Source organism: Malania oleifera, chromosome 9 (genome assembly GCF_029873635.1).
Source record: "Malania oleifera isolate guangnan ecotype guangnan chromosome 9, ASM2987363v1, whole genome shotgun sequence".
In the NCBI taxonomy this organism is placed as follows: Eukaryota; Viridiplantae; Streptophyta; class Magnoliopsida; order Santalales; family Ximeniaceae; genus Malania; species Malania oleifera.
Genome location: NC_080425.1, coordinates 54,690,842 through 54,835,020, shown reverse-complemented (window position 1 = coordinate 54,835,020; position 144,179 = coordinate 54,690,842). Strand labels below are relative to the sequence as shown.

At 35.5% G+C, this 144,179-nt stretch overlaps 3 protein-coding genes across 5 annotated transcripts; 1 reads left to right on the top strand and 2 right to left on the bottom strand.

Moving 5' to 3' along the window:
• The first annotated feature begins 21,259 nt into the window (after positions 1-21,259).
• LOC131163704 (large ribosomal subunit protein eL15) lies at positions 21,260-28,009 on the top strand. The gene is made up of 4 exons (XM_058120392.1): positions 21,260-21,444; positions 21,590-21,756; positions 27,242-27,439; positions 27,544-28,009. The coding sequence occupies exons 1-4, from the start codon at positions 21,441-21,443 to the stop codon at positions 27,787-27,789; spliced, it is 615 nt and encodes a 204-aa protein (XP_057976375.1). The 5' UTR covers positions 21,260-21,440; the 3' UTR covers positions 27,790-28,009.
• A 23,456-nt stretch (positions 28,010-51,465) lies between these two features.
• On the bottom strand, positions 51,466-53,635 carry LOC131163462 (zinc finger BED domain-containing protein RICESLEEPER 2-like). The gene is made up of 3 exons (XM_058120054.1): positions 52,060-53,635; positions 51,619-51,862; positions 51,466-51,478 (listed from the first exon to the last, which is right to left on the bottom strand). Exons 1-3 carry the CDS (start codon positions 53,633-53,635, stop codon positions 51,466-51,468), a joined length of 1,833 nt encoding a protein of 610 aa, XP_057976037.1.
• An 8,540-nt stretch (positions 53,636-62,175) lies between these two features.
• Positions 62,176-119,911, bottom strand: LOC131164241 (DNA mismatch repair protein MSH4). 3 transcript variants are annotated; one of them, XM_058121280.1, is made up of 25 exons: positions 119,711-119,775; positions 102,586-102,611; positions 102,408-102,463; positions 102,135-102,170; positions 101,910-102,022; positions 97,695-97,740; positions 97,181-97,227; positions 96,980-97,087; positions 90,641-90,716; positions 87,973-88,045; positions 87,734-87,879; positions 87,576-87,661; positions 79,035-79,174; positions 78,798-78,937; positions 78,650-78,700; positions 77,910-77,973; positions 77,516-77,659; positions 77,356-77,423; positions 77,157-77,215; positions 76,084-76,240; positions 68,745-68,797; positions 68,533-68,631; positions 64,609-64,723; positions 64,409-64,531; positions 62,176-62,558 (listed from the first exon to the last, which is right to left on the bottom strand). In XM_058121280.1, exons 3-25 carry the CDS (start codon positions 102,456-102,458, stop codon positions 62,394-62,396), a joined length of 2,160 nt encoding a protein of 719 aa, XP_057977263.1. In that variant the 5' UTR covers positions 102,459-102,463; positions 102,586-102,611; positions 119,711-119,775; the 3' UTR covers positions 62,176-62,393. The 3 variants fall into 3 exon arrangements, 2 of the variants coding, with proteins under 2 accessions (XP_057977263.1, XP_057977262.1); XM_058121279.1 differs by having other exon boundaries at positions 102,408-102,611; positions 119,711-119,911; XR_009139233.1 differs by lacking the exon at positions 62,176-62,558 and having other exon boundaries at positions 64,416-64,531; positions 68,558-68,631; positions 102,408-102,611; positions 119,711-119,911.
• Between the last annotated feature and the right edge of the window lie 24,268 nt (positions 119,912-144,179).

Here is a 144,179-nt window from a genome sequence, read left to right as displayed (position 1 = left end):
ATGGGCACTACGAATTCCTTGTTATGTCATTTGGTATGACGAATGCTCCAGTTGTATTCATGGACTTGATGAATAGAGTCTTTCACCAGTATCTAGATCAATTTGTAGTGGTTTTTATTGATGATATACTGGTTTACTCAAGGAGTTTAGAGGATCAAGAGGTGCATTTGAGACAGGTACTGCAGATGCTCAAAGAGAGAAAGCTCTATGTCAAGTTTAGTAAGTGTGAGTTCTGGCTTGATAAGGTTGCATTTTTAGGCTATGTGATTTTAGGAGATGGTATTTCAGTGGATCCCAACAAGATTGACGCGGTAGAGAATTGGGTTAAGCTAAGGAATGTGTAGGAAGTCAGAAGTTTCTTGGGACTAGTGGGCTATTACCGTCGATTTGTTAAGAGGTTTTCAATCTTATCAGGACCTCTCATATGTTTGACCAGGAAGAATGCCAGATTTTTGTGGGATGAAGAATGCGAGTAAAGTTTTTAGGAATTAAAGCAGCGGCTCATCACTGCACCGGTAATGACGATTCCATCAAGAGGTGATGGTTATGTGATTTACAATGACGCGTCTTTGAAAAGGCTCGATTGTGTATTGATGCAGCATGATAGGGTGGTAGCGTATGCATCCAGGTAGTTGAAAGAATATGAAAAGATCTACCCTACTCACGATCTAGAATTGGCTGCAGTGGTGCAGACATTGAAGATCTTGAGACATTACCTATATGGTGAGAGATGTGAGATATTTTATGATCATAAGAGTCTAAAGTATTTTTTTTTACACAAAAAGAGTTGAATATGCGGCAAAGGAGGTGGTTAGAACTCATCAAAGATTACAACTGTACCATCAGTTACCACCTAGGTAAAGCAAACGTGGTGGCTGATGCACTGAGCCATAAATCAGAGGATACAACACAGTTAGCAATAACAATTCAGCACCCAATTCAGATGGACTTGGAAAGGCTCGGCATGGAGTTAGTGGAAGATGATCCTCAGGCGTTTATTTCCAGTCTGGTTGTACAACCTACACTATATGAAAGGATTAAAGTTGCTCAGGGTAATGATCTAGAATTAGCAGAAGTGATAGCCAGAATACAGGATGGTCAAGGAAAGGAATTTAGCATTTTTGATGATGGGGCTCTTAGATTTCACACTAGATTGTGTGTGCCTGCAGATGATAGCATTAGAAGAATAATTGTAGAAGAGGCTAACAGATCTCTATACACAGTTCAAGCAGCAGTATGAAAATGTATAGTGATTTGTGATAGTTCTACTGGTGGAGTGGTATGAAGAAAGAGATCACTAAGTATGTAGTGTAGTGTCTAACATGCCAGCAGGTAAAAGCTGAGCACTAGAGACCGACGAGTCAGTTGCAGCCACTATTTATCCTAGAGTGCAAGTGTGGTCATATATCCATGGATTTTGTTTCAAGTATGTCGTCGGCATTACATGGTCAGAATGCGATTTGGATGATTATAGATCGGTTGACTAAGACTGCCCATTTCCTCCTTATCAAGATCAACTATTCCTTTAGCCGTTTAGCGGAGATTTATGTTCAGGAGATAGTTCGTTATCATGGAGTGCCTGTATCCATAGTGTCAAATAGAGACCCGCGTTTCACGTCACATTTCTAGAGGAGTTTGCAGGAGGATCTAGGGTATCAGTTATCTTTTAGCACAACATTTCACCCTCAGTCATACGGGCAGACTGAGAGGACGATATAGATACAAGAAGATATGCTTCAAGCGTGCGTACTAGACTTTGGGGGTAGTTGGACTCAGTTCATGCCGTTGGTGGAGTTTGCATATAATAACAGTTATCAGACCAGCATTGGCATGACACCATTTGAGGCTTTATACAGTAGGAGTTGTCGTTCTCCTTTATATTGGGATGAGATGGGTGAGCAGCAAGTTGTGGGACCAGAGCTTGTGCAGCAGGCGTATGATAAAGTTCAGCTCATCAGAGATAGAATCAGTGCAGCTCAGAGCCAACAGAAAAGTTATGCCGATAATTGCTGCAAGAATTTGGAATTTGATATTGATGATCATGTATTCTTGAATATAGCTCCGTTAAGAGGGGTTATGAGATTTGGAAGGAAGGGGAAACTTAGCTTTAGGTTCATCGGTCCGTTTAAAATTTTAAAGAAAGTGGGACCGGTTGCCTATAGGTTAGCTTTACCACCTGTGCTATCTAGGATACACGACGTATTCCACATCTCTACGTTGAGGAAATACGTTCTAGACCTTTCTCATATTATCAATTATGGTGAATTAGAGCTTAACGATTCACTATTATTTGAGGAGGTACCAGTATAGATACTGGATAGAAGGGAATAGGAATTACGTAACAAGAAGATTTCTCTCGTAAAGGTTCTATGGAGGAATCATGCAGTAGAAGAGGCTTCTTGGGAGTTTGAGGAACAAATCAAACAGAAATACCCGTAGTTGTTCCAAGAGATTTAGTCTTAATCAAGAAAATGTAAGTGATTGTATAATGTTTCTTTTGCAGGTACATGTAATAATTTAGTTAGTATGTAATATTTTAGTTTTGGGGGAAATGTTATTTTACTTATGTAATCTCCCAGAACTTGGAATGTAACCATGGTATTCCTCCACCATATGTGAGGGTAAGTAATAAAATAAGTAGACCATTTTGCCTTTAAGGGATGATGAGTTATATGAATAGTAAATTTCGAGGACAAAATTTTATAAGGAGGAAAGAATATAATGACTCGAAGAATAATGGTATTTAAATAATAATAGAAAGAGAGAGAGAGAGACAGAGAGAGAGAGAGAGAGAGAGAGAGAGAGAGAAATGGAAATAGCAAAAGAATGAGGCAGCAAGCGTTTGTCAACGATGTGGCAGTATAGGCTCGTCGACGAAGGCGTGCTTCATCGACAAGAAAATACCGAGAGGATCTTTTTGGAAAATCTGAATTTCATCGATGAGGGGGAGAAGTTTGTCGACTAGATGCTTTCTTGACCTCGTCAACGAGGTGACGAGGCTCGTCGACGAAGCCCATGGCATAAATAGTCTTTAACCCTAATTTTTACGCAGGAAAATAAAAAAATCTCTTCCCTCTCTCTCCTCTACGATTCCTCTCTCCTTTCTCTTCTATTTCGGCCCCGTTATTCGCCAGATCGACGATCTGAGGCCACCACAACGCTCCTGGGAAAGTTCTCTCCAAGTTTGCCAGAGTGGATCGTTGGTGGAACGGAGTTGAATTTCATCCCAAGTTTAGGGTAAGGTCTTTTATGCAATATTTGGCTTTCCAGCAGTTGTGGGAAATGTAGTAGTCGAAGAAATAATGATATTTTATTTTGGTAAATATTGTTTTTAGGGTGTTGAGTGGGGAATCCTGCGAGTGTAGAACCCGTCACAGTAGGGGATTTTAGCAGGAATCAGGTGAGGGAAATATGCTATGCTAGGCAATTCTATTGTGATTCAGTACAAATCATATGTTTTAGCAAATTATTATTCAGACCATATATACAATTTTCAGAGCCTGATAATATTGATATTTAGTTGTGTGGCATGAGTTTAATATTAGATCAGCACAGGGTTTATAAAAATTTTCAGAATACCATGACTTTTAGTAAATGTACAGAAGCTTGTATTTTACATTATTTTCAAAATATTATGATTACGAACCACAGAACCATAACATTCAGTTACTACAGTTAATCAAATACTTCAGTTATTCAGTTATGCAGATATCTCGGATATTCAATTATTACAGTTGATTCAGATTGGTTTATATAATGTTATGGTTATTTCATTTGTTACAAAATCATGGCAAAAATAGTATTTTAGAAATATCAGTTATTTTATATATAGTATCAGACCCTGATAGACCATATTCAACCAGTAGAGCATGGCACCATAGCTATATTCAGTTCAAAGTGCAACCACTACTCAGATAGTATATGGTATTCAGAAGTCGATCGTGTCTATGTTGTGGACAGGCTCCCCATCAGATATGGGTTGAGGGGGTCGATCTGACTATCAGTTGACTTACCCTGGTTGGCCAGCCAGGTTAGGTCCCGCCTTCAGGCTACACAACCCTGTCATGAGGGGTCAAATCATGACTTTCAGTTATCCATCTAGGGAATTTACTCAGTTATTATATAAACGTATGATCAGCTTTACAAAAAATAGTCTTACCTATAGATATTATTAGTATTATGAAAATAATATTCAGTAAAATCAGTTTATGTTAAGCAACTTAGGTATGATTTATTTTGCAGCAGGTATACAAGTTTTACTCAGTTGTGTTATTTATGGTATTTTTTCTAAATCAGATTTTACAAGCATGCAGCTCACTTGCCACACACTAGCAATAGCATATTTTGTCTTCCTGGGCGTCGTCTCATCCCACTAAATTGACATTTTTCAGGTGATCCAGTTAGGCGAGTAGACCAGGCTCGCAAGTAGAAGGGCTACAGTGCTGCCCTATCAGCAAGGTGAGTCCTATTGGGGAGGAGAGTATTTTTGTAAAGCCTAGTTCCGTGGTATATCTGTATGTTAAGAATATTCTAGCACTCTGGTATTGTATTGTATATATGTGGTTATGGATTCATGTGAACTCAGCTTCTCGCTGCTTAGGTTATAGTTAGGTTTATATCAGCAGGTAACAGAGCAGTGTCAATATCAGTTTATATGTATATAAAAAAAATTTATTTAGCAGGTCATTACATAGGGGCTCATTTGTGAAAATTAGGAAGAGATTAGCAAGATCATTAACAAAAAAATTCTCTCAAATTTAAAAAGCCAATTTTGCCAATACTACTTCAAATACTCTCATACACTCCTTTCCTTAATCATTCAAAGTATTGTGAGAGTTTCTATTATGCTATTACTCCACTTCAAATTGTTTAATACTCTTATTTGTGCTATTTTTGATTGTGTTTGATTTTGGAGAGTTAAGCAAGAGTTTACCCACGGATTTAACTTGATAAATCTAGTGTTGGGAAAACTCATTAGCTTGAGGATCTTAGCATTGTTATTGCAAGATTCCTTACGCAATCATTTTTGTGTGTAAAGAATTTTACAAGCTCTAGTTCAAGCAACTCTTGTGCTTATTTCATTGAGGAAAATACTTTTGAGTTAGTTTGAATATTTTTATCAGCATCTTTGAAACCCTAATCTAATATTGAGATTTGTTATATCTTGTTTCAAAGAATAACTTGTTTGAACACTCTTATGCATATTTGAGATTATACATTACTGAGTGTTGTTTGCACTATATCACATCACTGAGCTTACAGTTCCTATATTGTTGATGTGTATTTGATTGATTATCTTTGGTACATCTCTGCTTGATTGAGAAGCATAATCACTATATCCAGTTTGTATTGTGAAATACTGTTGTATTCCAGGCGTGGCCTGAGGGGGCATTAATCCAGCCCGGAAGGATTGGTTGTATAGGTTGAGGTCAACCCTGTTAATTGACTTGGTTGTATTAGGTGCCACTTCACCCGTTAAGTGAGCCTATAGTGTAATCCTTGTGTTGGTGAGCCAAGGCGGGGACGTAGACAGTTTATCGAACCCCAATAACATTTTTGGTGTTGTCTTTATTTACTGCTTTATTGTGGATGGTTAATTAGACTACTTGTGCAGTTAAATTTCCACTAAATATATATTGGTTTATCTTATGCGCACTAGATTGACCTTAGGCTTGTATAATATTGTTGCTAGTGGATTGACCTAGGGCATTAATTTTTAAAATACCAATTCACCCTCCATCTTAGGAATACACCAAAGCTAACAGATACTGTCATTTGTCATTATCAAAATAGGGATAGGACTCAAAAAGTCAACAATCTCTCCCTTTTTGATGATGACAAACATAGGAGCAAAATTGGGTTTAGCCTGAAAAGGCTCACCCTAACAATATGCATAAGATAAAAAGATATTTAATAGAATTCATATTCAAACAAGAAGACTTTAGAATTTTCCAAGTTGATCATTTAAGTATAGTTCAGGTTAATGTGCATTTTATGTATTAAAGATATCTTAAAAATTACATGATACATAAATAATTATTTCAGTTATGCAAACGAGTATCATGTTCATTATTTTCCATTTGTGAATAACAAAAGGATTGGGAGAAATGAATAATAATTTTCCTTATAAAACATCTCCCCTTATGTCATCAGTAAAAGGGCCCAAAAAAAGTTTCTTTGATAAGAAGACTATTTAAATTCCAAAGCCCTTAAGGATAAAAGAAAAATCATGACACAGATGAATTTTTTAAGCTAAGTAGTGCATGTCATGAATACATTTAAGCTTAAAGCAAAAGAAAAGAATTTCAGTTTAAAATCATTTCTTGTCATAAAAATTTTCATTAAACAATATGTCCCCATTTTGAAATCATTAATAAATACTAGGGGTTGATACCAAAACTTACTGAAAAAGAAACTTTAACATAAATATTCAAGCAAGCCATATTTTTCTAGTAAACAATTAAGAACAAAACAATTCATATATTAACCAGAAAGATGCAACCATATAGAACCAAAAAAATTATCCGAAGATTTCAAGCAAGATCATATGGCAAAGCTAAAGACATTGTGGCTAAGTAATATATATTCACTACACAAGCCACAAAATGCTCAATATAAATCTAAGCCTATGAATGGGTGAGTACAAAAAGATGGAAAATTTAAGTTCAACTGCTCCCCCTATGAATTTGAATACGAGCTTAGATGCTATGAATCTAAGACATACTATGGACAGAAAGAAATTCATTGTACTAAATGTACGGGCCATAGTAACCTTCTGACCTAAGCCTAGAGTAGGGTGAGTATAAAAGATAGAATTTTAAATTTAAAAGAAAACTCCCCCTTTGGAATTGAATACTAGCTTAGATGCCTTCAAACGCTGAAATGTGCCATCCAGTATAAACAATCATTTTAAAATTTCAAAAATAGCTGTATTGGTTATTGATCAAGCATTTCAAACGAAAATGATAGAACACACATGCATTACAAGGTAGGTTTGAGCACCCTGAACCTCACGGCCCCCGGTCTCTTACCTCTGACCCCTGCTGCAGTTTCCTCTCCTCCACTGATCACGACCAAAACCCTTCTGAAAGCCTGAAGATGTGGACCTCTTCTTCTGTCCCTGTTCCTCTGCACCCAACCGCTCACTGGCTTCAGCCAAAGCTGCTCTATCAACTAACTCAGAAAAGTACTGTATTTTCAACACCATAACTTGCCTGTAGATCTTATGCCTCACTCCTCTTTCAAACTGTCATGCTTTCTTTGCTTCATCAGGAATGATAAACGAGATGAAGTGGGACAACTCGATAAACCTCACCGCGTACTGTTGGACAGTCAGCTATCCCTGCTTCAAATTCATGAACTCTTCCACTTTAGCTTCCCTCACAGTAGCTGGGAAATATCTGTCAAAGTATAATTCTTTAAATTGGTTTCATGTCATAACTATCGGTGTCATCCTCTGCTACTTTAGAAGTTTCACTGCAATCCACCACCGCTCGGCCTCCCCTGTCAATTTATAGGTGACGAAAAGGAGCCTTTGCTCCTCCGTGCTTTATAATACTACCAAAACTTTCTCAATCTCTTGTATCCAATTCTTAGTGACTGCAGGATCAACTCCTCCTGAAAACGTCGAAGGATTCATCTTGGTAAATTTCTCTATCGTGCACCCATGGCTAGCAGATGGGCCACCCTACTCTCTAGAGCTCCTAGAAATCTCAGCCATAACCTGGTGAGCCACACTACGTAATACCACATCAGAATCAGCCCCGCCTGCACTCGAGGGCCCTACACCGTCACTACTGCTCTCATGGACGCTACCTCCTCCAGTGTCCGTCCTGAAAAGACAATAAACATGACTTAGGGACCCTATCCTTATAACTTATGCATCTAACCAAAATCCCTTATCTTGACATCCTTATCTTATTTCAAGATCCAGTCCTACACTTTAGAAACACAACCCGACAATAGTTTACTATGACTTTCCTGAAATCATCACCCCAAGAAAGACACGAAAACCACCACGGAAGTCTTGCCTCTAAACTGGAGAACTAAACCTCAAATCCTTTCATATACTCTGGTATTGTTTCCGTTGCACTCTAGAGTCTACAGAACCTAGCAACTTAGGCTCTGATACCAAATTGTAACGACCTGCCTATTTTACGATAATCATTTTTTTTATTAGCATTTAATATAATAATCCTTATATCCTGTTCAACTGAACAACAAAATCAACCTGAACCCATGGGTACCAGGGAAATACCCAAAACACAATTCTAATATCTTAGCAATAGGAAACGTAATTTACATCATACCATACAACCAACCACAATACCAAAGTTCTACTAAAACTATTATATATATACAATCATCCACCAAAAGGCCAAAATTACCCTAAGGTCTTAACCCAAAAATTATCCTGACCCCAGCTCAACAACTCACCCTTCAGACAAGGTAGCCCCACCGGTCTCTACAGCCGCGGAGCTCTATCCGCTCCTCTATCTGGATTTCCTGAAATGTTTATATAGTTGGGGTGAGACACCTCTCAGTAAAGGAAATAAACTAATATCAGTGTGTGGTGCTATGAGCATTTTCGTGTTATACATATAAACAGTATAATAAGCATATTTTGTAAAATCAATCTGTAACAAAACTGAGTAAACATGATTTGTCATATCATAATAAAGCATACTAGATTGTTATACATGAAAATCATCTTGTATAAATGTACAATATTAAAATAACACCTAGGATGGATAGCTAGCTGATGTCATGTCTTACCCTTACATGACTAGGTTGTGCATCCTAAAGGCGGGACCTAGCAATGGTTGACCGACCATGCTAGATCAATCATAAATCTATAAGTACGATGGGCCCCCCCTACCTGGTCCCGGACTGCTAGGGGGACTACTCCACTTTATACTAAAGCCACATCGATTGCCATCTCCCACACTACTGGTCATGTGGTAGCACTATCATAATTTTGAACATATAGTTATAGTACCATGCTCCTGAAACTAAACTAAACGATACCATCCGGGTTCTGATATCATATAATAAGTTTCATATACTGAGCATAACTGTTTCATATTTCATAATAATATCTGACGTGATAATATTTCATGAATTCTGTCTTATCATACATGATTATGCCATCTGCGCCAACATGAATCACGACATCTGCGCCGACATAATATAACATGAATCACGGCATCTACACCGGCATATCATAAAATCATGGTTCCTGTATTATTTTAGAATTGCCTTGAAAACTATCATATAATGCTTAATCTGGGAAAACATATTATTCTGATATACATAATTACATGGAAGTTTAAACTCATGCCACACAGAAATGGGTAACATTCTGAATGAAAAAATATGTTCTAAAATTATGATTTCTAAAAAAATCACGTTTAAATCATATCCCTGCTTATAGCATTATTTCCCAAACATAATTCTAAAATATACATATTTTTATGAATTTAATGCTGTAAAATAATAAATAATTCCATAAAAATTTCTGACTTAGTTTATCCCCTTACCTAACTTATTGAGAAGCCCACAAAACAACCAATCCTACACCCGCAGTGCTCTTAGCATAACACCCTAAAATTAACATTTTCCCCAACAAAACTTCAGTATTATCTTTCCTAACATATTCTCCTCATTCCAGAAACACCAAAAACCTAATAAAACCAAAATTAACTAACTTACCCAAATTTTGGGATGGTTCCCAAGTTAGCCTAACCAACAAATCATTCCAGTAGATGTGCAAAGAATCTTCCCAAGAGTGACGTGGCGGCTTCCGATTGTCAAACCAGCAAAGAACGGGGCCGAATTTCTAGAGAGAAGGTAAGGGAGCCGAAGTTTGGAGAGAGAGAAAGATTTTGCACAAAATTTCCCCGCAAAAATCGGATTTGAGCCTATTTATACACCAGCCTTCGTCGATGAGACACGTCACTTCGTTGACGAAGTCAAGTAAAGAGTTCATCGATGAACACTTATTTATTGTTGACGAATTTCAGACCCCGCAACAGCCCTCTCGATAATTTCTCATCAACGAGACACGTAGCGTGCGATGAATTTAGTAGTGAGTTCGTCGACGAAACCGAAGGGTTCATCGAAGAACCCTGCAATTTCTCCTTTTTGAATTTCCTTTTCCTCCCTTCTTGTGTTATTTAATTACTATAATTCTTTGGGTCTTTACAGGGTGTCGTAGAGGTGGCAGGCGATGTAGTGACAAGTATTATTTCAATTTTGCCATATAAAGCTATTGTTTTGTTTGATTTAGGGGCGACTCACTCCTTCATAGCCCGGGAATTCCTTAAGTTCTGTGGAATAGAAACTCAGCCACTAGATGTCAATTTATTAGTGGCTACACCGATAGGGACCATAGTGTTATGTAGGAAGGTGCTTAGAGACTGTCTAATACGTAATTCGGGGGAGCAGGAGTATCGATACCTGGGGATGCGTGTGCGCTCCTCACCACAGATGTTATCAGCAATATAGGCGAGGAGATTGCTTCTGGAGGGATGTCAGGGGTATCTAGCCTATGTGAACGAGGCACCAGAAGGGCAATTAAAGCTGGAGGATATCCCAATAGTGAGGGATTTTCCTGATGTGTTTCCAGAGGATTTTTCGGGATTGCCTCTTGATCGAGAAGTTGAGTTTGCAATTGATTTACTTCCGGGGATGGTGCCGATCTCTAAGGCTCCGTATAGAATGGCTCCGACAGAGTTAAAGGAATTGAAAGAACAGTTGCAAGAATTATTGGACAGGGGATTTATCAGGCCCAGTGTGTCACCCTGGGGAGCGCCGGTATTGTTTGTGAAAAAAAAGGATGGATCGATGAGAATGTGCATCGACTATAGAGAAATAAATAAAGTGGCCATTAAAAATAAATATCTACTTCCCTATATTGATGATTTGTTTGACCAATGACAGGGGACATAGACTTTCTCGAAGATTGATCTACGATCCGAATACCATCATGTAAAGGTCAAGGCAGAGGATGTTTTAAAGATAGCGTTCCAGACTCGATATGGCCATTACGAGTTTCTGGTTATACCGTTCGGGTTAAAGAATGCACCTGTAGTATTCATGGACCTGATGAATAGATTTTTCCACCAGTATCAAGACTACTTTGTTGTGGAATTTATTGACGATATTTTGGTGTATTCAAGGCCTGAGGAGCATGTAGATCATTTGAGGACGGTCCTTCAGGTGTTGAAAAAAAGGAAATTGTATGCCAAATTCAAGAAATGTGAATTTTGGTTGGAACAAGTCACTTTCCTCAGACATGTGATATCTAGAGGTGGCATCTCTGTGGATTCGAGCAAGATTAAGGCAGTAGAGGACTGGAAAAGACCAAAAAATGTGAAGGAACTCAGAAGTTTCTTGGGATTGATAGGATACTATCACAGATTTGTAGAGGGATTCTCTAAACTGTCAGACCCTTTGGCCAGATTGACTAGGAAGAATGCAAGGTTTGAATGGACATATGAGTGTGAACAGAGCTTCCAGGAATTAAAGAAGCGACTCATCACTGCATGAGTTTTGATGATTCCTTTGGGAGAAAAAGGTTTTGAAATTTACAGTGATGCGTCACACAAAGGTCTCGGGTGTGTTTTGATCTAGCAGGGGAGAGTTGTAGCATATGCTTCATGGCAGCTCAAAGAACATGAAAAGAATTACCCTACCCATGATCTAGAGTTAGCAGCGGTGCTTCATGCCATAAAAATTTGGAGACATTATTTGTATGGGGGTAGGTGTGATATCTTCACAAACCACAAGAGTTTGAAGTATTTCTTCACATAGAAATAATTAAATATAAGGCAGAGGGGGTGGTTGGAGTTGATTAAAGATTATGACTGCACCATCAGTTACCACCCAGGAAAAGCTAATGTAGTAGCTAATGCTTTGAGCCGAAAATCAGTGGGTTCATTAGTATTAGAATGGTGACTCAGCATCCGATCCAGATGGATTTAGAAAGGTTTGGTGTGGAGTTGGTAGAGCGAAATCATCAGGCCTTCATTACTAATCTGGTAGTTTAGCCCACCTTACAGGAAAGAATTAAAGCTACCTAAAGATTATGGATAAAGTACAGAATAGTCAGGGAGCAGAGTTTAATATCTTAGATGATGGAACTTTGAAGTTCTGTATCAGACTATGTGTACCGACTGACACTGCGATTAAGAGAATTATTTTAGAGGAAGTGCACCGATCCCTTTATACAGTTCACCCTGGAAATACTAAGATGTGCAGGGATCTTCAGGAGTCTTTTTTGGTGGAGTAATATGAAGAAATAAATCACTGAATTTGTAGAGCAGTGTTTGACATGCCAGCAGGTGAAAGCTGAGCATCAGAGACCGACGGGTATGTTGCAGCCACTCCACATTCCCGAATGGAAGTGGGAACATATTTTGATGGACTTTGTCACAGGGTTACCGCCGACATTGCGTGGATAGGACGTCATATGGGTGGTTGTTGACCGATTGATGAAGACTGTCCATTTCCCTCTAATCAGAGTTAACTACTCCATAAGTAGACTGGCAGAGTTGTACATAGAGGAGATAGTTAGATTGCATGGCGTGCCAGTGTCTATAGTATCAGATCGAGACCCACAGTTCACATCACATTTCTAGAAGAGTTTGCAAGGAGTCATGGGTTCTCAGTTGACGTTCAGCACAGCAGTTCATCCTTAGATCAGTGGATAAATGGAGAGGATCATACAAATACTAGAGGATATGTTACGAGCTTGTGTGCTGGACTTTGAAGGTAGTTGGATATAGTTTTTTCCATTAGTTGAATTTGCTTATAATAACAGCTACCAAGTCAGCATTAGCATGACACCATACGAAGCGTTGTATGGTCGGAGGAGCCAATCTCCATTATATTGGAATGAAATTGGAGAAAAGCAGGTTTTGGGACCAGAAATTAATCAACAAAACTTTAAGAACGTCAGACTTATTCGAGACAGGATCAAGACGACTTAGAGTTGACAGAAAAGTTACGTTGACACCCGCTGACAAGAGTTAGAGTTTGGTGTGGGGATCATGTATTTTTGAAAGTTGCACCGATGAAAGGAATTATGAGATTTGGGAAAAAGTGTAAGCTGAGCCTTAGGTTTATTGGATCATTTGAAATATTGGAAAGAGTGGGTCTAGTTGCCTACAGGTTAGCGTTACCATCGGTGCTTTTCCTTAAGGTTGGTAAATGTGATAGACAACAAATTTCGAGGACGAAATTTTTGTAAAAAGAGGAGGATGTAGAGACCCAGAAAATTTAAATAATAAGAAGAAAAACAAATAAAAGATGGAAAATGGTTTGGTGTAGACCAAACTATCTACGGTTTGGTGGGAGGCTAGAAAACCGTCGACAGTTTTGTGTAACAGCGGCCCAGTAACGGTAAAATAGTGAAAAATGGAAGGGTTAAAATCTCAAATTGTCAATGGTTTGGGAAATCATCGACGGTTTCATCTAGTAGTGCTGAATAAAAGGAAATCCTACAGCCTTGTTTTAGTTTAAACAAAAAAAAAAAAAATCTCTTTCTCTCTTTCTAAACCTACGGAAACCCTCTCCCTTCTCTCTTTAATTTCTCTCCGATTTCAGCCCGATTCGATGATCAAACATCACCACATGGTCCTAGGAGCGACCCTTAGCAAGTTAATCGAAGCAGTTTTATGTTTTAGGGTTTCCAGGCACCACTCCAAAGTTAAGGTAAGGGTGATGAATGTGTTAAATGTTTGGAATTTAATTGATTAAATGGAGTGTATGGGCCTAGGGATGTTTAAATAATTATAATTTTATGGTTGAGTTGATTGAACTTGGGAAAATGTGATTTCAGGGCTTTGAACTTCGATCACCGCAGGCATCGGTTTAAGGATCCTAGCAGGCACCTTCTCAGTAAACAGGTAAGGGGAATAAATTATGACAAATATTTTTGGGAATTGACTGGTTGTATTAAAGTATGTGAAAGTAGAAATGTGGTCTATGGTTTTGGAATGTTATGACATGCATATTTTCCCGACTATTAGTATGCTATGAACTATCATTCAAAAATTGTGTGGCCTGAGAAATATGAAATAGTAGTTTTACACCGAGATATGTGATATTATGAAATAAGGAAATATGATTTTTATATAGCAATATGAAATAACAGTTATACTAGGGAATGTGATTTATACTAAGATATATACTGATATGTTTTATATAGATATATTTATATAGATATGATGATGTGAGAAATACAGATATATTTGATATAGATATGATGATTTGAAATGTACAGACATGTTTTATACAGAGGTGGTGAGATGAGATTTATACAGACCCAATTTATATAGATATGATGAAATGAGAAATATACAGACATGATGCGATATACATAGACATGATAAAATATATATTATATATATATAATAGTAGCATGATAGTTCTATACAGATTTTTGAAATTGAGATTTTATTACAATGTTATTTTATAAATCGTATTATATAGTATAAAGGGTGGTATTATACTGGTTTAAAGAAGGGATGAGAATAATGTAGAATTGTGAAAATAAGTTCCTATTGATGCCGATGGGGAGGTATGCTTAGTATGGGAATTATTTGCGATGTTTCTACTGATGCAGATGGGGAGGTATGCTCAGTATGGGAACTATGTGTGATGTTCCTACTGATGTCGATGGGGAGGTATGCTCAGTATGGGAATTATGTACGATGTTCCTACTAATGCCAATGGGGAGGTATGTTCAGTATGAAAATTATGTGTGATGTTTCTGTTGATGCCGATGAGGATGTATGCTCAATATGGGACTTATGTGTGATGTTCCTACTGATGCCAATGGGGAGGAATGCTGTGTATGGAAACTATGTTGAGAAGTTGGTATTGAGGCAGGTGGGGAGGAATGCTCAGTACGAAGAGTAAGTAGGTGTGGAGAATTGGAATTATGTGATATGTTGTATTATGTAAAATACCTATATGTGGATTTCAGTACACGTGGATACTCATTAAGCTAGAACATTTTCTAGAGAAATGAATGCTTTTGAATATATATATATATATATATATATATATATGGTTATGAGCACATATCTACATGCTTTCTCAATTGAAATAATGATTTAAAGAATGCGTTTTGACATACCAAACTCATGTTTCCATACACACTGTCAAAAATTTATTCCGTCTTACTGAGAGGTGTCTCACCCAGAATTTAAACATTTTAGGAAATCTAGATAGACGAGTGGAGCGAGCTTTGAGATAGTGGAGATTTTGTTACCCTGGTATTCAGGGTAAGTGTTTTAGAGTTAGGGATATGTTTTGTATAACCCCGAGAGTATTTTGTAAATTTTTGAAGATGTATATGCTTATGTGTGGAGGTTATAGCACTCTAGTATTATATATGGGACCCAGACACTTTTTGTATTCCGTTGCATAGATAGTATGTTTTGATGGACGGACTACCCGGTATCCCACATTAGGTCAGGTCATATTGATATATGGTATTAAAGATATTTGAAAGGTGATTTATTATTGCTTATAAAAAAATGGTAAATAGAAAATCGGGTCGTCACACGAGGCTCATGTCCAAATGATCCGAAGCCCACACATGCCAGGTCACGTGCGCGACCCAGCTCACTCGGGTCCACTTGAGCTCCCATGACTCACCCCGGGTTAACTCATGCGAGTCAACCCTCACTCTCACTCTCTCCGTTGAAGACGAGTTGACTCGTCTTCAACTCGAGACCTACAACCGAACCCTAACCCTAACCAGAGAAACCTTAACAAGACCAAGCATGAAATCCAAAACTCAGTAATAAACATCAGGACAACCCACTTTTAGATCAGTTCAATTTCCAGAATCACACACATTGCACACCTAAAAAAGAAGGGGGGGGGGGGGAAGGGATGCTTGGCTCGGTCTTCAACAACTTGAGTAGTTGAACCTTTATTTCATACCCTGTGTTCAACCCTACTCTTGGGAACGCCTTTTTGGTGTTCAGGTCGCGAACTCAGGCTTCGCGGCTCATAAGGCTACAGGTAGTTTGAGAGAAAGATACCTAGGGTGAGAGAGGGAAGGTTCTTCAGAAATATGAGATCAGGGGGAGTGTTCAAAGGTTATGTTCTTCGAAGCTTGGCAAATAGTTAGATAGAAAATTTGAAGGAATAGAGTTGAGAGGGGAAAGTTTGGCTTCGAAGGGAGAGTTTCTTACCAGGAACGAAATGGGGGTTTCAGGGTAAACATAGAGTTTTTGAGAGGAGATAGAAGGAGATTAGGGTTTTCAAAGGATATGGATTATAGAGAGATTGAAGATAAAGAGGGGGTTCAGTTTAGAATGTTGCAAAAATGTAACCAAGAGCTTGAAGAAAAATTGTAGAAACCTTAGGGTGTTAGAATTAGTGTATTCCCAAGAGGGGGGGTGAATTGGAATTTTAAACTTTTATCCTACGTTGAACTAGATGTTAGCAAAATAATACAACCTAGGGTCTTTCTATGTAGTTCCAAATACGCTGATAAATAAAATATATGGAAATTTAAATAAAGCGCATCATTCACATAATAACATACACGTGTGGTAAATATAAAGTGTGGAAATATAAACAAACACACGATATGTTATCGGAGTTCGGCCAACTGTGCCTACGTCCCCACTTCTAGCTCGCAAGCCTGAGGATTCTACTAATAGCTTACTTAAGGGTGGAGCGGCACTAATTACAACCAGGTTAATTAGCACAGGGCTGACCTCAACCTTAACTAGGTCAATTAGCGGGGCTGACCTCAACCTACACGCCTTAACAGGATGACGTACCTAGCTTTCCTAACCGGGTCTAAGCCAATCCGGGACTATTCCAGGGCTAGTCTCCTTCTTCAGGCTCGTGCCTGGAAATACAATAGATGTGTATCACAATCAAATGGTACAGTGATTATGCTTTCATGTAAAGCAGATGTGTACCCACTTACGTTCAATCACATACACCACCAATATGATTTAATATGTAAGCTCAATGTGGTATTAAGATGTCTACTCTCAAATAGATTTACTATCGGTGTAATAATTTCGTGAGAGTGCAAACCAGTATAATCTTTGTGTCACAAGGTATTCAATCAATGTGCTCAAACAAAGATATTAATCAACCAACATATATGTATCTATATATATATATTTCAATCACCAGATTTTCTCAATCGTATGATGCTCAAGTAATGCATATATTTGATTTGCAAAATATATGTAATCCTTGTATTCAGCAAATAATATATGAGTGAATGAATATTGTAACAAAGATCACTATCACATAAACAAATATCTTTTCAAAGTTATATCAAAATAAATCCCACAAGATATTTGGAAATGTTTTGAAGAGATTTTGCAATCCACAAACAAATACAAACTTCACAAGATATTGCAATGGATATGCAATACTCAGAAGTTTAATACAAGTCTTCTTAGGAGAGACTTATTAACAAAGTCCCCTACGAATACTTACGTTTAGTTCTCAAGAAAAATCATATCAAATAATCACCAAACAAGGATAGCAAACCTTTCAACACAAACATTCAATCAACTTACAAATGATGTAGGCAATAATAGAAGGTAAGTATGAGTGGTTGGGGCTTAGATATAAGTATTATAGGTTTTGGAAATTTCAGAGAATCTCCTAATCAAAGTGGCTAATCTCATACTAATTTGCACAAATGATCTCATATATATAGATATGGGAAGAGTTATGACTGTTAGGGACCTATTGGGTATTATTAGGAAAGTTTTAAACCATTTTAATGCAATTAACCCCGTTTAAAATACTTAACCGCGGTAAAAATTTAGGGCACCCGAGAGGTCCGGTCGACTAGAAACATTTTTAGTCAACCGAAGTTCATATGGTTCGGTCGACCGGGCCAAATTTGAACTGCCTAGGTCGATCGACCGGATCTTTAAATCCAAAGCCTTTTTGCATGGTTTGGTCTACCGGGACTAAAATGAACTAACTTTTTGGTCGATTGGATGAGGTAAATTTTCATATGTCCGAGGTTGGGTCGACCAGACCATTTTGAACTGAATGGTTCAGTCAACCAGACAGTTAGGATTTCTCTCGAGGACCCGAGGTAGACTAGGTAATTGGTATTCATTTTTGGCTCGGTCGACCAGATGGTTAAATTGTTGACCTCAGGGGGTTTCGGTTGACTAGGGATTTTGAACTACACTGGTTCGGTCGACCAGGACCTTGGTCAACTGTTGACCCAGGCTTGTTTCGGTCGACTATGTGCATTTTGGTCCTGTCTTGAAACACACAAATCCTATTCAAGTGCCTAACAATCATAGGTGCAATGTGTGTGTCCTAAGGTCATTTATGTCCAATTAAAGACACCGAAAAAGTCCGGTGTCGGTCGACCGAAAGGTATTCCCTAAGGTTTTTCTAAAGTCATTTTTAGTTTATGGTTGGTTTGAGCTTACCTATTAGATCATGCATGTGATGTGTGTGAGCTTATTACAAACCAATCCCTATTTACTATTACATACCCTTTGCATAGAAATGAAATACAATACAACCGTAAATTGGGTCTTGAGCTTCAGTTCCTTTTTGTGCTATCACTATGATCTGCCAATTAAAATACCTGCACATCAACTCGACAGACATTAAATACTTTAGTATTTGTCATAATCAAAATAGAGATATGACATGAGAGAGAGAGAGAGAGAGAGAGAGAGAGAGAGAGAGAGAGAGAGAGAGAGAGAGAGAGAGAGAGAGAGAGAGAGAGAGGAGAAGGAAAATGAAATAGAAACAAAAAAAATTGAGGCTTAAGTATCTTGGACCTCAGGACCCCCAAATTGCAGCACGTGGAGCATCCTTGCCCGTTCGATCAAGAAGTCACGTGGCCTTTCAAGAACTGTCAAATGTGTGTTTTCTCTCAGCGCACCAAATTATGCCATGTTAGTAATCCGTGTGCCACCATCGTCCTCTGTTCGATCTCAACACTTCCACACGGCCGAGAATCAGCCACCTCATCAATATGTGCAGGCCTTATCTCCACCGTTGGATTTGGCCTCCCAGTAACGGCCAAGATTACTCCAGGTCAAGCACTTCCTCGAGCATTGCTCCCCCATCCGATCAAAAAACACCTGGTAGCCCTGTTCCCCATGTGCAAAGAGGAACAGGTGCTCCTCCCTCGCTGTCTGATCATAGTCCCCAAGGATGGTTCATATGACGCCACCTCATCAATCCTCAGTCCTCATGCTCATCCACCCAAAGACAGATAGGTGGCATAGTGGCCCTAACCAGGCCTTAAATCGGTTTCCCCTAGACTAGTTAATGTTTGACCTGTTTGCCCTTCTAAACCGATTTTCACAAGTTTTCTTTCTTTATTTAATTATTATTATTTAAATGATTAGATAATTCATGAAAAAATCCTAAAAAATCATAAAAATTTCAGAAATATCACAAAAAATTCAAAAAAAAAATTAGGAGAAAATTATAAAAATATTTTTGATTTTTGTTATTTAATTAAAAATATGGGAAAATTACAAAAAATATAAAAATTAGATAAAAATCAAGAAAAATATTTTAGAATTTGAAAACCATTTTTGGCATCCTCTTCTATCTTGAATGATTTCCAAAAACCTTTTGTAATATTACTTTCATACTTAGAAAAACCCCTACAAAATTTCAAAATGACTGAGAGTTTATTTTGTACCCTATTTTCTCGATTTTTCATCCCTACAATTACAACAAAAGGGTATGAGCTCTTCGGAATACAATATACCCCGGTTTTGAGGAAATACTTATATAGTATTTATTTTGTGCATTTCTTCATAATTTTTGAAAGAGAGTAATTTCACAAGCTTATTAAATTTAATTTGTGGAATAATTTTTTATTGATGAGGTACCCTTCGTAAGAACGGGCGTGTAGGAGGTGCTCATACCTTCCCATCGCGTAACCGAACTCCCGATCCCTACTTTGGTAATGCAGACCGATTTTACCCTTAATTGGGTAGTAATCAAGTATTCTAACCACACAAAAAGTTTAATGACGACTCCATAACACTTTGTTCTTTACAAAAATATCATTTTAAAACCACCTTTATCACCTCGTCCAGTTTGCGTCAGGGAACGTCGCGACAATGTTGATTTCACAAAAACAAGCATTCTATACTATTACGTAATTAAACATAAAAGAATCGGGATTGGAACCATCATTCAATTCCAATGTTGGTTCCTTCCAACTAGACATGTCAACGTAGATTTTCCTAAGATTCCTCAACTGAATCTTAAACAAAAGAAGAGCTAGGATTGCAATCTCTAAGTGATGGAGTGAAACCAAAAGTCATTGTAGATAATATAAAGAATTTCAATGCTAATTATAGACAAACCAAGAAAGATTGAAACAAAGTCTAAAACAATATTGAGGATCTTGTGTGTGCGCGCATGTGTGTGTGTGTGTGTGTGTGTGTGTGAGGGAGAGAGAGAGAGAGAGTTTCTTTATGTAAATTTTTATTTTATTTTCTTGTACACACTAAGCCCTCCTTTGGTTTGCGGAATCAAGACCGGAAGGCAATCAAATATTAGAACTTAAATCACATTCCTGCATTTAGTTTGCAAAATTAATAGCGAAATCATATTCTAGTTGGAATAAGATTCCTCCAAATGGAAGAATTGTATTTCCAGTAGCTGAAATTGATTTTGATTCCATGGAATCAAAATCATTTATTAATAATACTAGTTATTGTCACTATGATAATAAAAATAATAACAACAAATAATAATTTTAATTAAAATAATATTTATTGTTATATAATAATAATAATAATAATAATAATAATAATAATAATAATAATAATAATAATAACACAAGAAGAATATTAATAGTAAAAGACAATAATAATAATAATAATTATTATTAAGGATAATAATTATTATAAAAATAATAATAATTTGTTGTAAAATAATAATAACAACAAGAAAAATAATATAAAATAAAAATAAATGATATTTTAAGGGTAGTAATTATTATAAAAATAATAAAAAATAGTAATAACAACAATAAAAATAATAATTACCCTAATAATAATCAGTATCATGAAAATAAAAAAAATAATAATCAAACAAAAACAATAGCAAACAAAAAAATATTAATTGACATTATTACAATAAAACTAATAATAATTACAATAACAATAATAACAATTAATAATAATCTTTATTAATAAAATAATAACAATAATAATAATAATAATAATAACAAGCTAAACGATGTAGTTTTGGACTTGCATTGGTCGTCACTTTTTTTTTGGCATTTCGCAGCGTTTCATCTTTAGCCTCATGCTTCCTCGCAAAAATGGACGGCCTGGATTGATCTGCAGTATATATCATCAATCATTTTCCCCTCAAAACCTAACTCCCCGTAAACCCTAGTTCGCGTCTGTGAGTTGCATCTCTCATCCATGGGTATGTCTCTCTCTCGCTCTCTTCCTCCCTCCCTCTCTCTCAAGTCTCAATGCGGATTCGATTGGTGCTGCGGAATCGCTACAATTTGCTTAATTATTTGGGAGAATGGATTGTTGAGGTTTTGATTTTGTTGTTTTGCATTTAGGGGCTTACACGTACGTGTCGGAGCTATGGAGGAAGAAGCAATCAGATGTGATGAGGTTCTTGCAAAGGGTTAGGTGTTGGGAGTATCGTCAGCACCCATCGATTGTTCGGGTCACGCGCCCCACGCGTCCCGACAAGGCTCGCCGGTTGGGTTATAAGGCCAAACAGGTATTTATGTTTTGGTTTTCTGTTTGGTTGCCGCGTAATTGTAGTGAAACGAACTTGAAATTTTGAGTTACAAAATTTGTTCATGATCAGACTTGCTTTTCTAGATTACGTGAGGAAATTTATCGTTTGCTTATATGTAGAGCTTACTGATTTGTTTTGACTCGTTTCATTGGTTTTTGAATTTATAACGTGAATTAATGATGCAGTATGACAAACTATCTTCTTACATGTTCTGTTTTCTGGTGGAGGCGTAGATGTGTGTGCGCTATGCAGTGGGTGAATGACTTTATGGCTTGCTGGGTGTGCGGATAGTGTGTGCACCATGCATTGGGGGAATGAGTGTGGTCTGTACGGGCACAAGTGTAATTTTTGTTTTTGTTTTTTGGTGGGCGGGGACACAAATGTTGCAGCATCGAATCCATGGAGAAATTTCTTATCCGAAAGATGATTAAGCATGAGGGCTAGTAAGCCCATGGACTCATCCTGGATTAAGGAAACATGTGATCGGTGCATTGAAGCAACACATTTTCAGTTGTCATTTCTAAGCCCATTTTATTTGCAAACCCTGCTACAAATGCCCATGATTTCATTCTAATACTTATGCTAGATTTTAACACATTCTCAGTTTGCCATCTCTATATGTCTATTGACTCTATTCCTGTTTGTGCATATTTTGCTTACCCTACCGTGAGGGGAAAAAAGAGGGGTTGTTTTAGGACTTGTATGACTGGCATCATTTCTTCAATTTTATTTTGTATGAATCATTGAATCCAAAATTTGCTTTCATTGTCCTTAACCATTTGAGACATTTGTAATTAATTTCCTTGATTCTTTTAATCAGGGCCAACGAGTAAAAAAAGAGAGTTTGTTATCAGTTAGGAGTTTAGGGCTTAGAATGGTTAGCATAATTTCTTTGGTCCATTTTTTTACCAATCCAAACTTTGCTTCCACTACCATTCATCCTTTCAGATATTTGTAATTAATCTTCTTGAGTATTTAGTCCCACCATGCGGGGTCAACTGCATGAATCCTCTTGCCATTTTGGATGCAACTCCACTTCAGAGATCCTACCCATGAGGGGAAAACAAGGGGCTGTTACTTAGAATAGCTGGTATGGATGCCTTGCAGCTGTTTTCCCTCAAAGCTCTCTCTCATGCATACCTTGGGAGCCCTAGAGCTTTTCTTGACCTCTCTTCTCCCCTTTTAGCTCTTTGTCATTGTTTCTTGGAGCCTCGTTGCTTTGCATCAAAGCCCTAGAGCCACTCGTGGGCTTTTTATTCGAAGCCGTAGAGCCACTCGTGTGCTTTTTATTCGAAGCCTTTGAACATCTCTCGAGTCACAACCATTCTCCTCCTCGCGCAGAACTCTGTTGTTGTCATAGTAGTTAAAAGCGCGCCTCAGGTGCAAGGCGCAGTGAAGCAAAGAGGCTTGCGCCTCAAACCAGGTGAGGCGAGGCGACCTGCAAGAGGCGACGCTAGGCGAGACGAGGCGCACTGGGGCGACAGGCACAGTGAGTCGCGCCTTGTGATTTTTTAGTCATTTAAAGTAGAGAAATAGCCACAGCCAGACCCGTAGCCCTCTTTCGACTCGAACGAACATAGCCCTAGCCCTTCGAAGCCATTCCTGAGTTTGTTTTGCACATTCGAACCAGCAGGAGCCTTCGCGATCCTTCGAACCAGCAACATGAGCTCATCTGCGAGCCTTCGAACCAGCTGGAAGCCTTCGCTACTTCGTCTACTAGCTTCGAACCAGGATCATGAGTTCGTCTTCGACATTTTGAAGAAGCACGACCCTTCGCGACTTCGTTTCCAACCAGCAGGAGCCCTCGCGAGTTCTTCTTCTTCTTCTTCTTCCTGCTGCCTGCTTGTTGCATGCTGCGTGCTGCTGACTGCTGCATGCTGCTTCTCTTTTTCTTCTTCTTTATATGTAAGCTTATAAATTAAATATTTTCTTTAATTAATCTAAGCTTATAAATTATAACTAATACATAATATTTATTTATTTTACTGAAATTTACCTACTGATTTAAATCTGTAATATTTAGTTTAATTAATGTAAGTTTATAAATTATATCTAATACATAATATTTATTCTTTTTATTGAAATTTGGCTACTCTTTTTCCTCTTCTTTATATGTAATTACTAATTAAATATTAGTTTAATTAATGCAAGTTTATAAATTATAACTAATACATAATATTTATTCTTTTTACTGAAATTTAGCTACTATTTTTTAATTTGTAATATTTAGTTTAATTAATGTGAGTTTATAAATTATAATTAATACATAATATTTATTTATTTTTATTGAAATTTAGCTACTATTTTTTGATTTGTACTCTTTTCTTTTGATGTTGAACTATGTTGAATTGTTGATGCTTTTGGGCTAAATTTTCAATTTTGTAATTGAATTTTTTGGCATTTTAAATTCTAATATTACTAGATATTCATATGTTCATATATCAATTACCCCAAATAGACATTTTACACCATTTTAATAATTGTGCGCCTCACCTTCATGAGGTGCGCACCTTCGCCTCGCGCCTCAGCTTCAAAGAGCCTTTGCGCCTCGGCTCACCTCGCGCCTCTAACTACTATGGCTGTTGTTCCCTGGAAGCTTTGTTGCTTTTTGTCGGAGCCCTAGATTCGCTCGCAAATCCCTCTCGTCGACCACTTCCTTCCATTCGAAGCTCTCTCTCCTCAAACCTTGGCTTTTAGCCTCTTGTTTGGCTGCAGTCCTTTTTGTGCTCTCCCTCTTTCCGCAATGCGATGTGATGGCAGTTTGAGCATCTTCATTGAGAGGGAATCCAACTTAGCTCTTGATGGTGAGAAGGTCAACCTCCTCAGGGTTAACGGAAATCGCAAGGGCAGGAGGGTCTCTATTTTTCTTGATGTGGGTGAAATCAAATGGCTCCTGTCTGCCCTGTATAATTGCTAGAGCTTCCTCAGCATCAAGCCTTCCTCTTGGTTTCAGTGCTGGATATCAAAGGAGAAGACACTCCTGCTCTAATGTAAAGAAAATTGTTTTGGCAAGTTCCTTGCCCTAACCGAAATCAAGGAGGCTGGAGGGTTCATCACCATTGCAGAAGGTCCCGAATTGACAACATGCTCCTAAAGTTGAGGGTTGATGAATACCCAATCACCATCAAACTTATTCATGTTCAACCCATCCCCTTCACACTAGCACTAATAACTAACTCCTCTTTTCTCTGTTGTTTAGCCTACATTACTATGTAGTAGTGCTCATACCAATATAACCATCGTTAAAATTTCTTATCTTTTGTAGGTGGTATGCTCAAGTTTCATGGATTTGTTTGTTCTATAATTTATAATCTATCTTTAAGAATTATACCCCTCATCCATTTTTCATTCTAATTTTTCAATTTTTATCTTTTTTGATATGTTACTTCTTAGTTTCCCAACATTGTAATCCTTACAACTGCTGGTCTTATAGTGGTCCTATTGGAATATCCTTTTACTTTTTCTCTGTATTTTACCCAACCAGATTTAACTACACTTTTTTTTTACGTATTCTTTAATTTCTTCTCCAGCATCCATGATAAATCCTAGGTACTGAATCTCACCAGTGTTAAGAATTTCTTGAATTCCAATGTTCCTCCTAAAATGACTAGAATTTACATTTCATGTATTTTGTCTTTATTTATAATTATATTAAAAACTCTACGTTCTAAGACTTACTTCCATAAATGGGAGATTCTTCTCCTCTTGTTTCATTAACCAACTTAATATCGTCTGCAAATAATATACACAGCAGAGACTCATTTTGGGCTTTCCTATTTGGTACAACTATAATCTATAGTTAAAAAATGACATTGCAGTAGTAGGCCCTAGATTGATGGCTGCTGTAATTGGAAATTTCCTATGCTCACCTCTTGTAGTCATTCTATTTTTCGCCTGAAAAATGTTTTAGTTGCAAATAAAGAAATTAGCATGAGTTGTCATGAAAAAGACCAAAAAGTGGGAAAAAAAAAAATACTGCTTGCTTCCTATCCTAACGCTTATAAATACCAAACCAAACACATAATAGGATAATTATCTGATTCAGTCATGGCCAATAATATTCAGCTAGTCCAGTCCTACAAAAGTTTAGCTGATGAAACAAATACACCCTTAGGCCTTTTTGATAATTTTTTTTATATATATTTTTGGTAGAACATGACAAAATATTGATGTATATATGTAAAAACAATATTATTAAATGTGTAGTATTCCCACATATCATAAGTCAAAATTTGCAAAATTGTGGTGCCGTTGTCTTCTCATATTAGCATTCTATATCCTTGAGTCCTTTATCTTTATCCAGACTTCACATGCTCTGCCAACATTAAATTGTCATTAACTAATAAAATTTACCAATGAAAAAATATCAAAATCTTTGAGAGTTACAGAGACGAGAAAAATCTGTCAAAACAATGATTTTAGTAATTCTAGATTTAAGCATATAATTATATATTAAGCTAGGAGCTATAGAAGGGGGAAAAGACATTTAAATTTGCTATAGTTAGAGAAATAAGGGGAGAGCTAGGATGAGAGGAGGCAAAGCACTTTTAGCTTTTTAACCCTGCATAAATAAGGAAGATGTTCAAAATTGTAATAACATCGTGGAATTAAGTCACGCAATGAAACTTTGAGTAAGTGTAGTTGGGCAAAGCTTAAGTTGGACATGAGGGCTGAAAATTATTATTATTTTTTTATGCCTAGGAGTTCGTCTACAGAAATTATATATCCATTAAAAGGAATAATGGAAATGTTCAAAGGACTTGCGCCTGGTTTTATTAATCTAGGGAAAGCCTCTACTGTGTTACCTAGGGTAGTTTTTTTGCAGTGAGTCCTAGAAAAAGGGGTGTACATATTGAAAGCTTAGAGTTCAAGCCACTGCTTTGGAATCCTGTGGATTCAAAGTAAAGGAATACAAATTGCATTGATTTTATTTTTGTCAAATTAAGTATAAAGCAATAATGGTTTAAATCTATGTTCCCAAATGAAGCATTGATATATTTTTTTACTTGTCAAACATTTATGCGCAATAATGTGGTGTGTCTTCTCTGAAAAAAGGGTTTTGGGATATTTGTGGTTGTTTTAAGATATGTTATTGAAGCACTAATATGCTTTTTAAGTATCTTTCACGCATCTGAAGAGTACTTGACAAAAGTATCAGGTGTTCAATTTGGCAACACTCTGGGAAGCATCTGCTATGTGCTTCAAAGCACAGGCCCTTGTTTCAGAAAGAGACTGTTTATCTGTGAATGTATATTAAATGTGATCTTTACAGAAGAAACTCTGCATGAGTGGATGTTGGTTTGTTTTCCAGGGTTTCAAATCAAAAGGAGAACGGGGGTTGGGTTTGGTTGTGTGCACACCTTTGTGTGTGAGCATGTCCTGCCTCACTTTGTGTGTTACTTCTGTTTGTTGGCTTTAATATATTGTATTGCTCAGTATCCATGTAACGAGTTTTATATTGCAGGGTTATGTGATATACCGTGTTCGTGTTAGACGAGGTGGTCGGAAAAGGCCTGTTCCCAAGGGTATTGTTTACGGGAAGCCCACAAACCAAGGTGTCACACAGCTGAAGTTTCAACGCAGCAAAAGATCAGTTGCAGAGGAACGTGCTGGTCGGAAGTTAGGAGGCCTTAAGGTTCTCAACTCTTACTGGATTAATGAGGTATGTACCTTCACTTGGTTCATCTGCACTTCTTTTTGAAGGTTACTTAAAATGCTTGCGCACACATTGTTTATCAAAATTTTATATCGTTTTCATTGCTGCAGGATTCAACATACAAGTACTATGAGATAATCCTTGTTGATGCTGCACACAATGCTATTAGAAATGACCCAAGAATTAACTGGATCTGCAACCCTGTCCACAAGCACAGAGAGCTGCGTGGGCTGACTTCTGCGGGAAAGAAATATAGGGGTCTTCGTGGAAAAGGACATTTACACCACAAGGCACGCCCTTCTCGCAGGGCGACCTGGAAGAGAAACAATACCCTCTCCCTTCGTCGGTATCGTTGATCTTGGGTGCTGCTGCTTGGCTTTTGGTTCGATCATGTTTATTTTTTATTTTTATTTTTTTTGTGGGAGATGTTCCTGTTTTGTCTTCAGGATGTTTGAATTTGAAACATTTTTAAACATGTTGTGCGGGCTGTAGGATTTAAATTCCAGCTTTGTTATATTGAGACTCGGTTTTGTTTCGCTTTCACCTAGAAGAATGGAATGGACTATTTTTTTAAAAGCTTCCCAGTTTGTTTTAGATAGTTTTCCAAGTTGTCTGTCAAGTGCAAGTTACCGACAAGATAATTTGGTTGCGCTGTTTCAGTTTGGATTGTGGGTGAGATGGTGTGCGACTGTCTTTCGGTAAACTTGGTTGGTTGGAGTTATTCTAACATGGGGACACATTTTTTGGTTAAATGTGAACTCAGGTAGGTTTTCACACACGTCTCCAATTTGTTCTGCTGATACTAAACTGTGTTCTTATTACTTATCCAGTTTGGGAATTTTTTAACTTAACCTTTTAGTGGTCTTAAACCTCGTGGCTTTTTTTGGGTTAACGTGGAATCTTATTTGCTGCTTTGTTAAAATGAACATCAATTTCATGTTGGGAATAGGATGCCTATTCGACCATTTCATTTCTGTACGAGTGCTTTCATGTTATAAGGCGTCTAGGAATTTACATAAATTTTTATTTTGCATGAATATGAAAATTTTGTTAACTGTATATATAAATTTTTTAACATGTATTCTAGCAGTAATATTTCATTAGATAAAAAAATTTCGTTAAATTATTTTCTGAATACACTATCATAAATGTGGAATTTTATATATATATATATATATATATATATATATGTATGTCACTATTTGTGTATTAAAATGACTAAATATTAGAAGTATTTTTCTCAAACAGTCGTATTTTGGAAGCAATTTTAATTTTTCATTCAGCTCTTTAAATATTATAAAAATATAGTAAAAAGATTGGCACCATTCCATTCTGGAAATAATTTTATTTTTAATTTTAAAAATTTGTATATAATTATAAAAAGTGCCACCTTATTTGTCAAGATTGTATTATATTTACAATGCAGAAGCATGAGGCTGCAAACTCCGAATCCTAAATTTGGTAATTTCGAATGTTTTTAAAGATTGCTAACTTGTTATTAGTTTAAAATTTTTAGTTCATCAATCTTACTGCTACTTATTATTAATGTATTTATAATGAGCCATTATTTTTTTTGTCATTACATACCAACACTCATTATAAAAGCTCCTGCATTAAATTTATTTTCTATTTTTATTATATTATAATAATTAATATAATTTATTTATTGTAAATAGATAAAAACTAGAAATACACTTGGAGTTTTCCGAATATAACACTCCACAACTTGAATTTTCAAAAACTATCAAAAAAATCTCGTAAGGTTTAGTTATTGACAAAATATATCTTCCATTATTTGACCATTAACTAACTGTTAATGTAGAGAACTAGTGAATTATAACAATTAAATAATAAAATAAAAGAAAGGAAAGGAAAAGGAAATTTTAAGGGGGTCGCGTTCGTCGACGAAATGACTTATTAGAATCGTCAACGAGGACACATGTCTCGTCGACGAGTAATTACCAAGAGGGCTATTTGAAGGTCTGAAATTCGTCAACGAAGGTTAGGAGTTCGTCGACGAACTCCCTTATTGGCCTCGTCGACGAAGTGACATGTCTCGTTGATAAAGCTAGTTGTATAAATGGCTCAAATTCAGATTTCAGCGAAGGAAACAACATGCAAATCTCTCTTTTCTCTCTCTCTTCGTCTCCACCCCTTCTCTCTAGAATTTTGGGCCGAATCCTCGTTGGATCGACGATCCGAAGCCGTCACGCTACTCTTGGAAAGTTTCTCTTCATTTCTGCAGGAGTGGACCGTTGGTTAGGCTAATTTGAGAACCATCCCAAAATTTGGGTAAGTTAGTTAATTTCGGTTTTATTGAGTTTTTGGTGTTTCTGGATTGAGAGGAATATGTTAGGTAAGATCATACTGAAATTTTGTTGAAGGAAATATCAATTTCAAGGTGTTGAGCTGGGGACCACACGAGTGTAATTTTGGAGTAATTTGTGGACTTTTTCATAAGTCAGGTAAGGGGATAAATTAAGTCAGTTATTTTATAAAAATATATTTATTATTTTACAGCATTTAATTTCAGGTAAATATGTATATTGTAAGATTATGTTAGAAATAATGCTATTGATTAGAAATATGGTTTTCGTGTATAATATCAGAAATATGATTTTAGAACAGATTTGATGTTCTGAATATTATCCCTTTTGTGTGGCATGAGTAACATTTACCATAAAAATTATGATGATGAAATATTATGTTTACAAAATAAGTATGTTATTACTACTTTCAGGGAAATATTAAAATGATACAGGAATTTACAAATTAAGGATTTTATATAATATGCCGGCGTAAGGGTCGAGGATTTTATATGATATGCTGACGTAAGGGCCAAGGATTTTATATGATATGTCGACGTAAGGGTCGTGGTTTTATATGATATGCTATGCCAGTATAAGGACCGTGAATTTTATACGATATATGTTATGCAAAGTTTTATGAAAATATTAACATGACATATATTATTATGAAATAGTCATGTATCATTATTTAAAAATATATTATATATTGTCAGAATCTGGTTGGTTTGGTTTAAGTTTTCATGAAGTACGGTACCGTAGTTATATAATCACGATCATTTATATGTAAGTGCTATCACTTGCCGTAAGGGGCAATGGGAGATCGGCAGTTGATGTGGTTTTATAGTAGTGCAGACGTCCCTCTGGTGTTCGAACCAGGAGGGGCAGACCCATCGTACTTATAAACTTTTGTTGATCTAACGTGGTCGGCCAACCATTGCTAGGTCTCACTTTCGGGTCGTAGAACCCAGTCATGTGGGGGTAAGACATGATATCAGCCAGCTATCCATCCAGAGTGTTTTTCATGTACAGTTATATAAGATGATTTATATGTATAGAAATTCAGTATGTTATACCATGTTATGATAAATTGTGTTTTTCTCATATAAGATACAAACAATTTTACCACATATGATTTATGTACTGTTGTACGTATAATACGAAAATACTCATGTTGCCACACACTAATATTAGTTTATTTCCCTTACTAAGAGGTGTCTCACCCCAGTTATATAAACATTTTAGGAGCCCTGGATAGAAGAGCGGATAGAGCTCCGTAGCATTAGAGGTTGACTATTCTACCCTGTTAGAAGGGTAAGTTGATATGCTAGGGTCTGATGGATTTTTGGGTTGTAACCCTAAGGCACTTTTTGGTCTTTTTGGGATATATATATATATATATATATATATATATATATATATATGTTTTTACGTTTCCTGCTGCTTAGGTATCAGTGTTGTATTTTAGATATATCCCTGGTCCCCATGGATCCAAGTTGATTATGTTTTATCAGGTTTATTATGTTTTGAAAAAAAATTATTGTAAATTAGGTAGGTCGTTACAGTTTAGTATTAGAGCCTAGGTTGCTAGGTTTAGTAGACTTTAGAGTGTAGCAGAAATGATACTAGAGTATAGGGAAAGGATTTGAGGTTTTGTTCTACGGGTTAGAGACAAGACTTCAGTGGTGATTTCTGTGTCTTTCTTGGGATGACGATTTCAGGAAAGTCATAGTAAACTATTGTTGAATTGTGTTTCTAAAGTGTAGGACTGAATCTTGAAATAAGATAAGGATGTTAAAATAGGGGATTTTCGTTAGATGTGTAAGTTATAAGGATAGGGTCCCTAAGTCATGTTTATTATTTTTTTAGGATGGACCCTAGAGGAGGTAGTTCCCATGCGAGTGGTAGTGACGGTGCAGGGCTCTCGAATGCAGGAGAGGCCGATTCTGATGCGGTATTAAGCAGCGTGGCTTAACAGGTTATGACTGAGATCGCTAGGAGCTCTAGAAAGCAGGGAGGGCCGTCTGCAGGCCATGAGTGCACAATTGAGAAATTTACCAAGATGAATCCTCCGACATTTTCTGGAGGAGTTGATCCTGCAGCCATCAAGAATTGGATGTAGGAGATCGAAAAAGTTTTGGCGGTATTACAGTGTATGGAGGAGCAGAGGGTCCTCTTCACCACCTATAAACTGACAATGGAGGCTGAGAGATGGTGGACTGCTGTGAGACTTCTAGAGCAGTAGAGGACAATGCCGATAGTTATGGCATGTGACTGATTTAAAGAATTATTCTTTGACAAATATTTTCCAACCACTGTCAGGGAAGCTAAAGTGGAAGTGTTCGTGGATTTGAAGTAGGGACAACAGTTGGTCCAGCAGTATGCGACACGGTTTATAGAGCTTTCCTGCTTCGCTTCGTATATTGTTCCTAATGAAGTAAAGAAGGCAAGATAGTTTGAAAGAGGGTTAAGGTGTGGAATATATAAGCAGGTGGTAGTACTGAAGATACATGATTTTTTTGAGTTAGTTGACAGAGTATCTTTGGCCAAGGCTAGCGAGCATATGGATGCAGAGGAGCAAGGACAGAAGAAGAGATCTATGCCTTCATGCTTCCGAAAAGGAGCTAGGCAAGGTCAGTGGAGGAGAGGAAACTATGGCAAAGGATAGAGGTAGAAGATTGGAGGTCGTGAACTGCAGGCGATGCATAATTTTCCTATCTGTCAGACTTGTGGAAAGAGACATTTGGGAGAGTGTCAAGTGGGGAGAGCCATCTACTATCGCTGCGGTAGGCAGGGACATCTGGTACGAGATTGCCCTACACCATCGGATACCGCTCCTGCTCCCAGACCGTACTAGGGAGGCTATTAGGCCCGTAAAGGCCAATAGAGTAATGTAACTCCGACAAGGATTTATGTTCTGACGCCTGGAGATGCTAAGACAGTGGGCGATGAGATGACAAGTATGATTAACTTGCTTTCATTTAAAGTTATTGTATTGTTTGATTCAAGAGCCATGCACTCGTTCGTGTTTATGAGATGTATTAGATTATGTGGGGCAGAAACACAGTTGTTGACATCGAACTGTTAGTAAGTACATCGACAGGTTTAGTAGTGAGATGTAGTAGAGTGCTCCAAGGCTGTCTAGTTGATATCTAGGGGAAAGTGTTGCCAGTTGATTTGATAGTATTGGATATGCATGGGTTCGATATAATTTTTGGTATGGATTGGTTGGCAGCCAATTACGCCAATATAGACTGTCGTTTGAAAGAAGTAATATTCAGACCTCCGGAAAGACCAGAATTCAGGTTTATAGGGTCGCGTGTATAATCCCTGCCTCAATTAGTATCAGTCATACATGCGAGGAAATTACTCCTAAATGGTTGTCAGGGGTTTATGGCTTTTGTAAAGGAGGTGTTAGAGAATGAGTTGAAGCTCAGCAATACACCAGTGGTTAAAGAATTTCTAGACGTTTTTCTAGAAGATCTACCTGGGTTACCTCCCGAGCGCAAGGTAGATTTCGCTATTGATCAACTTCTCAAGACGGCACCAATTTCTAAAGTTCCTTACTGAATGGCTCCAACAGATTTGGGAGAGCTAAAGGATAAGTTGCAAGACTTGTTGAGTAAAGGATTTATTCGGCCTAGTGTATCACCGTGGGGAGCTCCAGTGTTGTTTGTAAAGAAGAAGGATGGGTCTATGCGGATGTGTATAGACTATAGGGAAATTAATAAGGTGACGATCAAGAACAGGTATCCTCTACCCCGTATAGATGATTTATTTGATCAAAGATTGATCTCAAATCAGACTACCATCAGGTGAAAGTAAAAGAAGACAACGTCTCGAAGACATCCTTCAAGACCAGGTATGTGCATTATAAATTCCTCGTTATATCATTTGGTCTGACGAATGCTCCTGCTGTATTCATGGATTTAATGAATAAATTCTTTCACCAGTATTTAGACCAGTTCATTGTAGTTTTCATTGATGATATACTAGTCTACTCGAGGAGTTTTGAGGAGCATAGCTGGTACTTCATATGCTCAGGGAAAAGAAGTTGTATAATAAGTTTAGTAAATGTGAATTTTGGTTAGAGAAAGTGTCGCTTCTGGTGCATGTTATTTCAGGGGAAGGTATTTCAGTAGATCCCAGCAAGATTGAGACAGTGTTGAATTAGGAAAGGCCAAAGAACGTTTAGGAAATTAGGAGTTTCATAGGACTGGCGGGTTATTACCGTCGGTTTGTAGAGGGGTTTTCAGCTTTATCAAGACCTCTCACACGGCTGACCAGGAAGAATGTTAGGTTTAAATGGGATGAGGATTGTGAGCAGAGCTTCCAGGAACTGAAACAAAGGCTTATCACTGCACCAGTGCCAATCATTCCGTCAGGGGGTGATGGTTATGTCATTTACAGTGAAGTGTCTTTGAAAGGGCTCAACTGTGTATTGATGCAGCATGGTAGGGTTGTAGCTTATACCTCTCGACGGTTGAAATAATATGAAAAGAACTATCCTACCCATGATCTGGAATTGGCTGCAGTGGTGTACGTGTTAAAGATTTGGAAGCATTACTTGTACGGTGAGAGATGCGAAATATTCTCCGATCACAAAAGTTTGAAGTACTTCTTCACTCAAAAGGAGCTGAACATGAGATAAAGGAGGTGGTTGGAACTTATTAAATATTATGACTGCACTATTAGTTACCACCCAGGGAAGGCAAACGTGATAACTGATGCTCTGAGCAGGAAATCAGTGGGACCAACACTGGTAGTTATGGAGGTTCAGCATCCGATCCAAATGGATTTGGAGAAACTCGACGTAGAATTGGTAGAGAGTGATCCTCGGGCATTTATTGTTAGCCTGATAGTACAACCTACTCTACAAGAAAGGATTAAGACAACTCAGAGAGATGACGCAGAATTAGCAGAGCTGATAACTAAGGTGCAGGACGGACAAGGAGACGAATTCAGTATTTCTGATGATGGGGCCCTGAGGTTTCGTTCCACGTTATGCGTGCCTGCAGATATGGACATCATGAGGACTATCTTAGAGGAGGCTCACAAGTCCTTATACACGGTTCATCTACCTAGTACTAAAATGTATAGGGATCTGTGAGAGACTTACTGGTGGAGCGGTATGAAGAGGGAAATTCCTGAGTCTGTGCAACAGTGTTTGACGAGCCAGCAGGTAAAGGCTGAGCACCAGAGGTCGGAGGGCCAGTTACAACTGCTTTACATCTTAGAGTGTAAGTAGGATTATGTATCTATGGACTTTGTGACGGGTTTGCCATCGGCACCACATGGTCAGAATGCTATTTGGGTGGTCTTTGATATATTGACAAAGACCGCTTACTTTATTCCTATTAAAGTCAACTACTCTATGGATAGACTAGTAGATATTTATGTTCATGAGATAGTCCGTTCACATGGTGTGCTAGTGCCTATAATGTCAGATCGAGACCCACGTTTTAAGTCATGGTTTTGGAGGAGCTTCTAGGAGGCTCTGGGTCTCAGTTATCTTTGAACACAGCGTTTCATCCTTAGATGGACGGCCAGACTGAGAGGGTGATTCATATATTAGAAGATATATTGCAGGTGTGCATGCTGGATTTTGGGGGTAGTTGGACCCAGTATATGCCGCTGGTAGAGTTTGCATATAATAACAACTATTAGGCCAGTATTGGCATGACACCTTATGAGACGCTCTATGGTAGGAGATGTCGTTCTCCTTTATACTAGGATGAGATAGGTGAGCAGCGAGTTATGGGGCCAGAGCTAGTGCAGCAGACATATGATAAAGTTCAACTCATTAAAGACAGGATCAGTGCAGCTCAAAGCCGGCAGAAGAATTATGCTGATACTCGCTACAGGAAACTAGAGTTTGATGTTGGAGATCACATATTTTTGAAGATAGCTCCATTAAAGGGAATTATAAGATTTGGAAGGAAGGGTAAACTTAGCACTAGGTTTATTGACCCATTTGAGATCCTTGAGAGAGTGGGGTCATTTGCTTATAAGCTAGCCTTACCCCCCCCCCCCGGTTTTTTCTAGAATACACGACGTATTCCATGTTTCCATGTTGAGGAAATACGTCTCAGACCCCTCCCATGTGATCAGTTATGGTGAGATAGAGCTCAGAGATACTCTGGCATATAAGGAGGTACCAATGCAGATTATGAACAAGAAAGAATAGGAGTTGTGCAACAAGAAGATTCCTTTAGTAAAAGTCTTATGGAGAAATCATGCGATAGAGGAAGCTTCATGGGAACTCGAGGAGCAGATACGACAAAAGTACTCATATCTCTTCAGCAGGGATCAGTAGTAATCAAGAAAAGTTACTGGTAAATATGTAAAATTTCTTTTGTGTAGGTTAGTTAGATGTAATAATTTTCTAGTAGTAAATAGTATTTTGGTTGTGGGAGAATTTTATTTTATGTGTATTGTAATCTCGCAGAACCTTGAATGTAACCACGGTATTCCTCTGCCACAAGTGAGGGTAAGTAATAAAATAAGTAGTCCATTTTCTTTAAGAGATGGTGAATCACTCAGATGGTAAATTTCGAGGACGAAATTTTTATGAGGGGAGAATGTAGAGACATAGTGAATTATAGCAATTAAATAATAAAAGAAAAAGAAAGGAAAAGAAAATTTTAAAGGGGTCGCGTTCGTCGACAAAATGACTTATTGGGATTGTCGACGGGGACACGTGTCTCGTCGACGAGTAATTACCAAGAGGGCTATTTGAGGGTCTGAAATTCATCGACAAAGGTTACGAGTTCGTCGACGAACTCCCTTCTTGGCATCATGCAAATCTCTCTTTTTTCTCTCTCTTCGGTTTCCACCCCTTCTCTCTAGAATTTTGGGCTGAATCCTCATCACATCGATGATCTGAAGCCGCCACGCTACTCCTAGGAAGTTTCTCTTCATTTCTATAGGAGTGGATCATTGGTTAGGCTAATTTGGGAATCATCCCAAAATTTAGGTAAGTTAGTTAATTTTAGTTTTTGGGTTTTTTGTGTTTCTAGACTGAGAGAAATATGTTAGGTAAGATCACATTGAAGTTTTGTTGGGGAAAATATCAATTTTAGGGTGTTGAGCTGGGGACCACACAGGTATAATTTTGGAGTAATTCGTAGACTTTTTCATAAGCCAAAGAAGGGGATAAACTAAGTCAGTTATTTTATGAAAATATATTTATTATTTTACAATATTTAATTTCAGGTAAATATGTATATTGTAGGATTATGTTGGAAATAATGTTATTGATTAGAAATATGGTTTTCATGTATAATATCAGAAATATGATTTTAAAAACAGATTTTATGTTTTGAATATTGCCCCTTTTGTGTGGTATGAGTAACATTTACCATGGAAATTATAATGATAAAATATTATATTTACAAGACAAATATATTATTATTGCTTTTAGGGAAATATTAAAATGATACAGGAATTTGCAAACTAAGTATTTTATACGATATGCCGGCGTAAGGGCCGAGGATTTTATATGATATACCGGCGTAAGGGCCGATGATTTTATATGATATGCAGGCGTAAGGGCCATGATTTTATATGATATGTTATGCCGGCGTAATGGCCGTGAATTTTATATGATATATGTTATGTAAGTTTTATGAAAATATCAACATGACAGATATTATTATGAAATATTTAGAAATATACTATATATTATCAGAACTTGGTTGGCTTGGTTTAGGCTTTCACGAAGTACGGTACCGTAGCTATATAATCACGATCATTTATATGTTAGTGCTACCACTTGCCGTAAGGGGCAGTGGGAATCAGCAATCGATGTGATTTTATGGTAGTGCTGGCATCCCTTTAGTGTCTAGACTAGGAGGGGTAGACCCATCGTACTTACAGACTTATGTTGATCTAGCGTGGTCAGCCAGCCATTGCTAGGTCTCACTTTCGAGCCGTACAATCCAGACATGTGGGGGTAAGACATGACATTAGCCAGCTATCCATCCAGGGTATTTTTCACGTACAACTATATAAGATGATTTATATGTATAGAAATTTAGTATGTTATACCATGTTATGATAAATTATGTTTTTCTTATATAAGATACAAACAGTTTTACCACATATGATTTATGTACTGTTATACGTATAACACGAAATAACTCATGTTGTCACACACTAATATTAGTTTATTTTCTTTACTGAGAGGTGTCTCACCCTAGTTATATAAACATTTCAGGAGCTCTGGATAGAAGAGCGGATAGAGCTCCGCAGCATTAGAGGTTGACTGTTTTAGCCTATCAGAAGGATAAGTCGATATGCTAGGGTTTGATGGATTTTTGGGTTGTGACCCTAGGGCACTTTTTGGTCTTTTTGGGATATGTATATGTTTTCACGTTTCCTACTGCTTAGGTATCAGTGTTGTATTTCAGATATATCTCTAGTACCCATGGATCTAAGTTAATTATGTTTTATCAAGTTTATTATGTTTTAAAAAAAATTGTGGTAAATTAGGCAAGTCGTTACAGTTAAGTATATGTAGAAAATGAATTTTACTTTTAATAAAATGATATTTTAAATGACATTAATTTAATAAATTAAATTGAGAAAAATTGATTAATGCAATGTCTTGAAAACTAAATAAGCAAATCAAAGAACTAATCAATTCTTGAATTGACTAGCCTAACCAATTCAATCGTTTTAAGTCAACAAATTGACATTGTCATGACAAAATAATTTAATTATAATTTTTAAAATTTTAAAAAATATATAAAAATAATAACTTTTTTTAATAAATCATAAAAATATCTAGAAGTTACAACACTATAAAATATGTGTTAGATATAATTTTCATAAAAATTTAATGACTATATGCATGGTAAAACAAATAAAAGTATAGTTTAATATTTTTAAATTCAAATAGACTATCAAATATAATTTTAAAAAATATAAATAAAAATTTAAAAATTTACACTTCATAAATTAAAATTATAAAGTTGAAAGTTAGTTTCTTTTGTGTGTAAAATATGAATGTTAAATGGATAAAGAAAACTCAAATTTATATTCGTTAGTTGACCTTTGCTCTAGGCATTGTATTGATTTTCTTTTCTGTATGTGATTTTATCAAATTTTCTATGTTATTAAATATGAGATTTAACCACACTTGAAAAGTGAGTTGTAATTCGACTAGCTGGTTGAACCAAATCGATTGTTAAACTATATTTTATTTTTAAAGATATATTTAATCATTTAATTTGCTTGAAATTATATATAACAAATATTCTAGAACAATATAGTTATCTAAGTATTTTTCTTAATTATTAGTGTTAGCCTTACGACTACATATTCTTTATTGTCATATTTTGATGATAACATTCCATTAGTGGTTGTAGGTGAACTAATCTTTGCATATTAAGTTATGGCAAATATAATTACAAATGCAAAGATTAAGTAAAATCTCAATATGTTAAACATCATCAAAAAGGGAGAGATTGTTAGCTTTGGTGGTTACGTAATCATTTTTATTGTATTTTTTGATGATATTAACCTATTTGTGGTTCCTAGTGTTTCCTATCTTTGCAGATCATGTTAAGTATGGGTACAAGTGACAAATACATGAAGGTACTGGATCAAAGGCAAAGACCGAACCGAGTAGACATCAAATAGGAAAGATCAAAAGGACACTCGCTCGGAAAGGACTTAAGCACATCCAAGAAAGTTTAATGTAGAATTGTATGTAATAAGAAGTGTTTGAGGTAGTATATTTTGTAACTCTTGCGATTTTGTTTCATACATGATTTCTAAGTAATAGTTGAGCAATTTGCACATGCATACTAGGACACATGAGTTTATAGGATTTCACTAAAAGTCAGAAACTCAACATTCATAATTTTCAAAGTTAAATCAAAGAGTTTGACAAAAGAATCATATACTCAAATATGTTTTTTAAAGGGACAAGTTTTCAAACATCTTGGTATTATGAACATTTGCATACTTGGTCCCAGTTTCGTCAAAACAAGTTTCATGTCCTAAAGCCTCAAGAAAGTTAAGTACATTTTTATAAAGGACATACTAGTGTATAAGATATCAAAATGAGCTTTCAAATGTGTTTTCATAATCAAGATATCTTATATTCAAAGGGAAACTTATTTGGACAAGTATATTCATTAGACTTATTATATTTCATATACTTTTGTTCAAGAATGTTTTAAATTATTAAAAAGCTTATTAAGCATGAAAAACAGGGAAATCGTCGACTAATGGGATGTAGTCGTCGACTAATTAATCTAGTAGCCTAAATTGAGTTTTTGCCCAAGTCAATTGTCGACGAATAGCATTGAATCGTCGACGAATGGGTAGGACTCATCGACGAATGGTATTGAATCGTCGACAAATTTTTTCAGTAGCCAAAACAAGTTTTCAGCCCAGGTGGCTCATCGATGAAAAGGCATGATTTGTCAACAAATGAAGGCGACTCATCGACGATTGGGGTAGACTCGTCGATGATTAGCATCAAGACCAGAACACCAACGACTAGAAAATGGTTAGTTCTCAAGAAAATCATTTGGGATTTGCTCCCAACAGTTAGATAATGACTAGCTTGAGTTTTTGACTATAATACAAGTCTTTAGACTTGTTTAAATATGGTTTTGGTGATTTTACAGGTTCTTTGTAAAAAATATCTTTTAACACAAAACCTAAGCACTTTGCATCTTAGTTCTTCACATCAAGTGCTCAATTTCTCTCTTGCTCTCTAATCTTGTCTGATTCATTACTTGAGAGAATAGTGTGAGGTTTGAATTGTAATTGATTTCAGTTCATTTGAGGAGCATTTCTTTGCAATCAATCTTCTTGTTGTAAAAGTTCTTTGTGAACCATTTGGTGAAGGTTCTTGGTGAATCAGATTGCAAGGCTTCTTCATGAACCTTACTGCTCTTGGTGAGCGGTAAGGATTTGTTCCTGAGTAAAGGCTTTTGGTGAGCGTTGAGGGTGTTAGCCTTGGTGGCTACATGAGCTTAATTGTCTAACACTCTCCCCCTTTTTGATGATGACAAACCATTGGTAATCTCTATAAGGTATATTTTAAAGCTCCCCCTCAAATTATGCATATTCTAGAATGGAACTAAAATATGCTCCCCCTTACTATATGCATATCTACAATTTGCTTCCCCTTACTTTATGCATATAAGGTATAAAAATATTTAACTATATTTTTCACATCCATTAGAGCTTTAAACATGTACACCATAAAATAGAAAGTTCATTTAAGATAAGACAATAAGTAAATTGAACTTTCATATTATTTTCATATTCCTATATACCACACACATTTCTTCATGCTTAACACTATAAAACTTCTCCCCCATAAAAAAGAGAGGTGCTATTCATTTAACTAAAATATTTTCTCCTTCTTAAACATATATAACAAATGTTGGTGCTAAACCATGACATGTGAAAAGTCTAGATTGGCTTCCTAACCAAGTCATGAATGATGATTTAAAATGAAACCATTTGTTGTTTGGATCAATCATTCAATGTGAATTCTCCAATTTTTGTTATGATTAGCTTCACTAAAGCTCAATTTTCATGAATGCTACGTAATAGATATTCTATCTATCCAAACAAGCATATATCATCAAAACAAATTATGTCACTAAAAAAAAAATATTCCTAAGGAGCAAGCTTTGAGTGCATGTTTTTTCATCCCATAGCCAATACTTTAAAAATAAACCAATCAATATGATATATACAATTAAAAACATCATATTGGTTTTATAATTTAAACTCATCAATATTGCCATGATTCTCTAAAATTCCCAACATAGTAAACAAACAACTTAAAAAGCATAATCTGGGATTTTTAAACTTTGAGCACGTCATATTCATTACATTTCTTTTTTGTTTTTACCTAGGTATTGTAAAGTCTACCTAAATCCTATTTCCTAATCCTAGGTTCTAAGGAAGAAATAAAAAAATTTATATGTTATCTTTTGGTACCCATTTTTCCTTGGGTGTCAAAGGGTTTTTCTTCACAGTCCATTCCAACTTCCTTTCTTTGCCTCTAACTCCTCTATAAGGGCAAAAATATCTTATGTGACCCTTTATTTCACAATATAAAAAAATTTTATTTTTGTGCAAGGGTTGTGACTTATTTGCATTATTTTTGCTCATTGAGGCATAACCATGTGATTTGTAAGAGGATTTAAAATTCTTTGTGGAAGCGTTATTTCTTTCTTTTCCTCTTATGGATTTGCCGTGATCTTCATCTTTCTTTTTCAAGCGAGCATTTTCTTTCAAAATGTTTCCAATTTGATTTTTCAAATTTTCTACTTCTACTTGAAAAAGTTCATGGTCTTTTTGAGCTTTTTCATTAAACTCATCATTTTCCTTTTTAATGGAAATATTTTCCTCTTTCAAGGTGGAACAAAGACAAGATTCCTTGCCTTTGCATTTTAACAATTTATCTTCAAAACTTTTTATTTTTACTTCTAAAGTTGTATGCTCTTCATTTTCCCTTTTAAGGGATTCATTTTCTTCTTTCAAAGAAAATTCCCTTTGTTTAACCAAAACAAGCTCTTTCTCAAAAATTTTGCTCTTCTTCTTTACCAGAACTAATTCTTCAAATAATTTAGCACAATTTTCTACCACTTCATCATAAGGAGTATACTCATCATCATTATCCAAACTAGTTTCTTCTTGTTCAATAACCATGAAGCACAAGTGTGTTTTTTCCTCATCATCATTTTCATTGCAAATAGTAGCATTCATAACATTATAATCTTCTTTTTGAAATTTCCCTTTATGTTTGATCAAGGGACAATTTGTTATGATATGTCCAATCTTTTTGCAATTATAACACCTAATGTTATTATTTTTTCTTATTTCTTCTTTACTAAATTGTTGTCTTTTTACTAGGAAATTCCTAAAGTCTCTTATGAGTGATTTCACGTCATCCTCACTATCCTCATCATCTTATAGCATTTCTTTGAACTTTGAGCTAGATAATTTTAATGCAACACCTATGTCTTTCCTAGGCTTCTTAGGATCTAAAGTCGTGTCTTTCTTAATTTCATAGGTCATAAGTGACCCAATCAACTCATCAAGTGTGATTTGTGCTAGATCCTTTGCTTCCTCAATGGCGGTTGATTTAACATGTCATGACTTGGGTAAAGATCATAAAACTTTTTTAACATTATCCCCCATAGAAGAAATTCTACCAAGTGCTTTTAAGTCATTTGTGATGTGTGTGAACCGAGTGAAGATGGATGTGATAGATTCTCCCTCATCCATTTTAAATATTTCATATTCATTAACTAGCATATATATTTTGGACTTCTTAACTTGAAAACAATGAAAAGTACCTTCATATGTAACTTCAACTTTGTCCCAAATTTCTTTGCTCATTTCACAACCACAAATCCTATTATATTCATTATCACTCAAAGCACAATAAAGAAAATTTTTTGTTTGAAAGTTAAGCTCAACTAATCTTATTTTGGTGTCCGACAACTCCTCAAGTTGTTTTGGCTCACCTTTGGCATTTTTGAATTCATAATCTCCTTTGGTGATGACCCGCCACATTTTGAGATTGTGTGCTTGGATGAAGATTGTCATTTGATTTTTCCAAGCCGGGTAGTTGGAGCCGTTGAACAAAGGTGGCTTGGTCACAGATTGTCCTTGCAAAGAGGTGCCCGACAAATACTTCATTTGATCTTTTACGCTCTGGATTTTACTCCAAAAAATGCAAGCACCTTGCATGAAAAGGGTAAAATTGTCATTTTGTTAAGGGTACAATTTTTATTTTCTATTTTTGCTATTCTTAACTATTGAATCATTGTTAACTAGTGAAAGGTTCCTTTGTCCATAAAATTAAATCTCAAGAAATATTTTCATAGTTTTTAGAAACTCAAGGGTGGAGTATCGTATTAAGAAAACTGGAAGTGTTTCTAGATTTTATTCTTTTTAAATTATAGGTAAGCTTATATATGTAGCCAATTTCAAATTTTAGAGTTTTACTTTATTTAGGAAACTATTACTTGACTTTGACTGGTACAAAAGATTTCTTTTCTAATATAACATATAATATGTACGATGACAATATAAGAAATGCACATATTTAGAATTTTAAATCATATGTGATGATTAATGTTGAAATATTTTCTAAAATAATTGATTTTATGAGTTTTCAAAGCCTTCCATTCATAAATTCTCTAAAGCATTCATGAGGAGTATTTAATGTTACGTGGATTTATCCTACATTGAAAAGAGTGAAAAATAAAAAGTTATTAATAAATGATAAAGTGAAATAACCTCTTAAAATTTTTTGTTTTTTAAATATTAAAAAATTCTTAATGCATTAATCAAATTTCCTAAAAATACATACCCATTTTTATCATTTTAATTTTTTTTTTAGCTATCTGACAACCTTTTTTTTTTTTTTCAACCGAGGACTCAAAATTGACTTTTTATTTCTAGCAACTCGAAAGGAAGGGAAGAATTTTATACAAGAATACCATTCAGTTCATTTTTATCAATTTCTATTTTAAAATTCCTTCACCAACATTTTTTATTTACTTTTTGGAGAGGGACCTAGCTTGAGAATGCCCATGGAATAACTAATTTACTAAAAAAAAACTTTCAACTTTTAAAAGTGATTCCACTTTCAAAAATTTCACAGCACAGTTAAAAGTTGAGTTTTTTTCCCAATTTATATATTTTTTAAAAACATATATTAAATAATATTTTTTTTTTGAGAAAATAATTTCTGGAATGACTCTGACGTAATCTCGCTATTTCAAGTAGCGAGATTTGCCACATGTCAATTCAGAGATTATTCTCCAAAAAAATATTATTTAATATATATATATTTTTTAAAAAATTAAATCGGGAAAAAACTCCTCGCTAAAAAGTGAAGAGAGCCGTAGTGAAGTTTTGGAAAGCACTTGAGTTAATGCGCTTTGAAACTGGATAAAAATATTAAAATATTTATTTTTTTAATAGGATGATGTAACCTGCCCTGTCTCTGTCTTTCTTTCCTTCCCAAGAAAAGCCTGCATTTACTCAACTGACGTGGTTTGAGTAGTCACAGCATCGCACTCCAATTGGATAATTATTTATCCTTTTGAAATCGTTGCTCTAATATTGTATGCTGCTACAGGCACACCAGCACCAGATTGGAGATGGATAAGTACCATGTTGTATCCACTAACTTTTTCTTTCGTATATATATCAAATTGGTGTCGTATCTTGAGATTTGAACAAACGAATATATGGGATTGCATCAATGCATCGTCCTGTGTAATATCTAGAGACTTGAGCAATGAACATATAGGATTGGACCACGTCAGCTGAGTAAATGCTGACTTTTTTTGGGAAGGAAAGAAAGACAAAGGCATGGCAGGTTACATCATCCTATTAAAAAAATAAATATTTTAATAAGAGAAAATCCATAAATATTTTAAAAATAATAATAATAAATTTTTTTTTTTTGGGTTGGCTGAGGTATAGGGATGGTAGAGGGAGTGGAAGGGTCTAGTCTGGGCCTGCTCCTAGTGCATCGGGAAATGCCAAAGCGCATTAACTCAAGTACTTTCTAAAACTTCACTTCAGCTCTCTTCACTCTTCAGTAATGAGTTTTTTTCTGATTTAATTTTTAAAATATATATTAAATAATATTTTTTAGGAGAATAATCAACAAAGTGACACGTGACAAATCTCATTACTTGAAATAGCGAGATTACGTCGGAGTCATTTCAAGAATTATTTTCTCAAAAAATGTATTATTTAATATTTTTTTTAAAAAAAACAAAGATAAATCGCGAAAAAACTCATTAAAAGTTTATGATTTAAAATTTGATTTTTTTTATGAAACGTAATATACTTAATTTTTATTTTTCAAAAAAGGAAGCCTGCCAGAGAGAGGGAGTCAAACTGACCATATCAGTATACGTGAGTGAGCTCATTTTTTTAACGGTTCATTTTTTGAAGTTCCTTCTCATCAATCACAGAGAAGGCCAATTAAGGTTTGTTTGATTTTTTGTTTTTTGTTTTAAATATATATTAATGTTATAAATGTTCATTAATTATTATAATTTCTTTTTCTGCAATTCATATATAACCTGTTGAGGGTCAAGGATATCCGCGTTCCTCAATTCCCAAACAAAAAGCAACCTCAAGTGCTTCTTCATAATTTTAGGATAATTTGCATTTACATTTATCTTTTTGTAAAGTGCATGTCATTGCTCCCACGGCATGACGCGATGAAAAGATATCAGCAAGTAAGAAAGAGTATCGGGGGTTTAATTTCAGATAGATACACTCACGGAACTAGCAATACTTGTAGATGGTGAGAGTTTATTCTATGAGCCAACAGAGACTATGGTATTGGATTGTTTCATTTCATGTAAAGGAAAGCCCAAGTGGGCTTTATTAAAAGCCCAAAGTCCAGTCCTTTTAGTATGAAAATCTAAAGGAAGTTATAAAAAGATAGGGGAGAAGGGAGGAGCCGTCACTTCTCAAAAGAAAGAAAGAAAAATATGATTTTTTTTATACTGCCTAGATTTCATCAAGACTCCAATACCGCTTCGCCTGTGGTCCAATCGAACTGAAATTTGGAGGAGAGGTTCACGACTCAAGGAGCTACAATCTGAACGGTGGAGATCAAATTTTGAGTTCGGGAGTTGGAATTTTTTCCTGTGAACAGTAACCGCGAATTTGGTATATTCTCTCCAACCCTATTTGTGTTTGTCACAATTGATGATATCTTGATAAGATATATTTGTAACCTCTAATTGCGATTAGAGAAGATTTTGTGTACTCATTATTTGATTAATAGTGGAGATTTCAATTGAACTAGGTCCTGTGGTTTTTCTTCCTCATACTGGGGAAGTTTTTCACGTAAAAAATTGATTGTGTTCTTGTGGTTTGGTGTGATTGATTATTTTTCTTATTATTTTCAGCACGTATAAAAGTAGAGATACACTATATTTGCTTGCATATAGGGAGAAGAATTATTCTGCTGTGGTTGTTTGTTGATATCCCTCCCAACAAAGTGGTATCAGAGCCAAGTTGATAGATTGTCAGGTTGGCAGTTTGAGTTATGGAAACAAATACAAGTAAATCGATTAATCTCAATGGTTCAAATTATCACATATGAAAAGGAAAAAATGGAGGATCTTATTTATGTGAAAGATTATTACCTACCAGTGTTTAGTGCTGAAAAACCAAAAAAAAAGTCTGATATGGAATGGACTTTGTTACATCAACAGGTGTGTGGATATATCAGGCAATGGGTAGATGATAATGTTTTGAATCATATTAGTGGAGAAACAAATGCGTGTTCTCTATGGAGTAAGCTCGAACAGTTATATGCTAGAAAGACTAGAAATAATAAGTTGTTTTTTATTAAACAAATGATGGTTTTAAGGTATCAGCACGAGACTCCTTTATCTAATCACCTGAATACATTCCAAGGAATTATTAATCAGTTGGATGGAATGAGTATTAAGTTTGATGATGAGATACAAGGGTTATGGTTGCATGGTTCATTACTGGACTCGTGGGAGACGCCCATAACTTCATCGTCTAACTTCATTCCAAAAGGTGTAATCACAATGGATATGGCTAAGAGTTGTTTGCTAAATGAAGAGATGAGAAGAAAAACACAGGGATCCTCTTCACAGTTAGAGATCTTGGTTACAGAAAAGAGGGGGAGAAGTAAGAGCAAGGGTCCGAAGAACAGAGATAACAGCAAAAGCAAGTTCAACAAGTTTGCAAATATTGAGTGTCATCATTGCGGGAAAAAGGGACACATCAAGAAATATTGCAGGCAATTGAAGAAAGAAAACAAGAATGAGAAAGGCAAGGGAATAAAGAATGGAGATGACAAAGATGGTGATGATAGAGTTGCTACTACCACTCCTACAGAATTCCTCATTGTTTATGATGATGAGATGATAAATGTTGCATACCAAGAGACCAGTTGGGTGATTGACAGTGGTGCCTCCATTCATGCTACATCTGGGAAGGATTTCTTTACATCCTATAGATCTGGTGACTTTGGAACAGTAAATATGAGAAATTGATGGTTTGGTTAAAGTCATTGGAATTAGGGATGTGTATCTGAAGAAAAATAATGGCACGAGTTTAGTTCTTAGAGATGTGAATCATATTCCTGACATTCGTTTGAATTTGATTTTTGCAAGTAAACTTGATGACGAAAGGTACTGCAACACTTTCAGTGATGGCCAATGGAAGCTCACTTGAGGTGCTATGGTTGTGGCTCGAGGCATGAAGCACTCTGCATTGTATATTCTGCAAGCAAAGATCTCTAACGACATTGTTAATGTGATGGAGAATAATGATACAACAGAGTTGTGGCACAAGAGACTGGCTCACATGAGTGAGAAATGATTAGCTCTATTGGGGAAGAAAAGTCTACTATGTGGACTGAAAAGTACACTTCTGAAAAGGTGTACTCATTGTTTATTAGGGAAGCAGAGCAGAGTTTCCTTCAATAATTCCCCTCATTCGAGAAAGTCAGAGATACTGGATTTAGTACATTCAGATTTGTGTGGCCCTATGAAGACGAGAACACTTAGTGGCTCCAGATACTTTGTGACCTTCATAGATGATCAATCAAGGAAGTTGTGGGTATATATCTTGAAGTCAAAAAACCAAGTGTTGGCTGAGTTCAAGAAATTTCAAGCCCTAGTTGAGAGACAGACTGGGAAGAAACTGAGGTGGGTCCGAACTAATAACAATGGAGAGTATTCTTGTCCATTTGATGAGTATTGTAGACAACAGGGTATTTGGCATCAAAAGACTCCTCCGAAAACTCCTCAATTGAATGGCATAGCAGAAAGGATGAACAGAACACTGGTTGAGAGAGTGAGATGTTTGCTTTCACAAACCTGGTTGCCAAAATCCTTTTGGGGGGAGGCATTGAGCATTGTTGTTCATGTGTTGAATCTTACACCCTGTGTTCCTTTACAGTTTGATGTGTCAGACCGAGTTTGGACAAGTAAGGATGTTTCCTATAATCACCTACGTGTTTTTGGGTGCAAAGCATTTGTGCATATTCAAAAAGATGAAAGGTCCAAACTGGATGAGAAAGCACGACAATGTATATTCCTTGGCTATGGTCAAGATGAATTTGGATACAAGCTTTATGATCCAATTGAGAAGAAAATTGTGAGAAGCAGAGATGTCGTGTTTGTAGAAGATCAAACGATTCAGGATATTGAGAAGGCAGATAAATCTATATCTCAATAGGGTGATAGTTTGACTAATGTGGATCCAGATCCTTTGAAGAATTTTCCATCTCAGGTTGAGAATGATGTTCAGGATGACCACCAGGGTATAGGTGATGTGGATGTTCCCTTCTAGGTTTAGGGAGATGTTGAGACTGATGAGCAGTTGACAGTGCTAGAGATTCCACCAAAAATTCCATTTAGGAGGTCAGCCAGAGACCAACATCCTTCCACTTGGTATTCAGTAGAACAATATGTGTTATTGACTAACGAGGGAGAGCTTTAGTGTTTTGCAAAAGCCATGGAAGATGAACACAAGATAGAGTGTGTAACGACCTGCTTAAATTTTCACACTTTTTTCCCCTTTTATAACAAAACCAATATAATAAATCTAGCAGATCATAATCCACCTGGACTCATGGGTACCAGGGATACATCAGAAAATAGCATGGAAGCCTAAGTAGTAGGAAACATAAAATAATAAATAACTCATAATACTATATACAATACCATCCATCACAATTCCAGAGTTACCATATCCATTGTAATTACATATGTAAACCACCCAAAAGAGTATTAGGGTCACTTGTCACAAAAATCTATCTAACCCTATCACAAAATACATACCTTTCAGAGAGGGCAGATTAGTCGTAACTATCACAGCGGAGCTTAATCCGCTCTCCTATTTGGGGCTCCTGAAATGTTTATGAAATTTAGGGGTGAGACACCTCTCAGTAAGGGAAATAAACTAATACTAGTGTGTGACAACATGAGTTTTTCGTGTTGTATATAAACTATACATAAACATATTTAGTAAATTGTTATGTCATATATGGGAAAACATATATCATCATAGCATGGGAGAACATACTGCATTTTCATAGACATAATTCATCTCATATAATCGTAATAATAAAAACAACTCTGGTAGGTTAACTAGCTGTTATCATGTATTACCCCCACATGACTGTGTTGTGTTGCCCGAAGCGGGACCTGACAATGGTTGGCCAATCACTGCCAATTCAAAAGTACAGTTTATAAGTCCGATGGGTCTACCAGACTTGGTCCGTACACCAGGGACGCTCACACTTCTTAAAATCATATCGACTATCCGTCCTCACGCTACTCCATATAGCAACGTTAACATAATATCGTGATGATCACAAACACATAGCAGCGGTAACGTGCAAGTGCTAGCCTAAACCAAACAACCAGGTTCTAATAACATATAACATATAATAAAACTGTGATACATGGATATTTCATACTATTAATTGTCAAATCAATATCATCATATCATTTTGCATATATATATATATATGTATTATATACATCATGAAATTCATCAGCTCGTATGCCGGCATTTCATATTTTATCATATCTCGGCTCGTACGCTGGCAAATCATATAAAACTCTCGGCCCATACGCCGATTTTTCATTATTTAAAACAATTTCATATCATTATCTTACTCCCAGAAAACAGTAATTCATTATAAAATCTACTCATGCCACAAAATGGGTATAATGTATAATCAGAACATATTATCATTTTCAATAGTGCTTCCCAACATAATACTCATATATATATTTATATACGTATATTTTCTTGAAATCAAATGCTATACAATTTTACTTAAAATTTTTATAAAATAACTAGTTTAGTTTATCCCCTTACTTGGTTCTTAAAAAAGCCCCTAAAACAATCAACTCAACACCCGCTGGGTTCCCTGGTCAACATCCTAAAAACAACATCTCCCAAATAGGCCTGGCAAAATGGGCGGGCGGGCCGGGTTTGGGCAGGTCACTAACGGGCCGGGTCATTAACGGGTCGATGTTAAACGAATCACACACATGCCAACCCTAACCCGCCCATTTAATAAACGGGCAGGTAACGGGTCACCCGTTTAAAAAATATGATTTTTTTATTTTAAAATTTTTAAAATTTTCATATAAAATGACATTTTGTTTTTTAAAAAACTGCATTTTATTTATTAATTTCTAAATAAAAAGAACATAAAATGTAAAAAAAAATACATCCCTTTAATGAATACAATTTTTAAAAAATGTAAAATTAAAAAAAAACACACACACACCTCTAAAAAAATTAAATATGCATAATACATGCATAAAATATTTATATATAAATCTAAATTTAAATGAGTCCCATAATATTTACATACAAAGCTAAATGTAAAATATTTAATAAGTTCATTCATCATTCACATTTTTTTAATTCATGCATTATGCATAACACATGAATCAAATATTTAAGTCCCACAATCAAAAAATTCAAAACATAATCTTAAAAAATATAACAGTTAAATATTTAGAAACAAAACCAAATTTAAATGTGTTCCATAAAAATTCACTAGATTACAATTTTCAAAAGATAACAAAAAAACTTAATTAGTCATGATTGTTTGTAGAAGCTTCTCCAAAATCATTAATCAAAATATTTTCAAATTTGACTTCTAATTGTTCAGCTTCTTCTCTTTCTTCACTTGGATCCACTGCAATGACAAAATAAATAGATAACAAATAAGAAACAATAACAATTGACAAAAGATATGAAAGTAAATAAAATGTAATTATTGAAATAATATTGGAAAAACTCAAAAAAAAAAAATGCATACTTGCGTAACCAAACAACCAATTTCGAGTTGTTATCAATGCTCCTGCATTTTCCGGCAAAAGTGATCTTCGATATTTGTTAAGAACCTGGGCTCGAATGCTGAATGCAGATTCTGATGCAACGCTTGTGATAGGAATAGTAAGTACATCACGCGCCATAAGAGATAAATCAGGATATCGAAATCGATTATCTTTCCAATACCGCAATATATCCATTTCAGCATGTGCCACATGATTTAGACTGGGCTCTTCGAAATATAAATCTAATTGAGATTTTTCTGTAGTAGCACAATATTGGCTTTCATAAAATTCAAATTCGTGTCATATATTAGAATAGAAAAACAAACAATATAAATATAATAACTAAAAATAATATATAAAATAAGAAATGAAAAATTAGAAAATATAAATGAAGTTACCGAAAGCTCATCTCTAATGAGATTGTCACTAGCACCAGTACCCCCAGTAGATGGAGCAGCAGATTCCAAAGAAGATTTTGATTTGTTTGCATAATCTTGGAATAGAGAGTATAACTTCTGACGAAGGAGATTTAGCTTTTGTCGAGAAGTGGATGAATCAATCTTTGAGTAACAAAATTCAACAAATTGAAGCTTGTAACGAGGATCAAGAACAATAGCAAATGCCAAAACGACACTGTAACACTTCCAATATTTATCGAACTTCTCTTTCATTTTTGCAGCCATACCATTAACAATGCAGTCTGGATTTTCCATTGTTTCAAGTAAATGCAATTGAATTTTCCATATATTTGAAAAATACAAATTAGATGTAGGATAATCCGAACCCGAAAAGAGTTTTGTCATGTCGTAAAATGGTTTCAAGAAATTGCAAATGACCTCAGCTCTATTCCACTCTTCATTTGACGGACAATACTTATAATTTGCATCAAGTAAAGCATAATGAATTAAAGCCCGTCGATATGTAAGTGCACTTTCTATCATCATGAAAGTTGAATTCCACCTAGTTGGTACATCCAAGCGCAAACTGATTGAAGCAAGTATACCAACTTGTTTAATGCACTCTTTAAACTTAAGTTTTCTGCCTTCTGAACCCTTAATGTACTTGACACTTTCTCTAATGTTATACATAACACGTTCAATCACTTTTAATCCTTCTTGAACAATAAGATTCAAAATATGAGCACAACACCTTACATGAAAATATTCACCGCCACTTACTAAAGGTGCTTGCAAAGACAATTGACTTGAAAGAATATCTTGCATACTATCATTAGCAGTTGCATTATCCAATGTGATGGAAAATATCTTCCTATCAATACCCCATTCCTTCAATACATTAAATGTTTTTTCTGACAAAGTAACTCCTAAATGTGGGGGTGGCATGTGAGAAAAGTTAATAATCTTACTATGCAATACCCAATTTTCATCCACAAAATGAGCTGTAATGCATAAATATCCTTCAGTCGTAGGAGAAGACCAACAATCAGAAGTCAAACACACTTTACCAAAAGCACTCTGTAGTGTAAGTTTAAGTTTCTCCTTCTCCCTTTTATGTATTTTCAATACATCAGCTTTAGCAGTGTTCCTAGTAATTGGTTTAATATCAGGATTAAGATATTTATGCACATCTCGATTTCCTTCATGCTCAACCCATGAAAAAGGATAGCAATGTTTTATTACGACAATTGCCATCTTCTCACGATAAACATCTTGTTCAATTTTTTTCGCATGAAGTTTGGTTCCATAATCCATATGCATCTGCTTCACATCATAATTATCACGTAATGGACAACTATTAATGTGGCGTCTCAAATTTGCCGTCCCATGGGTTGAAGCATTAGCAACATATTCAGCCCCACATTTTTTACATTTTGCCTTCTGTTTTCCATCAACATCTATAGGTAACAAATACAATTCATCCCAAGCAGTTGATGTCTTTCTACGTTGTCTCTTTTTTCTAGTGCCATCATTGATAGAAGAACTGTTTTTTTCAGATTTATCTGAAGATGGAGTAATATTACACTCATCATCAAAATCCAAGTTTATGGTATCCATTATTTGCAATTTGTATTCTTCCTAACAAAGAATAATTTTTTTGAATACGCTGAGTGTCTTGGGCTTTCGCACTAAACTAATTTCCTAACAAAGAAAAATTGTTAAGACTCCGGAAAATAGTAAAATAAAGAAAATAATGAAAATTTTATACAACAAACACAAATATACGTTTTATAAAAATTATTAACTAAAAAATCGTTATTTTTTTTTTTTTTTTTTTTGCAACAGATTGTATAAATATATATGCATGGAAGGAAGCTGCTACGAAAATGAAATCAAGATAATATTATTGGGAAGTCTAGTAGTAGCAGTATGTATGTGTGTATCCGTGTGTGTGTGCGTGTGTGTGTGTGACAACTAATTTATGTAGGGGAAACACAATAAACATTTATCTACTATTTATTCATCAGTAATTCATGAAACCAACAGCCAACAACACTTCTATTTATTTTTGTAGTTTAATAAAATATCAAAACAATGGAAGGTTTATGGTCCCACCCTTCCATTTACAGAACACCACAAGGTCCACAGGACCACAACACAGGACCAATGACCAAAGCATAGACAGAAAAAACAAAGAGATCAACAAAAGAAGGAAATATATCTTTTTTAATTTCTGATTCCTTTCTATTAAAAAACCATTCATGGCTTATTTATACTAAAAATTCACACCTATTTAAGTTTCAATATACAAATTTAAAAGCAAACATGAGATATGCAGATATCTAGATTTTAAATAAAATAATAATCACACTTTCAACAAAATTTCTGAACACACAGTAATATAAGATTTTAAATATACACTTTCAATATACAAATTCAAAAGCCATTCATTGGTCATTTAATTAATGACCTAATTAGATAAAAATACTAAAAAATCTTACCTCCACGGCTCCACCTCTGGTCGGCTGCCGGCTGGTCCTCTGCGTGCATCTGTGGATCGTTCGAAGGAGACGATGACTAGTAGCCTGGCAGATCAAACACGTAGCAGCGCACCAATCACCAGAGGAGAGGAAAGACTGCCGGAGGGAGAGGAGAATTTGAGAGACAGAGAGAGTGAGAGCTGAGAGCCGAGAGCCGAGAGCCTCTCTCAAAGACGATCCAGACGGCCAGACGAGGAGACTGGAGACTGGAGTGGACTGTGGTCCGTGGAGAGGCGCGGCGCGGGTTAGGGTTAGGGGTTTCTTTTTTTCAAGTGTGTGTGATTGTGTTTGTGAAGACCGAAGAGTGAACCGTGACTCACTGACTCCGTGTGGCACTGAGGCGTGAGTCGCGTGAAGGGCCGAAGGCATAGTGAATTAGCGGGTCACCCGCCGAGTGACCCGCCCAGACCCACTTAACCCGTTTATAAATGGGTTGATCCGGACCCGCCCAATTATTAAATGGGTTAACATTCTTAAACCCGAACCCGTTTTAAACAGGCGGGTCCGGGTGACCCGACGGGTTATGACCCGTTTTGCCAGGCCTACTCCCAGAACTAAACTTCAGTATTTCATCGTATATAACATTTCTTACAACTATAGTAAATCCAAATTTTTTAATAAAAGACCTTACCCTGAATTTGAGATGAATTCCAAACTCGACCCACAAATGATCCACTCCAATAGATATGTAGAGAACTTCCCCAGGAGTGTCGCGGTAGCTTCAAATCGTCGAACCGGCGAAAGATCAGCTCGAGATCTTAGAGAGAAGGAAGGAGGGACGAAAATCTAGAGATTGAAAGAATTTCTCGCATGATTTTTGTGTAAGAATCCGAGTTTAAGACTATTTATACAATGGGCTTTCTTAACGAGCCACGTCACCTCATCGACAAGGTCAAGAAGGCTACTCGTCGACGAACTCTCCCCCTCGTCAACAAAATTCAAAGTCGCCCAAATATCCTCTCGGTATCTTCTCGTCAAGGAATGCTTTACTTTTTCAATTTTCCTCTCTCTTTATTATTACTAAAATACCATTATTCTTCAGGTCATTATAGAGTGGGTTGAGACAATGTAAGATGAGATGCAATCATTGCATGATAACCACACCTTTGAGTTAGTGAAGCTACCTAAAGGAAAAAGAGCTTTGGAGAACAAGTGGATTACAAGAAGAAGTCAAATGAGTTCTCTTCATAGTCACGGTACAAAGCTAGATTGGTTGTAAAAGGGTTTGGTCAGAGAAAAGGTATTGACTTTGATGAGATCTTCTCTCCAATTGTAAAGATGTCATCGATCCGTACAATACTCGCTTAGCAGCTAGTCTTGACTTAGAAGTTGAGTAGATGGATGTGAAAGCTGCCTTCCTTCATGGAGATTTGGAGGAAGAGATTTATATGAAGCAGCTAGAGGGTTTCAGGGTGAAAGGGAAAGAGGATTATGTGTGCAAGCTGAAGAAAAGCCTATATGGTTTGAAACAAGCACCGAGACAGTGGTATAAAAAGTTTGAGTCTGTTATGGGGGAGCAAGGCTACAAAAAGACAACTTCAGATCACTATGTATTTGTTCAGAAATTCTCTAATGATGATTTTATTTTCTTGCTGCTTTATGTGGATGACATGTTGCTGTTGGCAGGAATGCTTCAAGGATTGACCAGTTGAAGTAGCAATTGAGTAAGTCATTTTCTATGAAGGATTTGGGGCCAGCAAAGAAAATTCTTGGCATAAGAATCAGTCGTGACAAGAGTGCCAAGAAGTTATATTTGTCATAGGAGGAGTACATTGAGAAAGTGCTTCAAAGGTCCAATATGGACAAAGCTAAAGTGGTTAGCTCTCCTCTTACTACCCACTTCAGACTAAGTACAAAGGAATGTCCTTCTACAGATAAGAAAAATGAAGACATGGAAAGAGTTCCTTATGCCTTAGCAGTAGGAAGTTTGATGTATGCAATGGTTTGCACAAGACCAGATATAGTTTATGAAATTGGTGTAGTTAGCTGATTCTTGTCAAATCTGGGAAGAGAGCACTGGAATGCAGTGAAGTAGATCATGAGGTATCTTTGACGCACTTCTAATTTGAGACTTGGTTTGGGAAATGGACAACCATTGTTAGTTGGCTACACAGATGTAGATATGGCTAGGGATGTCTATACTCGTAAGTCTACTTCGCGCTATTTGATAACTTTTGCAGGTGGAGCTATAGCTTGGCAATCGAGACTTCAAAAGTGCATTGCTCTTTCTACAACAGAGGCAGAGTTTATTGCAGCAACGGAAGCAACTAAAGAGTTGCTATGGGCAAAGAAGTTCTTGAGAGAACTTGGTTTCGAGTAGCAAAGGTATGTGTTGTTTTGTGATAGCCAGAGTGTTATTCATCTTGCTAAGAATTCCAGTTTCCATGCAAGATCGAAGCACATTGATATACAATACCATTGGATCAGAGATGCGTTGAACGATAAGTTATTAGAACTTGAAAAGGTTCACACTGATGATAATGATTCTGATATGTTAACAAAGACACTACCAAGGGAGAAGCTTGAAGTTTGTTGTTCGATCGCCGGGATGGCAATTCCCTCCACATCGTTGGAAAGGGGGAGACTTGTTGGGTTATTTCCTTCCATGTGGAGGAAAGCCCAAGTGGGCTTTATTAAAATCCCAAAGCCCAATCCTTTTAGTGTGAAAATATAAAGGAAGTTATAAAAAGAGAGGGGAGAAGAGAGGAGCCACCACTTCTCAAAAGAAAGAGAGAAAAACGTGATTTTTCTTATGCTGCCCAGATTTCATCAAGACACCGATCTCGCTTCGTCTGTGGTCCGGTCGAGCTGAAATTTGGAGGAGAGGTTCATGACTCAAAGAGCTACAATTTGAACAGTGGAGATCAGATTTTGAGTTCAGGAGTTGGGATTTTTTCCCGTGAACAGTACCCTCAAATTTGGTATATTCTCTCCAATCCTATTTGTGTTTTCCAAGATTGATGATATCTTGATGAGATATATTTGTAACCTCTAATTGAGATTAGAGAAGACTTTGTGTACCCATTATTTGATTGATAGTAAAGATTTCAATTGGACTAAGTCCTATGGTTTTTCTTCCTCACATTGGGGAAGTTTTCCTCGTAAAAAATTAATTGTGTTCTTGTGGCTTGTGGCTTGGTGTGATTGATTATTTTTCTTATTATTTTCAGCATGTATAAAAATAAAGACACACTATATGGTGTTAGGTGGCTTAGGGCCTACTCAACCCCAAAAGCTAGCTCATGGGGTGAGGCTTTCCCTCATATTTAATAACTGACCACCAGCCCTTTCCACAACCGATGTGAGATAACCCTAACAATCTCCCCCTCACACATCAGGGTCTCTTTCGGCAAGGCAACCATCGGGGTCTCCCTCGGCACGGTACACTAAGGAGAATGTTGGTGAATCAAACTCTGATACTAGTGTTAGGTGGTTTAGGGTCTTCTCAACTCCAAAAGCTAGCTCATGGAATGAGGCTTTCCCTCACACTTAATAACTAACCACCAGCCCCTTCCACAACCGATGTGGGATAACTCTAACACGTGGATGATGAGAGTTCACTCTATAAGCCAGCGGAGACCATGGATGGTGAGAGTTCTCTGTGAGCCAACAGGGACCGTGAATGGTAATAGAGATGTGTGCCGGGAGTTGGGTTGGCTGAACGTTCAACTAATACACAAAAGCCGTGTCCGCATCCGGACTTTACCCTAATCTGCGAGACCTGGGGGCGGAGGACGCAGATTTGTAGATTTGGTGCCGCACTAGGGGGTCCGAATGGCTCGTTGGTAGTTGGAGTTCCTATGTAATAAAAAAAATTAAAGTGCATGCATTCATGCCGGATGCTGAGTTGGTCTCACATAATAATAATAATAATAATAATAATAATAATAATAATAATAATAATAATAAAAGTATTATGTTAGATTTGCTCTCAATATTGTATCTTTTGAAATTGTATGGTAACATATATATGATCATCTATAGTTTATTGTACCTATTTAATCTTTCTTTTTTTCCCTCCTACAATGTTAATTAATGGAGTGAAATTTCTTGCTTTTTCTGTTAATCAAGAATGTTGGAATATTTGTTCTCCACTGTTGCTTACATTGAATTACTAATATTATTTCCCTAGCTTTGAATATTTTATCTTAATTTTACTTTATTCCTTGTGAGTATATTTTTCTTTCTTAGCAATGATACTCAATGCAATTTTTTTTTTTTTTTTTGTGACATGAAAATAAATGGTAAGAATAAATTATTTTGTTTTATTTTACTCAAATTTCTTTGCCAACCTAAATCCCCATATCAATCCTGTCATCCATCTGAAAAAGAAAATTCTTTTAGCAAGATGCATTTTTAATCTAATTTTTACTTTTCATGTGAATTATAATGAGTTACTTTTAAAAATTCAGGTATTTCAATTACTAAACAATTTTAAATATTTAAATTTTATTAGTTCAAAATAGATTTAAATTTAATAATTCATAAAGATAATTACTCGGTGCCCTTCTTTGACATTTTAGTTACTTGAAATGTATTTAGTAAATTGATTTTGTGACAAAATAAAATATTACAAAAAGTTATTGTGCTTATATTTATCATTGTAATGTTTAAATTTTTAGTATTTAATCATAATCATACTAAGTAAATCATGAAATGTATGAACAGAAATTATCCTATGCATAGTACATAATTTCTTTTATTTTCTAAGTTTATATAAAAATTTGGAAAATAGCTTTTTATTGTTTTCTAGATTTCTATTTCTTTATCTTAGATTTGCTAGTAAGAAATTTGAATCTTTAACTTTTGATTTGTACAATTTAGATACAATGTAGTACAAAATTCTTGAATTCATTCAAAATCCATACAAACTACATCCTAATCCCAAAATTCATGCACCCAAACACTATTTTATGTAATTGTTAAAAAATTGAAAACAAGTGTTTTTTTTTTTTTTATAATTATTTTGAAATTAAAATTAAAAATCAAAAATTATTTTGAGATTCTCTAGAATAATGTATATATCAATATTCTTTTGCATGAAAAAATGACATGATTATATTACCATATTTTTTTTAATCTCATGCAGCGAAGGAAACAAAAATGTTCATTCTATCGTCAAAAATAGAATTCTTAGAATATATTCAAATGGTTGCTTTTTAGAATGATTCAACAAATGACTAGTTCTTGTTAGTTCAGCAAATAGACTTGTAAACGAGTCAAATTGAGTTTGTTAGTTCAGCAAATAGAGTTGTAAACGAGTCAAATCGAGTGAAACTGAGCAGAATTTTAGCATATTCAAGCCTGACTTAGTAGAGAAAAAGCTCAACTCCGTTCAAGCTTAGAAAGTTGGGTTTGAACTTGACTTGGGATGTAAATTATTGACTTGGACTAAACTCAATTGCCAACTCAAGCCCAAGTGCAACTCGACTCATTCTTTTAATCCGTTGATTCTTTAAGTTTAATGTGAAGGTGCATGTGTAACTTACTAAGCAATCCTTGGGCCTTAGCCTTGAGAATGGATTTGACCAACTTATAGTAATCACTTAGCCCATTCCAAACTTTAGTTGACCTTATTAGCAAACCTAATTTAAGCTTAATAAACTAAGCTTACATTTCTTGATCAGTCACATTAGATCGAATTTTTTTTGAATAAATCTGGCTATAATAATTGCAAGCATGTTACTACTTTTGATTCAAGTATTCACTTATTTCCTGTTAAGAATGAAAATGGAGTCTTTAATCAAAAGGAATGTAATAGCATTATTGGTAGCCTGAGATATGCAACCGATTTAATTAGACCAAACATTGCATATGTATGAATACTTAGTATATTTTCGAGCAAACTGGGTAGAGAACATTAAAATGCTTTTGAACGTGTAATTGAAATATTTAGTTGGTACCAAAAATTATGGCTAGTTTTTTTACTAAATATCCTGCTGTACTTGAAGGTTTTTGTGATGCTGATTAGAATAATTTGTCAGGTGATTCTCTCTCTACCACTGGTTATATTTTTACTTTAAGTGGTGGTGCTATTTTCTGGAAATCTAAAAAATAAAAATAATTGCAACACCACTATGAAAGTTGAGCTTATTGCTTTAACATCAGCTAGTGAGAAAACAAGTTGGTTGAGAGATATGTTGTATGAAATTTCATTTTGGGAAAAAATCAATACCGCATATTCTAATTAATTGCATTCATACTGCTGCGTTTGATAGAGTAAATAACTATTATTATAACGGTAAATCTAGACCCATACGAAGAAAACACGGTACTGTGAGATCATATTTGAGTAGTGGCATCATTAATGTGAGTTATATAAAATCTTCTGAATATCTTGCAAATCCATTAACTAAAGCCTTAGCAAGAGAAAAGGTTTGGAATACATCATGGAGGATGGGATTAAAGCCCATAAAATCATGAACCATGTATGAAAATACCCAACCCAAGGACAGATCCTGTAGTTGGGTTCAATGGGAATAAAGAATCATATGGTGGTCGTAAGAAATACACTTATTTTTAAACTCATCCTTATGGTGTAAGTGCATTTATCTTGTAACGGAGGAGGTTGAATATTTTAAAAAATTCTTAATGATAATTTGTCTATTATGAGTGGAGTGTTAGAGGTTAGAGTTACAGGAGCACAAATTTCACCTTTGTGAGCATGAGTGGGACCACTCTCTATGAGAATTGGGCTTATTCCCAAATATGCTCATAAAACCAAGATTAGTACAAGGTCAAAACATGCTAACTGTTAAAGCTCATGTCAACACTTGAATAATTATGTGTGAGCAGTAATACTTTATATCCTTTGAGCTGTCATAGTTCATTTCTAAGACCACTATTGGCTCTGGAGTAAAGGTTATTGTTCACTAAATGAATGTTCAATGCAAAGCACACCTTCATAATGCATAATTATTCATCTTTGATTGTTAAACTCTCTACATGCATGGTACATACATAATATTAAAATGAATGGGAAATCATTGGTGTATTCTAATATTATTATTATTTTATTTATTATCTGGAAAAAGAGCATGTATCTTGGAATGGGTTATGTATCTATATTTAATTAGGTCATACATTCATGTATCTCATAAATTCATAAGATTAATTATGTGTATATCTTAAAATAAGGTGTGTACTTATTATATATATACACACATCTTATTTATTAAATTCATGAAGAACGAAAGGTCATTTTATATCTATAAATAGACCTTTAAGGCATTGACACTATATACCAATCTCTTCACATCATTCCCATCATGTCATCTTTCTTTCAAGTTTAGAGAGTTTGACAAACAAAGAAAGGTGTTTTTTTTGTGAAGTTTTGAACTCTTTCGTTTGTGCAGAATTGGAGTCATATGATTTAAATTGTTTTGTTGTATCCTAGGGGAGATAAGTCCAGATGAATTCTGCTGCACCAGTTTGTAGGCTAAGTCAAAAATCGCAAAGGACTTGAATCTCCTTAAAGAGAATGAGATATCCGTATCTCAACATATTTGTGAATCGTGTTTATATTTTTATTTTTATTTGTGTTTAAGTTTTATTATTTTTATTTTATTAGATTTCCTAACACAATGAATATGATAAATAATACACTCTTATGCATACTTACCTGTCAATCCCAAAATACCACCATTTTTATGCAAAGAACAAACTCTTGCAGCACCTTATGGCTTTGTGTTGATTCCGAGAGATGATCTTTTCAGCAAATTGGTCACAATTGCATTTGCGGTGATGTGGTCCTGACACACAGCCCATAAGAAATTTGTTCTTTAAATGGGCAAAGCTTTATAGTACTTTCTACACGAGAGCAAAGTGACAAAGTGCTACAGCCTTCCGCCAATGTAGCTCTCTTTGAGATTCTCCAATGCTTGCCGGATTGAATCCTCATCCTGGGTGGAGTACTTCAAGCATATCAACCGTTGAGCCGCGCGATAAGCCATTTGGATTGAACAATATTGCAAGCAGTTTACTTCCATCCTTCTCACTTCCTATGCACGGAAATTGTTTAGAACAATCAATTACCACATAATCTACAAATAAGGCCACATGAACAATGAGAAGTGATAAAGAAAGGTGTTTCACAATCAATATATAAACAAATAAATGAATAAATAAATGCACTGAATCTACAAATGCAGTGCTATAAAACACTGTTGGATGTGCCTTTGAAGGCAGCGGGTAGTTTTTAAGAGTTCCTTCAAGCAGGCAGATACCTAATATATATGTATATATATATATATATATGCAAGCCATAAATAACTAATTAGTGGAAATTATTGATTTAAATAACTTAGGCATTGAAGGCGACAACAAGATAATTCAATCAAGGGTTGTGTGTGAACTTTATTGATTTATGTATTTATTTTTCCAAGCAAGGTAGCAGAGTTGTGTGTATACAAAGAAGAGTTCATTCCTCGTGGTTACGAAAGCACAAATAATTCACACATTCATATGAGCCCAACAACAACAACCGCTATTAAAACAGAATAAGATCGTAATCTGCCTATATCATGATTTACAACAACAAAGTAGCATAAGCTTGATAACCATCAATTTTCCATTTGTTACAAACATATTTGACATTTATTAAGGACCTACTCTCAAAAATAGTAACAAAAAAAAGCCACTTTGGTTTCTAGTTTTCTAACATGTGTGAAAAACTTGGAAACCAACTCTTTAGGACCTTTTTATATTACTGATAGCAATTATCCTTCTTCATTTCCAAATCTCCAAAAAAAAAAAAAAACAAAAAAAAAAACAAAACAAGAAAACAAAACTGCCACTTTGTTTTCCAATTTCCCAACATTTATATTGACAACTTAGAAAGTTTTTTTTTTTTTTTTAAAAAGATGTTCTCAAAGTTTGCTATCCAAATGTTGGAAAAATGGAAAGAAATATGGCATTTTTGTAATTTTTTTAGAAAAAACTAGAAACAGAAAATGAGAAGTTCTTTATACGACAAAACAGGCCCTTGTGCTTTTCAAGTTTTCCATTCATGTTAGAACTCTAGAAAGCTAGAGTAAGTGGCATTTTTGTAATTATTTAGAAAACTAAAAATGGAAAATGAAAAGAGTTCTCAACAAGTGAAGAAGCCCCAAGTTTTTTTGAAGGAAGACAGGCCTCTTGGACTCTGAACTATTATTGAATAGAAAAGAAAAAGAAATGTTGAGATGAACTTAGGAAAGCAACCCAAGGAGCAGACTTGGCAATGGAAAGGTTCAAGATTGATGGATTTCCAAGAGTCCAAGACCATGTGACACAAATTGGGCATTTGTTCCATGCCCAGGGCTAAGATGTCTCCGTCAGCATAAAACATTATTAAGAGCCCATGACACTGGTTTCTCTTCTAAATTTTAACTGGACCAGGGTGGAAGGCAGGATGGATCTGAAAAACAATCTTTGAGCACACCTGCTCTAGTGCCTTCTTCTTGGCCATCAAGAGGACCAAAATCCTTAATTGTCAGCTACCTGCTGAATAAATCGATAACATTGTGCACCATTTTGTTGCAATAGGCTGTCTACAAACTTGTGCATAAATTTTGATTGATCTTTTTCTAGCCCGTTTGTCTCTTTTAAGTTGTACAAAGAAGCATGACTATAATCCATCCACGTGTACCATGCTATAGGAAAATTAAATTTCTACCACTTATTTAGCATACATTATTTTAAAATTTGAGTATGGATTTTAATACTCACTTCTTAATTCCACTCTAGATAACTATTTAATAATGCTGTCCATTTATATCATTATATAGTAATAATTTGAAGACAATCCACTAAAACTGTTTGCCCATAGTCATTCTCATATTAGAGTTCATCATTGTTCTATAGAAATCACCTTTTCTGTTACTTTTGAGGTGATGCTTCTGGCAGTTTCAATCACTGAGTTTGGTAACCCTGCCATTCCTGCTAATAGAAGGCCATAATGTGGCACGTGTCGTGGTCCGTCCTTGAGTAGAAACTAGTTATATGAACAGAAATTTATCATTAAAACTGCCTCACAGGAAAAATTAACCAATGGAAGTTCAGAAACATGACCTTGAAATCTAAACGGTTGTTTTTTATGTCAACGTGAAAGTGAAGAATTTTCACATTGGGGTAGATTGTTGCTAACTCTGACAGGTTCTCCATATGGGTAGCAAATATAGTATACCTGTAGAGGATCATTCGAGAGAATAATTAGTTTGAAGAAAAGAATATTGGCTATATTGATTCATGCATCGATAATATCACCAGAACAATCAGAAATTACAGGGAATTGAAAGTAGAAATGACAAAGAATATTCCTATCCATCCCTGTTGGGAAAGTTTAGTGATCTTGAGTCATATAGATTTAGTGATATGAGAACAAAAGATTCATAATTTGAATGCATAGTCAAAAGCTACTTGAGATGCTTGTCAGCCAGGCATTCAATGAAAATGTAATATCAGGCTTAAAAGTTTCCGATAGTTTTTAGGTTGTTCTTTTGATTGGAGGGACCAGGACTATTTTGATATTTTCATCATCCAGGCCGAGTACAAGTTACTATTAAAGCAATTTTAATGCTTGTTTTCTTACTGGATTCAAACCTGCCATTCATGATAACGTTAATTTTTTTTATACTATCTTATTAATTAGATTAAGTATTCCAACTCAAATATTTGACAAATGACCGCACACAATTAGCAATCTGACAGGCTCTAAAGGTCCCCCAAAAAATAGTAAATGGAGTAGGGGATAGAATTATAAATATCAAGATGGTATTAGGACAAGAGATAATAAGTATCATTAGTGCTTATGCTCCTCAAGTCGGCTAAGCAGAAAATCTTAAGAGACAGTTTTGGGAAGATATGGATAGTATTATACAAGGCATACCAGGGACTAAGAAAATATTTATAGGAGGAGATCTGAATGGACACGTTGGAAGGGATAATAAAAATTATGAGAGAATACATAGAGGATATGGATATGGAGACAAAAATGAGCCTGGGGAGATGATAGACTTCGCTATGTCATATGATTTTAGTATAATGAATACTTGCTTTAAGAAGAGAGAAGAACATTTAATAACCTTTAAAAGTGGACAAATAGAAGTCAAATAGATTTTTTTTTTTTTTTAACTAGGAGGGTAGATCGTTTACCATGCGAGGATTGTAAAGTTATTTCAGGTGAAAGCCTAACCACACAATATAAAGTCTTAGTGTTAGATATATGTATTAAAAAATGAAAGAAAAATGGTAAAATAAATCAGTGTAAGAGAACTAAATCAGTGTAAGAGAACTAGGTGGTGGAACCTAAAAGGAGAAAATATAATAAAATTTAAAGATAAAATATAATAAAATTTAAAGATAAAATAATCAAAGATGAGGATTGGACTATAGAGGATGGGATAGATACAAATACTCTTTGGAGTAGATTAGCTAGCTCTATTAAAAAATAGCAAAAATAGATTTTAGTTGAATCAAGGAAAAGATTCTCGAATAGTAAAGAAAGTTGGTGGTGAGATAAAGATGTACAAAAAACCATAAAGACAAAAAGAATTTGATATAAAACGTGGCAAAAATGTAGAAACAGGGATAACTTTGTAAAGTATAAGGAGGCAAGAAAATATGCAAAAAAGGCCGTTAGTGAAGCTAAATATAGATCATTCAATAGTTTTTATGATAGATTAGATACAAAAGAAAGGGAAAGAGATATATTTAAACTTGGTAAAGCTAGAGAAAGGAAGAGTAAGGACTTAGGAAATGTAAAATGTATAAAAAGTGAGGATGATATTGTCTTGGTTAAGGACGAAAACATTAAAAAAAGATGATGAAGTTACTTTAATGATAACCAAATAGAAGGCTTAGACTTATAATTGTCAAATGAGGCAAAGACTAAAAATATGAGATTTATTCGCAAAATTAGAGTTAACGAAATTAAGTTTGTACCAAAAAAGATGAAAAATGGGAAAGCTATGAAACCAGATAACATCCCAATTGAAGTTTGGAAATGCTTAAGTGATAACGGAATTATATGATTAACTAATTTATTTAATACAATTATAAAAACTAAGAAAATGCTAGATGAATGGAGGAAAAGTACTTTAATACCTATATACAAAAATAGAGGAGATATTCAAAATTGTAATAACTATCGTGGAATTAAACTTATGAGTCATACGATGAAACTATAGGAAAGGGTAGTTGAACAAAGATTAAGGTTAGAAATGAAGGTCTCTAAAAATCAATTTGGTTTTATGCCTAGGAGATCTACCACAAAAACTATATATCTTTTAAGAAGATTAATGGAAAATTTTAGGGTAAAGAAGAGGGACTTGCATATAATATTTATTGATCTTGAGAAAGCATATGATAAGATACCTACGGAAGTTCTATGGTGGGTTTTAGAAAAGAAAAAAGGTGTATTTAGTAGGTATACTGATGTCATTAAGGATATGTACGATGGAGAAATGACTAGTGTAAGGACTATAGATGGAGAAACTAGAGAATTTTCAATCACCATAGGTGTACATCAAGGATCAACTTTGAGTCCTTATCTTTTTGCTTTAGTGATGGACCAATTGACTAAGAGTATTCAAAAGGAGGTTTCATGGTGTATGTTGTTTGCAGATGATATTGTATTAATTGATGAAACTAGGGACGGAGTAGAGGCTGAGTTAGAATTATGGAGAGAAATTTTGGAATCTAGAGGCTTTAGGATAAGTAGAAATAAGACATAATATATGAAATGTAATTTTAGTAATGATATGAGGAATATTGGAGACAAAGTTAAACGTGATAATGAAGAAATAAATAACACTTGTAGATTTCGATACCTTCGATCTATTATGATTTATGCAAGCTGAAGAAGAAATTGAAGATGATGTAATGCATAGAGTTAAAGCAGGTTAGGTAAAATGGAGAAGTGCTTCAAGTGTGCTCTGTGATCATAGAATACACTTAAAGTTGAAAGGGAAGTTTTATAGGTTAGCTATAAGACCAGCTATGCTTTATGGATCGGAATGTTGGGCGACAAAGAAACAATATCCAAAAAGTAAAAGTTATTGAAATGAGAATGCTTAGATGGATGAGTGGTATAACATTGAAAGATAAATTAAGGAATGAACATATTCGCAATAAGTTAGGTGTAGCTCCTATAGAGGATAAGATAAGGAAGGGACGACTCAGATAGTATGGACACTTGCAATGTAGTACACCAGTGAGGAAGAGTGAGTTAGTTACTGTGGGAGGCAATAGAAGGGGTAGGGGTAGACCTAAAATAACTTGGGAGGAGATAGTGAGTAAGGATTTAATATCCCCGAATCTGTCAAAAGAAATGGTCCATGATCGCATAAATTGGTGGAAAATGATTTATATAGCCAACCCCACCTAGTAGAACTTAAGGCTTGGTTTTTGTTGTTGTTTGTTTGTATAACATGAAGGAAAAGGTTTACATCTTAAGATAACTTTTCTCACAGCAAAAGGGGAAGTATATTCCATTTAGCACATGTAGTAATAATTTTTTGATGTTTAGCATATTGAAATCACATGCTAAAAAAATAGAGTAGAAGATGCCACCTCAAAATTCAATGGATGTGTCACTTTAGAAACATCAACAAACTTTAATGGATGTAGGACATTGATGTTGAGTTCATAGCTGGTGATGATTGCACAAAAAAAGAGCTTAAATTTTACTTAAAATAATGACAAGGGACCACAACAAGTTTTCCTGTTATAATCTATGATATCCACATATTCTAAAGCAATTATAATTTGTTAGTACACGTACACACACGCTCACAAACACACAGTGTCTTAGGATAGTAGCTTATGACTAATATGTCCACTAAAATGCAAGTGTTCTCCATCTTGTTGACTTCCTATCAGGTAAACCTTTTCCCAGCCAGACGCTTACCTTTTTCTGTACCAAAAAAGATTTAATATTTTGTTTTTCTGTTCACATTGAAAAAATGGTTAAGGATATCTGGTCAAAGTAGTTACGCTTTGAGTGATAAAAGATGCTCACAGCAGCTCCATGCAATTGAAAATCCATCAGAGGAAGAAGTAGCCCTCCCAAGCTCATCCATTACAATCAGACTCCTGTACTTAGAATGAAGTAAAACACATACTCATGAAGCTATTGTATGCAAACACATACTCATGAAGCTATTGTATGCTCCACAGAATGAGAAAATTAAACAGCATATATATACCTTTCTGAGACATTCTGCATGACAAAAGCCGTCTCCTTCATCTCGGTCATGAACTGTAGGAGCAAATAGCTTAATGAAAAAATGATGCTTTGTTCCATAGTAATTACATAGAAACAATAATCCTATTTAGTTGAAGAAAAAACCATTTTTAAATAGTAAGTGGAGAAAAGAATGAGCAGTTAGCATGGGCTTTAATAATATGAGAACTTTTCTTCCCAAAGCTCTACATTAGTCTTATTTCTACCATCATTAAAAATTTTCCAACAGTTCTTATTTTCTACTTTCAACTGCAAGCATTATTTGCATACAAAAATCCTCAAATCAATTCTTGTATTCCTGTTCCCTTCAAGGCTTCAAAGTTCACAGTAATGTAGTTGAAAAGAAACAAGGGGGAGACATGGACTTCTATAACAGATGCACCTGTTCCAAAAGAAGCATGCAGAACCTATGTTCAAGGTCTTGAATTTAAATTTTGACTATAATTTCTAGCCTTCATAAATATGGAACTTTTAATGGAAATTTTGATTTTGACTTCAATTTAGATTTGTATTTTAAAAATGACAGAAAGTAGTAAAACAAAGAAATTTTTTATGAAACTTTCGTAACTGTTCATTGAAGAAATAATGCATGAGTGAACTAAAAGATTGTAATGGACCCACTAACTGCAAAATGATAACATTAAAGATTTTCAACTAATATAAATGAAATTCATAAATCAAGAAAATAGTATATCATATGCAAATACAACTAATTTAGAATGAAGGTAAAATAAAATTGTGTAGTTAATCCATGAGTTCAATATTACATAAAACTTCAAAATGCTTAAAGCTAACATTCCTATACTCAAGTTGCAATAAATTTTTTATTTATTTAAAACAAGAATATTTATTAAGTGAGAGAAGTCACTCAGTAATAAGTTTACCAGATGCTAAATGACAATTTATAATAAAAAAAATCCACATATAATAATCTATAAACATATTTATCTCTTATAAAGTACTTGTTTATTATTATGATGCAATTCTGTTACTAGGATATATATATCAAATTATTCAATAAACAATAAATTTACTCATATTAAAAATATTAAAATGAATATCCAGAATGAAAACTGCAGCTTGAAAGAAAGATTGAAAATACATATGCAAAAAAATATTAAATAAAAGTTGAAGTTATAAATCAATATGGGTAAGGTGTCATATGAACAAAAAAGTGTTTCTTAGAACCAAAGTATAAAAGAAGGGCCTTAATTTTTTTGGGATGTCTTAAAATAAAATTGAAGATACGCCATATTCTTAATGCTCATTCCAAAATTCAAACATTTACAATTCCATCTAACTTGAAATTTGTTTAATGAAATCACTTGGATTTATCAAAACTGTATATGAGAATCATCAAATCTCCAAAATTTCCCTCAAGTTACTTTTATAAAAATGCTACCATTGAGTTTTAGTATTGCAGGGTTTTCAAGCTCAAGTTTCCCTTTGAAGAAAATTTTGTTGTTAAACAAAATTTTCAAAAAAAATTGTAGAAATTTTAATTTTTCAATAAATATTGAAATTTTTCATAGGAAAATTTGAAAAACGAAAATAACCTCCATGCAACTGATTTCATGCACTCTCAGAACCATAAAAAGATACATATTCTGCAAGTAGGGGATTAAAAAATTTCTTGAGTGTCTGACAAAATAGACATGCAGTGCTCTTCCTTCCACCTCCCAAACTCAGGTCATTTGATGTAGACAATTGATCATGCTTGAATTTACCTCATTTCCTTAAGAACAGTTTCCATTGAAGATCTGAAGATTTGATGTTGGTTGAACTGTCTAATTCCTGAAATAGTGGTTTATATTTTCTGTCCAATAAAAACATTAAGATTTCATTCATTTACTAACAATAACATCAGTAAATTCTGCTGATATGTACTTCTATCCCAGATTCTCCCTGAATTATTATTGCTGAACTTGTCGACCTGTCAATTCCTACCACTTATGACAGATATCAAGGCAATAACGTATTAGTTCTTTGCTTGTTGCAATACTAGTCAAAATCAAATGTGTTCTTGCTTTCAAAGAATAAGAACTACGGGCCAGAGTTGAAATGAATTTTGAAATTCCAGATCTACTCCAACTCAATGCACCTCAAATCCAAGATCAGCTTATGGCTGCTCCTAATGAATGGTTCGCCAAGGTTCAGCCAGATGGAGAGAGAAAGGCTCCAATAATTCCTTCTATCATTTAGAACTAGTCCAAAGTTCATTTTCAATCTTAAATATATGTGGAAAAGCAAGCAAGGCAAAAATAAATGAATGAACTCATAATATATCCATGAGTTTTCTTCCAACTAAAACTAGTGATCAGCTACATTATTATCTTTACTTCTTATAATTGGGCTCAATCCTAAAAACTAATTCCATTTTATTTTGGTGACGCTCCAACAACCACTGCACCCTTGTCTTGCACCTAAATAAATAAATACAAAATAAGGATTTAAAAAAATAAAATGTATATATTTATTAAAAGAAAAAAAGAGAAACTAAACCTTAGCTGCTGAAATATTTAATCTGTACAGTTCTAGCTTTTTACTCCTTTCCAGTAGAAATACAATTGAAGTGGTTTATCTTGTTTTCTTGTCCCAATTCTTCATACATTCCTCAAACAACTAATTCATAGATCTGATAGAATTCTTCAGCTACAACTGATAAATTGAAGTCTGCCATTTTCTATCAAAATATAGAGTTATCATACTGAGAGACTGGTTTTCCCTCAGATTCAGAGATTATTTTCTGTAAGACGCTTGTGTAGGCTAGTTCTTTTTCTTTTCTGCATTCCAATTTCCAACTCAGAGAATCATTTAAACTAGGAGTGTAATGTGCAAGTGAACCGACCAAAACCGACAAAATCAACTGAGCCATAGTGAACAAGTCTGTTTTTTATGCCAATCAGTTCGGTTTGATCCGGGAAATCGAGGTTACTAGTTCGATTTCGGATTTGTGTTTTAAAAAATCTTCAAGTTTGTGTTTTAAAAACTGGAAAAACCAAACCAGAAGGGGGTATATGACTCATATAAATAGAGGTGGCATGTCATTATGGTTAGTAGTTAAGTAACCATGAGTGCAAAACACAAGATTATTCCCTATGAGCACATCAAAACCTAAAATCCAAAGCTGGGCAAATTTTGTTGCTGAATTGGAATAATTTAACAAAGCCTATTCTGATGTTTAATTAGCATAATTAAGGCCCATTTTGAGGCTCAACCCAACCAGACCAAACCACTGAACCAAACCAAATATTCTCGAATCAGTTTGGTTCATTTCATATATTTCAAGGACTGAGAGTTTCGGTTTAGGGATAATCTTTGTAATTAACAACCATCATTGGGTTTTGATGTGCAAAGCAAAGAAGAAATTTTAAACACGGTTTTTTTTTTTTTGGCGTCCTTAATCATTTTTAACATGCAGTATGCATGACAGACTTAAACCTAAACCTAACAATTATTGGGGTCTGGCAAGCCTTGACTCAACTACAAGGGTGCTACATCCATATCTAAAGTTCACAAGTTCAAATCATGGAGACAATCTTCAAGCATGGAGGTAATACTGTATGCAACTTACCCTCCCAGACCACCGCAATGGGAGCCTTGTGCACTGCATGTTAAACTAGAAAATTTTATGATTGAAATGATCATCAAATTAAATGTCATATTCAGAACAATATATTGATTGATGCCTCATTAGCACGATAAAAGATCAGCTTCACTCTTTGCTAAAGCAATTTATACCTTCACGTAAATACTACTTCTCTGTCCAAGGCTAACATTCTGCCCTAGTAAATAGGTACCAAGGGGGGAAAACTGACTTCAAAGAGATATAGGATTAAACTTTAACAATTTAACCTCACCCAGAAGACTAAAATCTGTTAAAGCTATCACCAGCAAACTCCTTCTGAGATTTGTATAAGATTTTCCTGTTGACTAATTTTTCACCTATTATGCTTGATTGATAGCATACACAACTAATTAAGTAGAGTTTTCTTAAAGTTCTCTCTTTCATCTTTGTTATCCAGCAGCCTTTGTCTTTTGCTACAGATGACTTCATAAAAACAAGGACAAAAGACACTAACCTACCCTAAGGTTTGGCAAAAAGAAAAGGACCACCCGCTAAGGTTTCAAAAATCCCACAGTTCTCCCTTGAGAATTCAAAAGTCCCAAAGACTTCCACTGATATTTGATTTTTGGGACTTACACCATTCAAAAAGTTTGTCTTTTTGCCAAATACAACAGGAGGTCTATGTCTTTTTGACAAACCTTAGAAGGGGACTGGAATTTTTGAAACTTTAGGGTAGGTCCTTGGAATTTTTGGAACCTCAGGGGAGGTCCCTGTCTTTTAGTCAAACCTCAGGGGAGGTAAGTCTAATAACCATACCCTTTAGGCCATGTAAATTTAAACTAGTTTGATAATAAGGATGACTGTTATACTTGCTTGGAAAAGTTTGTGCATGCATATGTTGAATTGATGTCGCGTGAAATGGCTGGCACCATGTGTTTTTGTGGCTGTGATATTGTGGAATTTGAGCAAGTAGGGATTGTGTCTCCCTTGGGTTGAAAAGCCATACACCTCTGGAGGGTATTTCCGTATTAAGTGGTGGTTGGCCAAGCTGGAATTTGGCACTTGTTTGAGACAAACTGTGCACTTATCTGAGACAGCGCTGCTATGTTGAAAAAAAAAAAGTGTAAATGCATGCTATTTGGATGTTTTGTGATGGTAAATTTAGATGAACAGATTGCTTAGAATAAAGAGTGTGTCCTGCATATTGCTTTGAATAAAGAGTGTGTTCATGCACCTTACGATTATGTATGCATGTAAGAAATCATGTGTTAAGTATTGAAAACTTTATTTGAACGAGGGGGAATTAAGAATGTCTACGAAGTTTGTGGTTGCTCACCCTATTCCTTAATAATTCCACAGCTCCCCTTGTTAAGTTCTCCAATAGACTGCCATTTTTGACATGTATTACAAGTTGGCAGGAAGATAATAGGGATACTAAGCATGCATTCAGTTGGCACTTAGTATGTAGAGTAGGAAGTGTGAAAAATGTTGCGAGTACAACCCAATGTAAAGAGCTTGTCACTGAATGTAAAATGTTTTAGTTGTTTTTATGAACTATATATATATATATATATATATATATATATATATATATATATCTTGCGTTTTCAACAAATATTCACTCTTAATTGGTTTCTAACTTGTTTCCAAGTCACTTTATAAAAATAAATTCTTGCCTAGATCTAGTGGCTCCATCGAATTTTAGATGGAATTGCGGCCAGTCACATGCCAAAAAACAGGGATGTGACAGTAAGTGTCTTTTACCCTAAAACAACTTAGTAGTTTGTTATAGATGGAATTGCTGATAAAAGGAGATCTAAAAAAATTATAATGCCTCAATTAAGGTGCATACCCCTCCTCATTTCCCCCTCAAAAAAAGTGGGAAGTTGTTGCACCTAAGCAATGCATCTCCTTGAAATGGGTATCATATTATGTAGCAATTTGCCATTTTACTGATGATACAACTTTCCATTTGTTGACAATATTTGTGAAATTTTGTCAACCTCCACATTGAAGCTTCATAGACATCACTCCATAAAGCCAAGGTGATATGGTCCAGTGAAATAATCTCAGATTTTCCAAATTAAGCTGATTTATATACTTTCCACCAACTCATTAGATGACATTAATACTATCCCTCTAAGTCCAAGCAAAGTTTCTTTCTCATCCATCTAATTTCTTTACCACCAACTTAGACATCAAAAAAACAATGTCCTGGAGGAAATCATAGTAACTAAATTAGAAAAGAAGACACGGGCAAAAGACACGGGCAAGGGATCTAATCTTTATAGAAGGATCAAACTGCCTAGATTAAAATGTAGAGTCACAAGATGGGAAGAAAAATTATATCATGATCAACTTGCAACTTGGTCTTGTAACTGATAATTTTAATGTTTTGGAAATAACTTGCAAAGCCAAATGATAATAGAGACGATGCTGAGTAAAATTTGTTGGAACATCAATAAAGAAACTTAAAAAAATAAATAAATAAATAAAGCTTCTCCAATGTCAATAATTAAAAAAATAAAAAACTGAAAAAACAAAAAGAGAAGAGAGAGAACATAATGAGGGAAATCATTATATAGTTACAAGAACATGCCCTCCTCTATTTATTTATTGCTTCATGTATGTATGTATTTGGGTGGGGGAGGGGGGGGGGGGGGAGCGGGTAGCATAGCAAAATAGTAACGGGTGTCATGGGAAGCAAGGGTAACAGACGTTACACGATAGGAAGCGGGTGTAACGGCTATTTCAAGCACACACAACCTTAAATTAACATATAACCTAAGCTTTAAAATTAAAATATATAGATTTATAAAATTTATCAATAAATAAATAAAGTACTAACAACTTGAAGACAACAATACTAGAAAGAAAAGACAGTTGAAATTGAAAAATATAGAAAAGAAATATCAATTATTAATATATTCAAATACTTTTAAAACAAAATAAATTAATGTTCATAAAGTTGTTAATTAATGGATCTCTTGCGAACATTAATAAAAATAATCATTTTTGTAGAATCATCATCCTCATTATAATCTTCTCCACCCCCTCTTCACGTAGCTCACCAAGAATGATTCATGAAAGGGACTGTTAAAGTTTGATATACACACAATATATACATATATATTGTTGGTTCAAAACCTAATAGCTTAAGTTTTTAGGTAAAGTGGTAATCTAACATGGTATTAGGGATGGTTACTAGGAGGTCTTAGGTTCTAGTCTTGACACTGGTGTTTATTATGTGGCATTTAAAAGTTATTATATTCCCTCCAATGGATGTTATCTACCAAGAGTTATCCCTCCACGTGCTGTCGGGCTGCATGTTTGGGGGGGGGGGGGGGGTATGTTAAAGCTTGATATATATTGTTGGCCCACAACCTAATAACATAAGATTTTTAGGTAAAGTAGTAATCTAATTTGAATAAAAAGAAAAAAAAAAATTGCCATGACAGCCCTGTAGCAGTTAGGCCGCAGCGCAGCGGGCAGCTACATAACAATAGCGGTAGCAGTCCGTAACAGATGTTAGTCTGTTGCACTCTGAATTTTCTTCCCACCAATTTAGCTGTGTGTAACAATATCAGGAACTCAAATAACTGTTATTTAAAACCATGGAGGGGATTTAGGAGGGCAACGGGAGGAGGCATGAGTGTTTGGGGATATTATTGCATGACAGAATGGAGAACAGGTAAAGTGAAATTTTTATGACTCATGAAGTTGGAAAGTATACCGTGCTGGAGTTGGATTCAAGGTTGTCCACTGTCCCCATCCTGGTAAATATGCGATCAACAACCCTTATGGTTGAAAACCGAGCAGGAACATAGCAACCAACCTGCGCAAGAATGACCACAAGGCACACTTGCTGAAGATAAGTGCTCTTGCCACTCCTGAAGAAAACAACATGAGATATTAAACCCATGGGCAGTCCACTCAGATTATTATGGAAGTATTTATTAAAAATATCATAAAAAAAAGAATATATGCACTTTATAGCCCCAAGGCAGGCCCCTCAGTGCATTGCAACAGAGAATAAATCTAGCCTTGCACCGTGGCCAAAAATTGCAATATTTCACCCATTTAATGGATCAAGAAGCAGGCCAGCTGTTCAAGATGAAAAACGCATTCACGTCTTTGTGTAAAAAAAAAGAGCAAATCATTCTGAGTATCTGAACCATTTTGATAAGATAACATCCTACTCTCTCAGTGGAGGAAATTCTTCAAGACCTTATGTCTCTCATCTCCCACATTGTCACTACCTCTTCCATTGCTCCAAAAGTTCAAAGTTTCTTCATACAGCAAAATATGCTCTTTGTCAGCCTAAATCCTTCATATTGCAAATTATAACAAAACATTATTTTGGAGATTTTTTTTTTTTTTAAAGAGGTTCTTTTCTTGACTTAATTTTTCTTTGTTCTCTCTTTCTTTCTTCCCTATGCTTTTTTTTTTTAAATGCCATACTCTGGAGTTACTGGCGATTAATCTCACATATATATTTTAGATAAAACATAACCTATTGGATGCAAACCCAGATCCATGCAAAGTTAGCGCTCAAAAACTGAACTAAGAATGGCTACATCCATAATTCATAAAATAGTATCATTTTAATAGTTGTCACACTTTTAGTGAATATTTTAATAGCTTATTCTCCATGATTATTACATGTCCTATCAAGCACAAGCATATCAACAAACCTTTAAATGAGACAGACTGCAGCAGAAAAAAAGCATCCATGCCGGAACATTTTTTTCCTTTTAAAAAAAAAAAGGCTCATGCCAGAAAGCTTCCAAATGTAGCAGTTCTTACATGTTTGGACCCATAACAATCACCATGTTTGATGCTTCAGAAAGAAATATATTGTTAGGCTGCAAAAAGGAAAGATGAATCGATCAAATTCTAAGAGTATTATATGATTTTGAAAAAAAAAAGAGTAAAAAACTAGTACAGTTTGTATATAAGAAAGAATTTTGTTCAAGTGACAAAGCTATTGAACAAATTAACATACAACAAAGTCATTGTGAATGCTCTCTAGAATAGGGTGCCTTCCAGCATCAATTGCCAATGGGCCATTTTCTGGTGTAGGAATATGAAGAGATTAAGCAGGTGTCTATCTGTACTTTAAGTAGTCATGAAAAATAAATAAATAAAAAATCCAAATCATGTACCTGTAAATTCTGGCCTAGTATATCGGTCAACAGGCTTAGTGGATATTGTATGAGCAAATGAATTTACAATCATATCTAAAAGGCATAAGACCTCTGCAAGAATTGTGAGAAGGGAGACATCTTCCCGTATAGCATCCATTAGTGCTGCATATGAAGTTTAACATCAGCAACAGAAATTAAGCACTGCACCACTTGAAAGGCACAGGAATGAAACATGAAGAGCATGGGATCATCAAAGCAAGATCCCTGATTATTATGTTTTTGGAGTTTTGGCATTGTTCAAGCAACTAAGCACCAATTGACTTACAGAAACATTATACTTTATTCAATATAAACGAAAAGCAATTATTTAAATTTATCATGGAAGTGATCTTAACAGTATGCTTTGCACAACCTTCAAGGCAAACTTCAGTGCGTGTATAGCATTCTGTGGCTGCAGACTTGTTTCTAACGTTCAGCTGCAAATTACATGCATTATATCAAGACAAAGAAGTTTCGCTAGACTCAAACCTTTTTATTAATTTTGAACCAAAATATTAAGCTGCCAACATCAAAATGTGCACACATACGCACATGGACTCTTACATATACACAAACACATAAAAGGAAGACATAGCGTTTCTTTGGGGAAGTATTCCTCCTTCACTCGTTGTAACATTTCTTAATTATCATCAAGGTCACACACCAAAATGATTTCCATAAAAACCCGTACTTAATAGAAATTGACAGATAAAGAAAAAAAAAAAAAGGCAAATCAGCCCATCAGATTCTTAACAGCATCCACCGGCAACCAAATGCATATCATGTAACTTTACTAATATTGAGATAGGACCCTAGAACTATCTTGAATCGCCAAAAATTGATTCACCATATCCTATTAATCATTCTACTAGTTACAGATTTCAATAGGTTGGGTTATGATCCAAATTTTTAATCCCTAAATAGTAAATGCAATGCAAATAGAACCCTAGTTCACTGATAGTTGTACATATCATACCAAATGAGCCTAAATATAGCACAATCATCACCTTGAATGTTCATAGAATAAGTTAACCACATACCAAATTAAAATCAAATTCATGCAAATGATGACCAAATTAAAACATGAACTCATAAAATGAACATAATACTCACAGAAGCAAGTTCCAAAGTCGAGCAATGTATATTGTTCCCATGTTTCAGGACCTGAATTTTTTTGTATCACAAGCATATCCTTCATCAGATAAAATTACTGCAGGGTTAAATGTAGAAATGATCATAAAGAGAAATGTTGTTACTGAACCTGAATGAACTTGCTAGGCAGCTTTCCCTGGATATCTTTCTGGGAAATACTAAAGTAAAACCCATGTCGGTTGTTGAACGGGAGTTTCAAATTTGGCAACTTAAAATCTTCACGATACTTGTTTGCAAGGTTATGTATTGCTGACAATTTAATGTTAAGTAGAGTTGAGGCATAAATTGTAGTACCAAATACAAAAGTTAAAATATAAAAAATGAACAAGGTAACCAGTAGCAAAACCTTCACTAGTATCACAGAAAGATCTCCGTGCAATATCCAAAAGTCCATCTATCCCAGCCTTCACAGCAAAACACTGCTGAGTGCGGGCAACAAACGGAACCCGTGCATGAAGCACATCTTCATCTATCACCTCACCAATTCTAAAAAAAAACAACCATGTTCCTCACGAATGCAGGTACTTCATGGTTATCCAAGTAAATATAGCAGTCCTTGAATATGTATGGAGTATCAAATGAAAAACAATACATTGTTATGGAAAATATAGCACTACACTAGAATATTTTTTAATGGCAGCAAGGTGAGGCATCAAATTGCATGAAACTATAATTTAAATAAATAGTAGTACAGAAGAAGTGATTATAGTATGGGATGCTTCCATGATCATCATCAAAAGAGTTTACTCTGAGTATTAAGGGCCAAGTATAGATTGCGTCCCATCCATTTCTTAAGCTAATTTCATACCCTTATTTGTGCAGATGCAATGCACCATGAGTCATCTAGAATGAGCATAAAACATCAAATCAGGAGAAAACAAAAGACAAAAGTTCTCAGCTGCATGTCAACCTGAACTAAACCTCTTTTATTCACTTGGGATTTGAAAGGAACAACTTAGTGTTCTACAACATGATGCTGTGAATGCAAGAAAAACATGTAGACACTGAACTAAAATACAACCGCATTGTATGATGAGACATGCAAAACAAATAGCAGAAGTGAAATTGACTTAAAAACAAAAAGGAATGTTGTCAAAAGAAAGACAAGATTTAGACAAAGTGAAGGGAATGTCATAATTATGGAAGGAAAAATATTTTTTTTTTGGAGTGAATATTCCTTGGGGCAACATGCCGGGGAGAGGGCATTAGAATGAATAATTTTCCAATAGAAAAATGTGAATGGTGTTTGAGAACTTCCCAAGGCATGTTTAAATGTTTTATACAAAACTTTTCCACATTTATGATAGGATCAATTCTTAATAACTGTATGCTGTCCTCAGAGATTGAAGAACTTGGAACATCTCAAAATATATCCATTGTCTTTCAATGCCAAGGCTTTAATTGAACAAGAAATCTCAAAATGTACTTGTCATATCCTGATCTAACTGACACTCGTTGAAGTTAACTAGTTTTAATCTACTTTGTTTGATCTCAATTCTTAAACGCATTTTTTTCAAGAAGTATTATTCAATTAAATCCTATCAAATCTGTCTCAAAAAACATTTTTTACCTTTTTTCTTTCTGAAACTGCCTTTTGAAATCCCAATTTTGATAAGTTTATATGGAAGTTCAAGTGCCTCAAATTCTTTAATATTGAAACGATTCTCCTAAGGTAGACATGTCCTTTAATCCCATTTGTGATATTTTATTTAAATTTTTAGTGCAATTTACAATTCTCACTCTCTATGCATACAAATGTATGCGTATATAACTAAGTGGGCACTTGACTCAAGTTAGATGCCCATGTTCGGAATTCATGGGATTCCTATGTGGCAGGTATCTTGGATTCGTTGAGAATACAATGCCCCCTAACATAGGTTTTCAATACCCACCTCTCCCTATGTAATCTTGGATTGCCATGAGAATCAAACTTCACGGGACAAATTTGATAGCAAAAGATGATATCATTAATAGAAAGAGAATGTACAAGAGGGAGAATGATAAATCTCCCGAGACAAACTGAGACTCTCCAAGACTAAACAAAAACATAAAAAAATGCCCAAGAAAAAATCATCCAGTCAACGTGTTCCTCCAATCTCTTTGCAGCTCGTGAAAATTTGCCTCTTCAAAAATCCATACCCAACACACCATGAGGCCAAATATTTCATTTTTTTCCCAAACCAACATCTGATTTAATTTTTCTCCAGAAAATATTCGAGTATTAAGTTCCATCCATAAACCCGATAATGCTGAGAAAAAGCCACACTTCTATAAAGTTGCCCTGCCCTTTCTTCTGCCAAAACCTGCGAAGGATATTTCTAAAGGGTCTTCCACTGAGGAAGGGCAAACCCAACTTTCTCTAATGCCAAAAAGCATATTCCAAATATTCCAAGAAAATTTACATTGCAAAAGAAGGTGAGAAGTTGTCTCAAAGTTCTTGAAACAAAGCACACATACATTGGGAGAGAGAGCCTTCATAGGTCTCCTAATTTGCAACAAGTTGTTGGTATTTATCTTATGAAGCACAACCAACCAAGTTAAAGCCTTGCTCATGAACAAAATTGCCCCTTCTTGTTTAATAGTAATAATAATAAAAGTATTGTGTAAATTGGAAAATTCAATCAGAATGATAGGTCTCTCCCTCTATTTATAATATATGGCAAATTTATAACAATGACCAAAATACCCCCACTAACTCTTAGGTTACATTTGGTTCGGAGAATAGTTATTCCTTGAAATATGATGGAATATAGTGAAAAAAATTAAAAATAGAGGAAATAGCTATTCCTTGTATACTCATTATTTCATCTGACTTGTAATAGAAAAAGCCAAAAAGGAATAGATATTCCTATAGTGAAATTTGGGAATAGTTATTCCTTGTCGATTTTTTTTTTTATGGATTCATAAGAAGTTTCACATTGCCATTTAATAACATTTATAACCAACTATAACTAATAATAACTAACTATCATAACTAACCTATTCCTAGGAATAGGCATTCCACGAACAAAACATAACCTTAGTTACTAACATAGGTAATTTAACTAAATAACCATTAAGACTCCCCCTCAAGCTGGAGCATAGCTATCATATGCTCCTAGCTTGTTACAAATTGATTTAACACAATCAACCCCCTAAAGCTTTAGTGAACAACTCAGCGACTTGGTGTTCGGGCTTCACATGAGTGATTTCGTTGAGCTTCTTCCCAAACAACATGATAGTCGATTCCAATATGCTTCATTCTCTCGTGGAAGATTGGATTGGAGGCAATGTAAATAGCAGTTTGATTATCACACTTTAACTCCATAGGTTGACACTAAGAAACCAAGTATGTCCAACATGTTCTTAGCTGAACCAACTCACATGTAGTGTGTCCATGGCCATATTTTCATATTCATCATTCGATCAAGCCACACCAATTTGTTTCTTACTCTTCCAAGATACTAGGTAACCACCAAGTCAGCACCAACAAGCATACAATACATGGCTGTAGATCTCAAGTGACCTAGCCCAATTTACATTTGTATAACCCTGAATATGGGTGTGACCCCGATAATGATACAAGAGGCATCTTCCTCACGCATCATTGATGTACCACAAGATATGCATGACAACATCCTAGTGGCTCTTTTAAGGTGAATCTAGGAAATGACTAACAACACTTGTTGCAAAAGATATGTTTGGGTTGTGTAACCATGAGGAAGTTTAACTTCCCAACGAGTCTCTAATAATCCAAGGTTAGCCAAGAAATCACCCACATTTTCTATTTTGTTGTTCATACCATAGGTGTATGAGAAGGTTTGGATCCCAATAGTGCGGCCTCATCTAAAATATGTTGAACATGCTTTCTCTGTGACAAGATGACCCACATACAAGATATGATACTTCTATATCCAAGAAGTATTTTAGCAAACACAATTTTTTAGTCCGAAACTTAATCTAGGGAAAATAGTTTAGATTTTGGATACCCTTATCATAATTAACAATAATGATAGTATTATCTATGCATACAATCAAAAAACTCCTACCAATAATGATAATATAATCTACATACACAATCAGCAAAGTTCTACCAACGAAGTATGGTGATAGAATGCACAATGATCTACTGCACATCAATGAAACCCAAACTCAAGCACAACTACACAACTGAATTCAAGGTACCAAACCACGCTCGAAGGGATTGCTTCAGACCATATACAGATTTTTTAGACAACACATCAATGCTAACGACTCCTTCTGAACAACAAGCCCAAGTGATTGCATATAAGCCTCCTCCTTAAAGATCACTATAGGAAGGCATTCTTCACATCTAACAGATGCTGAGAGTATTGATAAGTAGTGGTTTAGGAGATGAAAAATATTAACTAAGACAAGTTTGGTGACCAAGGCAGAATAATCCAAACCATACACATAAAATACGAGCCACAAAACCATCAATGTTAACCTTCATCGTATACAGACATAGACAGCCAACCATAGATTTATCAACAGGAAGAGGTAGTTCCCAAGTGTCATTATCCTATAATGCACACATCTCTTTAACCCAGTCCTCTGCCCAAATTGGGATGAGGCTTTAGGGATAGACTTAGGAAGAGCAACAGTCAATAAAAGTAATAATAAAATAGTAATGTTGGGGTAACAAGATATCATAGAAAACAAAATTAGAGATTGGATGTTGGGTACACGACCGTTTATCTTCCTGGACAACAATAAGAAGACCGACTTCTTAGGAAACAAGATTATCAAATGAGGAAACCAAAGGCACAAAAGTAGAAGCTAGAGGAGGCTCTCCTCCCTTGAGTTAACGATGAGTGTACACCTGCAATTAGGATGATCCAAAGATGCAAGAAGACTAGAAAGAGATATTAGGCTAGGCAAAGGAAGGGACTCAACAAGGTCAACAAGGCTCAAAGAATTAAAAAATAATGTTGTAGACTCAATGAAGGTAACATTTGAGACAAAGAATCAATGCAAAGTAGGGTTATAACATCAATATCCCTTTTGCATACAAAAGTAACCCAGAAAGATATATTTGACAGTATGAGGATCCAACTTATCCATTCATGGAAATAATTGATGGACAAAGGACACACATCCAAATATATAGGGAGGAGGAAGGAGCCTTTAGGAAGAGAACCGAATAGGGTGTTTTTCCACCAAGGATAAGAGGATGGCCTTTCACTAATAAGGGAGTAAGTAATGAGCACGAATCACTCCAAAAGACTTTGGGGGCATTCATTTGATGGAATAGGATAAGAGTGACTTTGAGAATAAACCTACTTTTCCTCTTGACCCTATTTTGTTGTTCAGTGGAAACAAAAGAAGACTGATGGATCATACCAAAGTTAGTTATATGGATAGCGAGTTGGGTATTGAAATACTCTTTAGCATTATCATGGTGAAGCATCATCAAGCTAAGTCCCTATTTCATAATAGAAGGCAAATATCGAAACCCAAACTTTGACATGACATGACTAGGAGCCCAAACATCGAAATGAACTAACATGAAAAGGCTAAGCCCATTTATGGACTTGGGAAGCAAAGGGATCAAGATGGTTCTTTCCCACACGTTAAAGATTAGGCAGAACACAAAGTAAGATCTAGTTTTAACTTATCCAACAATGATGACCAAGGTGACAAAGGATTTGAAAATGTGTAGCAACAATAGTACAAGCAATTAGAGAAAAGAGCAACTCAAAGTAGTAAAATTCACTAGACTCACGTCCTATGACAATCGTCTTGGCCATCTTCAAATCCTAAATAACAACAAATCAAGAAAGAACAAAATGTACCAAAGAGAGATTAAGGGAGTAGGATTTACTGTTCTTATCTCTTTCACTGTAGTTGTGGATCCAAGAGCAAGGGTAACCAGGTAGGCTTTTAGAATACTAGAGGCCAAAAAAAAGTTGGTTATACATGTTATATGGCTTGTGGGGCCAAAATCAATCACCCAAGGAATAGTAGAAGAGATATTGGATGACATGCAAGCTCTAGGATTACCTTTTTGAGCAAGAGATGCACTATGATGAGATGCTTGATGGATACCTAAACTGCAAGAACTTTGAATACTCTTCGTCTGAAAAAATATATTACCTTTGCTATTTGCCAACTAGGAAAAGTGGAATCTTTGGTGGCTGCATTGGGTATGGGGTGGGGGGGGGGGGCGGCTTTACTACTTCTATCCATTCCTCCACGACCAATCAAACCACCCCAAGAACTTCTGCAACTTCTTGGTTGAAAACCAAAACCACTTTGTGTGATAAAAGTAGTCTTCCCAAAGCTAAGGCTAGGGCTTAAGGAATAGGTGCTAGAGGAAGCACAAAGGACAAGTGAATAAACATCCTCAAAGGATGGCAGCTCTGCACTACTAAGAAACTGGGACTTGAAATTCAAACTCAAGCTTCAAACACACTTGGACTCAAAGGATTGTCATCTGCACCCCTAGCTTATGCATCTTACGAACATTGATTTTATTGATAGCACGATTTTGAGTTCCTCGTGGATGCACTTCATCTCTACTAAGTAGTGCCTGACACTCTTGTCTTCCAGCTATAACTACAAGCACTCCAAAGAGAGACCATCCACACAAGTATTGTTACTGGACTACAAGAGTTTGATATAAGCCCAAACCTCCTTGCATACATGTAGATGCATGCAAATCCTTGCAATTTGGGGTTCCATCGAGTTCTGCAATAGGGAGATAATCAATACATCTTCCTAAGCAAAAACTTCTTTCCTTTTCTCGTCACTCGCCCATATTAACAGAAGTATTCAGATTTGCCTATGTCAAATAGATCTTGACAGCCTTAGACCATTGCATATAATTATTTCCATCTAACTCTCGATTGTTATCTGTGTCAGTGATGAAGGGAACATACTTTTGGATTCATGGTCTTCATCCCAGTACCCCCAAACGAGACCAATAAGGAACAAGGTCAATGACTGGAACAACCATGAACATGGTGAACAACTGAAACATCATAAAAAACCTAGCACGACACTACCACAACCCTAAAGAAGTGATGTACAACTCTTACGGTATCAAACAACCATTAACAAAGAGCACCGAGTGAATGAACAAAATAGGTTGGAGCCCTGAACAAAAGACATGACCCATAACTTGATATTATGGATTATAGAAGGATTCAAGCAAGTGGAAACAAATCAGAGAAAAACAAGGCTTAATGAAGCCTCATGCACTAGCACGTGGCATTGGAGCAGTCAACCCTCAACCGGCACATGGGGGCGCATGGCTGGTCCTTTAGCGATGAAATTTCAAGGGGTAATAAATAAGCTAATTCTGTGAGTAACCAAGTGGTTGGTTCTCAAGGAATTCTTACGGCTCAAAATTGGCAGTGGCATCCAGAATTTTATGGAGACTACTAGAGTTGTTTCAGGGCTTTGGTGGTGTGGACGGCCCTCATATAGTGGTAGACATGCATAGAGTTTAGGGCTTGGTTTGACTAAGGCTGTGACACTTAGGATTTAGGTCTCAAAATCATGTTCTTACCATGTTAAGGTGTTGTGTACATTGGAAGTGAATTATAGGCCTCTCCCTCTATTTATAATATATGGCAAGTACGTTACAAAGACCACAATCCCCCGCTATTTTAGTTACTAAAATAGGTCACACTACTAAATAACCAATAATGATAATGATTATTATTAAAGATTATAATTATTATTATATATGCATATGCACATAACAAGAATATGCATATTGCATAATCTTATTATCATTGCAAGGTGAAGGGCATTTGGGTAATTTTATTGAAATGACATTAGACTACGTAAGTTTTACCAAACACTACAATATTATATTCCCAAGCATCCCAACAAGCGGGACAAATAAAAATATTCATGAGCACTTGTAATCCTTTAACTAGGAAAGTGATTCCAAGGGCATTTAGGATAACAAGAGCCAAATGCGCATAAGGGTATACCTACTACATTATGGTTTTAAAACCCAAGCTAGAGACCAACCCGGTGAAGCCACCAGTTTGGCTCAATTGGTTGGACCGGTAGATCAAACTAGTGATATATATGTATGTATGTGTGTATGTATCTGTTTGCGTATTACAAAGAGACATTAATGATCATGTTGATGTTAATAATTATTATAATCTTGTTTGGATCAAGATTTTTATTTTGAAGAAGGAAAATAAGTAAGAAATTCCTCCCCTATTAATTTTCAAAATTAAATACCATCAAAAAGAAAAATTTGTTCTAGTATGATTCATGAAATAAATAAATAAATGTTAATAATGTGCAAAATCTAAATTATTTTAAATTGATTTGTTACATTTGTTGTTTCCTTCATAACCAAGTATGAAAATTTTAGATTCTTTCATATTTGCAATTACTTTTTTCCTTAATTTTTTCAAGCTTCAAAAAAGATCTCAAGGTAAAATATTTCAAATTTTTGTCAAAAAAAAAATATATATATCATGGCTCTTTCACAAACAAATCAAATGTGGCTCCCATGGTAAGGCCCTTACTTCACACACTTGAGGCCCCGGGTTCTATCCTAGGCACCTTCTAAAACATAGCATTTTCAGTTTTAATGAAAACCAGGTCAACCCAGTCAACTCACCCGCATCTGACCGAGTTGACACCTGTTCACTCAATATCTGGTTTAAGGCCCCTACCCAGCCTGGTGAGTTGACCAGTTCCGGTCCTACTGGGTTGGACACTTGGACCAGCCAGAGTTGGACCACTTGATCCGGTCCGGTTTTCAAAACTACGATTTGTATAACTCTAAAGGATTTATCTGAATGCATGACAGTCCTGTAATAGATAATGTTTTGTCCAAAAGAATGCTGTTATTGTTGAAAGCTGAAACAGATATACATGTAATCTATCAGCATAAGGGAAGTTGCAATACCTTTTCCGAATGGAGGCATATTTTTCATTTTCACATATAGACTTGTACACATTAGCAAGAAGAAAACTTTTTGCATCCTTAAGCACCTGAAATTTTTAATTGCGTTCACATATTGAAAAAGTCATATGGTGTAAAGGTAAGCAGACAAATGTTTTTACCTTTGAGAGCAAAGGTAAGGCATCTAAAGCAGTTTTGAGAAGAATAATGCTTGATATCAACATTTGACTCTTTCTAGCTTGATCAACTCCCATGACCTCATTTTTCACTTTCTTTGGCTTAAAGCAGAAGTGACAAAGTACCCTATCTGAAAGCATAAACAAGTTCCCTTCCAAACATATGACCAACAAATAGAAAGAGAACTAAGCCCACTCAAAATCTGGCTTTCTTTTTGTCTTACCAGTTTCTTTTGGAAACTTGCAAAGAACCTGAGAAAGCCCAAAGAACAGCTGTTCATTGCTCATCAGTTCATCCTAGAATCATATATTTAAAGAGATATATCACAGATTCATTTATCAATTGAACTATAAGAGCTGTATCACATAACAAAAACTGATACTAATTGCACCTTCATGACATCTCTACTGAAGTGGGTGAAGCCTGAACGAAAAACAATGGAAGACCTAACACAGTTAGCTAAACATCAAGAGCTCATGTCATTCTCCTGTGTACAACCAGTTAAATTTAGGGGCCATTTTATCCAGTGTACTAGTAAAAAGGCCTCCAGATGTCAGGTGAAAGTGCAGAGTCTCAAATCTTAAAAAAGTGACCAGTTCATGCGAAATGCCAAAGGTTAGAACTGTATGTGGATCAACCCTCCTAGGAGTTCTCTCATTGGGACCAGCATAGCATAATACCTTCATGTGTACAAGCTATTGAATTACACAAATACTAGCGAACTACGCCAAGTTTGCGTACAAATTCAAACCTACTATAGATCAAAATGTTAGATGGCATGTTCAAAGAATGACTTAACGCAAAACTACCCACTATCACATGCTAGTATGTCAACTTTCAGAGTCACAACATCCCAAATATCCACATACCACATATAAGAGATTCACAAAGCCATGCTTAAAAATGTTGAAAACTTCCCAGGAAAGCACTGAATAATATATGTTGAACAGAATCACAACTGAATAATATGAACAGCAAAGAACACTTATTAATAGAAAATATAAAGGTGATTCTTAGCACTTTATATAATATTGACTCTACTTCCTACAGGCTTGGCAGCCAGTGGCCAGCATTCAGCACTCTAATTCCTTCCAAGTCACCTGCATCGAGTGACCAACAGGCTGCAACTCTAACTATGTCATGTATTACCTAACTCGCCTAAAGATGAAAATTGGAAAAACTTCAAAGAAAATGAAACTCAGAAAATAGGTTACAAGTTGGAAAAAGCAGCAGGAATGACTGCTAAAGAGAAGTTGCACATATCCAAATATGCACCAACTTTAAAGACAGACATAAGTTGGAAGGCATATGTCTGTAAACATGCATAATCCACTTTGAGCATAAGCAGATTCTCTCACAAAATGCTAATGTATTATCCACCTTGAACTCCAAAGTATCATCTTATAGGGCAGGCAGCTTATGACCCCAAACATACATAGTTAAATTCAAGTACAAGCACATTCTGATAAATGCTAATGTATAAACCACATTGAACTCTAGAGTGTTGCCATGAATCTCTAGGGGAGGCAACTTCAAACCCAAATCCAGTAATATACTGACATTAATGGATTCACTAACACTTAATAGAATCTTCAAGTTTTGCCAAAATAATAATAATAATAGAACCATCTTGTCTTAACCTTGCTTTTCTGCTGTAGACGGAAGTTTTAACATAAAAGTAATGAGCGTAGCGGGAAGCGGGGGTAGCAGATGTTACACAATGGGAAGTGGATGTAATGGCCATGAATTTTTTTCAAGCACGCACAACCTTATGCATATTAGTATATTTGCATGTTTAAACTTTTAATGCTTCATAGAGGTTTTAGCGTATTTTGGATCCTATAGTTCAACTAAGTTGTTTAGTAAAGGCAAGAAATTTACATTTGTTTTACACCACCATTGACAGAAAAATTACATGTTTGTGTGTGTGCATTTATACTTTCTCATTATTTTATTAAATGAGATAAATTAATTAATAAAAAAAAATACATCATACATTGTATCAACCTATTAGACACATAAGATATGTGAATATACAAATTAGTATTGTCAAAATAAAATATTTTTTTAACAAATTAGTAAAATCAAATTGTTAATTAATGCACCTCTTGTGAGCATTTAAAAAAATAGATTTTGTATCACTGTCATCCTCATTATAATCTATTCCCCCTCTCTCCACATAGTATATCAAGAATGATTTATTAAAAGGGCGAAAAAATAAAAGTGAGAAGTAAAATAATATATGGACACTTGCAACGTAAGCCAAATAGTGCACCTGTGAGGAAGAGTGACTTAGTTACTGTGGGCAGCAGTAAAAGGGGTAGGGGTAGACCTAAAATAACTTGAGAGGAGATAGTGAGTAAGGATTTAATATCCTTAAATCTATCAAACTAAATGGTCCATGATCGCATAAATAGGCAGAAAAGGATTCATATAGCCAACCCCACTTAGTGGGACTAAGGCTTGGTTTTGTTGTTGTTGTTGTTGTTGTTGTTGTTGTTGTTGTTGCCATAACAGTCCTATAGTGGTTCTATAATGGCCGTAGCAGCCTTTACGTAATAGTCATGGCTGCTACGGACGTGATTTTTCTTCCCACTGGTTTCTCGGTGTGTAACGGTATCAAGAACCCAAAAAACCATTAGCATTACGTAATGGTTGTAGTCGCTATTTAAGACCATGTAATCAATCAACTTAGCTAATCAATAAAAAATGTAAGTTTATAATTAGTATATCTCGGAAGATGTTAGAACATATGCATCCAACCAAAGGAAATAACAATAGAACTGTAGAATTAATAACGATTTAAGAATATATAATTGCATATTGAATAGGGAAATATCTGTGTTGAATGGGTCAAAATTAACAAAACGAAACTCATATTTGAAGCTGACCAGACAATCTAGACGAGCATTAATAGTTTCAAGGTCTTTTAAAGGTTGCAAAAGATTGGCTCGCAGAAGTCTACTCCTGTAAAAAAAAAAATGAAAGAAATTTATTGAGGACAGCCAACACCTGAACAAATTTTTAATTGTCATTTAGTGGAGGAATACATATGCCATGTGATACATCAAATAAGACTATTCATCAAAGCTTCTGACATCCAAAATAGATATGTTTGATAAGAAAAATGGCATGAATGGTTATGGAACAAAAGAAGAGAGCTTCTAAAACAAAACTTACTAGGGTTTAAAAGCACCATTTCTTGAACCTTTATGCCATTGAATAGTTTGGTATATGAAGTTTGATCCAATCCCTATGTTATGGTCTTAGCCGTTCTTTAAATAAAAGCAGTGACATTTCTCATTACCATGGTTGTGAGTTATATCTCACATTTTTGGATGTGCCAACAAAATCAGCATCTATAAAATCTAAAAAATTTGCTTGATGATTTTTGTTGCTCTAGCTCTTGTACCACTATGCAGCAAGGATCGTATCCAAACACAAAGAGCAAACAGAAAGTAAACAAAGGAACAAATCAAATCAAATCCACAAAATGGAAATGAAAGTAGACCATATCAAACACTTTTAGAACTTGTTTATATTAATGCAAATGGAAAGTGCTATTTGTCACCACCCAGATCATGTTTTCCTCTCAAATTTTAGCATAATCATTCATAAAATTAATTTTAAGGTAAAATTTAGAAAAGCAGCACCATTTAGAGAGTAACAAGAAAGGTTGAGGGGAAAAGTGGTTTTTCCAGTTTACCCAATATGGGCAGAAATTTTGACACAGGCACGTATACAAACAAATAGATATATAGAAAAGAAATACTAATCTTATCTTTTGAGCCCACTCAACCATCCTCATTGTTGTGCAAATTAATGCGCAGCAGAACTGATTGGTCTTACAATGCAGCAACCAGCGATGAAATATCTAGAAAACAAAATCACAGATTATATGAAAGCAATAAAACAATGACATGAAGAATTACGTGGTTCGGCAATGCCTACATCCATGGGAGAAAACGGCAGTGATTTTTCACTATCTTGTGCCAAAATACATATGGATTACAACATATAACATGTATATATAACCCTCCTGAAGGTCCCCCCCCCCCCCCCCCGGCGGGAAACCCAACATATTCAACTTCCCAATTCAAAATTCGAAAACCAACATTGAGTAACCAAGCAAAACCATCAACGGTTTCAGACATACCGTCAATGGTTTAATGCCGAGACCAAACAGTCAATATAACACTACAAATCCGTCAACTGTTTCTTCTACACTTGAATAAAACCGTCGATGGTTTAAGGCAAACCGTCTCCAGTTTCTTCCTACAAGCCAGCTTCTCTGTTTTTCTACAATGTTTTCTTCATACATGTGTTCCACTCAACATATAAGCCAACTATTGCAACAATCTCCACCTTGGCGAATATACACCCCTTAGGAGAAAACCAAAAACTTAACCCGTTGTTGCACCTGGGACAATAGGTTGGGACCGCCTCTTGTCTAGCAACTAGAGAAATTAAGCAAGTCCAAGCAATGCTTGAACTTATCTGTTAACAGGCTTTGTCAAGATATCTGCTGCATTCTCAGAAGTGTGAACTTTCTCAAGCACAAGTTCACCAAAAGAAACCAATTCCCGAATCTTGTGAAACCTCAAATCTATGTGCTTGGTTCTTGCTTGATACCACTTGGTTCTTCACCAAATAAATGGTATTCTGACTATCACAACGCAGATGAACTCCACCTTGTTGAATACCCAGCTCCTTGACCAATCTTGTAAGCCACAATGCTTCCTTGGCAGCTTCGGCAACTGTCATATACTATTGACTCAGTTTTTGATAGTGCAACCAGAGATTGTACCACAGACGTCCAACAAATAGGCCCTCCCACAAGGGTGAACACATACCCTGTTGTAGACCCCCTGTCATCCAGGTCCCCTGCATTGTCTGCATCCACAAAACCCAACTGACGGATCACTCTGTTGCCTGCCGTCTAGTTCTTATGCAATACTCCATCTCCTCCACCATAGCACTTATCCATCTACTTTTCTCTTGGCTGTGCACTACCTCTTAAAAAGTAGTCGAATCCTTGCTACTGGTAATAAGCGTATAAGACACCAAATCATCAAATCTATACCTCAGCGGTGGACTGATAATGCGTCTGGATCTGTGTATAGCTATACTATGATCCTGCTGGTCTCCAAACCTAGATTCCCTGCATTCTTAACAATGTCATCTCTGCCCTGAGTCTCTAACTCCACCTGCACCACATGCTCATTTTTGCTGTAGTTTTCTGGCATCTGTTTCTCTTCTTCTGCCTGAGTACGCTGCAACATGGCTTTCTCATCGAAAACCACATCTCTATTGATCATCACCTTGTTTGCCTTTGGATCCCACAGCTTGAACCCTTTCACACCTTTCTAATACCCCAGAAAAATGCAACGTCTAGACTTTGCATCAAACTTAGATCTCTCCTCACTAGAAATGTGCACATAGGCTAGACATCCAAACACTCTCAAACCAGAGTATTCTACTGCATTACCTATTCACACCTCCTCTGCAACTTTCCCATCTAGTGATGTCCTTGGTGGTCGGTTAACCAAGAAACACGTCATACTCACTGTCTTAGCCAAGAAGTTCTTAGCAAGCCCTGTATTCAACTTGAGACACCGAGCCCTTTGAGCTAGAGTTCGGTTCATCCTTTCCGCCACACCATTTTGTTGTGTTGTCTTGTGTACTATAAAATGTCTCCTCATGCCATGCTGCTTGCCCAACTCTCTGAAGCTCGAATATGTGTACTCAGTTCCATTGTCTGACTTGAGGCACTTAATCTTTCTCCTGGTCTAGATTTCCACCTCAACTTTCCACAATTTAAACCTGGCAAACGTCTCTGACTTGTGCTGCATGAAGCACACCCAAACCTTTTGTGAGTAATCATCGATAAAATTCATGAAGTACATATCTCCACCCCATGATGCTACCCTCACCGGTCCCTAAACATCTGAATGAATGTAGTCAAGAATCCCCTCGACTTGAGTGTGGCTATTTTAAACTACACCCTATTATGTTTCCCAAAAACACAATACCTGCAGAAATTCAGCCTGCATGTTTTGACACCCTTCAAAAGCTTTCTCTTATGAAGTTTCATCATTCCACGCTCACCCATATGCCCTAACTGCATATGCGACAAAATAGTATAATCTGACTCAAAATCTGCAGCTGCAACTCCACCTACAATTGTGGTACCCAGCAGTGCATAAATATTTTCCACTAATTTATGTCCCTTCATCACCGTTAAGATGCCTTTACACACCTTCATTACCCCACTTTCAGACTTGTAACTAAATTCGTTACAATACAAAGTGTCCAATGAAATTAAATTCTTCCGTAGATCCAGTACATGCCTAACATCACATAATGTTCTCACAACACCATCAAACATCTTAATTCTAATATTTCCTATTCAACAATTATGCATGAAGCATCATTTCCCATCAGAACAGAACCAAAATTTACTAACATGTAAGTGCTGAACCAATCTTTATTTGGTGTTATGTGATAAGAGCATGCCGAATCTAGAATCCAAGAATTCGTGAGGCGATCTGAACCCGATAAAACAGAAAGCATATCACCATCACTGCTCCCTGAGTCTCCTTCTTCCACTACATTCGCCGATTTTGACAAACCCTATTGATTTTCCGCATTCCCTTTCTTCCTCTCCAGACACTATGGTTTTACGTGCCCCTTTTTCCTGCACTTAAAACACCGAATATCCTTTTTCTTCCTGAACTGCAACCGAGATTTATTATGACTCGATCCGCTCCGAAACTTGCTTCTCCCACGTTCCTGATTACCCTTCACCACAAGCCCTTTACCTCGTGAAATCTCATCGCTACCTTTCTTCCTCTAATGAAAACCTAACAAAGCGCTTATAACCTCCTCCAAATTCAAGGTTTCTTTTCCCCATGTCAGAGTAGTAACCAGATTTTCATACACTTGTGTGAGTGTATTGTGAGATAGAAGATCATTGTAATACCAGTGTATTGTGTACTTTGAAAATTTCACAGTGAAACCTTTGTCGATTGCTCCCATGGATGTAGGCTTTGCCAAACCACAAAAATATTTGTGTGGATTCTCATCGCTTTCAGATTTACTGCATGTGTGTGAATTATATTTTGGTTCTTCATTGTTTGCTGCGTTTATATTCCGTTGTGCAATCCCGAATTCATAGTTCTTTTCACAACACTATCATACCGTCCTCTTCTGACATATCACCCCATTTTTTTTCTTCTGAAAAATGACTTTTCATTATCTAAGTCAGAGCAATTCTAAGATTCCTCAACATAAACTTTACAGCATCATCTATTGTTAAAAATTGTCCTCCCTGCAAGTTTAGAGTTCATACAATTGTTAATAAGCAAATTTTATTTACCTTTACCCTCCTTCCTCGCTGATCAACACTTATACACATTCATATCCATGGCCTTTGACATTCTTTTACATCCTTACTTACCCCATAAATACCCACCATCTCTGGGTGCAATCCATTACTAGAACTTTCCTCATTGCTGGCCTCCATCTGATTGCAGCTCATGCTCTACCTGAGAATTCCCCCCATTACATCTTCAATTGAAAGCTCTCTTAATCCATCACCCCCAGGTGAACAGATTTTCTCCTTACATTTATCCCATAGGCCTTGGATATTTGGATCTCTCTACTACTTGAAACACCAGAAAAGAATCCCCTTGACCCTTATGTGAAAGCTGATCAGCTCCATGGGCTATTTGCATCTGCCTCCTCGGCCTTATCAGCAACGTTCAGATTGTGGGTCTGTTCAATAGAGTGGCCCAACTGTGAAGAAAAATAGCACTTCTTTCTTTCCAAAGAAAGCTCCAGATCCGACCAATTACCGATCATTTCGGTTACATCTTTCACCTTCGCCATTCTTCTCCATTGCCACCAATTGACTCTAAGATGGGTGAACTCGCTAACTCACTTCAGTGGTAACACCATCATCAGGATGGAGATCCCTAACCAACTGCCAAAACTCCTCCCCAAAGCTTCACCACCCATCACCTTTTGAGTCATCAGGGGCAAACACCAAAAATCTCCACCCCATCCCTAACTCTAGAAACTTTCCCGCCTTTGTTAAACAAATCACCATCCAATACTGCACACTATCCATTTGGATGCTTCAGGAAATCTCAAAACCCCTTGCAAACCGACCAAAGATCAACAAGCCATCAAAAAACCAATTAGCAGCAACTTTAGGAAATCTTACTCAACTATTGCAAGATTGATTGTATTCAAGCAAAAACAGATTAGGACTCCCCCCCCCCCCCCCCCACTTCCAACCTCAGTTAAAGGTCCTGGATCGAACATTTGTGCATCACTCTTGTCGCCTTCAATAGTCTAGTTTTGTTTTTCCCGCCTTCGACCAGTAGGAGTCCGGATATTTAAGGATCTTTAGCATGGATCAAAAGAAAATGATATATTCTCATGGGAAAAATTAAAGAAAATTAGATTTTCACATGCTTCCTTAAAGGCAGTTTAAAGAAATTGGCTTTAAAAAGGTATCAAAATGAGAGTTTCATTGGAGTGGCACCATCCCTTGTCCATACTTCATTTACTTGGCATGGAAGGAATTGAAAACAACCAATGCTAAGACATAGAATGCTCTTCCCATGCCTGTGCACACACTCCAAAAGTTTAAAATGCCACAAATTCTAGCGAAGTATGATGCAACAACAACCACCACCTAGACTTCTCTATATCTCCCTGGGTTTAGGTGTCTGTTTTCTACACTGCAGAGTGCAGACTAATCAAGATGAAAATTGTTATAGTTTCTTATCTGGGCTTGCTAGTATCTCCTGAAAGTCACAAAAAAAATATTTAATATTGTATTGTCCTTTTATTTTCTTCAAATGCAACCTGTATTGAAATGCACCTACTACTCCAAGGAAATGTTTCAGAGTAAGCCTTAAGTTTCAAGCATTGATCAGATATCCTTCTTTCTCTTTAATACAAAAATCCTCACTCAAGATGTATTTGTAATGCATGCATCAACAACTACATGCATAGATACATACATAGATATGTGTGTCTGCACTCATGTGCATATATGTGTTCACATACATTCACTGATTCATATGTATGTACAGTGCGATATTAACAGCCCAGGAAAGTAACTGAAGACTGAAATTATTAGAAATATATATTAAGAGATTTCTGCCATGATATCTAGCATGTGTTGCATAACCTAAATAATGTGATTAAGAAAATACCCTCCAATAGTCTTTGTTGACTTGAACAAGTGAAACAGACTTCTTTTTTTGTTGGTTGTGCCCAAAAGGGCAGAGTGCAGTGGCTCAATAATTTCCAAGTTTTGAACACTGCCATCAAATTGTATTTTCTTTAGAAAATTATACAGCGGTAAAAGATTATGTCCAAACAGAATGGTTCTACAAGGTCTCAAGGAATGGCACCTGGTAGCATCAATATTCATGTGGTCAAAAGACCCATTAAAAGTGACCTGTAAAAGTTAACTCTGCATGAGAAAAGAAATTGTTGGAGATTGTAAATATAACTTCTAATACATCACCCTTATCTATCATGTGGACAGCGAATTTGTTAGTAATAGAAGATTGAATTTGGGCCCTGAGTAAAGTCAGACAAAGGGTGGGGAGGAGATCAGGTTGGATCTAGATCCAGGATTCAAATCTTAACAATTGAAAATTATAAAAGCATATAATTGTATATTGCAAATCAATGTTAACAGACCAATAATAATGATTTGTAATGAACAAAATCAAAAAACTACATTGGGGAATATGAACAGAAGTATGTCTTTCCTTGCCTAAGACATTGAATCCACAGTTTCAAACAGTCTCATATCCCTTTCTAGAGACAGAAATCAGAGCAATGAAGCAACCACTGAAATTGTTTTTTTATTTTTTTGCTCTCCTTTCGCTTTTGTGGAGGTGGAACTTGTTTACTTACTAGCAATGAATGGTTCGTAATAATGACCCCTTTCTCTGCTTCTATCCTGCATACAAGAGTTTAGAACGACAAAATTAGACAGTAATGTAACAGTTAACAAATGCATATAGGGGCATTGACAAGCAAACATCACATGACTAAATATTATCATAGAGAGCCTCTTTCAAAAGGAAAAAGACTCCATGCATCAAGGAGTACACAATTTAATCTTAGAAGTATAATTTGTCTATATAACATGTAAGGGAAAACACTAGAATCTTATTTACGATGACATCCTTAATTAGATGCTTTGAAGCAAAATTCTAAGCAGAGGTGCAAGCATTTTGCTTGTCATGATGCCATATAATCTGTATCCTGAGAATGCAGGATAGACACTAGAATAGATCTCAGACAAAAAGAAGCAAGTATGTTCTTCCCTATTCTTTTATGCTGCATAAAAGATCAGAAACTTCTTTATTCCCTTCTAATTTTTTTTAGAGGATTCAAGACAGCATAGAATTTGCATTTTCTCTGCTTGTTGGAGCCATTCTCAAGAAGATACTATCACTGCAATACCTCCTCAAAGGAAAGAAGTTTGGATCTAGATGCATACAGTTTTTTACAGCTCCAAAGAGATATTGAAGTATCACTCAAATTTTTTTATGAGCCTCAAGCCCCTATACATTATATGGCTAGCAACCATGCCCGATTCTACATGCAAAAAAGACCCTGACCCTCGCCCCCACAAAACTCAAAAGGAAAAAAATAACAAAACAAAAAAAGAGAGAGAGAATGTATTTTAATCAATACAGTGGTGCTTCTCAATTGTTGTGGAGCATGGGAGAGAAAGAACTGGCATGCATTTTGCACAAAGATGGGGTTCTGATCCAGGGACAGACAAAGACTTCCTCACTTGGATTATATCCACGAGGAAGATATGAACTTTCTGAAGAATAACTTGAGGCATAGTAGCCCAGCCAACAGTTTTTTAGGCCATACACTGCCAATATCTGGCAGTCCAACATGCTAGTGCGGCTGCAGCAGGCAGCAGCATATATATATATATTAATTTCCATTAATTGTGAATCACCTCAGGCAGTACCTCTGGCAGTTACGACATTTTTTTTAAACAAATGAAGAAAGAAAAATGAATCAAAAAATCTAAGCTTCTATTTTGTTGAAGGTTTCCAAGGAGTTTGAGGAACATTGGTCTTTGCTATCCACCTTCATTTTCAGAATAAGTTTTTATGGAGAACAATATTATGGTAAAGGGATAGAAAACCAAAAAGGAAACAGCACAAGATAATGATAATAATCAAAATGGACAAAATGAACAAGAAGGTGCTAAAACCAGAGCCAAAAGAAAATAAATGTAGCAACGAATAAAGAAATAAAAACAAAGACCTTGAGGAGGAACATTGGTCTTTGGTATCCACCTTCATTTTCAGAACAAATTCTTATGGAGAACAATGTTATGATAAGGGGTGCAAAACCAAAAAGGAAACAGTACAAAATAATAGTAATAATCAAAATGGACAGAAAAACAAGGGGCTAGCTAAAACCAGATCCAAAAGAATATAAATGTAGCATAATCACCTCTGGCAGTTGTTACATTTTTTAAACAAATAAAGAAAGGAAAATAAAGTAAAAAATCTAAGCTTATATTTCTTTGAAGGTTCACAAGGTGAAATTATCATGTCATCCATAGACTAACCCAATAATGCGATGACAACTCATACACTACACAACATAAGTAAACCATGATTAACTCTTTCCAAACAAATAAAAAAATCCATGATTAACTTCCCTTGCCATAAAAATTACAAAAGAAACCCATAGTTAATATAATTATTTACGTCAGTGCGTGGCTCCAGATCTTTGAAAAAGTCCTTGATGCAGCTTCTAAAGAAAGTCAACTTAGGCACTGTCAAGAGCTTAACCAAAGAGAGATGCATTGCAGTATACTTCTTTCTTTTCTTCAGTGGGACATGAAATTTGCTTTGCTACTAAGTTCAGGTGCTTATAAACCTCTCTTTACTCTCTGCCGGGCATTCCCTGCATGTCTCCTATGGTGGCGATTTTGATAAGTTTTTTTTTATGCCACCCGGAACTCACTCTCCCAAAGTGCTATCCTAAGTGCGTACTGGTTCATAGCCGACGGGGGATTCCAATCACGTAAAAAAAAATATCAGCAAAAGAAATGAGTTTGAGGTACCAATTTAGTTAGTGCTTTTAATAGATTCATTCGTTGTGCATTGTAAAAGTTAACTTTTATTTTGATAAAAATGTTATAAAATTTCTAAGTTAATTTTTCAAGATAGATTAATAGATTTATTTATTTTTTAAATATTCATAAAACTATTCGGTCGTATGAATATTTAAAATATATTCTAAAATTTTCTTTGGCCTAACCATAAAATATAGATAAATAATAATGATGTACTTTCCATATGAAAGAAGTATAGCTCATTCTAAAAATAATCATACGTTCAATAAAAATAATCATTAAATGATAACATATTTTATTTTTTAATCAATTGAATGGATAAAAATGAACAATAGAAAAAATATCAATTTAAAATTCATCTGCATTGCACTGGTCTTTATTAGTTACAAAGAAAATTAACTATGGGTTTTTTTTTTTTTTTTGTAATTTTTAACCATGGATTTTTTATTTTATTTTTTTGACTCATTTTGGAAAGAAAGTTCATTATGGTTTACATATGTGGCCTAGCGTATGAGTTGTCACCACTTTATTGGGTTAGTCTATGGATGACATAGTAGACTCGGCCTACCAAATAATTTCTCATTTCGAAGGAGTTTGAGGAGGAACATTGGGATTTGGTATCCACCTTCATTTTCAAAATAAATTTTTATGGATAACAATATTATGATAAAGGGATACAAAAGCAAAAAGGAAACAACACAAAATAATGATAATAATCAAAATGGACAAAATGAACAAGGGGCTAGCTACCAAAGCCAAAAAGAAAATAAATGTAGCATAACAATACCATTGAAGAATTGCAAAGTTGGAAAAGCAATGCTCTTAGCTGAATAATTGGCTCAAAATAGGAATATCCCAGACACAAAGCAAACCTAAATTCCAAAACAATCAAGAGATGGGTATTTCCTATTTGTGTCTCCAAGAGACAAAAAGTACAACAACAAAACCAAGCCTTAAGTCCCACTAGGTGGGGTTGGCTATATGAATCCTTTTCCGCCAATTTATGCGATCATGAACCATTTCTTTTGATAGATTTAGGGATATTGAATCCTTACTCACTATCTCCTCCCAAGTTATTTTAGGTCTACCCCTACCCCTTATACTGCCCCCCACAGTAACTAACTCACTCTTACTCACCGGTGTACTATGTGGCCTACGTTGCAAGTATCCATACCATCTAAGTCATCCCTCCCTTATCTTATCTTCTATAGGAGCTACACCTAACCTACCGCGAATATGTTCATTCCTTAATTTATCTTTCAATGCCACTCATCCATCTAAGCATTCTCATCTCAGCAACTTTTATTTTTTGGATATTATGTTTCTTCTTTGCCCAACATTTCGATTCATATAGCATAGCTGGTCTTATAGCGGTCCTATAAATCTTAGATTTTGATACCTTGGATCTATTACGCAAACTGAAGGAAAAATTGAAGATAATGTAATGCATAGAGTTAAAGTAGGTTGGGTAAAATGGAGAAGTGCTTCAAGTGTGCTCTGTGATCATAAAAGACTCATAAACTTCAGCTAAAAAAACTTCAGCTAAGATTTTTCAAATTTTAAAATAAAATTTAACTTTATTTATCAGCAGAAGATCAATTTTCCAACATAAGAAACATCCAAATCATAACAAAATCAGCCACACTTCAAGAAGATCACTGGACCAAAAGGTTTCAAGACACATACATTTAAAATAAATTCAAATAATGCGCATCATGCAAACAGAATTCAGAAATTCTCAAATTTCATTGATTCTCATGGTGAAAGAGTGAAAACCCATAGAGATAGTAACTTGATGTCAAGAACAACTGTCTTAACTTCCAAATTTGTAGAAACTTGAACAAAAGGATGTCATCCTTTCTAGCAACCCAGGCACAAGTAATAACCAAGTAATATATTTTTACTATTACCTTTCAAAAGAAAATAATTATTTTTCCTAGAATGGATTGAATTCCAGACTAAAAACTTCACTTGTGTCTAGTCTTTAGAAAGTTCAAACTTTTAAGTACCATTTGATGGTAGCTGCAGCAGCTGCCAAGCAGAGATAATACTGCTTAGAATAAGTATCCAAACCAAGTGCTGAAGGCTCCTTGGCAGCTAAATTTTTAACCATCACAGCTCCCTGTAACATCAGTTTTAGCAACAGAATGTACAGGATCAGCATCCAAAATCTTCAAGCAAGAAAAAGCGAGATAAAGAGAAAGAAAGCAGGAAAACAGAAAGCATTATACAACCTTGGTGTCATCAAAGCAACCGCGGGCCATCACAACCTGCCAAATCAGAGCATACTGTTGGTTTAGTGGATGTCCAAATATTTTTTTTTGTAAAAGGTAAGAGTCTTATTAAGAACAAAGGGAACATACAAGAGTGTTAAACAAAAAAAACAAACAAAAACAAAAAACAAAGTATCTACGGGAAGCTGAAGTTCCTATAGTCTGAACATTTTGAAGGTCTGAATATTGCACCTACACAGATATAAATGTGTGCATACAGATAATAGATATCACCTTCTTGGTTGAAGAGTAGAATCTATCAACCAACTCTGAAACTCCAACCATACCATCTGGTGCAAGCTTATTTGGAGAAACAATGATCACTATCGGATCATAGAAATGCAGCAAAGTCTTTGTATTCTGGTATGAACTGCTGGTTTCAATATATTGAGAAAGATGCAGTGAGGCTGACCTCAAGTCAAAAGCAGCCACTCCAACCTGTCCAGAGAATTGATGTTTCTTAGTTAGACATTATGAGTCTCCATAGTGCCCAGAAAACAATAGTCAAATGGAATAATTTATTAACAAAGTGCGTGCACAAATAACTTAAATCTTTTATAGTTGATTGGATTATTAAATTTTTTATCAATTTAGAAAAAGGAGAACGATGTGTAAAAAAGGGTAATTGATCAAGCATGTACAACTTCCCATTTGTCAACATTTAAAATGTCAAAAAATAATTCGCCGTTGAAAACAGGAATGTTTTGATAAAATGCTTTATATTAGCATTTAAAAAAAACAAAAGGAAAAGGAAGTAGATCTGTTTGTCAAAAAATAAATTCAGGTAAAAGCTTAAACTGCTAGGGGAGGCCCAGGAATGGTTCCTGTTACCTTTAACATGCCCCTACATTTGAAATCCCCTCGGGAGTGAAGGTAAAAGAGAGCACAGGCCTACTATACCTTCAGCTGAAATTCATAATTTTAATTAAAAGAAGGATGGTGAGGATTGAACTCTAAACCTTTTAGTCCAAGAGGTTGTAGTACCATGTAAAAGAACCAACATACTTAAAATTTTAGGGCCTCTTTCATATCAATTATATCTCTTATTTTCTATTTTTGTTGCAGTACAGTTAGAAAATAGATGATGACAATACATTTATGTTATTGCTAGTTTTCACTTACTGTTGTAGATTTTCAGTTCTTCACCCTAGTTTTTGCCTATGTGGAAATAAAAATGCTACGGTGCTTTAATTTCTATAATTCACTTTTGTAGATGAAATCATTGTGTAGACAAATTTTTAATAGATAGCATTAAAATAATTTTTCATGTAAAAATTAAAAATAAATTAAAACAATAAATACCCCTAAATTTCTAAAATTTTGGGAAAAGAAAAAAGAAATTATAAATATATTTTCATCATTTTTTAACCTTCATATTGTCGATACCAGATTCCATCTGGGGAGCTGATGATGGGAGTTGCATGGCGATACCCAAACAAGAAACAAGAGGAAAACAAAACTCTATCCCCAAGACACAAATGATTGATAAAGCATAGTCGCCACCTTTATTTTTTTTAAAGGAAAAACCCTAAGAGATCTACAAAACAGAGATGAGTGTTCGGGAGTATATTTGTGCATACACTAGGCGGTTGACGCACCATTCTAAAAGAGATCAATCAACCAACACCTTTATCAACATCCATTTTAGAACGGTTAACGTTGCGTATGCGTGTGCGTATGCCTTAAACAAAAAGAAGAGAGAAGAAGAAAGAGTTCCCTTTTGCAATCATCCAATGAAATATCATTGTCGAAGAGTTCAAAAAAATAGGATTAGAAACCCTGATATGCTCTAGTTTGAAAAAGATTGGCCTCAAGAAACCTTAAAATTTGAAAAAAAAAAAAAAAAAATTAATGGAGAAAATGGAATAGGACAAAAAATCTTTGATTGATTGCAATCAATGTATTAAAAAATGATCGGATTTCAACAAGTGAAATATTTGAAAAATGGAAAATGGGGAAATTTGGTTTGCCATCAAATTCAAGATGAGATTGGATTCGGCTAAAGAAAGTGATTGAATTCTAAAAATGATTTTTTAGAAAAATGGATGTGATAGAATTTGATTAGCAACCAAATAAAAAGGCTTGATTTGATTTGAAATCCGGGATTGATAGTGGTTGGCATTGAAATCAAGCCTTGATTTCAATTCCTAGTTTCAAATCAATCCCTATCACATCCATTTTTCCAAACAATCATTTTTAGAATTCGATCATTTTCTTCAGTCAAATCCAATCTCATCTTAAATTTGATGGCAAAGCAAATTTCCCCATTTTCCATTTTCAAATAATTCAGTTGCTGAAATTTGATCATTTTTCGATACATCGACTGCAATCAATCAAAGCTTTTTTGTCCAATTCCATTTTCTCTATTTTTTTTTTTCAAGCTTTAAGGTTTCCTAAGGCTAACCCTCTTTCAAGCAAGAGCATATCAAGGTCTCTAATCCTACTGTTTAGGACTCTTAGACAATGATATTTCATCAAATGATCGAAAAGGGAACCCTTTATTCTTCTCTCCTCTTTTTGTTTAAGGCGCACACACACACATACTCCGCAGTAACCGTTTCTAGAATGGGTGCCGAAAGGGGTGCTAGTTGACTGATCTCCATTAGAATGGTCAGTCTGTAACGACCTCAAAAAAATAATTATTATTATTATTATTATTATAATTATTAATTATTATTGATAATTAATTAATTAATTATTATTAAACTGAATTAATTAAATAAATAATATAATAAGATATATATATATAAGGATAAAAGTATATGTATATATATGTATGTGTATATATATATATAACATTTATATAATATAATAAAGTAATGTTATAACATTTTATATATATATATGTATATATATATATTGAATCTTGCTTAGGAAGATTCAATCCAATCTTTCAATTGAAAGATTTCTTTCCCAGAGACTCTCTCTCATCTCTCTCTCTCCTCGCCTTCTCTCTCTCTCTCCTCGATTTCCTCAGCCAAACGTGCGCCGATCGAAAAACGAAAAATACCCCTAAGTTCCATTCTCGACCACCAACATTTTAACCGAAATGGATTTTTGATTAGGGCGTCGTAGGCACCACTACTGGGATAAGGTAAATTCTCTCTCTCTCCTCAATTTCTCTTAAATTTTCAGCCAAATTTTCTAACTTCGATTCTCGTCATTTTAATCGGAGCAGATTTTTGATCTAGGGATCCTAGGCACCACTCCAAGGCTAAGGTAAGAAGTACAAATTATGTCAATTATTTTAGAAATTCACCAGTTAAATCATGATATATAATTATTGGAATATTGTATATGGTTTTCTGAGTAATTTTATGGGTATGAAAATTATGGTTTATTTATTAAATTGTAGTATTTGATTATATTAGATTTTTGGAAATATTCCTGGGATTAAATTAAACTGCAGGATTGAACTATATTAGAATTTTTGGAAATATTCCTGGGATTAAATTAAACTGCAGGATTTGATTATATTATATTTTTGGAAATATTCCTAGGATTAGATTAAACTGCGAGGATTTGATCATATTGGTGTTTTTAAATATGGAAAGTGAATCATACCCGCGTTTTTAGAATTTAACCGGTTAATGGGAGCGTATGAGCGATAGTAATTATTCCGGGATTTAGCAGACTAAGTTAAAATATATGAATACAAGGATGTGTGCGAACGCCGCAGGCACTGCCTTAGGATCCCTACAGGTATTTCTCCAGGAATCAGGTAAGGGAAATACATTATGTCAACTTTTTAAAGATTTTGATCTGATTAAATTTGAGTATATTATACGAATATGTCGTATTTGAATTTTTGTATGATTTGGGCGTATGAAATGGTCATTTTTGAGTGTTATACATATTTGGGAATAACCAGGAGGGTGGTTCATGTGCCTCCATTTAGGAAAAATTGCATGTTTAAAATTAAATAGAATTTTCGGAAAACAATCGAACCAGATTTTAGAAATACACACTTTTCCCCTGCGGATTACTTAAATGAAAATTTTAACGTATAACCGTGTGGCATGAGATAAAATAACAAATAATTTTATATGAGTTTGTTGAAATTGTGATGGTATGATATTGTGAGTATGTGGCGTAATACTAGTTTATGGATATATGTATATAGTGGGATTACAGTGAAATTTTAAAATAATAGGTTTGATATGGATATGGAGATATGACAGTTTAATTCCATTAATCATGAAATGGTTAGTTAGATTTTGCGTTTGATTGAAAAATATGAAGTGGTGAGGCTCATTATAGAAACTCTGTGTGAAATCTATACTGATGTCGAAGGCCTGAGTGGCGAATAAATTGAAGTGGTGATGCTCAGTATAGAAACTCTGTGTGAAGTCTATATTGATGACATACGCCTGTGTGGCGAATAAATTGAAGTGGTGATGCTCAGTATAGAAACTCTGTGTGAAGTCTATACTGATGCCGAAGGCCTATGTGGCGAATTAATTGAAGTAGTGATACTCAGTATAGAAACTCTGTGTGAAGTCTATACTGATGTCGAAGGCCTGTGTGGCGTATAAATCGAATGAGAAAGTCTGTGTGGCATATAGAAGTCCTATAGAAGTGTAAATTTAATTATCCGTGATATGTTGTAAAACCTACGTTAGTAGATGTAATTGAACTGCACTATATTGTTTGTGATATGTCATAAACCTTACGTTAGTAGATCTATTATAAACTACTTTACCTTGTGTGTGATACGTCGTAAACCTTACGTTAGTAGATCTATTATAATCTGCTTTACCTTGTGTGTGATATGTCGTAAAACTTACGTTAGTAGACTTATCTAACTGCATCATATGCATCATATTGATTATACTGATGTTGAGTATATTTAGGGGTAATATAAAAGACATATATAAATAATTGGCATAATAGAACTCATCTGCCAAACACTGATAATAATGTATTTCGTCTTACTGAGATGTGTCTCACCCCATCCAAAATATTAACTTTTCAAGTCCTTCAGGAAGTCGAGCCTAGGAGCTCCAGGGCGGGACTTAAACGATCACACTGAGGGTGAGTGTGGGCAAGACACTGTATGGTTTATGCTAGATGTTTTTGGATATTTGGGGTGGTCATATGTATTATTTTGGGGCTGGTAGATGTCCTGGCTGGGTTAGTACTCTGGTAGGTATGATATTAGGAAAATTATTTGCTTCCGTTGTTTGTTTTATTATGTTATCGACAGTGATATCTTGGACCCCACTGGGTTCTTTATGATACGACAATCGTGGTATCAGGGCATGTATGTGTTGATGGTAGTTATGATATGGCATTCTGAGTATTTACGTATATGATGTGTTGAAATTTTTTGGGGTCGTGGTAAGTGGTATCAGAGCATTTATCTAATAGCGTCGTTAATCATGTTATTTGGTTGTTTTAAATTTTCGGGTCATTACACAGTCAACCACCTTCTTTATGCACAAAAGTACTCCCAAACCCTCATCATTGTTTCATAGATCTCTTAGGGTCTTTTCCTTTGTTTTCCCTTTTCAAAAAAATAAAGGTTGTGACTCCGCTTTATGAATCACTCATGTCTTGTAAATAGAGTTTTAATTTCTTCTTGTTTTCTTGTTTAGGGATCACCATGCAACTCCCATTCGCAAGCACCACCGACGGAATCTAGTGTCCACGCATATAAAATAGGATTGTAACAAGAGCATTAAAGCGAGTTTAAAAAGCATAATTATCAAGTAAAAGAAATTAAAGAATTATTAAGTAATATATGATATTTTTTCATTATTCTAATCATATTTTGATTAGAGCAAGTTTAAAAAGCATATAAAATAGGATTGTAACAAGAGCATTAAAGTGAGTTTAAAAAGCATAATTATCAAGTAAAAGAATTACTAAGTAATATATGATATTTTTTCATTATTCTAATCATATTTTGATTCATTCATATGTAAATTGTTTATGAAGTTTGATTTATTAATATTTAACAAGGGTAGCATTAATTCTATTCCCATTTCTTATGATAATTGAAAGATGGTAGAATAATTAGTTGTTATTTGATCTAAGGACAAAATCAGCATGCATTCAATCAAGGTTTTATTCTATTTCAAATTTGAGAATATAACAAGACATTTTTCTATTTTTCAATTCTAATTTCTATTTTTGGTTTTTAGTTTTTCTTTGTAGTTTTGATTTTCATTTTTTTTTACCATGATACCAAGGAGTCCTTTGACTCAAGGTGAGGTCCAATGTCACAAGACAAGCGTCATGGACATGGAGATCTCAAGGCCAAAATGAATTACCCTTGCCAAGATTTTCCAAAAGTGTCAAGGTGTCACACCTGTTCAACGACAAGACTACACCAAGTCGAGCCCAATCATACTCATCCTCATCGAAGAAAACACTCAAATGTCCACCTTAGTGGTCGAGTCTCACTGCTTGGAAGCCCTTGATCCAATTAAGGTCATCACTGAGGAACCCTAAAAAAATCACTTAATATATATATATGGGCTGGGGAGTGGGGGACTAGGGTTTCAAGTATCAATGTTTCATATTCATTTCAGTTTTCAATATCAATGCTTAGAAGCCTCCACTTCTTCCTCTTTGCCGAACCCTCGTCTTCCTTGCCCGCAGACTCCCCAACCCGGCACCTCTTGATGCTCGAAATTTGTGAATTCAAGCTATGTTTTATGATCATCTTCCCCGATCACAAGCGGGCCAATCACCTTCAAATCCCCAATTTTCCAGAAACCCCCAAAGCTACCCAAAACCCTAAATAAATTTCACCCCGAAGCAGAACAATTTCTCCCTCTCTCAGATCTCGGTATCTCTCCGTCTCTCGTTGTCGTCACTGCTCTGAGCCTTTGAGCTATCGGTGACTCGCTGACTCTGCCTCTCTCAATCTTGCTCAGACTCTCAGTCTCTCTCCGTCTCTCGACTCTCACTTTCTTAGTCTTCGCGAGAAGCTCACCAGTCGCCAGTCTACTTCTTGTTCTAATGCGGTATGTACATTATGCGACTTATTTGCATTTCCTTTTTTAAAAATAAATGTTAAATATTTTTAAAATCAGTTAAAAACCGAAAAAATCGTAACCGAACTGCCGAATGTTCGGTTCTCCATGGGATAACACATTCAATTCGGTTTCAGTTTTAGTTCTGGAATTTCAAAAACCGCAATTTTTAGTTCGGTTTTCGGTTTTGCCCATAACCAAACCGCACCGAACCGAACCGATTACACCCCTACCCATCACTTATCACCCACTAGCTGAAATTAGGGGAAGTGACACCATACACTACTCGAGCAAGACGCAATGGACTAACACCCCTTGATAGTCCAACAAAATCTAGAATGAACTTGTCCAATAGTATAGGCAATGACCAAGAAGAAATGGACATCAAACTTCCAAGCCGAGAGTACCGCGTGACCACATTCTCATGGATCGTCCATGGGGCTCCCAATCCCACATGGAAGCCCAAGACACCCCTTGAGGATGTCAAGAGCTCACCCTTGAGTGCTCCTCGGGGTGCTCACTTAGTATCCAATAGGATACCAGGGGAGGTAGGCCACTCACCTAGTGTTCCCCCCAAAAGTCAAGTCTCCGAATGATTCTTGTTCATATCTAAGTAACTGCCAAGGACATAATGATCATACATCTTCATTCGAGAACACTACCATAAGTACTATACAGACCAACCAAAACATCACAGTGACATACTAAAACCATTCTTATGACATCCGCATAGTTGAATCCACATTAACCAAACTTCTTTCCAAGTCAGAATCATGCACCAAAACTATGTCACAGTCAGAAAACTCTAAGAGTGTGATACCAAGCTTTTTTAGGGCATTATGTCTACCTGTGACTACTTATCTTGTGTACATAGGATGGGTTACAATCATGTAAATAGTAGTATAGGTTTTATTCATATTGAGTGTTTTTGCCTTAGTGTAAAAAAGGAGTATGACTCCTCCATCAGTTTAGAATCCAATAAATAGAATCAACTATCATTGCTGTATTAATGCATGAAAATATGCAGAAAGATGGAAGCGTGGAAAATCTGAAGAATGGAGACAAAGGAAAAGATTTGATGCTGAGTGACAATTGCAAGGGTGAATCATCTTCAAGAAATATTTGCAGCAAATCTGATCATTCTCAAAGACTTTCTATTGTTACAAATACTAAGGCTTCAAGTCAATCTTCTGCAGCAAAAAGTACCACTGCAGCAATAACTCCTGTACCTGTAGACTCTGAAGGCAAAAAAGTTAATAATTCTGTCAATGCTGATTGCAGGAATTCAGTTTTCTCTGAGATAATAAAATCTCAAAATCTTGGTATGAAAGGCAACAATTGTTCATCAGTTGATGATGCAGTAGACATAAAAGTTAAAAGGAAGGGTCGGCCTCCCAAAAATCAGTCTAAGACTGATGAAAACAAAATACCCAGTGATATCACATGAACTCTCTGAATGTTGGATGTTGGAATATAAGAGGATTAAATGATCCTCTAAAGCAAAAGGCAGTAAAAGATTTAATAATGGATAAAGCACTCAGTCTGATTGGCTTATGTGACGCAAAATTTAAGCCAAAAAAATTTGCTAGTCACTACTACTATAAGTAGGAATTGGGTTATTCTGCATAACTACAGCTATGGATCTTCTCTTGGTAGTATTTGGGTGGGTCATGACCCAATAAAAGTTAATATATTGGAAATAGTAACAAGCTACCAATCTATAAGTGTGAAGATTAAATATGATGATATCTTCTATTGGTCTTCCTTTGCTTCGAATGATGGGTTAGAAAGAAACTTACTTTGGAAGGAGTTGATTGAAAATAAAATAGGGGATTTCCCTTGGATAGTGCTTGGTGATTTCAACTCCATTAAAGATATATCTGAGAGTAATGGTCTTCTGTCAAGTATAGGCTTGAATGGGACAGAGGACTTGAAGCAGTTTCTGTTGCAAACAGGTTAGGATGACTTTCCTTTTAATGACCCAATTTTCACTTGGTCAAATAAGAGGGAAGAGGGATTTATCTCCAGAAAATTGGATAGAGTTCTCACTTCTCCAGTCATGAATCAGGCCTTTCCTAACATTATGGTTGATTTCTTATCTCCTGGCATATCAGATCATTGTCCTTCTATTGTCAGGTTTATTAATCAAAGATGCAGCGGGGTAGAAATTTTTCATTTAAGTTTCTTAACTGTTGGACAAACCACCAAGATTTCCTTGAATTAGTAAGGAATACATGGAATTTAGTATCAATTGAAGGCACTCCTATCTTTGTGTTATGCCAAAAATTGAAGGCTACAAAAAGGATGCTGAAATATTTTCAAAAAAAATATTTCTACAAGATTGATGATAGAGTCTGTGTGGCTAAATCTGATATGGGAAAAATTCATTTGGATATGTTCAATAGTTCAAACTGTCAAAAGGTTGAAATGGTCAATCAAGCTTATAAGAAACACAAAGACATTGCGATCTCTCAGGAAAGTATTCTTAAACAAAGATCCAGAATCAACTGGTTGCAGCTGTGTGATCAAAATAATATTTTTTTTCTTTAAAGCTGTAAATGTCAGATCTACATATTCTCAAATCAGATTCTTATTTGATGAAAGTGGAGACAAAATTTGTTCTTTTGAAGGAATTAAAGAAATACTTTTGAAGTTTAACTCTAATCTGCTGGGGACAAATAGCTCTAATAATCTTCAATGTAATATCCAGCTTCAAGAGAGTATTTTGGAATTTAAATTGTGAGGAATCTGTGAGCAATAAACACACGCCATAAAAATAAGAGACACCAGAAATTACGTGGTTCAGTCTAGATTGACCTACGTCCACGGAGCACACCAAAATCCACTATGAAACCGGGAGAAAAATACAAACTCTCAGGCAGCTCTCTCTCTCTGCACTCTTCCTCACTCTCTTCTCTACACACCTCTACCTCTCTTCTCTGTTCTCTCTATTTATAGATGGCTGGAGGAATTACAATAAATCGGCAATCAATAGCCGCGAACATAGCTCAATGTGGCTCTAGCTTGCACGCGTCTCTAGCTCCAGCTACTCAATGATCTCCTACTTGGAGATAGAGACGCCTCCTCAACCAGTGATAAATGATGTGCTCAAATATGTCTTCAAGCATGAAGACCAACTGAAATTGAACACAACTTCAGCTTCTCTGTAGTCACCACCTTTGTCAACATATCTGCCAGATTCCTACTACCTTGGCTTTTTTTCCAATGTGAACACTCCATCCTCTAATAGAGATCTGACGAAATGACAACGTAATCCAATATGTTTGGTTCTGGAATGAAATGCAGAGTTCTTTGCCAGATGTATCACACTTTGACTGTCACTGTACAAAACATTTCTTTCCTGCTTTATTCCGAACTCTGTTAACAAACCTTGAAGTCAAATCATCTCTTTACTTGCTTCTGTCACTGCTACGTACTCAACTTCTGTAGTGGATAGAACAACAATCTTCTGTATCAGTGACATCCAACTAACAGCTGTTGTGCCAACAGTGAATATATACCCGGTAGTGCTTCTGCAAATGATCAATTTCACCTGCAAAATCAGCATCTACATATCCTTGAATTTTCAAGTCACTTTTGCCGAAACATAGGCACTAATCAATAGTGTCATGTAGATATCTCAAAATCCACTTCACTGCTTCCCAGAGAGTCTTCCTTGGATTTGACATATACCTGCTGACAACTCCCACTACTTGGCCAATATCTGGTCTGATACCAACCATAGCATACATGAGACTTCCAACGGCTGAAGCATATGGTACCTTAGCCATGAAATCTTTTTCTTCATCTGTCTTGGAAGACTGATCCTTAGAGAGACAAAAGTGACCTGTCAATGGTGTATTTACTGCTTTGGCGCTGCTCATGTTAAACCTCTGTAAAATACGGCTAATGTACTCTGACTGAGATAACCGCAACGTACCTTATTGCTTATCTCTAGAGATCTGCATCCCAAGAATCTGCTTTGCAGGACCCAAGTCTTTCATGTCAAACTCTTCTAACAATTGTTGCTTCAATTTTCTGATCTCTTCTATATCTGATCCTACGACTAGCATATCATCAACATATAACAATAGGATAATATAGCTAGTACGATACCTCTTGAAGTAGCAACAGTGATCGGCATTGCACTTTCGAAAATTTTTCCTCTGCATACAGCTGTCAAATTTCTTGTACCATTGCCTAGGAGCTTGTTTGAGACCATACAAGCTCTTCTTCAATCTGCACACAAGATTCTCTTTACCTTTAACTGAGTAGTCTTCTGGTTGTTGCATATAAATTTCCTCATCAAGGTCACCATGAAGAAATGCCGTCTTCACGTCCAACTGCTCAAGATGTAAGCCCTCTAAGGCAACAATACTCAAGACAAATCTGATGGTTGTCAGCTTCACAACTGATGCAAAAATATCAGTGTAGTCAATTCCTTCCTTCTAATCGAAACCTTTGACTACTGATCGGGCTTTATACCTCTTGGATCGATATGCTCTTCTTTGATCCTATACACCCATTTGTTGTGAAGAGCCTTCTTACCTTTGGGCAATTTAGCTAGTCCCCATGTTTTGTTGGAGGTAAGAAACTTCATCTCGTCTTTCATTGCAAGCTCTCACTTGCTCGAATCTCCTACCTGACATGCTTCAACATAGCATTCAGGTTCTCCTCCATCTGTAAGAAGTAAATGATTCACATACCTCCTATTTGGTACATGCTGCCGAGAAGATCTCCTAAGCTCTAGAGCTAGAGTAGGAGGTGGTGGAGCAACAATCTGCTCCACAGGTTCCTCTGCCTGAGGATTCTTGGTGTTCTGCTAAAGATTCTCGGTGTTCCGCTGACGTGTCCTTATACCTTCTTGGACATCAACCACATCTACATAGGTTGTTTCAAACTCTATAGGTTTTGTTGTGTGTCTATCTTTGTACATTAGCTTTTCATCAAAAATCACATCTCTACATCTGATCACCTTTTTGTTTTCATCATCCCAAATGCGATACCCATATTCATCTCCACCACAACTGACGAAGGTGCATTTCCAGGATTTTGGATCAAGCTTATTCCTGACATGATCATTGATATGTACATATGCAATACAACCAAAAACTCTCAAATGTGAAAGTCTTACCTCTTTACCACTCCATACTTCTTCTGGTAGTCTATAATCCAATGGTACTAATGGACTCCTGTTAATCAAGTAAGCTGCTGTGTTGACTACTTCTGCCCAAAACATCTTTGGTAAACCTGACTGCATACGCATGCTTCTGGCTTTTCTGTCAACGATTTGTTCATCCGTTCGGCTACGCCGTTGTGTTAAGGCGTACCTAACACAGTTCTTTCCATTCTGATACCATGCTAATAGTAGAATTTCTTGAACCCGGTGTCATCATACTCACCACCGTTATCAGTTTTCAGCTTCTTGATTTTCAAACCAGTTTCATTTTCAACCATTGCTTTCCAAATTTTAAAAGCATCAAATACATCAGATTTATTCTTCAGGAAGTAAACCCATAACTTCTGAGAATGATCGTCAATAAATGTTACGAAGTAATGTTTCCCAGTTGTGGATGAAATGATCGTTGGTCCCCATACATCTGAATGGACTAGCTCAAGTCTCTCCTTCTTTGGGGTACTGGTGTTCGTCTGGAAACTGACCCCTTTTCTGTTTCCCAAGTATGCAATCCTCACGTGTCAATCTTCACTGACTGTAAATCACTCAACTTTCCTTTTGAGTGCATCACCCTGAGTTCCTTCTCACTCAGGTGTCCGAGTCGTTGATTCCAAATGTTGCTATCATCATTTCCTGTAGCAACTGTAATAGACATGCATGCATTAGGGGTTACATAAAGAATTCCACTTTTCTTACCTTGTGCAATCGTCAATGCACCCTTCGAAATCTTCCATTCATCACCAATGAAAGTTATGTTATATCCTTCATCTGCCAGTTGACCAACTGAGATCAAGTTCTTCCTCAGGTCTGGAATATATCTGACATCTCTCAGCTTCCATACTGACCCATTCATCTTGATCTTCACTGTCCCCTTGCCGGCAATGTCGCAAGGTTGATCATTGCCAAGGTATACTTTACCGAAGTCACCTAGTGTATACTCCTCTAGGCAATCTCTACTGCAAGTGGCATGAAATGAAGCTCCAGAGTCTAACACCCAAGACTCCTTTTTGCTCTCCAAAGAACATATCAACATATCATCATTTTCTGAAGCAACATTTGCTTCTGTTTTCACCTTCGTCTCATATTCTTTCTTCGGACCTTTGCACTAGTTTCTGTAATGACCAGTTTTTCCACAGTTCCAGCACTCAATATTCTTTGTGCCTTGGGAACCTGTGTCCTAAGAACCTCTGGGTTTCTGGATCTGGACCACCTGGACCTAGATCTGCCGTGATTGTTTGATCATCCATGTCTGCTTCCTCTGCCTCAACTTTCCATGTTCAAGGCTGAACCATGGTTTGACTGCATTCTGATTTCTTCCGTCAAAATCATGCTAGCGACCTCATCGTATACTAGCTTTGATTTCCCTACGAAGCTACTGATTGCAGTAACAATACCATTCCAACTTTCGGGCAACTGACGGAGAATCAATAGGGCACGAATCTCACTATCAAATGTAATCCCGACTGAAACGAGTTGATCCGACAACTTGTTGAAACTATTCAAATGCTTGCTAAAACTTTCACTTGCAAATATGGTCATAGTAAATAACCTTTTCATAAGATGTACCTTATTAGCGGCTGAGGGCTGCTCGTACATGTTAGAAAGCGCATCCATCAGAGACTTGGTGGATGATATGTGCTTGATATTAAATGCCACAGACTTTGACAACGTCATTTTGATAGCTCCGAGAGCTTTCCGGTCAAGCAACTCCCACTCGTCCTCGTTCATAGATCATGGCTTTCCCTTCAATGGCAAGTGCAATTCCTTCCCAAACAAGTAATCTTTAATTTGCATCTTCTAGAAACCGAAATTATTACCGTTAAACATCTCAATCTTTAAGCTCTTATCGTTCGATATCTCGATTCGCTAATCTAGAGATGGAATTAGCTCAAATGGACAGCACGGTTGGATCCGAAATGGTCGAAAACCTTAGAAATGGTTCAAGTCGTTCGAAAAACGAACCCGAAATGGCTCCGAAAAGCTCAGTCAAAGATCTGGTCAAATCTGGTCAACTTTAACGAAATATTCCCAAACTTAACGGAATATACCTACCGTTAGTGACGCCATTACTGATGTCGTCTACTGACGTGGCAGGATGTGGGGTCCACTACTGACGTGGCATTGATGTGGCACTATGGGGCCCACCTGTTGTAGATAATGTGGGTCCCACTGGATGTCGTGGCAGCGCTAACGTGTCAGATGCTGTAGTTGCCACGTGGAGATTGACGAAGATGCCGCGTGTCAGTTGGTCAGGAACGAAACGGCCGGGTATGGATCCGGGTTGGGTACGATCCGGGTCTAGAGCGGGTTACCGGGTCGGGTCGAAGCAACCGGATGAGGAAGACTCGTGGAACGCGTGCGGTCACGTGGCCGGCAGGTCGCTGGCGCGTGAAGACACGAACGTCTCCGGCGTGGCGCGTGTGGTGCCGTTTGGGCTCCTTTCGAGCTCCGATTTACACCGTTGGCTTCGTCTCAATGAGATGAACGTGATGGTGGTCTCAAAATTCAATTTCAAGACACTGGACAGGGCTCTGTTTTCAATGAATTTCTCTAATCTGGCGTTTCTACTCCGGACCAATCTCTGATACCACTTGTTAGGAATCTGTGAGCAATAAACACACGCCGGAAAAATAAGAGACACCATAAATTACGTGGTTCGATCTAGATTGACCTACGTCCACGGAGCACACCACAATCCACTATGAAACCGAGAGAAAAATACAAACTCTTAGGCAGCTCTCTCTCTGCACTCTTCCTCACTCTCTTCTCTGCACACCTCTACCTCTCTTCTCTGTTCTCTCTATTTATAGATGGCTGGAGGAATTATATTAAATGGTGATGGAGGAATTACAATAAATCGTCAATCAATAGCCGCGGACACAACTCAACGCGGCTCCAGCTTGCACGCGTCTCTGGCTCCAGCTATTCAACATAAATGGCTTGGAGACCATGTTACAAATCTTGGGAAGCAAATTAATGAGGAAGAAATCAAAAGAGCAGTTTTTTCATTCTCAAACAACAAAGCTCCTGGTCTAGATGGATTCAATGCCAAGTTTTACAAAATTTGCTGGAGCATTGATGGTAAGAACCTGTCTGAGCCATTTATCCATTCTTTAATGATGCAAAGATGCTAAGTAGATCAATTCTATATTGATAATCCTGGTGCCTAAAGTGAAAACCATACTAATCCCTCAGAGTTAGACCAAAATCCTATTGTCCTATACAAGTTAATTGCAAAGATTTTGGCCAATAGGCTTCAAAGTTGCCTCTCTTACTTTATCAACATCAACCAAGCAGCTTCTATTAAAAAAATTAAAATTAAAATTAAAATTAAAAAAAAAAAAAGGAGATATATTCAAGAGAATATTCTTCTTGCTCAAGAGCTTCTGCATAACTACCATCTTAATTTAGGAGCTCCTAAATTGGCTCTTAAGGTAGATCTCAAAAAGGTATTTGACTCAATTGATTGGAACTTTATTACCACGATATCACAAGCTTTTGGTACTCCTAGAATTTTTGTGAACTGGATAAAAGAGCGCATCACAGCTACAAGTTTTTCTGTTTGCAAAAATGGTTCTACTGAGGTTATTTCAAAGGAAAGAAAGGAATCAGGCAGGGCGATCCTTTATCTCCCTATCTGTTTGTAATGGCAATGGAGGTACTCACAAGGATCATTCTAAAAGCTTCTTCTAAAGTGGATCTCAGCTACCATAGCAAATCCAAAATATCTTGGTCTTCTTTTTGTAAATAAAAGGGTCAATAATATGGACTGTATGATTCTTCTTGAGAAAATCTCTTCACTTGTAAATTCCTATCTTATGCTGGGAGAATGCAGCTTATAAAATCTGCTTTGCTTAGTATACAAGTTTACTGGGGGTTTGTCTTTTGTCTTCCAAAATCAGTGATTGGAAAACTACTCGATGCAAGGTGAAATGGGCTAATATTTGGTCTTCATGGATTTTTGCTTATAAATTGAAGGATAGATGTATATGGCTGTTAAACCTCCACCAATATGACATCTAATTGGAAATCAGTTCTAAAAGCTAGAGAAGTCATGCATCTCTGTGTAAAGCATATAGCAGGGAATGGAAGATCCACATCCCTTTTATACGATAATTGGCATGAAAAAGGCCCTTAGTCCAGCACTATGGATATACTTTTCACTTTAATCTTGGTGTTCAATTAAATGCAGTGGTGAGTGAGATCATATTGAATGGAAGTTGGAAATGGCTGAGGAGAGATATAACCAGAGTATAGAAACTTAAGAATTATATTGCTTTCATTCCAAACTCTAATAGTCATGATATTATATGGTGGAATCACACTTCAAATGGAAGATTTACTATGAATTCAGCTTGGAATTAAATAAGGGAGAAAAGTCCTATGATGAGTTGATCAAAGGTTATTTGGCTTAAATGCAATATTCCCAAACATTCATTTATAAGCTGGCTGGCAACTCAAGATAGACTTGATACTCTTATCGATTGTGGGGCAAATTACAGGATTCTACTCGCAGATTATGTAATAAATCCATGAAGGACAGAGATCATCTATTCTTCGGGTGTGAATTTTCATAAGTTGTCTACTTCAAGATATTTTCCTCAATGAATTTGCCAAGAAGCAGTTCAAGCTGGGATGAAGAACTTTCAATCTCTTCCCCAAGAACCAAGAGTAAAGTTTCCAAACTCACTTGGAATGCTGCCATATATCATATTTGGAAGACTCATAACAACTTAATATTTGAAGACTATAAATGTAGATAGGGTTGTAAACAAAATTCTATTTGATGTAAACTGGAAACTCTATAGTAGTCATCCATAGAGTTCTTGTTTTGGTTCCTGTTTTGTATTGCCCTATTTTCCCCCCTTTTCTGCTAATATATGCTCTCCTCACCTTTTTCCAAAATAATAATAATAATCAACTATCAGATAGACCAACTACAATTACAATTTAAACATTGAAAAGAAAAAAAAAAAAACAATGTACTTATCCAAAAATTATAATTTAAGCATTGAAAATGTTTAAGTTGCAGTAAGCTCCTCCTATTTATTAAGACCTGACATCACCTCCATGAAACCGTACAATACGCATCAAAGCTTCAATCTAATAAAATAAATTCAGATATTCGATAAGGTCGACTATTAGTACCGCATGGAGAAGGAAACCGGGGGAAAAATAGACAATAATCTACTGAATATTTAATTGCAATGCATCAAGCTACGATTGCACAAACACGACGTTGTGTAACCCTAGAAATTGCAGAGAAAAAAAAAATACGCCCGCCGTGAAGAATAAAGCATCGGATAAGTTATAATTTCAAAAAAAATAGTGAATAAAAATAAATGACAAACTGGTGATTCAGAAGTTAATGAAAATGCCTCCTTAGCTCTGTTCTCGATCAGACCGGTAGCGAAGTTCGATCTCTCCCTTGCATCGTCCTCCATTTTCCTTGCACTCGGACGTACGAGTAACAATGAAAATGCGCGCCATTTGAATGGTTGTCTCTCTTAGTTATGAAGTGCTCCTTCACGTTTCTACGCTGCCCTGGGTGCGCACCGAGCATAAACGGCGCAACAGAAAGTGTGATTTCATAACGGAAACCCAGGACAAAGTGGCGGGAAGCTGAATCACGAAATGACGAAACAGCTTATTATTATTATTATTACCAGCCGCATGCACGTGTCATTCGCGTGCTAGAGATTTGATTTACTACATCGTATTTATAAGTTTCAAAATCTTTATTTTATAAATGAAAAGTTGTCATGTGAAATAAGGATAAAATATGATTTATATGATTAGTGAATAAATAAATTGGAAAATGTTCGTATAAAATGTTTACAATAAAAAATAGTCATTAGAAAAAACTTGTAAATATTATTGTACATTAAAAAGTATTAGTTAAATGATATTTAATATTTATATATAATACAATCAAATAAAATTTCGATATTTGGATAAGAGTGTGATTTCCAATGATGATAATGGTAATTTTTATATGCACACACCTTGCATTTTTGAGAATTTTATATAAAGATATCATTCATAAAATTCTAATTCTTGGTTTGAAAAATTATACCATGTAAATTTAAATATTTTTTAAAATTTTTCTAATTGTCTAGCATTAATTTGTAATGTAGTTACTAAAAAATACCCAAAAAAGTAACATATAAATAAAAGAATCACACTAATATTTTTTAAATTTTTTATATTATTTTTTCATTTTTAATGTGAGCTAATACCCTGAACATGTATTTACAAATAAATATCGAATGAAATAAAAGGAAAATATAAAATATTCTATTACATGTAATGTTAAAACTCTACCTAAAACTATATACTCAAAATTGCTTTACCTACATTAATTGCCAAGATAAGTCTGAATTTTTTTTATAAATTGGTGTGTTAAATTAGTAATACAATATTATGAAACCTGATTTGCTTGTTTTATTTGTCGAGGTATCAAGCATTATGTAACAAAATGTCAATTTTCGTGAGAAATTCATGTTGACCTATCATCAAAAAACCCAAATAACATAGAATTTGCATAAAACGTATGTAAGTGGTAAATAAATTAATAAATAAATATTTAGATCCATTTACACGAGTTTGGGTCCTCATTGCTTGTAATTCTATGCATATATCAAAGATATGATGAGATATCATATCAACCTCCTGTCTTGTAAAAAATTAGAATATATTAGCACACACACCATAAGTTTGATTTAACAAGAAAATATGTTAAATATGTACTTAGTTTGAAGATAATAATAGTTAATTTATACACCACAATCCGTATAAAAGCCTTTCCTCTTCTACAAACCTATCTTTCTAAAATCAACTTTAGGTGATCGATATTCATACTATTCTTTTTTTTTTTTTTGGATTACGCACCGGGTTTCCACTTGTCCGTTTTACGGTCCATGTGACTAAACCACGCGCCCCTTGAAGCTGACTCCACAACTCCAAAGGGAGGTAAATTTCAAGAATCTAAGGACGGAAACGAATTCTTGATAATACTACTTACAGGTACCGATGGCTAAACACGTTATCTTTATGAAGTAAGAAAAATATATTTATAAACGACATTAAGGGTGAATATCTCCTTATCTCCATTTATTATCCTTTTTTTTTCACCAAAATCTTTGTAGTTAATTGTGAAACTCCTCGAGACATTGCCACATATAGTTTGTCCATGACTAAACACGTGCTCCATTTGGAATTGTTTGAGTTTGTGCTTTGTTTATTGTGAGTGCAAAACTTAAGTGTATTAAAATTTGTTGTATTGTCATTGTGAATGGGAGATGGACATTCTCTGTTGTTTTCAAAGGAATTCAAGGTTAAAAAAAAAATCACTATTGCCAAAACATTTCCCCATTAGAATTTCAGCTTCAATCACATTATTAAAGCACCTATGAGAAATAAACCTTGTACCATTACATAACTCTACTTTTGGATCTAAATTTCTAAGTAACATTATTGGTACACATTTTAAGTCGCAATATATACAATGGTAATCCACCTAATGAGATTGAATTGAGAAATTCCTATTGGTACAAATAGCGAGAATCTCCCTCAACTTTCATGACTTGGAATCGGAGCAATTATTTTATCATTTAACATATCAACATCATCATTTTTCAAAGTTAGTAATCCTCTGTGTACCACGTACTTCGTATCATTCAAATGGTTTTCAAAACATGGAAACACATTCTCTATCAATTGATCTTTAAAGTGCTCACCTTCCCATTTTATCATCTTTGGAGATGGAATTCTTATCATATCATTTGCAATTTGGTTGATTGTCATTAACAATATACTTTAAGAACTTTGAAAAAATGTTCATCATCATGTGAATGCGTATTTTGTCTTAAATGAAGAACTTTGACATTTAAAAGAGTGGAGAATTTACAATACATGCATTCAACATTTATGTTTTTGTACCCCTTGTTACAACTGGAAAAACTTATCTACAATCTTCACCCATTATCAACACTTTAACTCCAAATGGATAATCAACATCTATTATATCCTTTATTGTTTTATTCAATGCTTCAAATGCATGTCAATTTGCTATTGGTGTTTCATCCCAAATAATCGCCATTGCAAGTTCTATTAGTTATGTCAAATCAAATGGCTTACTTATTAAACACGTGGATGATGCATCAATATTTATAGGAATTTTAGATTTAGAACGTGCAGTGCGTCCACTTAGAAGTAATGTAGCTACAATTCTAGAAGTTGTCGCAAGTACAATATGACATTTTTTTTTTCTTAACAATGATAATGTTGTACAATTAAAAAAAATGTATTTCCAGTAGCTCCAAGTCCATCAACAAATAATACCATACATCATTTGCATTCCACAACTTCAACAATTGTACGCAAATCTTTGATCAACATTCAACATGTTCATTGCTCACAGGGGTTCATCAGCAATGGGAATTTAGAACTTATCTTGTATAATTTTTTATAGTAGAAAAATGAATTCATATCCTTAAGTGGATCTTGGCAAATCAAAATCAATAACTCACTTGCCAAGTTGCAACAATAAATCATTCAAGTTGTGCAGAAGTCCAGGAATGTGTGATGAAACATTTGCGATAATAGAACCATTTATATATGAAATTCATCCTAGAGATCTCGTACCCTAGTGGGCTGACAAAATATCAATGTTTTTTCAAATAATCTATGCAAAGTAGATGACATTCTAACAATAGCTGCTTCATGCATGCATTGTAGGATCGAAATGCACACTTTGTGCACTTTTGGTCGACCGACCTTGGCAGTTCATTCTGCCCCGGTCGACCAAACCTAGGTCCAGGTCAATGGTTGACCAAGGCCCCGGTCGACCGAACCATTATAGTTCAAATCACCCAGTCGACCGAAACCTCCTAAGGTCAACAATTTGACCACCTGGTTGACCGAGCCAAATTTGTACTGCAACTACCTGATCGATCAAGGATCCTCGAGAGAAATCCTAACTGTCTGGTCGACCAAACCATTCAGTTCAAAATGGCTTGGTCGACCGAACCTTGGAGAAATGGAAAATTGCCCTTTGGACAGGCACTTTCAGTTGACCGAGTCTCCAATTCAAAAGTGTCCTGGTCGACCGAACCATATGAACTTCAGTCGACCGAAATGGTTCTGGTCGACCGGACCTCTCGGGTTGCCCTGATTTTTTATCGTGGTTAAAATATTTTAAACATGGTTAATTATATTAAAATGATTTAAAACTTTCCTAATTATTCCCAATAGGTCCCTAACGGTTATATTTCAAGGGGTGTCTATAAATACCCTCTCATTTGGGATAATTAGCATGGGATTAGCCACTTTGATTATGAGAGATTCTTTGAAATTCCCAAAACCTATAATACTCATATCTAAGCCTCAACCACTCATACTTACCTTCTATTATTGTCTACATCATTTGTAAGTTGATTGAGTGTTTGTGTAGAAAGGTTTGCTCTCCTTGTTTGGTGATTATTTGATATAATTTTTCTTGAGAGCTAAACCTAAGTATTCTTAGGGGACTTTGTTAATAAGTCTCTCCTAAGAAGACTTGTATTAAACTTCTGAGTATTGCATATCCATTGCAATATCTTGTGAAGTTTGTATTTTTTTGTGGATTGCAAAATCTCTTCAAAACCTTTCCAAATATCTTGTGGGATTTATATTGATATAACTTTGAAAAGATATTTGTTTATGTGATAGTGATTTTTGTTGCAATATTCATTCACTCATATATTATTTGCTGAATACAAAGATTACACATCTTTTGCAAACCAAGCATAAACATTATTTGATATTTACATGCTTGAGACATCATGTTGATTGAAATATTTGAGACTTGATATCTTTGCGTGAACTTATTGATTGAATATCTTGAGATACAAAGATTGCCTGGTGATACTCTCATGCACTCATCACACTGATAGAAAATATATTTGAGAGGTAAAACATTAGACCACACTGAGCTTGCATATTAAATCATATTGTGGTGTATGTAATTGCGCATAGTTGGGTACACATATGCTTTGCTTGAAAGCATAATCACTGTATCGTTTCATTTATTGAGCAAAACTATTGTATTCCAGACACGGGTCTGAAGAGGGAGACTAGCCCCAGAATAGTCCTGGATTGACTTAGACCCAGTTAGGAAAGCTAGGTGCGTCATCTTGTTAAGGCGTGTAGGTTGAGGTCATTCCTGCTAATTGAACTGGTTAAGGTTGAGGTCAGCCCTGTGCTAATTAACCTGGTTGTAATCGGTGCTTTTCGACCCTTAAGTGAGCTATTAGTGAAATCCTCGAGCTTGCGAGCTAGAGGCAGGGACATAGACACAGTTGGCCGAACCCCGATAACATATTGTGTGTTTGTTCATATTTCCGCACATTATATTTACCGCGCTTGTATGTTATTATGTGAATGATGCGCTTGATTTGAATTTTCGTATATTATATTTATCAGCGTATTTGGAATTGCATAGAAAGACCCTAGGTATTAATATTCTGCTAACATCTAACTCAACCTAGGAGAAAAGTTTAAAATTCCAATTCACCCCCCTCTTATGAATACATCAATTCTAACAATGCCCCTGCACCGTTATACTCCCCTGAGTCAGAGCAGAAAACTCATCCGCCTTCGCATCACGTACTGAAGCCGGGAAGTATCTGTCAAAGAACACCTCCTTGAAACGGCTCTATGACATCTCCTCAGGACCACCCCTCTGCTTCTCCAACAAATTCACTGCAGCCCACCATCGACCCGCCTCCCCAGATAACTGGAAGGTAGCATAAAGGACTCGCTGCCTATCCGTGCAGTGCAGGACCTCCAAGATCCTCTCGGTCTTTTCCACCCAGTCCTCTACTATCATTGGGTCATGTCCCCTAGATAACGTCGAAGGATGTATGCACATAAACCTCTCAATGGTACACCTCGCAGCAGTAGGAGAGCGTTCACATCTCCTCACACTCCGCCTGATCTCCCGAATCACCTGCCTCGTCAAACCTCGAGGCACAGAAGGAGACTCATCACTCACAGCCTCCTCGGAGCCACTTCCCAGGTCATTATCCTTGGGCTCCATTCTGAAACACAATGGGAATCTATTAGTATCCCTACGACACATACGGTTAACACAATGATCTATAACTAATTGTGTTAACTACTCCCTGCTAGGTCCAGGTCTGTCCTATCACACCAACACGAAAGTCATCAATGGTTTGCCCTGCTTTTATTGAAATCGTCATTCTAAGAAAAACACAGAATACCGTTGACAAATCTCGGTTTAGCAACTGAACAACCCTCAACCAACTCTACCCACACCCAACATCCTATACTCCGGTATGTACTCACAGCTAAGCCTAACCAAGTCTACAAGACCTAACAACCTGGTTAGCTTTGATACCAAGCTGTTATACCCCGAACCCAGAAATAGGACCCAGGGGTGAAAATGTAAACCAACCAGTCCCTGTACCATACAATACACCCAAATATACAGGACAATGGATGAGGGTCCGACCCCATGGGGTTCCTTGGCACCCTATACACATCCAAACACAATAGAATATACGCAGTGGAATAAGGTCATTCTATATACATAAAGTACCATACCAGAGTTCATACAAGGACAAAATCAAGGGTCCATCAAATAACGTACAATCGGGTGCCCAACATATCTCAAAATGGCAACCCACAAAATACAAGTCCTAGCACTTACCCAAGTGTTACCCACAGTACACCGGCCACTACGCTCCCGACACAAGGACGCTAGCTCTAGTTACTCGAAAGACCTAAAAAATATGTACGTACAGTAAGGGTGAGACACCTCTCAGTAAGGAAGAATACAGGTTATATCTGTGTGTGGCATTTGAGTGTTATCATGTTACAACATACACACACTTAAATGCAGTTCCAGTACTAATTTCACAACAGTGCATACACGCACACACGCACACATGATCAGCAATCTCGGTGTCATCACACCCATCGCCCCAAAGCCGGACCGTGACATATAGGGTTGGCCCGTAGCCAACCCGTGAACGCGGCGCCACGAGCACATGGCTAGTCCCCGACTCCCATGGCATCATACCGGCGCTAAACTGGTGGATCCACACCCTTCGGTGATCAGCCAGGATAGGCTCACACCCTCGGATGTAGAGTCGAACACCCTGCCAACCTATGGCCAGTGATTTCATACGCCCTCGGATATAGAGCTGGACACTCTCAGTACCCGAAACAAATTCGGAACTACGTTTCTACTAGCATTTCAACCAAACATAACACAAACATGCATGCTTATATAACCAAACAAACCACACCCATTTGGAAATCTAAAATCATGGTTCTCCAAACATATATAGTTTAAACAAGTCAAGGCACAACCATCCCTATAATACAGTATAAATCAACATATACATTTAGTTTTCAACAAAACCAGGGATGCAGACCATCGTCCCTTTTTTCCCAAAACTGTAAACATAAAAAACTCATAGTTTTCCCAATTAGATCCCCCCAAATGAGTAGCTAAAACACACACAGGACCGTGAACCATAGTTCTATTGAGTCCGATTTCAAAAATAACCGATATAAACACAATTCCCCTTGCCTTTCCCCCAAATAGCAAATACCAAACTATAAGGCCCCTAAATAGCAAACCAAGTTCCAAAACCTACAATCAACAGTACAGAAAATACTCACAACACTGTTCTCTACAAAACTACCGGATCAGAATTGAAAACCAGTCTTACCTCGATTTTACGCCAAAACCCAAAAATAGCTAAACCGAAAATCTGGTCTGTAGAACTTGTAGAGAATCCTTCCACGATCCTCATGGTAACTTTGGATTAACAATTCTCGCGATGAACGGCGAATAAATCTAAATAGATGGAGAGTAGGGAGAGTTTCTAGAGAGATAGAGAGGATTTTTAGTTTTCTTAGTTGAAAAGAAATGAGAAAAAGATATTTATAGCTCCTTTAACCTGGCCGTCCTCGTCGATGAATGGCATCCTCGTCAACGAGGCCATATAGTCAGCTTGTCTACGAGATGATGGATTCGTCGACGAATCCTGATATTACCGGTTTTTCGAAATCTCTTAGCTTCTCCTCGTCGATGAGCTTCTGAATTTCATCGACAAAACTTACAAGGACTTCATCGACAAACTCTAGCTTCATCGACAAAACCTGCTAAATTTCCAATTTTACCCCTTTCTTATTTTAATTAAACCCACCTATCACGGTTCGAGTTCTTACACAAGGAGTTTTGAACTCCTGGGGTTCAGTCGCCCGAGCTCTTTCAGCTTCCCTAATAATATTCAATTTAAGTGCATTTTTAACACTCCTGTATTCTATATGATATGTGTGCATGAGTGTTGGGACCTAGAGTCATACTATGGTCTTACTGAGACCATTTTGAGATAGTCCTAAGGTCATTCGGTCCCTATGGTCAATCTATGGCATTTCTGAGCTTATAAATCCTATATGCATGATATGCAAATAATTATTACAAACCATGTCCCTAGTTACTATTATAGACCCATATTACTTTAATTTAATTTACAATATGAAATAGAATTTTCAGGGTCTTCGTGCTTTGCTTTCATGTGCCATTACTTGATCTACTAAAATGAACCTGCACATACACTTGAAAGCCATGAAATACTTGAGTATTTGTCATTATCAAAATCGGATGTGACCTATAAGGTCAACACACAGTCTAATGAAAATAATATACATGTGCAGTAAATAAATTGTGGAATTATAAAGTAAACACACCATATGTTATCGGGATTCAGCCAATACTGCCTACGTCCCCGCCTTAGCTCACAAGCCCAGGGATTACCACTATTGCTCACTTAACGGGTAGAGTGGTACCATTTACAACCAGGTCAAATTCCCAGGGCTGACCTCAACCTTTACACACTCTCCTTGCGGGGCAGAGAAGGCCCTACCGATCTTTACAGACTAGATCAACACCCCCTCAGGCCACGCCTGGAATACAATAATGAATATGAAATTTGTATACAATTCAAATGCTTCTAAACACAAGCAAATTTGTACCAATACACACAAGTAATAATCAATGCACTTACATATGATAGGAAATATAAGTTAAGTGAAGATATGTGAAATTACTCTTAAACTAATGTCAATATACAATCAGAGTGTAAGAGTGTACTGCAATAATATCTTTGAAACAATATATGTAAATATTTCAACCACAAGTAAGGTTTCAAAGATTTTCAAAGAATATAATCAAATGTCTCAAAATGTTTTTCAAAAGCTTTATACACAAAAGACAATAGCAAAACAAGCTTGTCAAAAAGGTTTTTGCTTTACAATCACAAGACAAGCATAATGAGTCTTGCAATAATAGTGCAAAGACTCACAAGCTAGCAAGATTTTCCCCACACAATAAATTTTTGAACTAAATCTATGGGGAAAATCTTTTGCTTAACTCTCCTTTAAAAATCAACAATCAACACAACAATGAGAGTTTAAGCATTGTAGGATCTCTCAAGATAGACTCACTCAAAATGATTTTGCAAGGGAATGAGTACGAGTGGAGAGTATTTTGGCTTTGAGTGAAGAAGACCTTTCAAAAATTCAGAGGAAATATTTGCTAATTAAATTATTAATCTTCTCTTAATCTTGCAAATGAACTCATATTTATAGACATACTCAAATTTTGACCATTGGGACACAAGGCTAATATTTAAAATTGTTTAAAACATGTTTAACAAAAAATAACCCTGATTTACCCTAATTAACCCGTGGTAAATTTTGGCCAACCTGAGAGTTTCGGTCAACCAAGCCATAGGTTTAGTCGCCCGAACAGACACATAAGAAAAAATATTTTTTACATGTTCGGGTGCTCGAAGACGGGTTCGGGTGGCTGAACTAGGCAATTTTCCAATCTGCTCAAGTTCGGTCACCTGACCTCAAGTTTGTTTTGCCAAACTTGTACATTTGGTCGCCTGGGGGTATTTTGAACGTAAATGTTCAGGCGCCCGAGTTGTTGGAAAATGTCATGACTTGGGTTCGATCGACCATGGATGTTTAGTTCAAATTTACTCGGTCGCCCAAGCCATAGTCAACAATTTGACTTTTCAACTATTCGATCGACCGAGGCGTTTTCAACGCCAAGGTTCGGTCCATCGAGGCATTTTCAACGCCAAGGTTCGGTCACCTGAAGTCCTTTCAAGCTTAAATTTTGGTCCTGATTTTGAGTTTAAAATTTAAGTGCAGGGACCCAGAGTCTATCTAAAGTTTGTCTATGGTCTTTTGGTTTTTCTTATGATCATTACTGAGCTTATAGTCCTATTATGCATGACATGCATTAAATATTATAAACCTTGGATTAATATTACAAACCCAAATAAAAAAAATAAAATATAAAAATACAACTTAAAACAAAGATAGGTCTTCATGCGCTGTTCCTTTGCAATTCCATGGAAAACATTAAGGTATGCTCGTTTAAGTGCTTCTCGACTTCCATTTCTCATCTGTCATTTGTGCTTAAAAAAATAAACATGTTCAAATACTTAAAGCATACAGATGAGATACTGTGGTTTGTTATAATCAAAACAAGAGATGGACCCAAAAGTTCAACATACTCATAATTATGTTAAAACATCCCTATAACTATCCAAAACTATCCCAAATGCTCTTAAACTCTTTTATTCTTTATTATTTTCCTTCTTTATAATTTTTGTAAGTTTTAAAAAATAGTCATGGAAAATGCACATAGTGTGTGCCCTAGTAATATAAGTAATTTGAAACTCCATGCATCATCTATACTTCTATATCTATGCTACTATAAAGGGGATTCCCCTATTTAGTGTCATCTTTCTAAAATCTAAAATTAACTTTATGTAAAATAAATTTTCATTTGTTTAAAAAATGACCACTTAAGGGTATAACCATTCTTAAATAACTGAAAAGTAGTTTTCCTTCCTCTTTAACCTCTTTGTTCAATTCCTAGAATGCTCTTATAATCCACCTTTAACCTTCCTAAAAAATTGATAAACAATTTCTTTCCCCTTTAATCTCTTCATTCAGTTTCCAAAATGCCCTTATACTATTCAATTCATTGTTATTTTTTTATAATCTTTAATAAATTTTAAAAATAAAGAATCATGAATTCATTGTTATTTTTTTAATAATTTTTAATAAATTTTAAAATAAAGAATCATGAAACACGAACATAGTGCATGCCTATAACTAGTATTTATAATGCGTCTATTATACATATATTAGTACTTTCTAAAAATATATCTCTACCATTAGAAATGTGATTCTCCTATTGTGTTATAGTCATTAGTTGTCTTATAATATGTAAGTATGTCAAATTTAATTACCTTTAAAATGAAAAAAATAATTTGATAAAAGTATACATAATATATAAAGAAAAGTAAACATTAGTACCTATTTGATATTGTCTTCTAGTTGTAATGTCACGAGCATATTTATACATATCACTCTCGGCATGTATATTTATTATTAGACACTGAATCAATATTTATAGTTTTAAAATTATAATAAAATATGTAAATTTGTAAAATAGTGTTTGAAAATACTAACCACCATGAATGTCATTATTTGTGTTACTTGATCCAGGCTTCAAGTTATTGCGCATTATTATTCCGTAATTATTTCAAAACGCTGCTTTAACTATTCACAACTATTCCAAAATATCATTATATTTATGTCAAATTTATCCCTATAACTATCCATAATTATTCCAAAATATCCTTATAATTATACATAACTATCCTAAAATGACCTCATACTATTTAATTATTTTTTATTTTTAAATATATTTTTTAAAGTTTTAAAAAATGGAGAGCCATTCATCGCTAGTAAGTTATTATTCAATTTCATGTTTTTATTTTTATTGTTCTTTATTTGTGATTTACTAATATTAGAATTTTTAATCTTAGAATTACTTGCTAAATAATTAAACAATTTTCAAATATCCTTGCAGCATAACTAATTATAATAATGCAATAATAAAATGCTCTATTGTAAATCATGCGCACCCATCCCACCCTTCTTTAATTTAAAACAAATAACTATCTCATCTTAACATAATAAATAATTGTAAAAAAATGTATACTTAGCGCATGGGAAGCATAAGAGCAGACCTCCGCCATCATTTTTCTTTTTGGGTTACGTCGGGTGTCTGACAACTCTCGGTTCATCCAATTACATGATATATAATCACTGGTGGCGTCACGAGATACTCATACTAATCCCATGTCCGAACTGTCTGGCCCCACAACCAACGCAGGAGATAAATTCAAATTTTTACTCAGCGATGTAGGATTGAACCCGGGCTTATACTGTCAAGCAGCCCACCTCCTCCATCATTCTTTATATATATATTTAATAAACTCTTATTATATAAAATGAAAGCCATTTAGGTGATAGACCCCATTAGGTGAAGAAAATTTCAACCCAGTCAGCTCCATATCTGAGCCCAGAAGATTTTCTCTTTAATGCCCTCACGTCCAAACGTTGCCATCATCATCCCCTGCAAGTTAAAATTTCTTTTTTCTCCTTTAAAAAAATTAAGAAAATAAATATATTTAAAAGGGGCTGAGGCGGCGGTGGTTGGGGCGGAGCGTGGCGGCATGGAGGCGGGTGTGCAGGATAAAGAGACGAACGGTGTCGTGGGTGACTCGGATACGAGGTGAGTATCAGAGACACCTAGGCAGCGATAGATGAGAAAATTATGTAATTGATTATTTTTAAGAAAAAAAAAATGATAATAAGATGGAAGATAATATACCATTCGTGACTTTGCCGTAGGATGATGAAGACAATTTCAATTTATGTGTGTTTTTTTATGAACATTAATGAGGGGGGGAAAAAACAGGGAGAATATACGTTCATGATGAACTTGCCCTTTAGATCTTCTTGGAAATTTCCGAAAGTTATTTTTCAACATTTAATCCCTTGCGATTTAATTTTTCTCCAAAAACCACAATTTGTGCTAATAGTCGTCGGTTTTATTTTAATCACGTATGCATTAAATTTAATATATTAGTTTTTACGTTTTTAAAACATTAACTAATATTTTAACGATTTCGTATTTATGATGTTGAAAGTTATACTTAATTTTACCTATATAAATTATGATCTAACTTTATTTTAAAATACGTTTTTTTTTGGAAATAAATTTATATTTACTCTTTCTTGAGATTTATATTTTGTTTTATACATCTCCTCTAACTCTCATGTTTGTGAGTGCACATAAAATCAAGCCAGTTGAGTAATCCTTGAGGTCGTGCGTACAGTGACTATATGTGTAGTAACCTGAATAATTATAGGAATTAAATAATGAAGAAAAGAGAGAGAAAAGAATTTTTCAAGATGGCTCAATAGAGGCTCATCGATGAACGCAGAGAGTTCGTCGACGAACAGTCTTCTTGAGCTCGTCGACGTGGACATGTGTCTCATCGACAAGAATTTATCGAGGGGGCTGATTTCAAGACCTGAAACTCGTCGACGAGAGTTAGGTGTTCGTCGATGAGCCTCCTTCTTGGTCTTGTCGACGAGGTGATGTGGCTCGTCGACGAGTCTGTATAGCCAGCCACCCATATATAGTCAAAAATTCATTTTTCAGCGAAGAAACTCGTCCCATTTCACTTTCTCTCTCTAAAATTCGGCGCTCTCTCCTTCTCTCTAGATTTCTGGCTTTGTTTCTCCCTAGTTCGACGATCAAAAGCTACCACGGAGATCTTGAGGAGATTTTCTACAACCTAACTGGAGTAGAATTTCGATTTGAACAGTTTGTGCACCATTCCAAAATCAGGGTAAATAGAGTATTTAGGTATTTTCAATATTATCATGCTTGTTTGAGCTCAGGGTTAGAGTGTTTTTAAGACCCTGTAGGCATGGGTTGAGGATCACAGCGAGTGTCATATCAGGATCCCAGGTAAATTACATATAAATTATAGTTTAGAAAATTACAAATATGTAAGTTCAGAAAATTTAGTTGATTTATTGGAAATATGTTTATATACATTATTTCAGGATTGTGAGGATAGTACGCCGTGAACGTGAGAATAGAGTTGGAGGCGAGCCTCCCAGCCAGTTAGGTAAAGAAAATATGTTATGTTAGGAATTTCAAAATGTTTACCAGTAAATTATGTGTATTTTAGAATATGAGATATAAATATAAAAGGTAGTAAATTATATGTTTTTCTAGATTATCATTCAATACACAAATTATTTGTATATTAGAAAATACAGTTTTCAGAATACGGGATACTTTATTTAGTTGTGTAGCATGAGACAATACCAAATTAGTACAGAAATTATACAGATTTCAGATTACTATGATTTACAATATTAATGCAGAAATATATTATACTAGATTTTATAGAATTATAAATTACAGTGTATGTACAGACAGATATTTTATAGCATATGCAGATTATCATGATTCCTAGAATTTTAAAGTCATAACACTATGATATTACAGTTTATATAGTTCAGATATTACAGATCAGTTATTGTAGTAGTTTCAGTTTAGATATTACAGTATATACAGATCAGTTTTCGGTATTATGGTTACTTTGGAATCATGACAAAATAGTAAAATAATATATGTAATAGTAATAAATAGTATAGACCTTGATGAATCAGAACAGTTATCAACAGAGCAAGGTACCGTTGCTATTACAAATCAAAGTGCAACCATATATTTCAGATAGTGTGTGAGGGTTTCCGTCAACCGTGCATAAAGAGATTGCAAGCTCCCCAGAAGACTGGGTTGAGATGGTCGGTTTGACGAGGTAGATACCAGTACCGTGCCTTGGAGGGATTGCATATGGCCAGACTGAGGATTGGTAGAGTTACAGTTGACTTATCCTGGTAAGCCAACCAAAGTTAAGTCCCACTTACGGGCATCAGAACCCTATCATGAGGGGTTAAATCGTGACGTACAGTTTTATAGGGTAAATATCACAGTTATTTATATGTATAAAAGTATGAATAAGCAGAAAACTCAGATATTACAGATGCATTTTAAACTATAATAGATGTGAGATGTACTGTATATTGTTTTACCAGCTTTTATAGTTTTAAATATTTATCAGTATAATATTTATGCAGCTCAGCTGCCACACACTAGCAGTAGCATATTTCCTCTTATTGAACGTTGTCTCATCCTAATGATTTAACATTTTTCAGGTGATCCAACTAGATGAGGAGATCAGGCTCGCCAATAGAGGGATTGTTGCATTGCCCTGGTTGTGGGTTAAGTGTCTTTAGGGGGATGTGTTTTTGGGTAGTTTCCAGGGGTTTTGGTGGATGCTACTCGGATATGTGTTTTTGTGTATGTATATTTTGGGATATTACCAAATTCTAGTATTGTAAATATGGATGTACAATTTTATGTTTCTGCAGCGTAGGTATATAAAATGAACAGGGTTTCCTTTGTGCTCATTTGAGGCCTGAGATGTTATAGTAGGTAATATAAAGGTATCGAAGTAAAGTTTAATCAAATATATAAAAAAAAAATGGTATAGATTTTCGGGTCTTTACAATATGCATCGAGAAATGTTCTCAATAAGCGCGCAATTAACTTTAAATACAGTGGTCCTTCCACGCGTCAGCTTCTGATAAGTATTCCTATTTTTTTTTATATTAATTTTATTAGTAAATATTTTTCCTTCTGTTTGTATTTCCAACAATATTAAAGTTGAGCGCTATTTTAGAAGGAAAAAAAAATTGCATATATTGAAATTTTTGGGAAAAAATGATTCCATCAAGGTTGGCTTGAATTGTTGGTATTACTTTATATCTTACAATAAGCACGAACATTTTACCATTTATTTATTCAATTGTTTGAAAATTTAAATTTCAAACACTTAAATTTGAGGCTGTTATATTTTCTTATTTGTAGATCATGAATCTAAATGATAAATGATTTTCAAGAATGTAATTTTCATGTTAAATTATTTAAAAAAAAAACAATCAAATTCGATGGTAACATTTTTTTTATTTATGAAATGACAACATTAGTTTTCTTTTAAAAAATATTGATTATGTCTATTTTCTAAGTTTTGTGAACTACTTAAATTTTGATGTTAGTGCTTTCTTACATTATGAGCTTGAGTATTGTGTATTTTAGATTAATTAATTTATTTTTCAAATTTCTTATTCCTACTATAACCTTGTTAATTAGAGATATGTTATTTACGTGGTAGCATTTCACTGAACTTATTTAAATATTGTTAGATTTGAAAATATATGAAGTGTGGGGATACATTGTTATTATAGTTATAAAAATTGTGGCTTGAACAATTGAATTAAAAGATTTTCCTTTTTGTCTTTACTTGTTTATTTAAATGGGAGATGTATATGTGTATAAAGGAGACAACATTATTATTTTCCGGTAGATAATATTTTAATATTTTATTCTATTTCACTACATATATGGGAAAAACATATTTATCTATTATTCCTCAATTATACAATTACATGATTTTTATAAGGCATGCAAATTTATTATCTTTAATTGTGGGGGTTAAAGAGTTTTGATATTTTATTCAAATGTGAAATAGAAAATGATGCATAAATATGCAATTAAATTAATATGCTCAATTATTTTTATTAATGTTTTTTCAAAGTAAGATAGCGGCAAATGAGGCATAGTATTTGCCTGAGAAGCCTGAGAATAGTTGTGCAGTGATGGAGTCAATTAAATTTACGTGTTAGATATATATTGTAATATTTTAGTTAAGGGACACTTTAGTCCTTGTATCATTATTAGGGTTAGGTTCGTTGTAGTCAATATATATATAAAGCATAAAGGCAAAGGTATTGTTGGTCTCTTGTACGGCAACTCTCTCTCTCTCTCTCTTTGCATTTTGATCATGAATCCTTTCACAGTATCAGAGCATTTTAAACACTGAGTTTTGCAATCAACTTACAACGTTGTCACCAGCATGACCAGCGATTGCTCCAACTAGATGCACAATTGCACACACAGTCATCCCCCAGCAATTGCTCTGACTAGATGCACAGTTGCACGCACAGTCCTCTCCTCGCACCATCGCACGCACTACATCCTTCACCCTTGTCGTGCCATTCACACTCAGTTGAAGGAGCCCCGACACCATCCCTTCCTTCAATCCTATGTTCCTCTCTTTGCAAATCCGGCAGATCACTGCCAAAATTGCCACCGCATTCTCCTTGCACTAGGCAGAAGTCAGCTGGAATTGCACATCACCGCCGCATTCTCCGACACATCACCGCCGATAAAACCTTCCTCTATATTTACATCAATATCTTCTACCTTGACATCTTCATCTGTTTTGGCTGCCAATGGTACCATAATACCTTTGGTAGGTACTAGTTTTATCATTTCATCTTATGTCATTGTGATGTTTATTATATTCCTCAACTTTCATTGAAATTTATTTCTATTAGTCAAATATGTGATTCGTAGAAAGGGAGATTGTATGTGTTAGAAGAGCTTTGGGTCAAAGAATTGGATGGTTCTAGTGTTGATTTTTCTTCATTTCGTTAGAGTTCAAATTCTTCTAATTTTTATTTATGACATTCACGCTTTGGATATGTTGTAACGACCTGAAAATTACACCATTGTTTTTGTATATATATATATAATACTTTGATACCCCTGTTATACCTGCTATAGCATCTCAAGCCTCAGATGGGCACCGAGGTAACCCTATATACAAATTGGCACACCTATGCAGCGAAAAACATAAAGTTATACACCCATATATATATACACAATACCATAATTTTGTGTTTCCAAACCATAGATACATATTTACACATCACCCTAGTACCATTTGCTCAAAAACATAATCCCCTGAATACACTTACCCTATAAGCAGGGCAAAACAAAGGATCTCTCTATATGTGAGCCTGATCTGCCCGCCTAACTAGTTCACCTGAAAAATATTAAATTGTTGGGATGAGACAACGCTCAGAAAGTGGAAATATGCTATTACTAGTGTGTGGTGACAGAGTTGTATAAATACTATAATAACAATATCTGATACTATATAAGCTAGCAAATCAGTATAAAGTATAACTTACATTTATCGTAGTTTAAAACATAACTGTATCATATGAGTTTTCTACTTTTCATGCTTCTAATATCATACTATATATTCTAAATTCCTGTAAATATGTATACATATACATAATTGAGACTTTTCCCTAGAAAATTGTATGTCATGATTTAACCCCTCATGACAGGGTTGTGCGGCCCGTAGGCTAGACTTAACTCTGGTTGGCCTACCAGGTAAGTCAACTGTACTCTACCAATTCTCAATCTAGCCAAAATGCGTCCTCTCCTAAGCACGGAACTGGAAAACTACCTCATTAAATTGGGCCCCCTCAACCCATACTACTAGGGAGACTGCAAACTCTCCAGGCACGTTTGACGGAATCCACATACTATCTGAGATATGTGGTTGCACTCTGATATGAAAATTGCAACGGTACCGTGCTTTGCTGACTGAATTTGTCTAAAATAATTCATCAGAGATCTGATACTATATATACTATTACTATAATTACCCTACTGTTTTCATCATGTTCCTAAATTAACCATAACACTATATATCTAATATGTAAATATTGTAATATCTGAATAAAATAATAGTATGTCTGACTGTAATATCTAATTGAATAATCTGTAAAGTATGAGTGTTATGGTTTTGGAAAACATGACATTCTATAATTATTGTAAAAACTCATTTGATAAATATCTATAATACTTGTCTAATAAATATCTGTTTGATAAATATCTATCTATATAGGCATATACTGTAAATCATGATATTCTAGAAAACCACATAAATTCTATATGAGGCAAATATCCACTCAGGCCACACAAATAATAAAAACTCATATTTTGGAAAATTAGATAAAAAAACTGATATATATATATATATATATATATACATAATTTTCTGGTAACCTTACTAAAATTCCTAGCATAGCATATTTCTCTTACCTAACTAACTGGGAGGCTCGCCTCCAACTTAATCCTCATGCTCATGGCGTACTATTCCCCAAAATCCTGAAACAACACCTATATAAATATTTCCAGTAAATCAACTATATTATCCCGAACCAATATACTCGTAAATTTTTTGGATTATAATTTACCTGAGCTCCTGGAAATGTTCATTTGGGTCTCTAACCCATATATGTAGGGTCCCAAAACACCCTATTCCTGAAAATATAATAGCCCAAATTTTACTTTATAAAACTCTAGTATATTCGCATATAATACTAAATGTGACCTCAAATGAACTGGGTAATATTGAAAATACTCGAATAATTCACTCACCCTAGTTTTGTGATGGTTCCCAAATTTATCCAATCCACATTTCACTCCGATTATGTTGTAGAGAATCTCCCTAAAATCACAGTGCTAGCTTCTAATCGTCGAACCGGGGAGAGACGAGGCCGAAAACTTAGAGAGAAGTGAGAGATCCCCGTTTTTAGAGAGAGAAAGTGAGGGAGAGAAAATTTTCCTTCGCTGAAACCCGTTTCCTACGTATTTATAGGTGTCTTGACACGTGACTGTTGGCCTAGTTAGGCTTACAAACTCTTGGTTTTGATGATAACAAAGTAAAGTTATTTAATGAATTTTCAAGTGATATAATTATAGGCAAAGATGATTTGTTCAAATCTCACCTAAAAGCTTACAAGGATTACGGAACAAGGAAAGTCACATGTGACTACCAAAGATCCATAATGAAAGCTGATAGAAGTTTGAAAGATTGAAGAACAACATTGAAAGGACTCGAAGCAAATGTCAAATAAGCTTAGGATAAAGTTTTTGTAAGTACTTCTAAGTGTATTCAAATATGAATTTTTCATTTTGAAGCTCATTAGGCAAAGAGACTTAGAGACCTTAGTATAAAACTTGGAACAAGTTTTTCAAAGTTAAACAAGTTCATTTTCTAAGATTAATTGAGCAAAGAAGAGAGAACTCAAAAATATGTTGGAATGAGGAAAATCCAGTTGACAGACGACTGTCTGTCTATGGATAGACAACTAGCAAAATTAAAGTATTTTAACTGAAGACAGAAGCCTGACAGATGACTGTCAAGGTTTTGATAGACGACTGCTAGTGAAAATTGAGACGTCTATGAGTGTTTTGCCAAACGAATCTCAACCTTCTGTGTATATTGAAAAATTGATTTGTTCATCGACAGACGACTGTCACCATATGGATAGACGACTGCCACCCTACTGAGTTGTATTAAAACTACATTATTCTGGTGACATACGACTGCCAATCAAGGGACAGATGACTAGCGCTTCTCTGCCTATGAATTTTATAGTTATAATGTATGGACAGATGTCTGCCAGGACTTCACAGTAATCTGGCTTGCGGTAGTTTTCAAATTTCCAACGGATATATTTTTTGAAATTTAAATTATCTGAAACTTAAATAATTTTAAAACTTGGAAACAACTCTAAGTACACTTGGGGAACAAGCAAGGAGTTTTTCTACCTCTATAAATACCCTTAAGGGTCATTGTTTTAAACACCAAGAAATCAATTCAGCTCTCATTCTCTCTCAAAGCCTACTGAAATTTTGAAAGTGTACTATTACTCTCATCACTCACGAAATTCTCTGAAAGCTTTGCTGAGTTTCTCACTGAGTTTGTGCATCAAGTTGTTGATTCTTTCATCCATTGAAAGATACCTAGGGTGATAAGTTTCTAAGAGCTTCATTCTGAAATTCATGTTCGGAATTTACTGAAGTACATAGTGTTTCAATTTGTACTAATTAGCTCTTTGAGGAGCAAGTTCTTGTACGCTTTGTTTTATATCTTTGTAACAGGTTAATTAACGGTTCGAGTGCTAAATCGTTGGACCAAACAAGGGGATATTGTTTGGAGAAGGCGGGCTTTAGCCTTACCCAAGGAGTGTTTGTAACTGGTCTTGTTCCACCTGGTAAAGGAATGATAATAGTGAATCCTTTGGTGGTTTTGCCAAGGGCGAGGACATAGGCTGTGTTGAAACCGAACCTTGTAAAAAGCCCTGTGTTCTTCTCTCTCTACCCTACTCTTTATTTTTCAGCAAAAGATATAATCTATGTGGTTGCTTTAAAATTCAATTCTGAATGTTTGGTTGTTAAATATACCGAAAGGTAATTTGTTTTGGATTGATCAGCATTGATTGCAGAAACCGAAAAGGACTACATTGGTTGATCATCCTTAACTTATTAATTTGAAAGTTTATTTAAAAGCTGAACATTAGGAAGAAGAATAATTGTGATATAGGACTTATAACAAGTTCAACAAATTTTCACATTTATACAGGGCTATTGTTACAAAGATTGAGTGATTGATCTTATTGTGTTTAAGTTTTGATTGTTGTTACAACTCAAAAGAACTAAGACTAAGGGGAATAAAATTTTTAAAACCCAATTCACCCCCCTCTCGGGAAACTATTCCAATTTCAATTGGTATCAGAGCCTAGTTATAGAAACTCCTAACAAGAAACTATAAAAAGATCACCCTTCGGTGAAGGTCAATCCTCAACCCGTCCACCAAATTTTTGTGGACATAATTATACGTTTTGGAAAAAGAGAATGCAAATCTATCTCCAACACATGGATTGGAAAGCATGGGAAGTAGTTATGGATGGAGACCTTATTCCCACTAAAATAGTAGATGGAAAACAGATTCCAAAAGAGAAAAAGGATATGACCGATTCAGATTATAAAATGCTTCAAATCAATTCAAGCATAATAAATGCTTTATACTGTGCCTTAGATGCTAATGAATTTAATAGGGTCATGGCACGCAAGATGGCTAAAGAAATATGGGACAAATTAGAAGTGACATATGAAGGAACTATAGATGTTAGGGACAATAGGATAGATATGTTGACAAGCGAATATGAAGCATTCAAGATGAATTCAAATGAAACAATATCAAGCATGTACACCAGATTTACCCACATAATCAATTCCTTAAGTGCCTTAGGAAAAACTTATACTACCTACGAAATGATTAGAAAAATTCTAAGAGGTCTTCCTTCTATATTTGAACCAAAGGCTGCAACTTTCATAGAAGGTAGAAACCTTAAGAACACCTCTCTAGATGAACTTATTGGTTCACTACTCACATATGAGATGACTCTAAAGGAAAGGAATCCTGAACCCAAACATAAAAGATCCATTGCATTAAAAGCCTCTAGTAATAGCTCGAGTGAAGAGGAAAGTGAATTAAGCGAATTAGATCAAGATGAATTAGCATTCATCACTAAGAGACTAGGCAAGTTCTATAGGAAAAATAAAAGGTTTCCTAGAAAATTTAACAAAAATAGATCTAAAAAAGGAGAAATAAGTAGAAAAGAAAATAAAGGTAAGAATGAACCTCCTATATGCTATCACTGCAAGAAACTAGGGCATATCAAGTCGGACTGCCCGTTGCTCAAGAAAGATAAGAAGAAAAAGAAGGAAGCTATGAAGGCCACGTGGGATGATTCAAGCTCCAGCAAGACGGAAAATGAATCAAGTGGACAAGATATGGCAAATATATGCTTCATGGCTAATGACGAAGAGGTAAACTCCTTCTATTCCTCTACAAAATCTTACAATGAGTCGTGTGATGAGTCATGTGACAGCATGCCTTCCTATAAGGAATTGCAGGCTGAGTTGTTTTCTTTACATATGAGATTCATAAAAATTTCTAAAAGAAATATAACTCTGAAAGATCAAAATAAAGAATTAATGAAGCAACTTGAATCCTTCAAAACTATTGAAGAGGTAAAAGACTCTTGTATTTAAAAGTTAGAAGAGGAAGTAAATGAAATAACTCAAGAGTTAGGCAAAACTCATGTAGATGATTTGAATAAAAAGAATTCAGAGATAAATGAACACTACACTCTTGGTATGAGAGGCTTAGTGGTTTTCTATTAGAAAATGGGTTTACCCGTGGCAAAATTGACACTACACTCTTCATCAAGTCCAAAAATGATGATATTAAAATTCTTGTTCAAATCTACGTGGACGATATCATTTTTGGAGCAACCAATGATGAGTTGTGTAATGAGTTTGCCAAATGCATGCAAAGTGAGTTTGAAATGAGCATGATAGGTGAACTTAGTTTCTTCTTAGGTCTACAAATAAAGCAAGCTAATCATGGAACTTTCATATGCCAATCTAAATACATTAGGGACTTGCTAAAGAAATTTAATATGGAAGATTGTAAAATTCTTGGCACACCTATGAACTCTTCCATAAAGCTTGATAAAGATGAGCAAGGAATCCCTGTTGATGTAAAACTATATCGTGGCATGATTGGAAGTCTCCTATATCTCACTGCTAGTAGGCCCAACATTATGTTTAGTGTATGCATGTGTGCTAGATTTCAGTCTGCCCCTAAGGAATCTCATCTAAAAGCTGTTAAACGAATCCTTAGGTATCTAGTTGGAACTATAGAGTTAGGATTGTGGTACCTTAAGCATACTATCTTTAAGATTGTTAGTTACACTGATGCTGACTTTGCCGGTAGTAAGGTTGATAGAAAAAGCACTAGCGGCACTTGTCATTACTTAGGACAATCTCTTGTTTCTTGGTTCTCTAAGAAACAAAACTCAGTTGCCTTATCCATCGCCGAAGCTGAATATATTGCGACTGGAAGTTGTTGTGCCTAAACTCTTTACATGAAACAACAACTTGTGGATTTTGGATTGCACTATGAAACAATACCGATTAAATGTGATAATACTAGTGCAATCAACATCTCTAAAAATCCTATCTCACATTCACGAACTAAACACAGTGAGATTAGACATCATTTTCTTCGTGATCATGTGCAAAAAGGAGATGTGGCTCTTGAGTTTGTATGCACCAATGAACAGTGGGCCGATATTTCACTAAATCACTCCCCGAGGATAGGTTCATACAGATTAGACGTGAGTTAGGCTTAATGCATAGTAGAGAAGCTTCATAGACTAAAATGTTTAATAACTTGCATAAATTTAGGGGGAGCTCCTTCTTGAAAATTTTCCAAGTCTAAGCAACTAGTTCCATTGTTGACTTATCTTCTTGCTTGAAATATTGTGAAAGTTGGTTGTTGATTGTGTGCATATGTTATACGTACATCTGTTGCATGATCATATTGATTATCATCTATGATTGCACCATTTGTCCAATTCATGTTCATTTTGATAGTTTATTTGTTGTATTAGACCATACTGAACTGTTTGAGTAGTTGTGGATAAACTGTTAGGAAATATAAACTCAAACAGGTTACGTTTATACAAGTTTTACTTTTGGAAAGTCCGATTTACAAACGGCACTCTGCCGAAATTTTTCAAAAATTCTTTCCAAAATTGATCTTGTATAAGTGTACTAAACACCCATTGCCTAGGACTTTAATTCCAATGACCCTTTTTGCTGTTGCCAAAAGGGGGAGATGGAAGGCAAAATAAATAATGGGTAAAAGAACTTGTATTTGAACATACATTGGATGCATATTGTGAGGGGGAGCCTTCTTAGGCTTAACCCTATAGTTTTGCCAATCGTATTTGTCACCATAAAAAATGGGGAGAATGTTGACCTTATAGGTCACGCCCTGGTTTTGATAATGACAAATACTCTTATATTTAATAAATATCTAGTTCATGTGCAGGTTCATATTAATCTATAATCAATGACACGTGAAAGCTCAAAGCTTGAAGACAAACTCATACTCTTAATTGTAATAATCTTAGTGAAATTTGTCTGTAATAGTAATTAGGGTATTCGGTTTGTAATAAGCACACACATCAAATGCATGATTTATTTTGTTAGCTCAAACAAGATACAAACCAAATATAACCATA

What these genes read in the sequence shown, in the direction of transcription:
- LOC131163704 (XM_058120392.1), top strand. An exon ending in TGGGTTATAAGGCCAAACAG is followed by an intron (nt 21,757 to 27,241) that starts GTATTTATGTTT and finishes TTTATATTGCAG; the next exon opens with GGTTATGTGATATACCGTGT. An exon ending in ACTCTTACTGGATTAATGAG is followed by an intron (nt 27,440 to 27,543) that starts GTATGTACCTTC and finishes TCATTGCTGCAG; the next exon opens with GATTCAACATACAAGTACTA.
- LOC131163462 (XM_058120054.1), bottom strand. Translation starts at nt 53,635, where the DNA reads ATGGATACCATAAACTTGGATTTTGATGATGAGTGTAATATTACTCCA. An exon ending in TGCTGCTCCATCTACTGGGG is followed by an intron (nt 51,863 to 52,059) that starts GTACTGGTGCTA and finishes AATCTCAATTAG; the next exon opens with ATTTATATTTCGAAGAGCCC.
- LOC131164241 (XM_058121279.1), bottom strand. Translation starts at nt 119,776, where the DNA reads ATGGAGGACGATGCAAGGGAGAGATCGAACTTCGCTACCGGTCTGATC. An exon ending in TCGAGAACAGAGCTAAGGAG is followed by an intron (nt 102,612 to 119,710) that starts GCATTTTCATTA and finishes TTCTCTGGACAG; the next exon opens with GTTGGAGTGGCTGCTTTTGA. An exon ending in ACAACCGTTTAGATTTCAAG is followed by an intron (nt 64,532 to 64,608) that starts GTCATGTTTCTG and finishes TCATATAACTAG; the next exon opens with TTTCTACTCAAGGACGGACC.